Source organism: Falco rusticolus, chromosome 6, assembly GCF_015220075.1.
Source record: "Falco rusticolus isolate bFalRus1 chromosome 6, bFalRus1.pri, whole genome shotgun sequence".
NCBI classification, from domain to species: Eukaryota; Metazoa; Chordata; class Aves; order Falconiformes; family Falconidae; genus Falco; species Falco rusticolus.
The window spans coordinates 72,780,765-72,924,943 of NC_051192.1; the positions used below are offsets into that span (position 1 = coordinate 72,780,765).

At 38.4% G+C, this 144,179-nt stretch overlaps 1 protein-coding gene across 1 annotated transcript; it reads right to left on the bottom strand.

Annotated features, from left to right (window-relative positions):
- Window positions 1–2,796: 2,796 nt before the first annotated feature.
- HMGCLL1 (3-hydroxymethyl-3-methylglutaryl-CoA lyase like 1) lies at window positions 2,797–90,769 on the bottom strand. Its single transcript, XM_037392498.1, has 9 exons — window positions 90,524–90,769; window positions 64,916–64,993; window positions 63,811–63,918; window positions 58,752–58,847; window positions 56,805–56,953; window positions 43,635–43,698; window positions 39,024–39,212; window positions 12,324–12,449; window positions 2,797–8,007 (listed from the first exon to the last, which is right to left on the bottom strand). The coding sequence occupies exons 1-9, from the start codon at window positions 90,638–90,640 to the stop codon at window positions 7,894–7,896; spliced, it is 1,041 nt and encodes a 346-aa protein (XP_037248395.1). The 5' UTR covers window positions 90,641–90,769; the 3' UTR covers window positions 2,797–7,893.
- Window positions 90,770–144,179: the final 53,410 nt, after the last annotated feature.

Here is a 144,179-nt window from a genome sequence, read left to right on the forward strand (position 1 = left end):
AAATGTTTAACAATTCTTACAAAATGCATTTTCTCTTTCTTTAGGATCGGCATAAAACGAAAAATTCCTTCTTGTTTTGCAATCAAATGCTATGTCATTACTAATTCATCCAGCCTTTGGACAAAAAAAACAACAGAAAAGTGCAAAGTTGGTTAGTTTGTTAAACACAACAATCTCCCTTATCAATCCACTAATTTGCAGAATTAATTTATCTCCCACCACATAGGTATTTTGAAAGAAGTATATTAATATTCATTTCAAATGTGTGAAAAGGAAAAAGTTCAAACTGAAAATACTGTTGAGAATATGTTTTCATCAGTGTTGCAGAAAAAACATCTCTTTATATAGGAAGTATACATATGACGTGAACCCTGTGTGGGTTTTCAATCTGACTTCAAAAAAAAAGATGCAATGCTGAACCCCCTGTGCCACAAAATTTCAGGTAAACCTTTTATATTCAGATTTAACTAAACCCCAATCACAAAAAACATCTTTGTAACTTTCTGTCTTATAAACTTTTTGTTTTCTAATTATCTTATATTTAGATACTAGGAACTCTGCTTATATATGTGCTTAGACACGCATACACTCACACACACACACACACACACACACACACACAAGTATGTAAAATGCCTTTGAAAACAAGGGTAAATATGTGAGTTACTGTGAAAGACAGCAAGATATTTAGTGGCTATTGTATTGCTTCTGTAATTTTACAGACTCTCTTCATTAGAACTGACTGTAATGCTTAATGGAAAAGTACATTTCCTCCATTATACATGTAAAATGTATTCTTTGGATTTATCTTTCCTAGTGACACTGTATTCTGTCAATTGTATCTAGGTGTTATTAAATAAAAGAATTTCTGCTGGGATGATCTGTATTCAAGTGATCATGATTAGACTCAACTGCTTCATGAACAGTTTCATGATGGAAGAAGTAGTATCTTTGTAAGAGCTTCATCATTAAAATCTTTTCCCCTGAAGAGAGACATCTGCACCTGATTCCCAGTTGAGGAAAATGGAAGTCTCAATGATGACTTGGGATTCCCAGGACATAGGTTGTTTTGGGTAAGGATGTGGTATTCATCCCTCTTCCACTGGAGCCAGGAGAGTGAAGAAATAAAGACTGATTGCGCTAGAGGGAGAAAGCAAAAATTTTAGCTTTACAGTGTTCTCATTTGAAAGGGGGAATACTGGGCTCATTTTTTTTTCTTTCATGATTGTTTATGCAGTTTATCTAAAGATCGCTTCAAATTAAATGTGTAAAGAGTTTTTGAGACAAGTGCACAGGACTAGTTGTTCCTTACGCAGTATTGAAGCTACAAGGCTGTAAAGTTCAAGTCTCCACTTCTGTCTCGCCACAGTGGGTCTTGAATTCTTCAAAAGGCAGATTTTCCTCAGCCATCTCACCTGTTAGTGAGCTGAAAGAATGGGTTTCTAGGACAGACAGGCATGGACTCAGCCTTTTCAGGCTGTTGTGGAATTGCATCCTAGTACTCTGAGCTAGATGTAGCAGATCAAACTAGTAAGGCTAGTTTGGATAGAAACTAGATGGATAGAAGCAGCACCCACAGCATGCCAAAGGTGATGCCTTAGAAGAGTGAACACCATTCAGTTCTTTCAAAAAATACCATGGGTGTCTTTGCACCAGAGAAAAAACTAACTGTTGAGTTCATGCTAGCTGTCATGGTTTCAGCTGGAACAATTTTCTTCCTAGTAGCTGGTACAGTGATGTGTTTGGGATATAATATGAGAATAATGTTGATAACACACTGGTTTAGTTGTTGCCAAGTAGTGCTTACCCGAAGTCAGGGCTTTTCAGTTTCCCATGCTCTGTCAGTGAGGAGGTGCACAAGAAGATGGGAGGAAGCAGAGCCAGGACAGCTGACCTGGACTAGCCAAAGCAGTATTCTTACACCGAAGAACATCATGCTGAGTATATAGACTGGAGGGAGTTGGCCTGGAGGTGTCAACTGCTGCTCGGGCCCTTGCTGGGCATCGCTTAGTGGGTGCAGAGACATTGTATTGTGCATCACTCGTTTCTCTTGCACTTTATCTCTCTTTCTCTTTTTGTTCTCTAATACTGTTATTATTTATTATTATTATTCTTGTTGATGATTATTTTTTACTTTATTTTAATTATTAAGCTGTTCTTAACTCACAGGTTTTACCTTTTTCTGATTCTTCTCCCCCATCCCACGTGTCAGGGCAGGAGGGAGTGAGCAAGTGGCTGCGCGGCACCTAGTTGCAGGCTGGGGTGAAACCATGACACTGGTGCAGATAACTAACTGCAGCTTATGTTGAGGCACTTCAATGGTAGCATGGGGTAGGGAATTTTGCTGTTGACTTTTCCAAGAAAGTTCCCTGATCAACTTGCTGATGTTTCAGACCACATGCTGAAATCATTCAGTCTCCCATGAAGTGTGTAGGGGGTCTTAGACATCACTTAGAGGGCACAGATTTGCGCTCTGCGGTGGAACATCTGAAGTTAGAGAATGCCTCATTGAGTTTTTCAACTCCTACCTCCATTCCTGGCTGTAGCTTTTAATGTTCAGTTAATGGAGGGAAGAAATGTTTCCCTAGTAACTTAGAAGAGATTTGTGAGCTATAAAAGCACATGGGAACAACTGATAAAAAGGTAGTCCTAAAAAAATGCACTCAAAATGGATTACGAGGTAACAAAGTCAACACAGGCGTGCAGGTCAGAGTGACAGCTTGTATTTGCTAATGTCGTATGTGTGAGCTGGTTAGTCAGAGCTGCTGATTTTGGTGTAATACATGAGCATATCAGTTTCAACAAACACTGAGATAGATTTTATTTCAGCTGTAGCACCACACATTGCAAACTCACAGATGCATTTAACCAAGAGGGTACACGACAATTCCTTAACAAACATATAATCTCTTTGACATCGGTTTCAAAGGACTAAGTTGACTTTGGCTGTAGTCCTTCTGCCTGCTGTGTTATTGCAGCAATGAAGTTCAACACTGAGTTAAAGCAGGACCATAGAGAAAAATAATCTTAAAAGATATAACAAAAGAAAAGCATTGATCAGCAACTCAAGAAGTGGAAAGTGTCTTTCATCCACTTCTCCAGACCGATTCTTCTGTTTAGTCACTTCTCTATGCATTTCACAATCAATAAAGAGAACTTAAGGCAGTCTAAGAAACAGGAAAACTCAGTGACAAAGAATACTCATTTTTAGGTATCACTTCTACAACTTAAAAATAACTCCATGAAAAAATAGGCAGATCTTATACATTCACACTAACCCTTTGGACAAGCATTTTTTCATTTCAGCAGCACTGATCCCAAACATAGGAATTTTACCTCACAGACTTGCAGTCTTCATTTGCTGACTCCTTATTAAAATAATAAAAGTTTTATGAACTCGAATGATGCTATTAGGAAAGGAAAATTAGCTAAAGCTTCTCTGGACTTATTCACAAGACCAGAATATTCACTTACTTCCATAAACTCTGGTTATACATGAAAATGAAATATTAAAGTGCTGGTCCAGAGCCAAGTTGCCTCAATACATAAAAGTTTAAACTACAAAGCAAGCTGCTGCTGGAAGACAGTAGCACTATCCACCTATGGGATCCATGTCATTGCTGTGTTGTGAAAGGCACTGAAGAACAGTTATGTCCATTACCAACAAAACAGATCAGCTTCTGCAAAAATGCACATTAGCCATACCTTTAGAACTACATAATATCTTGAGCAGCCAAAAAAGCCAGTATTTGACTTTCTAGCTATTGCCAACAATGTAGGAAAAAGACAAGCTACTGGGAACTCCAGTTTACAAACTACCATGGCCCTGGCACACATAGGATGATCTCCATGTTCTGTGAGATCTCTGCAGTGCCTTCGGTACAGTGAGCTACAGAAGAAAGTCTCCAAATCATAGAAGTATATATCTTGGTGCATCTAATTTGTCTCTGATAAGATTCCGTGAGGACAGTCAGTAACTACTTCTTCTCTCCCTCATACCCTCAGAGGTTACACTATCCCATTCTGAGCATTTACAGAGGACCACCAGCAAAACAGACAGGGAGACGGGATGTCCCCACATTCCAACAGTGCAACCATGATATTCAGTGCTCTTGCTTTTTCTTGATCCCTTTCAACAAATGCCTATATATATAGATATAATTTTTATAATGACACAGTAACAAGAACACCTGTTCACAGAAGCCAAACACCTGGATGCAAGCCTTTGCAGCCAGAGGGTTGCTTCAGGGTGAGGTGACAGCAATGTGTTCAGTGGGGTACACTGACAGGGACTAAAAGAGCAGGGCACCATTAGCTGAATATAAACATAAAGATTTAGAAAGTCAGAAGCACTGGAGAGCAGTAGCACCATCCCAAGACTTGCCATGTTTTTGAAGGGATGTGGTCTCAACTGCTTTATTATGTGCTGCGTTCAATGCTGCCTATGTGAGTGACACGCATGGCATAGCTACTGCATTAGCCCTTGATCTTAAGGGCAATATAGGCCTATTTTGTGAAGCCAAAGATTAGGCATTAAATTGCTCCACACAGTCAAAGTGATGCCAGCCCAGGAAAGCAGATCACCAGCACTTTATGTGCCTAATAAATTTCAGTAGCGAGAACATGAGATGTCTCAGGATTCTCAGTCACACTACAAGTAAAGAGGGATTTTATGGGCACTGCTTACCTGTACCCACAGGCCTAAATTCATCCCAGGTGGTACTTTTGGCACATAAACATTGGCGTTTTTTGGAATTTGGCTCTGTTTCTTCCTCCCTTGTAACGATCCTGACAAACAACCTATTTGTCTGTGACCTCCACCCTGGATTGCTATAACTCACTACGTGGTTGAAGCTGAACGTGTGGGTAAAGAACAGGCTCCAGATGTGACTGCTCATCTTTTCCAATGCTCACATCATTACAGAATAACAGACCTGCATTTACAGCACTCCACAAGCTCCCAAGTAGTTTCGAAATCAGATCCAATAAAGAACCAAGGCATTTTAGGTTGTTTGTCCCTGTGACTTAACCGGTAACCTGTTCTAGTGCATAGGGTGAGATAAGAGCCTTAGAATTGCAAACTGGACAGCCCAGATGCTAAGAAGCCTAGGATGCACTACGCACAAAGGCATGTCTGAAAACTCTTCCACACAGTAAGGGTCTCCTTGCACCACAGTTAGAAATCCTTTGTGGTAGTTAGGAACATAGACATCTAGAACTCCCAAAGAACTAAGCAGAGCTAGCTTTTATTCTACAGTCTATGCTCTACATAGGTATTTTATTTAATGCAAAAGTTGTGGCAGTAGTGAAACCACTCACTTTTACCTAAGACGTAGTTAGTACATTTACCAAAAAAGTGGACAGCATCAGCTCGGTTCCTAACTTGGCCTACAGTTGAAGCCACCATCACCATCTTCAAGGAAAAAATCTGTTGCAGAGACATTTTTTTCTTGTGATCTTTCTGGACTCAGGAATTTTTAATTCCATGCTAACCAATGGCACATCTTCATCCAGATCCACTAGAAAGTGTGTTCTTTCTCAGTCTGTATATAGCTGGGTGGTTAGATCCATCGATTAGGATGCCAAAAAATGTGCATTTAAATCTCCCCAGGCTGAGTAGCAAGCTAATCTTGGATCAATTGTTTAGTCCAAAATTCAGGCTAACATTTAAAAGGTGGTTTGAATCACAACTACTTTTGTATTTTTAAGGGGTGACTTCCCTTCTTTGAGAAGCTCAATCTTGCTTATGCCAGTTAAACATGCTCACAGGATCTTGGGTGGAAGAAAATTCATCAGGCTTACATGAGAACTGCATACCTCAGCTCAAAATGAGCTAATCCTGTGCCTGCACAGAAGCTGAAATTTTATTGTTAAACAGAAAAGTAGTACAGTATGGTTAGTCACCTTCAAGGGTAAATGGCACCTGAATTAGTGAGTCCTTAGGATGTCAATTCTGGCAGCTTGGTTGGGCTTAACTACTAATTATTAGACTACGTACTGCTGCAGATTCCTCACTTCTTCATTGGATCTAATCCATTACAGAATTTTAAAATCTGTGAACAGTTCAAGACCTAGTTTTATTGAATTTCATATTTTGATATATGAGTCATAGTGGCTGCTAAATAACAAAGCTCCAGCTGAGAAGTTGAGAAAACAAGGACAGAGCATTTTCTGTGGTGATCCAACTATGCATCCAGAGCAGGACAAGTAAATCAGGGTGAGCACATCTTTAAGAGTACTTGAAGGTCTTCTAGATACTGTAGGAAAGGGTTAGTATTTTGGATTGATAGGCAAGATATTTCCTGCCTCACCCGAGCACATTTCTTTGCTTATTCTTTGACTCTTTCCATGAGAAGAGCGAAACAATGTAGTTTGTATTAGCCTTGATTATCACTACAGCATAAACAGGACAGAGGTTTTATATCAAATTTATAGCTTTGAGTTACCTGGCATGCAAATTTGTACTTTCTTAAGCTGTGCCAATCTTAAACTACAATACTGGCTTAAAGATCTCAGAAAAAGTTCACTTTGGAATTTCAAAGGCAAACTGAGACTCAGCTGTAACTTGGCAGAGTTGAGTCCTAGACAAAAATTACTCAGCTTTTTCCTTCTTTACATGTTTTCTTACATTTTCTTTCAGCTTAACTCTCCCCAGTCTTTCATATTTTGGAGGAAAATGGAGAATATGGAGAAAGGATTTTAGATTACCATGTTAACAGGCTATGTTCAGAAAAAATATAGCTCAAGGTTAAGTACACCGAGAATTACAGAAGGATCCTACACAAACAATAACAGTACTGATATTTCAGACTAAAAAAATTTCAGTATTTTCATGGCACTTTTGACAGTTTATAGATAGGGTAAGGTTGTTCTTTGAATTTGTCCATTTCTGATCTAAAAATGAAAATGCAGTTCACTGGCATCTCTGCTGAACTAAGACATTTAAAGAACAGTATCACTATCAGTAGATCACAAAGAAAAAATGTAAGTGGTTCCCTTTGTGTAAGCTAGTCCAGCAGAATATTATTATCCTCCAAAACTCATGACTTGTAAGTGAGAATGTAAATGCATAGACTATAGAATAAAAAATCAAATTGGTCAATGAGATCTTGGGATAAAAATTTAGCCCCTTCTACACTCTTACTACCCTGAATGATGGTTGAAAACCTTGCCAATTTTAATTGCTTTATATAATTAGGTTTTAATACAGTTGACAAAAAATCCCAACTACAACAAATATAACTTAAGTAACAAATAAGGAGATTTGCATTAGATTTGGAGAATGTGGCAGACTGCCATTCACCACAAAGTCTTGGAACAAGATAAAGTCATCCACAACTTAACAGATGTTAAACAAAACAAAAATTAAAAGTGCTATTGCTAAAAAATTCTTATAGTGAATTCAGATTTGGCTCCATGTTCTTAAAACAACTGACTTTACAAATGAAAAGATTCATATAAATAAAACACATAATAGAATGGCCACACACAGTGTGGGATCTCATAAACTACTGCAAATATTTGTACTGTTCTAGAAGTCATCTTGATTAAAACTTAACTATGTATTTGCTGTTATATGCAGTTTTCCTGAAAAGAACTAAAATTCAATCTCAAACAAGGTAAAATGTCCTGGTGTTGGTGTTTACACATTTTTATCACCTGTAGAACCACCAGGCACAGAGTTCTATACTACAGTCATCTATTTCTTACTTAGAAATCAGACAACTCTTTACAAGAAAGTACAGTACAATAACTCTTCCCATAATAAAAAATTACATATGGGTACTGGTTTTGGATCTTTGTGGAAATGGTTTTGTTGTATTTGTTTTCTTGACATAAGTATCTTCGGTCACGGTAGATGACAAATGTAATTAAGCTGCCAAAAAAATCCATTTAATTGCTAGTTCCAGTACTGAAGGAAGCTTGTGCAACCTTTGAGTTTGTTTTCTTGTTCAAAGCTGTACAGATGAAATCTCCAGCTTCCATCACTGTATAAAGGTTTACTCCCTAAAAAAGAGGTGAAAAATAGTTAATAATAATAATAAATGCATATGTTGAAAAGGCTTAAACTCCCTGTTTTTTTGCTCCAGGGTCTAATTTTTGCAAAGGGCCTGATTCATGTCGTAAGTTGGTAATGGAGATCGGTAGAGTTACAGTGAATTACACAATAGTCACAGCTTCTAGTTATTTGGAAAGTTCTACCACTTCGAAAGTGATTTCTTGTCCTAACAGCAGTGGACCAAAGACTTGAGTAATATCTTTCCAGCTCAAAAGAATCTGGAATAAAGAACTGGAATAACAACTAGAAGAAGAAAAATATAGTGTCTACAAATGTGCTGTACTTATTTATCACCCAATGCTAAGAAACCTCATGCTTAGAAATATTTCATTTGCAGCTCAGAAGAACGGAAGAAATACACTTGTACTGGCCAATAAGTTCAGCACGAAATGGGATCCCACATTCTCTTGAACAAATAGAATCTCCTTCTCAAAGAAGTTCCTTTCAATGCAAAATTAAAATTTACATTGCCAGCACAACTGGGCAAAAAATTGCAGCTGCTTGATCTGCCCATGCTAAAAAATAGTCCCTTGAGCAATCAACCTGTTTTTAACTAATATAAGATACATATCAGTACTGCTTGATTGCTAAAATGGAATCAGATCACTGATTAAAGAGGAAAAAAATACTTATTAGTCTCCTGGATTATTCACGTATAGTGCAAGTTTTAGAGTCAGAGCATGTGAGTGATAGAAATACTTGCTCCAAAGACCGGAATTTAGAAGCCAGTAAAGTACCTGTAGGAGGGATGCGAAAGGGGACTATGAACTACCAATACAATGAGTAGTCATATAAAACTGGGAGAAGTGTGTCATTCAGCATTAAAGAGCACAAAATGTACCAGAAATACACTTTCGTATCACTTAAGGATTTCTGCACTGAAGTTCAGACCAGGACCTGATTTAAATGCTTCATCCCCTACTTGGATCTAGCACTTATTTCCATGTTCTGTGGAAAAATTTGCCTTTTTCATTCTTGGAGTTGGCTAAAAATGTTAATGAGAATGAAAATTACTTCACAGAAATGTAATCAAAAACATTTTGAATTTGAAAAAAAATGCTTCAATGTTAGCAACCACCTTTAGTATTTAGCACCATCTAAAACATTGTTCAAAGACACTCTTTCATAACTGTCTCATTTTAATACAGTTATAACAAGGGTGATTTCAGCATATTCTGTTTATCTTTTATTGGCCATTATTTAGGCTTAGTTTGTAGAGTGCTATTGCACATAACGTAATCTAAAAAATTCTTAGAGCATCTGTGCTTTTTTACTAGGAAGAAATGAGAAACATACCATCATAGACATACTTGGTAGACAGACTATGGAAGATGGCAAAATAAAATCCCCAAACTATACAAAATTCACATTTTCAGGACTGTAACACTGCATAATGTGGTAAGTGTTGATAAAAAACGTATGTTCAAGGTTCACATTCATTAAATGGAACACAAGCACCTCTGCCTTTTAAATTCTTGTTATGTAAGTGTTGTGGACCAAAGAGGATTACCATGAGGGCAGAAACCCCAGAATTCACAAGCATGACTCACAGATGAAGATGGGAAAAGAGTAGGGACAGGTGTTTGTAAAGTTGTTGAGTCAAAATAATATGTCTTCAGAGAGATATTAAGAAATGTACTTAAGTGTACTTGGTAAACACTCCATATATCCAGAATTATTCCTTGACACCAAGGAATGAAACTATGGAACACAACGACAAGTACTTCCAATAGTACCTATGAAGTTGGATAAGTGCCCTAAATCAGAGGAGCTTCTGCCAGAAGGCGAAGTCCTTTAACTCCCATTGACTTCAGTTAACCAGTTCTCCTTCAGCATTCATAAATACCAAGTCTATTATCTCTCTATACTTCGGTTTCGGTGTCAATAATGTGAGGCTAACAGCACTTAGTTGCTTCTCAGGAAGGTGCATTGTTTTCCAAGTGCTTTGAAGGCATCGTAAGCACAAGTACTATTACTGTAATTACACAGGAATCATATAGAAACTGTTTTTATAGAAAATGTATGTCTCCCTACAAAGTTTCCTAAGCATTAATGATCTATGACATAATTATCTATCCATCACCATGGTGCAACCAATAAATCTTTTTGTATATGGGCTCTGCTAGAAAACATTTAGCCTGCTGGAGATTCATTTCACACATCACTTTCTTGGTTATGTGTTCTGAAGAACAGTATAGAACAAGCACCAGTTACCACTTTGATGTATCTAGTCAATCTGAACTCGATAATATACACTTAAAATACTGTCCATCCTTTAGCTGACACTGTAAGTGACTTCAGTCAACAAAATGAAAGCTTTAGTGCATAGCTGAGAGAAACATGAGAAAACGCTCCTTGCAAATGGACAGTATTAATAATTACAATTTCTTTTTATGCCATTACACAAAAAAGGACATATTAATAGATTTTTGTGATAACGATTTTACAGAATTGGCCATGGTACCAAAAAACAACACTGAAAAGACCAAAGGTCATATATTAAGGTAATAATTTCAAGGTTCCATGTCTCTCAACCAGTAAACCACTATTTTCTTAACGAGCCAGAAAAGAGTCAAAAAGCAAAGCCTTGTGTTTTGCTATCGCATAATCTAACATTAAAAAACCAAAAGGAGGACTAAGTGTTTGATTGTGAGATTCTTATCTCCATGGGATTTGGTATCAGCCTTTAGGACAAGCTAGATCCCTGCTTGGACACAAGATCATTAACAGATTAATAAATCTTATCAAGAAGCCTGGAACAGGTATATTTCATTTAATCAGGGTATTTTTATTTAAATTATTCCTTTTGCTATATGTCAGTTGGAAAAGTCAGTGGGTATTTTGCCCAAGGAAAGACCACAATGAAAACCTAAGTCTAAGGTGCATAGCAATGTAAAGTGAAATGCATGATTCTTCTCCTTATTCCAAAGAACTGTGTTGTTTCTAAAGAATAAGCACATTCTCCATGAAAAAAAGCTATCCCAAAGCATGTATGAACAGTTCAAAACAGAGTCCACTTGTAAAACGGACACTTGTGATTAAATGTTTAAACCTTTTCTAAACAAGTATCTGACATCTACCCAAACTCCCTAAGAAGCACATGAAAGCAGATGAACTCCGTGAACTCTGTAAAGTACTGAATATGCTTTAACAATGCTCAGGAGATGTACAGTTCAGCAACAAGTTCCATGACCCTTTTATGGCAAAGAACTCCATTGGCATGATCGCCACACGGAACTGCAACCTACAGATTAGTGGTAAGATCTCTGGTAACTCAGATCTTCGTGTTTCAGACATCAGGCTTTTCAATTTCTTTCTGCAGCAGTTTAAATCCAAACCACACACGCTGCAGTTTTTGCAGGTCTTTATATGTTCTTCTTTGACCCTGACTCCCAAAGTCTATGTCTAAGTTAAAGGTAAAGTCACTGTATTGCTTGAGTTAGCACAAACTCATTATGCCACATTTCCAGAACAATGACGATCAACAGGAAGACCAAAGAGCACATTCTTTGGGGAAAGCAGCATCTCTTGGTTCCCAGGAATACAGAATAAATAACATGCCAGCTGAGCCAGGGATACTAAATGTGTCCTCTTGAAGTGTGGATGCTCACTGGCAAAGTTCATCAAAGTGCAGCTCAGTGCAAATAAGCTGCTTTGCCTTCTCTTCCAAGAACAAGAATGGAAATAAAAATGACCATGAAGCTTACTAGCCAGTAACAGATTTTGTACAATTTTTAAATATATTAAGTGGACACCTGAGAAATAGCAATGTCCTGTGCTTGACTTCCAAACACTAAACTTTTTTTCTACTTTGAAGCCGGAAAAATTATCAACAAATAAGCACTCTGAACCAAATCCAAAGCTCTATGAAAAGAGCTGAGGTCTGCTCAGTCTTTCCACTGTAAAGCTGATCAGACTTCCAGAGCAGTGTCTACAGTAGTGATTTTTTTGTGGTTACTGAGGCATAGCAATGACTCAAACCAGTTGCTACTGAGCTCCTCATAGGTAGGGATCTCCAGGTAGAGAGCGGGGCATTATTCAGCTTCCTGTCAAATACACAAACCGGTTCTACTCTAAATTGCCTAGTAAAGTCAACGTCACTCATGTGATCTGTCAAACCATGTTAAAGCATGAGTTTGCAAAAACGACTACTTGCTCCCAATGTTTTATTGTACAGCACAAGTAATTGTCAAGTACGTATCATATCTTTTCTAGAATAATTTGTTTTTCTTAGTGTCTTAAGTAGAAAGTAAAAATATCTTACTGTATTGACCCCCAGACCATTAAGCATGTATATCACATCTTCTGTGGCTACGTTTCCAGTAGCACCTTTTGCATAGGGACAACCACCCAGTCCTGCAACAGATGAATCCACTACAGTAACTCCCATCTGGAAGGTAACAACACAAAAATGCAACATCAGCATAGAGTATTATTTATAATAATTCATAAATAGCGTGCTAGACATATTAGTTACTATGGATAAAATACACATTTCTCCACAAATGGATGTGTTCCTCAGAAGAAATTCCTTATAATGGCCTTAGCTCTGACATCTTTATAAGGTAAGACTCTTCAAACACAGGATGTGGAACCAAGAACTAATGGTCCATTACATGCAGCAGATAAGATGATTGCTGGTTTAGAGTGAAACAGAGGTTTATGTTTTCTCTCTGTGTCTCTCTACGTGTTGTTTATAAACAGTGCATCTACTCTTGCAAAGTCTTACATGCAACCAAACACAATCAATGTGTTTATACAAATGTATAATTTTAAGCATATGTGTAAGTCTTTGCAAGTTGGAAGTCTTAATATTAGCATCTGATTCATGTGTCATCCAAAAGATTTTGGGACATCTACCCTCTAAAATGTGTTTTGTATTAATGGCTATTCTTCCACAAAGAATTTCCTGAGCATTTTCTCTCTTCTAATTTTCTTTTCTTTCCTCTTTATTAGAGTTCATAAAGCCACCATGTAAATAACTTTTTTGTTTGTGTTTTAGAGGAACACTACACAGTATTTTCACCCAAATCAACACCAAAATGTAAGGAAGAATTAAATTTTGCCAGATCTGTTAGAGTTCATGGGTTCAAATCAACTGTAAATAAAAGCTTAAAGAATTTTATCCTGGTGAATCTGACCCATTGTTTACCATATTCACTAGTCTAGAAGAAAACACAACCCTCAAAACAGTAAATTTCATACTTTAGAAGTCCTGGAGATGCATTCAAAAGCCTAGTTTTTAAGATGCTTGGAATAACTGAACAGCTTGCATATAACAGAAGTTCTCATAGACAGAGGTTCTGAGCTTTACTTTGAATATTTTTAAGGGAATAATTGGTGCACAGTGTTAAAGCTTTCTCATTTAAATCATGACTTGAAAAAACACTCAGCTGTCATAACTTCATAATTCTCCCATTTTTATTTTCTTCCTACAGCATCCAAGTGTTTTCTCTCTCCTGATTCTCTCTCAGCATATTCATGATAAAAAATAGTAAACCAGTTACCAACTCTGCTTAAAAGATAGTATTAAATTTCCTATGGGATAAAGCCTTCCCTGGCAGATTGGTCATGGAGGGAAAAAACAGCCTGTGATTTCCACTGATTTGTTTAGTGAGCTCTTGCACCCTCTTCTTTCTGTGATTTTAAAATAAAGCTGAAACTGGGAAGTATTTCTTTCTGTAATAACATATTATATATATGATCCAGGACACCGGGTCCCCCTTGTCAGAGAAAGCTCTTCAGTCTGCCTCTTGAAGAAGATCATACACCTCAGGAGGCATTCAGGCTCCAGAGATAACCAGAGACAGCAATGGCATTAAGCAGAAAGGCCATCAGGTCTTCAAAGACACCAGCTTCTCTCTACCTTAAGCACACTAGAGGGTTCCCCACCCCCTAGGGCTAATTTAGGCAGACGAGAAGTTTGGCAGGAGAAGTCGGGCAGGCAAACCAGAGTGCGATCACAGCTCAAATTCAGGACAGGCATTCCTGTGCAGAGACATGTGTTCAAAATTCCAACTTTGGCTTTGGGTCCGGAGCAATTCAGAGGTTAAACCATGCCTGTTGCTCACATTTGCAGGTCAGTAAGATCTAGAGGCCCGGCTGCATGGAGAGCTGATCTCCATTGCTCTCCTTCTGAGGGACCGAGCTGTCCCTGCAGGCTGCTCTGGGAGCCTTAGCTTCTCCTCCACAGCCAGGCGTGCACCAGCTGGCGAGGCAGGCAGAAGGCGATCTCCTCCATGTTGCAGTTGCCAAGTCCCCTTTCCAAACAGACCCATCGGTGCTGGGTTTTTTACTTCTGAAGTAAACCTCCCGAACGTTTTGTTGCATTTCCTTCTAGTTTTATCCTTTCTATAGTTTTATCATTGGCCTTACAGGCTCTTTGAAATCCCAACATTTCTGGAAGGCAATAATAGAGTACTCCAATGAAGTGTTGTCCCAGCTCCTGTTCTCAGACAAGGAACGTTACCTTGAGCTAGGTAACTGCTCAACGCCTGCGATAAAGACCTCAAAGGAGCTGCAGTGCATAACTGTGACAGGCACGACAGTATTGCTTAATACTGCTCACACAAAGAGGCTGTCTAAGAAGGGATATTGTATTTTAAAGCACACTAATCTGTGAATTATGAAATGAATCACCGAGTACATGTTTCACATTTCAGTCGCTTGTCACACACTTTGTTTGTGTAACCCACCGGTCAGAAAATGTGTTACACAACACATCTGTGTCCAACACACAGAGGGCATGCATTTAGGACAGCTTGCAACTGGAAATTCCGTCTCTTTTTGCACTGTCTGCTAAGATCCATACATTTACTCTGGAAGTCATTGCTTCAAGCTCCACAGTGGTAGCTTTCAAGCTTGTAAGTGTGCCTGCAGAAACACACCTAAGGACTCTTAATGGGAAGACTTAGGATACGGTGAAGGTCTGGGGAAGAGGTAAGGGAGACTAACATGTAGATGTGCTGGTACAATACAAGCATGCATCCCACTACCATGCCTGCTCTCTCAGTCTGATTTTAAGCTTTCCATCAGAAACGACTGTTTCACAGATGAAAAGGTAGAAAAAAGTGCCTTTCATGGAGTTTTCCTATTTTCAGTTGTATGCTTCTGTCATAACAGCTAGAGCATTCTTGATGTACTTATTTTCAGTAACTTTTACTTGAGGATAAAACCTATAGGCAAATAATGTGCTGAGGTACATCACGGCTGTTAAACTCCCAGGGAATATCAGCAGACTCAGAAACAGTTTTAGAAGCGTATAAGCAGTTACTTTCTAACACCAGTGAATTATCTCATGAAATGCTTGTTCTTGTGCAAAAATGGGAAAAACGTCAACTAAACTGTATTTGGTGAAAACAGCCACAAAAGTTTGCCAGATCAAAGCTCAGTATCACGATCAGTAGCCTGCTCCAGTCCTTCACAGAGCTCTCACTGTGAAAAAAAAAACAAGAAACAACATGCTGCCAGCATTAAAAACATGTCTTCTAAAGGCATTAGATATATTTACATTTTAATTTCTCGATGTGCTTGTAGAAACACTTGTGATGCCCCTGTAATGCTGCATTTGCATTGCAAGTTTGTGGCACTGGGGTATATGTTTCTTATTGTTTGTTGAAAGTGTTTGCAAACACATGGAGGGGTATGGGATACCACAGCAACACGAAGGTAACATGAAATATTTATCTTTGTCCAAGCACATCCTAGTATTCTCGGGCAGTCTCGTCTGAGTTAATTCACTCTACCTCCACTGGAAACAGGAGTAAGCTCCGTCAATTTAGCCTAACGTAGATGCAAGAGCATAAAAAACAATGCCTTCTGCTGGCTAAGCAGTGGGAGCAGTAACCTCCAGATGATGGACAGTGCTAATTGTCTTTTAAACCATCAACTATTATTGCTAAACAAAAAGAAGGAAGTCTAGTCACAGCTTTACATTGGTAACATCCTCAGTGTGGTGGCTTTCATCCTGGTACAGGACATTTAAACCATTGCTTCCCAGAAGTAGTGTACCAACACATGCACATCTCTAAAATTGCATCTGCATCAGGTTGCATTTGCCATTTTAACATTCAGCCAGTTGTAGACAAGGTCTTGACACGGCATATGTAATATAGCAGCTCTGACTGACCTCCAGATCAGAATGTCTTCAAATCAGTGCTCTTAATATGCCAAGAGCGGGTGTGTCTCTGCCTTTAAGATACTGTTCTTTAACGTTCTCTTCACAATGCTTCTGATAAGATGGCTACTGCAACGTACTGCTATTTCAGCAGCAGGCTCAGCTGTATCTGTCTGCTCTTGCATGTTGTACAGGCAAATATAATGCCTTTTCTGATTCGTGTGCAAAATCACTGTAGCCCATCTCCAGTGTGGCCCCATTCAAAAAGCCCTTAAATAATCCATACTCCACGCTCCATTCTAGCAGTGCTAAAAACAGATGTTGGAAAACATCCTTCAGCAGCACTACTAATTTGGAGGTTAATATTACAGCCCAGCCTGTCCAAGCAAAGTCTGAAGTAGCACCTAATAAATAACTTCTATGCAAGTTTGAGCAGCTATGAAACTGTTTTGCTTTTGCAGCCATTAAAACCATAAGGGGCTCTAAAAGCAAAGCTAAAAACTGACATAATGTGTAAAAGGCCTCTTCCTTCATCACATGTCCACTATTTGTCAGGCTTTTACAGGAGATAATGAGTTTCAAGCCTTTCAGCAATCTGAGCTTGCAAAACATTCGCTGTCAGTATGAGATCTACAAGCCCACAGTCGTCTTCTCACTTCCTGACAGTCACTAAATTGTGCTGAGATTCATGAGAAGTTGCACGGCAGCTCTGTCGTAGGATATGTCCTAGACGAGCACTCACTGCGCTGCTTACGTATGGATGTGTGTGTGGGTGAAAAATGGCTTGGCTTCCAGGACAACTTCAGTGCTCCAATCTTTTTGACACTTGCAGAGTTTTGATAATCGCTAAACTCCTGACAGTGGTTCCTGAACACCTTCCAAACTTTAGCTTTGGCTAGCTTTAGCTTACTCTCTAGAGAAGGCAGAAGACTTTTTGCTCCTGTCCCATGCTAGCTTCCTAACTCCCCAATGAGAGAGCAAGGAATTAAATTCATCACCTTTGTCAAATAGCCAGTTTTAACAGGAAACCATTATTGCCAGTGAACAATAAATGCTTCATGTGTCTCAGCTTGCTTTACTACCTCCCCATAACTTCTTGTTGGGACATCAGTCTCCTTCCTTACTGCTCTTTAAACCTGGCTTTGTTGGACATAAGTTTAACTTTGTCCGTCTCTTAACAATGGCAAAGTCAGTGTCAGTAACTGCAGGGATGCATGAGGTATAAATCAGAAGCTATAAAACAGGTCTCACAAATAAGGATTTTTTTTTTAAACTATGAGATTTTGAAACCATAATATTGAGGAATGCAGGTATGCATCAAACAGGAGAAGATTTGTTGTCCAACATAGTTTAGGGGCCACAGCACTGTCAAGTTCAGTACTGCAGTGTCTTAAAGATAGGTGCATGTAAATGGGACAAAGAATCACTGTATTCAGCATTTGTTCAAGGAAGGGAGAAGGAAGAGAGGTAGAAGTAAAAGGAGGACCTACACACGGTAAGTCAAAGGTTGTCCACACAAAAGGCAGCACAAGACTAATACTGTTTAATCTTGCAACCCCTGTCTGTGCCTAGCTGACACTTCTGGCGTGGATGGTACTGTGTCTCTCAGGCATCAGTCTGCTACCCACCACTACTTGGTATGCCAGCCATCAGGAAAAATGCCTTCTCCTGTAGAGACAAAGGTAACTGTAGAAATACAAACAACAGCAGCGCTTTGTAAGTTGGCTGTGCCCACAGAGACCCTTCTGTGAGCTACATTAACAAGTTGTCTAAAATGAAGGCTTGACATCCCCCTTTATTTCAATAAAACAAATGTATGCAAATAAATATTATTTTAGTATTTGAGCAATCAGAAGCATAAATTTCTACATATCAGGCAATAAAATGGGACAACATCTCTCTGTGGAAAACCCTGAAAGTTAACTGCATTTCCTTCCTGCTTCTTTTTCTCTCTGCTTTTGCTAAAGATTAATGCATCACAAAAGAAAACACTACTTTTCAGAGTTAACTTCATCACTACTGACCACACGGTGTCACTGTTACATTAAAATCTATAATTTCCCAGTTCATTTAGTTAGAAAATTAGTACATTCAGTGAAGAAAAAAAATAATATCCTTTTCTCCAGAAACATATTGAGATGCAAGCAATTTGTGGGTAGACGTGCCACATAAAATAGGTTAATACAGCATTCCTTCAACTTATGGCACACATCTTTTCATATTGCTACTGACACATTTATTATAAGCAAAGCTGGCAATGACATCTAGAGTTAAAATTCCCTAACACTTTCCATCATAAGGCCCTACTTTCAGTTGTTTATTACTTTGTCAGCCTTTAACTGCTGCAGCTTATATTTTCCATGCCTTGTCTCTGCCTCAGGCTGGATTTTTTTGGAAAGTTTTAGTGAAAAATGGGGTTGGCCACTTCCGAGAACAAGTTTGGGGGAAGAAAATCACTTTGTTATGCTAATATTCAATAATTCAAACACAAGCTTCTTGGAGATATTCTTGTAGGTTTGCACTCTCAGATTTGGCACAGGAGGAATACTGATTTTAAGAGATCACACAGTCTGGACCTTAGTTACGAGCTTAGAAAAGTTCCACCTCGCCAGGAACTGGTCAGTCTGATAGCTACAATGCTTGAGTGACCAAGACAGCAGCAGCTGACCATGCTCCTTCCCTCAACCTCAGCAAAGAACTGTGACACAATTTCTCTGTAACTGAGCCAGAAAATCTGTGTCTCTGGCTGACAGTGCATCACCTGCACAAAACACCTCTCACCAATGGGCTTGAGCAGCTGAGATCTGTGTTGCAGATCCAGTTCTTCAGAGAACGTTCAAGGATGTTTAGGGGGAATTGATGCCATTAAACAAGGATGGTTTTGAGATTTTTGAAAAGCTTAGAAAGTCCTAATAAAAATCCTACGCCATAACGAAAATTACTGTGGGGAAGCAGATGTTCACAAATCACTACTAGTATTGCCTATGCAGGCTTATTTTGCTCCTTTTTTGAACATGTGAACTCTTATTTACAAGACACTGGGGCTTGCTAGTTGGGGGTTGTGCACAATTCGCGCTGCTCCCCTGCTAAGGGACACAGCACCTGCAGGGGGAGCAGGAGAAGCATTTCAAGGTCTTCTCGAAACCCATGAAGATGCTACGATCATCAGAGCGCTGAGTGACTTTCCAGTCTCCCTTCCTTCCCTCCCCAAGCAACTCAGGGCACGGCCAGATCTCCCAGTTCAGCTGCTGCTGATCTGAAGTAAGTAGTTATTGCCCCAGATGCTTTCCAGCAGAAGTTGCTGATCTCAAGTCAACCTCTCGTGGTTTAACAGTTTGTCTGCTTGCTATGATCTTGTGAAATAATCTGATCTAAAAATGCAGAAGATTAATTTTGTAGATCTAAGTTTGGATATGGTCAGAAGACCAGTTACACAGGTAGAACAGAGAAGATAATATTCTTGGGATCTGGAGGGAAAGGGGGAACTAGAGAGGAAAGGGTGAACTAGCTTCAGGGGAGGCAGAGACAGGGCCATCTAGTCCAGAGGTGCAACAACTGCGCCAGGTTGTCCATGCTCTACATGCAGCCCATTGACGACAAGGTTCTCACGTGCTACATGTCAGTGAAAATGAATAAAAATAAACCTGAGAATAAAGCGAGGGCTTTGAACGGACACAGAAGACAAAAAAGATTGCTTAACTTGATGGTAAGGTTACCGAGAGTTGCTCTGGGAGAGGACAATTTTGCTGGGACTGGAGAAAGCATGTTTGGAACTGCTGACAGCAAAGGTCCAATGAAGAAACAAAACCCACTCACTTTGCAAGGGACGGCTCACAGAGGATAAGCCAAGCAGAGACACACCCACTAAAATAAAATGGGTCAATGATCATAATGGCTGAATTATGGGACATCAGTTGAGAATGGGTTGAATGAAGGAGGAAACCCCAGGTAAAAATCAATGTGTGAGATGCAGGCTGCAGAGAGCACACTTCACTGTGAGTTACAATATTGCAAAAGGCCAGAGTGCTGCTATGGACAATCAGGGAAGGGCACTGATTTAGTATTTGAAGTGCACATGGCAAACATGGAACATGTGAATCCATCAATAAAAATGGCAAATCTGATGCCAGCATCACAGTATCTGAAAAGGCAACTTTTTACTACATTCAGGGAACATATAATCTAGTTCATTTAGGTACCCCTTTTATTGATGTCTATACCTTAGAAAGAAACTACAAATACTTCCAATCTCGTTGTTCAGTCCTGGTTAGCTCTGCCAACTCCCAACCCTCAGCATTACTCAAAGACCAGTTTCTGTTGATTCATTTGGTGGCTTAAGCTGGGTGGCCAAAACTGCTCCTGGAGGTGTAATTTCCCTCACTTCGATTAAACAGAACACTTTCAGCATGATGCACCAAGTGGCAGAGGACAGTCCTGTAGCAATGTGAGCAAAAAAAAATAGATGGGTGGCAGAAAACATCTATTCTTATAAAATAAATTTCTAGCAATGATGGCTATATATAAGAAAACTGGGAAAACAGAGCAGAACTCTTTTTATTCCATGGTAGTATTATGGTATGTCAGCACCAGGGTATCCAAAAGAACAAAATGGAAACAGCATTTAAAATCCCATCTGACTTCAATTCAGCCAGAGCTCTCACACAGCAGCACCTGACTCCCCTAGAGCCAGGAACATCACCCGCCCGCAAAACCCACTTTGTTTTGACTTTCATTCCCCGTGTTATCTCTAAAATCACACCCACCTGCCACTCAGCAAGAAAGGGGACCTCCCGCGCATCCCCAGGGCTCATCTCCAGATGTGCTGTGAGACGAGATCCCTACAGAAGTATCAGCTCCTTGTCTGGGGCTGATCAGTCATACAATGTGTGTGGTCTTCACAGTCTGAAAACCACCACTAGCTCCTTAGCGTGGAAGCTGGGGAAGCTCAGTCAACCAACATGAGGGACTCCAACATGGCATCAGGAATTCTAATGGGTTAATGTATGCTGAAGTCAGCCTCTCTGTCTTCCTCTGTGCAGCCTTCTCCAAGGAATGCTATAGCAGACTAAAGGTGAGACCGCAGTTTAAGTTGTTGGACAGTAAGACTGATGCCTGTTCTAGTAAAACGACATTTTCTTCCACAACTAATTCAGCTGCACCCAGTGCTTTCCATCTCAACTGCATAACCAGCATCCACATAGAGAGTGAAAAGATCTTTTCAGATATGAGTGACTTTCAGTATTGTTCCCACTCACACCTTGTCATCTAGACCTGCACTTGTTTCTCCTGGATGTGATGATATACAAAGGGAGGGAGCAGTCGGAAAGTGCCCTTCAGTCCAAGTCTCCCATGTCTCTGCCACATACCAGAATGCCTGCTGAATGTTTTGGCTATCCCGAACATGGTGGCAGTAACAATGTACTAAATGATCTGTTGCACATGACAGTTTAAGTAGATGACTGCTCCTCTCTCACGCTTCCAAAGATTTTCCTCTGATGTCAGTACCTATGCTTTCCAGAAAAAGTTGCTCCGGTTACTGTTACAACTATTATAGCATCTTCCCTCCCATTTTACCTATTTAATAGGGATTAAGTTAGGCTATAGTCAGACTTCCCTCCCTCCCCCCCACCCCCCCACCCCCCCAATAACCATCCCAGAAAGATTTAGCTGAAGTGGAGCAGGTTCAGCAGTGGAGCTAAATAACAACCCATGCATGTGTCCAAACACAAACACATCCAGTAGGCAAGCAGTGGTACTTGCCTACGTGGGGCCCAGGTTTTTTTTTCATCTTCCTTCTAAATACATGTCCTAACTATTGGGTAATGTGGGACACCCAGGCAATGAACCGCAAAGCTCCTGCCTATGGCTTTTTTCTCATTTGAGACCTAAACTGCACTGTGCTTCACAAACGCACAGCAACACTTAAACAGAAGATCCTGCTGAAGCTTAAGTTTTCAGCTACTTCAGAAACACCAGGAAGGTGGTGGATTCTGTGCATACCCTTGAGAAGTCTAGCCCCTCTCTTAACTTCATCTTTGCCTCTCATCTTTTCAATCAGATTTTGCTGCACTTTTAATCTCCTTATGCAACAGCAAGATAGAAAGCCCCAAGCAGCACAGTTCAACTTCTTAGAAGAGTCTGGCATTTCATACAGACACAGATCTCTTGAAACTCCTTAACTGCACAAAAGTAGATTGCACTAACTCTTGCTTTCCTGAAATTATTATTCACTGGGAGCTTGCCTGAGCCAGGGCATGGACCTCAATACTGTATCATCATCATCATTATTATTATTATTATTAGTTCTAACCTGCAGTTGGAGTTCATAGATTTGATTCCTCTTGCAGATCTCAGTAACAATCAAAAAAGTATCAGAACTCATTAGTAAGCATGCAGAGAGAAAATGACCTGATTGTATCAGAGAAGAAAAGTCTGTTTTCATCTTTTTAACTGTTGTTAATGGTTTTCATCTTTTTGGGAAAGCAACAGCTCTGTTAATTCTGAGGCTACTTATTTTGCAAAAGAAGATACTTGGAAGTTTTCTAAAGGAAGTCACACATTTCCAACAGGGTACATGTTTTACAATGATACGATTTGCTACTTAGAACTAGGAAATCACTTTAACTTTCCTCAAGTGTATATAAGTGTTATCCTTATGCACTGTTTTAGCTGTTCATATTGATTTAAAATGTACTACAAGGATGTGCAGAATTTTGAATTCTAATTTATTTTTTTCATAATCCATAGTACCTTTTGCATTTTATATTAATATACACAAGATATGCTTCCTACTTACAATACACAGTATATGCTCATAGCAGTTTTCTAACATGAGATATTCCTGGAGGTATGTCTTATAACAGAAATGAAGAATTGTGCATCCTTCTCAAGCTGAATAGGTTTACATCTCCATCACTCACCATGACTCAATATTAGATTTAAAGTCTAGGCCAAAAATAATTTGTACAGTTAATGCTGTTAAATAAAACCTGCACTTTTTATTCAGACATAACTACTATTTTGAATCTCTATTAATTCTATTTTCATAAATCCCTGAGTGAAACAATACTTTATTCTATTTTAGTATGTAGGATGTAAGGAAGTTCAGGGATTCTGCTCCCCAGTATTCATTGACCAAAGCTACTCAGCCTAAGGAAAAGCAGATTGCCACGATGTATGGTAAACTACCCCTAGAAAAAAGCTCCTGGCATTTATTACATCATCTGGATTACACAGGTGCATATCCATCTTCTCTCATATTTGGAAAACAAGAGCTGCATTCTCCATTCAAATGCTTTTAAGTTATTTACAGCTAGATCTGGAGACTTAATATTTATCATCACCAAGTATAAAGCCAAATGTCCTTTTTCTTCAGGAGCACCAAAGATTAACAGATTAGAATGTTTTCCACATGTCCATTTTACTGTCAAGAGAATATTAAAGAAGTTTTCCAGCTTCCGCAGCTCAGCCAGATGTCAATGGATCCCACAGTGAAGCAAAATTGGCAGAGTAGCCTTCTCATGACCCCGTCATTGTTTTATCAAGGATCAGTTTAAAAGTATAAAGGGCCATTTCTTGCTGAGATCTGTAATGTTTTTCAGCCCTTTTCCCCTGCAATTACACAAAAGTGCTGACTTTGTTGAACTACTGATATGCAGTAGTATTTCTTATGACTTCTCTCACACTGCGCTGTAATTGCTGTTTGTGTTGGCACAAGAAAAGTACCACATCTTGTTTCCACTGTACATTTCCGGACTCTGGTTTCAGTAACATCAGCGTAAGATATTGTACTGGGCATATGTTTTGTTGTGTAAACATTAACTGGTAATTTACCCTGTCAATCTCCACAGGATGGCCTCTAATTACCAGAGGTTGAGGGGCTTCAGATGGACATTTTATAAAATATTTACAGTAGTTAGACTGCTTCTCTTTTTTCTTTCACTGGTATCTGCATTCTGAAAATCATTCCAAGGGGAAAAAAATACAACATCAAAAATCATAAAACAAAACAGAACAACAAAACCGAATGTATTAATTCTTGCACACCTCATTCTCTAGAGGAAATAACACTAGGTTCCCAATTAGCTAAGCAAAAGTTAAGGCAATATTGCAGTAGACATTAAAGTATAATATGGCATTAGATATATCTGAATTATTCCCTTTACATCTTTTGTAACAACAAAAAAAAATAGTGTATTATTTCTATCAGTACTTTTTTTCTTAAAATTCATTTTCACTAAATATCCTCTGAACTTGCGAACACCTATGCACATACTTAATTTCATTCAAGACTCAGACAAATGTATCTAACAAATGGGACCATGAAAGTCTTGTTGGAAAATACAGCATCTACTGCAAAGATTCAGAACCAAGGAGCAACCTCCTTTAAGGGCTCTGGAATATATGTTTTCATTCACCTATATAATTTCAAGGAAGTAGAACTTTACGTTTTGTGCTAAAATACAGCATCTTGAGTAGAATTCCAGGATTGGATTAAATAGTTAATAATTAATGTGACAAAAGAAGATGCAATCAAATAGGGCATCTTTTTGGACACCACAGGCAGAGTGAATCTTTATTTCAATTAAAGTTCCCACCACAATTTTCATCATTATGCGGGAAACAAAAAAAAGAAAAAAAAAAAGTGTGACAGTTTCTCAGCTTCTACTATTCTAACTGGATCAGTTTAGTAATATTAATCGCATTACAGTACCTTATCATATTACACTACCTCCAAAAGAATCTTCCCTCCCAGTATGTTGACTAATTAAGTGGTAGCATTAAGCTGGTGAGACACAAAACGTAACGTCTTGCAATTTTTTCCCCCTTCTTTTGATTGAGGTTCCTTCTTCAAAAAAGACAGTTGCAAATTGCTCATCCAACATATCTGCTAGCAGTAAAGCCAGAAGACTTATTTTGTTTCAAAAGGCATTCAATTTAGCATCTTGTCTTTTGCTACAGACGCACATTACATTGCCTTGCTAAGTCTACTTTTACTCTGTTCACTCAGTTTATTCTTTAGAGGAAAAGATACTACATCAAATTAAAAATTCTTACCTATTTTTGCAACTCTTAGCGCAAGCAAAATCTAACTGTTGTAACACAGATCAGAGAAAAAATATTTCTTTCTATAATTGTTTATTTTATGCATTTGAAAGAACTCTGTATTAAGCAAATCACATCATTTGCCTCTGACAACCTGTCACCATACAACACTTGCACTAAGCAACAATGGAGAAAAAAGTTAAATAAACAGGAAAATACTTAAGCTGGCAAAAATTATGGAGTGTATAAAACTATCATTCATTTATCTTTAAAAATGATCAAAAGGTTTTTATTTCTGAAAGCCTGGCTGTTTCAATTTGTACTGTAATATTTCAAAAGAAAAGAAAGATAAATGACAAATTATTTGACTCAGCAGACTGGTTCAGTGTTGCTTCTGCACAGCACAGAAAGAAAAGAAGATGATTGTCATACTTTAAGGACTGCATCAGCTTTGGTTTCTGTCTTAACTGAAGAGTCATCTTTGACTTATTCCGCTTACAGAAACAGTCGCTCGTTCTCGTACAGCTACAAAGGTCCACCCAACACACAGAGTAAGTTCAGGAACTTCAGACTGATCACAGTATCTCTGGATTTTCTGCAGTTTAATTTACCTTAGGAAACACCCTGAGAGCTTGTTTAAAGCCACCTGATGCCATCTCAGCGATAGGAAGTCACTCTCCCTCCCTCATTGTTTGCTGGATGATAACAAAATTGGTTCCAAGGAGCCATAAACATGCAAGAATGGCCAGAGGTTTAGTTCCACCCCCTCAGCACAGCTGTCTGTAGGGCTGCCCAAAAAGGAAGGAAGCACCATCTGTAAACACTGTGCTTCCCTACTGGAGGCACTGGGATTTGTGATTTCCCAGGCCTGTTCCTGCAATGGCAAACTCCTCTGATCCTTGCTTGGTTCCATGCAGTGCCCTCTTTTTCAGGCAGCAACTAGAATAGAGAGACCCAAAACCAGCAAAAGGTAATGAAAAGAAACAATAATTTCCAAGTGGAAAGCACTGTAGTGATCCTATCCTCATTTTACACTTGCTGTTAAACTTTAAGAAAAATACTTCAGGCTAAAAAGGGAGGGGGAGTGATTTCCATCAAGTAGAAAAATACACATGTCTAAAAGCCATTTATATTCTTCTAGCTGATGTACACAGAGTCACAGCCTGATTAAAGTGCAATATGATTACAAGGAGGATTTCTAAAAACAAGTCAAACAACTCTTACAGAAATAATTCATTTTCAAAACATCACGAAAATCAAATGAGGAATTAAATCCTGAATAAAAACCTGGGTTTAAAGGTACTTAAAATAACTGTATCCTCACCAAACTTTTGAAATTTTTCTTGCACAACTTTTAAAATTATGTTGAAATATCTTGGTTTTTCTGTCACTGTGCCACACACCACATTTTTAGTGTGCAGCACGTAAGCTTAAAACAGAAAGAAAGCAAAACGAGTAAGACTGTATCACAGTCAATCAAGAAGGAGACCAGCTGCAAACACAAAGTTAAGACACACAGCCACTGACATACTCCTAAGTTGTAGATTAGAAAGTATTTAAAACTATATATGCTAGAATTATCGTTGTAAGTACATATTAATCACAGGAATGAATAGGCGGTCTAATGAATATTATTAACTTAGTATTAATCTAGAACATGTTTTAGATTACTTTTAAAAATACAGATACTGATTTTTATGGTGCATTTAAATTAGAAATTTAATTTAAATTGGCACGTTAGCCATACCAGTTACAGACTGGCCAACATTTTCCATATTCAGATCCTACAGTAAACTGCTTAGTTTTGCCAGTCTTTTACTAATCAAGCTGATATCCTGTGGGATGGATGTCTGCCCTGAACTACAGTGCTCTGGAAAAAAACTAAAACAGTTCAGCTTTTCAGAACAACTTACATGCACACTTAAATGTGTCATGCTAGTAAGCAGTGCTGCATACCTCAAGCATGCCCCCACGCCGTGAATCAAAAGCATATAACGTGGGGAGTCCCACCTTAGCTGTAGAGATGGGTGTAGTGTAGAGATGTTTAAGGAAGACCTGCAACAGCTCTGCAGTGAGATCACCAGGGATGCCAGCAGCACACTCAGCTGAGCAGAACCTCTGAAATCTCAGGTCTGAAGACATCCTCGAATGGCTGCAAAAATCTCTCTTTTGTGCTGTTAATACACAGGAACTTGTGCTCTTTTGTGGACACATACATATATATCTGACCAATGAACTAAATGGTGTCAGGTCTGGAACTCAACTGTCTACCGTGCGTAATTCTTGCCACAGTCCCTGCCACAGCTTTGGCCTGGGCCAGGTAGTGCTCCACCAAACAACTTCTGGCACCATCTGGGAACCAGCACCATTTAGGGGTTGCTCATACTTGGCAGTCTGGAAGTGTTGACCATATTTTGGAGGGTAACAATTTAATATTATGGATTCAAGCTTTTTGTATCGATTGGTCTTAGTGCCACAGAGGCCAGGAGGTACTGAGACTGGGAACACTTTAAAGGGGTGATATAGCAACTATAGGAGTGCAAAGTCTATTCAGACATTCAGTCTCACATCTAAAATTAGTATGATGGCTGATGAGATAGAAATTGAATAAATGCATGCTGTGGGAGGAGTGTTGAGAAGGGATAGTGGGATGGGCTTGCAAGGATGGAACACTTCTGAGATGAGCCAGTTCTGTAGAACACTTATCTGTGGAAATCACATTTCATTTGTTGTGAAAGTTAGAAGGTGTGTAACAGACAAGCGCGACACCGTAAACCCAAAAGGGACAGGTAACAGCTGTTCTCTAGCTTGTCTTGCGGTGAATGAGAGAGTGCCTATGTGATGCTGCTGCAGCTGTTTTTTGTGAGGCACAAAAACAACCTTCAGGCCAATGAAAACTCTCCATTTTCCAGTCATCTTGATAATCTAGACTCTGATATTCAAGAATTGAATGAAAAACTGTTGTTAAATAACAGTAATCAGTTAAATTTCTGATTGCTACAGGCAGTCATCTCATCAAACCTACAGCCAGCCATGCAGTGCCCTAGAAACTACCCCTCCCCGAAACACTACCTCTCTTATGCATGCAATCCAGTTGAGGCACAATAGAAATATGCATGGGGAATGTGACACCAGTGTGCCCTGACCATATTTTTTATGCATGCTACAGATCAGTGACTTCAGTTTTCTAGTGTTCTATTTTCACAACTCCTAAAAGTACTAAATATTTATTTTAAATTGGGCTTAGCATTTTGAAAACTATTTTATACTAATTTGTTCTATAAACACCTGAAAACCCTTTTTGAAAAGCCTTCTTACATTTCCAGCATTTGGAAGTAATTTGTTTCTAGTCCAAAAAAATGAATGTCTGTCTCTAACAGAAAGAGCTGGATTACTGCCCAGTCCACTTCAGAACTGGATGATGCTGACTTTTAGCCATTTAAATAGTCAAGTTAAACAAGACACGGTTGGGATGATAAAAGGAGGTCTGTAAAAAGACTATTGCTCTGGCCATGTGGACTTAGAACTATCAAACAATGACTAGAAAAATAGTGAGAGAGAGAAAAAAATTAACATAAGTGCCAGGCAAAATATTAGGATTAGGTGAACGTAGGAGCACAGTATCTGTTCACATCATTCTCCCTTCTTGCCAGTGAGCTGCCAGCAGGATACTGACACTGCTTAAGCCCTGATGGAGGCAAAGAATGGCAAAAAGGCATGACAGAGGAGAACAAAGGAGAGGGGAGATAGACACTAATAGTTTGTATGGGGTACTATCCTCAAATGAGCCTATAATCTGCAGGTTTTGTATCTAAATTATATTCTGTGCTGTCTTGCGGGAGGCTTGTTTGCAAGCACAGCTTTGCAAACCTCTTATTAGCTGGCAAAAGGTGAAATAAAAAAGAACTGTCTTCTCATATTCTATCAATACTAACAACTTTCCCTTTTACAAACTATAGTTCCAGATATGACAACTAAAGAATGATGCAGCAGAACAGATCTGATGAGGACCAAAGAATCATTTAAAGTAAATTCTCTGAATCTGTTTATTTTTGCATGGGAAGAAGGCATTCATAGGAGGAGAAAAATGCATCGTAGTGAAAGCAATACTAGAATCCCTTTTAGGTACTTGTCAACCAAACCAATGTGGCCTTAATTCTTCAAGATTTAATGAAACAGGAAATGATCAATGAAGTTGCAACTGGAATGTACCACTGACACTGCAGAATGAAATGAAGAATGAAGAACGAACACCACTGACATGATGGGAAACTCAGAAAAGAAAGCATTTAAGATGTGATCAGGAAAGCTACAATAAAACAGCATTCTAAGAGAAAAGTAGAAATATGCAAGGAGGATGCAAGCACAGAAAACCAGAAAAGAGCATAGAATATTTGGGCCATATTCATTCTTTCTATAATTCTATGGCTTCAATGCTATTAGTATAGAATATCTTTGGCTTTAAGATAGAAAACTAAAACCACTTCAGATTTTATTTCTGTAGTTGCTGCAGTGAGTTCTCCAGTCATATTCCATTTAGGCCTAGGGTGATAAATCTATATGAATTTACTGAGATATAAAGACAGATGCATAGATTTGCATGAGAAATTCAAGGTTTAAAAATGTTTTAAAAGACAGCTGAGGTTTGACTGTAAGCCAAAGAGAAGTTGTGTCTACTGCTCCAAGTCAGCTCTAGTGAGGGAATTTGGAGATGAGAATAATCTATAACTGATGAAGGATCTCTTTGTCTGATTAGTATCCTGAAACAGACTTAGACTTGAGGTTTATTGGTTCAGTAACTAGGGTTGAAAGCTTCTGAAATTCAATCATCATGTTAGAGGCAGCTAGAACAATGTAGATTTCTATTATTTGTTAATCCTTTAAAATATACTAAGTTTCATGTAAGATATAAACCAAAAAACACAAAAACGTACAGGATACCTATTGATATACGTAGGTAAATAGTTCCTTTGCCTCAGGAACTCTGGCTGCTTTCCAGCGTACGGTAACAAATACATTCCCTTCCTTATCCTAAAAAGTTTAAAAAAATCAAAATCTTGTACCAAAGTCTAGTGTTTAAACTTTTTTTTTTCCCTAGTAATAGCATAATAGCTGTAATAATAGCAATGAGGAGTTTACTTGTGAACTATCAGGCTATCAAGGTTTTCTGAAGCATAGGGAGAAAGGTCAAAAATTTACAGCTCCTCAGAAATTGCATACTATGCACATCCCACAAAAAGCAGCAGAAAGCAATAAAAATAGGGTTGCTAACTTCTTTTGTACTGATCTGAGAAAAGAACAGGAGTGGTACTGCCTGTTCATTTGCTTGCTTTCTTATTTTGCTGAAATTACAGGCAACAACATAAAACCAGAACCTATAAAAAGACACAAAAGAAAGAAAAAACCCAAACAGAATGTACTGGAAAACATCTGTCAGATTTTCAGTACGAATGCTTATGTTTTCATTTTCTTCCCATATGTAGGTCTGATTTATTCATTTGAGCAGTATGTTTTTTCACTTACAAAAGTAACTAGCCAACTGCTCATAGTAGCAATATTATTTGATAAAACGCGAGTGTTTTTCTACTTTCCTAAAGCACACACCCTCTTTTTAAGCTTTCTTCACAGAAGAAAGTTGCTGCCTTTTCACAATTCACCTGCCATTTTCCCCCTAATTTATCTGCTTTCAAATACAGTCTGACTCACCTCTGTCTTGTTAGCTTTCAATCTTAAACGATTCTGCTTACTCTTTTCTAATACGCTCCTTCAGCTCAAACATCTGTTTTTTTTTAATTGCTAGCTTTACCTAAGTGCTATGTTGTTTCTATGAGGAAAAGAGAATAAAAGGAAACAGAACTAAAATAGCAAACATGTTTTCTAAAGAATTTTGTGTTATTGCTAACAGCTCTTTTAGTTTGACTGTATTCAAAAACATTGTTTACACTTTCAAACCCAGAAAATACTCGGTAAGTGACTATGATGAATTAGTTCCTAGAGAAATCCAAAAGTAGAAAGCTGTAGGAAGACCCTTATTTAAAGGGTCCCATTCTTACAATGGGAATCTAAAATTTGGAAAGTTTTATTTCTACAAGTTAGAAAAACTGCCCCTAACATAAGTGTTATGGTATTGCAAGTTATTCATTTAAGCAGGAAAACCTGGGACCTACAGGCCAATACTTCCACAACCCTGCTGATGGGTGCTTTCCAGCTTGAAGAAATTCCGTTTCATAACTCCACTTGTTTCCTGCCATTTAGCCAACTTTCCACCTATTACATGCCTCCACGCCTTAATATTAACTTCCAGTGCAGAACACTGTAAATTGTTTTCTGAAAAATCAAAGCATATGATGGCCACTGTATATCCTTTGTCTTCTTTGGCAGTGACTGCCTCAAAGAATTCCAGAGAAATACTGAAGCATGACCAGCCCTTCCTGAATCCCGTACAGCTATTCTATCAAGCTGTGTTTTCTAATGTTTCCCTATCTGAACCTTGAAATTAGTTTCTAGAGATCTCTGTTAAGTCTTCTGCAGTTTCTTAGCATACCTTTGCAAACAGCAGAGGAAAGTAAACTTATGAGGTCTGCTGAAACCTTTCGATTTCTACGTGTTTCTTCAAATAGGAATGCAAAAGTATTAACATTTTTTCAAGATTTCAAAATATGTGCATGCTTCATACAGCAAGTCTTTCCTACCCTCACATCATGCTACATCAATTCTTCAGAGTGCCAGGCTGTGCTGGGGAAAGGAAACGGAGTGTTACAGAACTCAGATAATTTGATCAGGCATGTATGTATCTTGATCACTTGCCCACTCATATACCTTGGATTTTTTAATCTCAAAATTACCAAACTTAAAATCTATTCAGTTTCTAAACTTTGATTTCAGGAATAAATTTTACATCTAGACTTCATAAAAATGATTTGTACTTGTCTGATGCTCTTCCTCTGTAGACCTTTTTTAGTGTTTCACAACCTAAAAGTGATGAGTCTTATTCCTTGTTTTACAAATAAAAAACTGAAGAAAAGCGATGTGCAGAGTGACATGTCAAATCAGGAAAAGACAAACCAAGATGTTACTGTTCATATAGTACTTCTTATTGGCTTAAAAAACCCTGTCTGCAATACGGTGCTGAAATTTTAACTGACTTAAGTGTCATGACTATTTTTTTCTGTTAAAAATTAGTTTAGATGTAAATAATTTCATTGCCAGGCAGTGGGTACCCTGGCACACTGCTGATAATAATAAAAAAATCCTACTGGCATTTCATGTATTATTCAAGCAAGAGCTTTGGCAGTCGCTACACACAAGTTCATTTCCTCAATTACTATGTATCTCCCCCAAATCAGTATTTTTTTTAGTTTTGTAGCAACAGACAAGTATGGCTAGACTGCCTTCCTCAGCTAGAAAGTTCACGTTCACTGTTACATGAAAATTCCTGGCTCAAGTGTAGCCCAATGAGTACATGCAAGGCTTCACACTTTTTCGTAGTTGCTTATCTATCTTCTCTACCTTATACAGAAGTGTCAATTTATTCTACTACACTACAGCTCTGAATGATTGTGCTTCGCAGGTAATTAAAAAGAGAATTTTTTACATATAAAGAATGATAAGGTGTCTCTTTTTTTTTTTCTTTCTTTCTTAATATCATCTTGAACGTTCAATTTCAGGTTCCTATTGAGTTAGACAAAGAGTTGAGAGATGTAGATGCATAAGCAAATTTATGATCCTACCAGTGGTCATTAGGAAGAAGTTGTTGAATTGCCAATGATGAACGTAATGCGCAGCAGCAACGGTAGATAAAGCTGGGAGACAGGACAGAAGACTTTAAATCCTTATTCAAAGCCTGTGTATACACTTTGTTCTCTGTTTTACAGGGAGAAAGTGCAGGAATTCAGATGCTGGTCAAACCTAGCCTTTAGGCAGATAAAAAGCAGTCCTGAATTTTGAACCTCCAAAATGGTGACCATTCATACCGGCACATAAATAAATGTGCGTACCTGAATTTATGATGCTTTGAGTTAACCCTGCTTTTTTTGTTTCCTTTTAAAGATTTTGTTTTGTTTCCCAGCATGCTGTGGATTTTTTGATTGCTGTTTCATACTTAGAAAATCAGGGACCCAAGAGTTTTTAGTTTTACTGTTTAATTTTTGCTTATGTCATGTCCTTTTTGTTCTCTTCTAGTACAGCATTTTGCAGCAAAGCTCATCTAGTTTTAAAATCTCTCTTTGTATTTCTGGCCCTGTCCAAGCAACCATAAAAAAGATCACAGCCCAGCTATGGTTTTGCACTAGAATTATGGAAAACGGGGGATTTCAACATAAATCCAGGAGAAACCTGCTGGTTTTAACTTTGTATCTCTTTGGAAATGAACTCCAAAGAAGAAATCAGCACATAAAGTTCATGAAAACTAAACCCAAGGAAGTGTGCTTATGAGTTTTTACAACATAAAGTTTCATAAAATTGTACTTCTAATAAATTATCCTGTCACTTCCTTTTAAATCAAGAGATTAAACTGTGACTGTATACATGTTTGTATGTATAACTCAGCAAAAAGGTAAAAAATCACCAACAGGAACCCTAGAATAATTTATATGTGAGTAGTATACAGGTTATGTATATTAGCTTTCCTCTCGCTCGACCTCCCAGTATTGCTATCCACACCTTCATGCCATTTTACCATTATACTTTATCATCACTTCTCTATGCAACTGTAACTTGTATGGCTTCTAGCTGCACCTACTAGCTATTTGCTGGGATAAGCTTCCATGAGCCCTTCATCCTTGTAGACGTCTATTAAAATAAGCTGGACAAATCAAAGGTGAAAGAACTGGCTGCAGCGTATGAATGGTAAGTGAATTTTCTATACAGATTCGGTATTTATTTGGAAATTCATCATAACAGGTATATTCTTTTAGGTCAGTTAGTCACAGAAATACAGGTCCAAAAACTTCAGAGAGGAATGGCAATGAAAGTAGTCTGGCACCTAAGAGATGTGTAAGTTCTGTCAGACACAGACATCGATTCTTCGGACTGATTCCTGGAGTCTTTTTTTGGCCCAGCAGAGCTCCCAGTACAGAACTGTTAGGGCTTTGTGCACACCCAGACACCAAGAAGTGCTTTCTGGATTTAACTGACTAGCACTATCTTGCTTCTCTGCAAGACAAAGCCTCCAGCTGAGGTCCAAGACCAGAGCATAAGACCTGCTAACTCACAGCTGCTCCATCTCCCAGCTCAGCACCCCCTCCACTACCTGCCAGCCAGACATCCTTAAAGCTCAGGATAGCGGTGGCCAGTCCCTCTAAAGACTCGACTGTCTCCAGCAGCAGCAAGCACAGCCTGCTCCATAAAGGCAGGCCAAGAGTCACAGCTAGGCAGGCAGCGGCAGCAACCTCACCAAAAAAGAGTCGGGAGTGGAGGCTGCGATTCAACATCAGGATCGGGTCTGCAGATAGCACCCAGGATTGGTCACACATCTGCCTAAGAGCTTGAGGTTTAAAGCCATCACCAAGTGAAGGAGGAGGAGACCTCCGCTGAGGTTCCTTAGCAGCAGGCAGCTCCTGGGCATGAAATCTTAGCAGCGAGCTGGCCTCCATCCGCCAGCTGAAAGGGGTCTCGACAGCCTGTCGCTACAGGCAAGCTCAACTGCCACAAATGGCAAATCCTGTATTTGAAAACAAAGGACTAGCTAGGAGCTGGTTTTGGGGGGGAAATTAATCTCCCTTAAGGCTTCACATGTAAGCTCACATGAATCATGGAGGCAGGAATTTTAAACATAGTCTTTTTTTCAGTTGCTTAACTTCAGCTCTAGCATTTCAGGCTGCTGGCTGTTGCGAACTCGTATTCCTGTAACACAATGATCCTTCTGAATTAATAAAACACGAACTTCAGCATCTATGTTCGAACTCCTCTCCTGGTTCTGGCTCTTAAAGCTTTGCCACATCAACATTGCTTGCCTTTGTGTGAACTACATAAGTAAACTGGATGCACAAAAATATGCAGGTTGGTTAGTCTCTCCAGCATGCACCAAAAAGGCCAGAATCTATTTAGTTGTGATGAAGGGAAGCGGTCAGTAGCCAGCCACTTCTATTAGGATCTTTTTTTTTAAAAAAAAAAAAAAAAAGTTTATTTAATCTTTAAAATTCAAGGATCTTAAAGACATTAACAAAATATTATGAAATATGTTAAAGTCTCTGTAAGGGGATATATTACACTGTAATGAAATCCTGTATTCACAAATTGGGAATTTGCAGTCTGAACCTTGAACATTTAAGTAGAGGGTTGCTACATTTTGTTTCTGGTACTAAAGTGTGGATTTTATTTCAAAATTCTTGTTTTCTAGAAAAAGAAATCACTAATAAAATGTAATTTAATTTGGCAAATCATCAGTTTCACTCATCATATAGTGTCCAATAAGGTGGAAATAATTACAAAAGGTCATAAAAATTCTTGCTCCCGGTAAGTCATTAGTTTTATGCTTGTTTTCTCTAAGTTAGGACTTGATCCCAGTAGTGTAGGGATCTGTTTATATCAATGAGTTACAACAGCAATTTGAATTTGATAAAGTTCTATGGGATTACCATGTGATTGTTTCATTCATTGAGGTATCACTGCCAGCCAAAACTCCTCTTTGCATATTCTTTCTTATGTTCGGATATGTGCTATGAAAACAGACAAAGCTATTTCTGGCAACTACACAGGCTATGCAAGAAAAGAGTTCTGTATCACTTCCCTTTAAAAAATTCCCTTTTCGTACCCGCTCTGCACACACTACAGGCAGGAGCCAATTGTCAAGGTAACTCAAATCTCCTCAGATCAATGGTCTACCTTACTGGGGCCTCTCCAGCACAGAAGTTTCCTGACCCATCCTTTTACCCTTCCTTGGAGGTCTGTAACAATTTCCTATAAATGTTTTACTACTTCTTTTAGTTACATCTTGTGTTTGTCACATTAGCTAACCCTCATATGTAATTTTACTCAAAATACCATAACCTTTAACTGGATTGCCACATCACTTCTGATCTTCTGCATTTGTCTCCTTGGTAGATGGTATACTCTGATATTCTTATATTAAACCATTTAACCAAGAGTGAGTCATGTTTCTGCTTTAACTGTTTACTGTTTTGTTCTGAAGCATCACTTCACGTTCCTCAAATTTTCACACAGATGCTCTTCATGAAAGAAAGTGAAATTCCTTTCTCTAAGCAATGCTTTCTATCTATAGTATTCACTTTAACAACTTAAAAAATTACTTATCCTTTAAAAGTTGGCTGATCTCTCTCCCATCTTTCACTACCTACCCTTCTGCTAAAACAACACACATAAAACTGAATACTAAAATTACACGACTACTTCCCTGCTAATTTCTTATACAGATACAGCCTGTCAGTTGTAGATTACTTTGGATCAGCCCCAAACAAAAGAAAATATTCTGGGTAGTATAATCCTGCATGGAACAATGTGATCTGTAGAAAAAATTACTTACTGAATCACCAGCACCTCTTTCCACTCCTAGGAGATCTCCCATCGAAGCAACGCCTGAATTAGTGCAGAGTGATTTGTGGCTTTCCAGCTGTCATTCATTAATTCTTAGGAAATACAATATACAATACAACAGTGTACAGTGTGGGGTTGTAGGCTGTGATGTTTTAGGAAGAGTGTAATCTTGCCTGCTGAATGACTTCTTTTCGAACAATAACCATAGCTCATTATTTCTATAACCCCTCAAACACATTTCACTCCTGATGAAATACCGAGTCGGTCGCGCAGACCCATAAGGGAGGAAGGGTACAGAACTGTGTCTGTGGAGAGTCTGGTCTAGGAAACCAGCGGCTGAGCTGGACAAGGGGTTTCACCCCAGTACTTCGCCGTTTGTGTATCTTTTGCAGAGAGGAAGGCACAGAGAAGCCTTACCGCAGGGGCTAGAAGGCTAGAACTGAGGCACTCTGATCCACTGCCTTTGGCACTTTGCCAGCCAGCTGACCCGTGAAAGTTGTCCTGTTTTAGGAGTATTGTTTAGCTACAATTCACTGCTAGCTGCCTTGTTTCTTTGACCAGAGACAGGAGAGGATGCTGTGAGGTGTGCCCCATTGGAGGATCCAAGAGCCTGGGGACCTACCTTTAGAGCCAGCCAAGGAGCTGCTTGTGCAAAGCCAGTCAGAGAGACTGTGTAATGCCTGCTTCATCAAGGACTTTTGGCAAAATCTATGACAAGTACAGCCCAGCCAACAACACTGCACCTTTAGACATGCACTGTAGCAGAACCTGAGCACATAAGGAAGTTTTCTGGTGGGCCTCAGGCACCCCTGGCTTCCCAGAAATCTGAGAAGGCTGCACAGGGGCTTTTTTTTAGGTCTATTGCTCTCCTGAATTTACATATTAATTAGCCTGAACTGCACACTAGGTACCTAAGAGCTTCTTTCCCCCTTAACTCTCACACAGTTGATTTAAGAAGTAAAACAACAGGAGTAGGAGGTAAACATGAGACAAGAATCACAACAAATACTGGGGTTAACAAAGCATAGCCATCCTTCAGTGTTTAGTAGGCACCAGGACAGCAATTATTTTAAGGAAGGATTTGAAAAACAATGCTTCAAGTATTTTTATGGCGAACTCCTCCCATGCTCAAGGGTTTTCCTGCTTTTAGCTATTACATCTGCAACTGAAGCTAACTGTGAAATTAGTGATTTATTTATCCCATGGTACATACACACACATTTGCAACACTAGAAGTAAGTGTGAAAAAGTTAGAACCTTTTTTAACCAGATTTTGTCATTCAGTATTTAATCAAATACCTGCGGATTCCCATGTTGAAACTTTCCCTGTTCCTTCTTGTGGCTTATATCACTAACACTGTTAACACACTGCTGTTATTCCTAAACAACCTCATAGGAGCTCTGCCAAAATAACAAGTTGGACAAAGGAAAGCTGACCTTACAAACGGCTGCCTGAACTGCATGGAAGCAGAAGATGCCATTAAGTGTAAAACAGAACAATAAAGCCCTACGATTTGTAAACAGCTTTTGATTCCATAACATTTATTAAAAATAGTCTCCTTTGGAATGCATCTAAACAGTAAGATATTTTTCAAGATTCTATCTTTACAAATAGTACATCAGAACTTGTAGCCTGTTTCTTGTATTGTGTCCTATTCATAAAAATATATGAACACAAAGGGAAAAATATATCTTATTGAAATTAACTATTTTTGATTATTTAGCCACAGATTTGAGAGAAGATTAAATAGGATATAAAGATATTGCTGATCTTATTTGGAAGGTATAACTGATAAACAAAAGGCATACTTAAGACATGTTTGCAGTGATAAAGTTATCTAGACCACTCTGTGTATGCAATTATCAATAATTTTGCTTTATCTATCTTCAATCAAGATGTAATTATGCATTATTCTGTTTTATATTTAGACAACTCAGTAAAGTAGAAATTTTATTTTAGTGAATATCAAACATAGATGTTCCTAAGAAAAGTGGAATCAGAGACATCATAAAAAAATATTTTTATGTCCCTCATCCAAAATCAATGGAATATAATAATCATCACTGGGTTTTTAGTAATTTCATATGGAATTGAAGGTAATAAATAGATAAGGATTGACATTTCCTGGCAAAAGCAACAGCAGTAATACTTGTAGACAATCTGATGCATAACCAATACTTTCTGGAACTTTAGTGAGTGCCTTTTTCCTCTTCTAATGATTCTTTAAGGGTGGGATTTTAAAACACTGTGCACTTGAATTAAACTAAAGACCATTAGTAACATTTCTGTAAAACGAGATCCTGTGTTACCTGTATGGCTGTGAGGATATTGGCTAACGCCTGGCCATACGTGTCATGACAGTGAACAGCAAGAGCACTCAGAGGAATTTCTTTCATAACAGCTTCCAACATTCTTCTCATACTTCCAGGAGTCCCCACACCAATGGTATCCCCCAGAGAGATTTCATAACAGCCCATACTGTACAGTCGCTTAGATACCTGATTAGAAACAGAGAAACATGAAAAGGTCAAGATAAAAGAATATAAATTAGGGCCAAGAACATGCATTAAAAAGGACGTACTTCTGTACAGGTTTCAGGATTTGACCCCCCAAGGCAGATCTATGTATCAGAAACCCTCTATTTATTCTTCAAAACTGTCACCCAAGAAGAAAGTCCCATAGATCCTCTTATTTTAAATTTATAGTTCTGCTTCTGTACGTAGAATAACCAAGCAAGCCAAATCCATCAAAAACTTGGGTTTTGACTCTCCCACAGAATCCAAGTAAGCAAGATTTTACACTATGAATTAAGTTTCTGTCAAGCCCTTTCCCAACATTTCCCCCTCTCTGGGGGTTTCCCAGCTGTTTGGTTTTCTCTGTGTACTTTTCAGCTTACAAGTTGTGCAGGGTAAAGACCTGCCCTTCTGTTTGCTTATTAGATGGAGCCAAGCACAGGGCTGAACTAAGACAATAAATAATTAACAAGAAGCCTGATTTTGCTTTCTCTTGGCACTGAAAACATGAATGGAAAATGAAGTTTAGCATGCTGTAGTTAATATTAATTTTGCTTGCTTTCCATGAAATCAAACATTAAAATACTAACAAAGCAAAACTGTAACTTAATTAACATTCTATTCTTTAAGTTTTAATATTTTTCTTAATACCAAACAAAACCATACACCAATATTTCTTACTTATGTAAGTAGAGCTCTAAACATTTCTGGAATTACATCTTTGAATTCTTTGTATAAGTAAGAGATTTGAGGTCTGGCTCCATGTTTTTATGGAGAGAGACACACACTTGGAAGCACAAAATCATATTTGCACCAAAAATCTTTAGAAATTGAATGTAGGATCATTCCATCCTAGTTTTGCTGAATTTATTTTCAGTTTCTCAGTATGTTTGTCCCTTTTAGGATTCCTCCCTGTGTATCAGTGATCCCAGCATGCCACTCCACTGGAAGAGAATCCAATCCGTGTCTGGAAATTAACTGTTCAGAAATGAAAAAATATGACCCTTTTCCAAGACATCTTCAGTTGCACTCCACTCTGCTGTTAAAGCAATTCCAGGACTTCATCAGTGGGATTGCTGTGAATATGTCTGAGGACGCTGACAAAGTGCTGCACCAGCAGTCTCCAAAGTGCTGGATTAATATTGCTGTTCACTTAATTCAAAGAACAGCTGAAAAAGAACTTCAAGTAGTCTGAACAGTCCTGCTTAAAGCTTGAAAGTGCTATGACTATTGCAAATGTAGTAAAACTCTCTGTACTTCAAAGTCAAAGAGCCCCTGGTTTGTATCAACATAAATTCAATATACTCTTTAAGAAAGGGACATTCACCAGACTGCAAAAAGGGATTCTCACAGCATATTTTTATATCATCAACACATGGCAGGTGTTTTAACTGGACTACTGTTGTAAGAAAAAAAATCATCGTCTGCAGTTAGTGGTGGATTACCCCTAGTTAATCCCCAAACCTCAGGTTTTGTGTAAAATCAGGGTAAAGGAAGCAGACTGCATCTTTTTCTCATGTTCTTTTAAATTCATGATTCAAAGGTTTTCTAGATCAGCATTTTAGTGGCGACAAAGAGATTATATAAGCTGCTAGAAATCATACTCCGTTCACTTCCTTTGCTTGCTCAGTCCTTAGGTCTTTCAGCTTTCTGAAAATAAAAGTTCTGAAAGGTGACAGAAGAGAGGGGGAAACTCTGCTAACAAGCTGAGCATCATCACTGACTTGTCATGATCTAACCTTAAATCGACCTTTAAACAGAGGTCTCTATTTAATTTCAAGAAGAATGTGCATGCTTGGAAGTTGGGTGGGAGTTTTTGTACTAAATTTTCTATCCCACCACAGTAGGAGGCAGCCCATTAGTTACAGTTTTGTAAGTTTTTAATGTGGATTTTTGGGAGGAGGGTGGGGGAGAAGAGAACATGCTATTTTGTCAGGATGTGATTACGAGCTTGCAGCTTTGTTGGTGGAACAGGGCTCTGTTCTGCACCACCGAGCCATTTTACTATGCATGAGTCTCCTGCTACTCCCCTTGGGAACAGTGCCCTGACACCAAGCGTGGACCAAAATGGGAGCTGACAACCCAGCACTGCAACCCCATAGGCAAATGAACAATCCTGCTGTTGAAAATAATACCTAAAACTATGCTCTTAATTGAATACAAAAGGTCCAGTTACAGATTATTTTAAGCAAATAACAACAGAAAACCACACTTCGGTCCCTGTGCTGTAAGGGAAATAATCCATCAATATTCAAACACAAGTAGGTATGTTTTCTGTAGCCTGATCAGCCTGTATGCTGGATAATATTTAAATGAATTCACTGCTCTAGGTTAAAAGGAAGCTAAAGGGAGAAAGAACCAGGCAGAAAGATAAAAACTGCCAAGTGCATGACTGGAGGACAACAGATAACACAACTGCCTTCAAGGATGTTATACAGTGCTTCCAACAACTTTCAAGCCTTATTTGCCTAACGTTGAAATTCACAAACCACAGGATGATAAATGGTTAAGCAGTGATTCCATTTCAAGAAGCAGCAGAGTGATAAAAGGACTATTCAGACTATTTTAGGAGATGAGAATTCTTTGCTGTTTTGCTGGGTTTGTTTTTTTTAAATAAAGAACCATATGGATATACCTGATGAATTCTACAAGTCCGAAGGCATCTGTAGTTTGCATTCACTAGATAACTAGGTGTAAAATAGTTATGGATCTAGTATGCCAGAAACATATATGGTCTGGTTAATAATCCATCTCTCCTAATTGCTTTTGCTTCGGTAAAAAAAATCTTTGCTTAAGAAAAAAATATAAATCGTCACCATCATTGACTGCGGAGAAACAGTTTAAGTCTTCCAATCATAGCTGCTGATTGCAACGCGCAGTCAGGGGGTCAAAATGGTCCCATCCCAAGAAAGATGATGACCATGACCAGGGTGGCAGCTCTCTGAAAGGGTTTAGCAACAGCCAGTAATTTTGATAATTCTGATTCAGCAAAGGATAAGTGCATGTGTTTATGTAAAATCCATTAACAGCTCATTAGATTCTTCTATATAAACATCAGTGCATGCTGAATCAGGACCTGAATTAATAACTTCATTGAGGTAGCTTTTATTCTTAAACACATACACAGTGGCGTATTCAAGAATACACTTACTAGGACAAAGACAGAAAATAAAAGAGCTGTGTGAGTAAATGTTCGCAGGTTTGGAACACTAAATAGCACTCCCACCAGCAAACAGAAAAGAAGTCCTCCTGCACAAGGAGAGTAGTTTTAAAAAACGAGCAACACATGGAGAGTGGAGAGAAGCCTGTTAGGGAACATGATACTGCAGTAAGCAATCTACCAACAGCACAGCTGAATCTGTCATCGCTGCTCTAACTAAAAGCTGTGTCACTTCTAACTTCCACTTCATATTAAAACAAATTAATTTAGAAATACTGAGTTACCTTCCAATTTAGCTATTTTTTTCAGAGTGTGAGTCTATGTGGCTGCTGTGGGAGAAGTATTATCACAAGTTCCACCTGGAACATATACCAGAAGATCATGCAGGAGAACAGGACGTGAAAGCCACACACACATCAGACAAACGTTGACTAGCTTCTAGTGCTACAAAGAAAAAAAAAGTGGAGATTCTGCTAGATCACCAAAAATTGGTGATTAAGTGTAAGAGAGAAGGCAAGTCTTTCTCTGGGAGGAAGGCCAGCATGTTCTACCTTGTGCCTCTTGAATTCTCTCTGCACTTTCTTCCCTACTGTCTATTTAAGCTTCGATGCCCTCCTTGTCTTCCCACAAAACTTAACACCTGTGTTTCACTCATCTCTTTCACTGCAGAAAAGAAAAGCTCTACTAAGACATCTTCCTTCTCTTTTTAGCCTAAATGGGAAAAGGTGGTGGGGAGGGAAGATGCAACTTATTCCATCATAACAGTAGAACAAGTTAAGAGATAAAGTTGGGGATGAGTTTTGGTTCATGTGTCAATCACACGACACTTGCCAGAAGCACAATGTTGGAGCAGTGGCTCCATCAGCTGACAGCACAGTATGCTTACCCCAGCATAAAATGCATTTAAAAGCAGACACGCTTTGCAAGAGGTTGTGCTGGAAACCATGAGCAACATGGTCCACTGACATATGTGCTTGAGTCTACTTCCTTGAGCATTTCCTTACCTTCTTGTTGGAGGAAATTGCATATATTTTTTTCTCACAACTGGTAACAATCAAAATATACTATTTTCCTCGGATTTGGCTGCTTATGGTTGAGTAAGGTTATGCATCAGCTATGATTTGTTTGTCTTTCTTACACTTTACCCACTAAAAATCTTTTTAGGATTAAGTACAGAACATTACTTATAGACACCTTAAAATGCATTTTTGATTCATTAAAAAGAGAAGCCAGCAGTTCATTCTTACTTCTGCCACTTTAGCCGGTACAATGTTTCCTTCGTATGGGCATCCCAATGCACATGACACATACCTATAATAAAAAGAACACACAAAGATCGTTTCATATGTTTATCGGTATCCATCCACGTTAAATATGATTTTGAATATTTAAGCCAGTCAATGTAGAATACAGATTTGAATGAAAAGTTAAAATTACATCAGATGAAAGTAGAAGGTTTATCAATTTTCTTTTTAAATCACAGAACACAGATTTATAGCTTATTTATGCTCAGTGGATGTCACAAGTTGGCAATGCAGCCAAGCTAATAGTGCTGCAGGAGACTTCAATTGTTCTTGGCATTTCCCTCTGAAGTTCTAAGAGCCAGCTCAAGTTTTGCCTTGCGTGGCCCACACAAGGTACTCAGAAGAAGATATCACCACCTTCTTGTCCTAATTACCCGAATCATAGAGAGCAACACAAGCAACTTGTAACAACATCTCACAAGTCACTAGAATTGTGGTGAATGGGGTAGCTTTCACCCTCTCTCTCTGTACTGCCATTTCCATCCCTGTGTCCCAGAAGAAATACAGCTCCATCGCAAGCTGTATTTAGGTATGCCTTGGGACAAGAAGAAATCAAGAAGCCAGAGTATTTCTCAGAAGCTATTGGTTCCATAAAGCACAAAAATTGAAAGCCACAACTGAGCCTCCACTATTCAGTCCTAATGCTGTGATACCATAGAATTTGGTTCAAATTTCCCTTTTTTAAAGGCAATTAAGAGCCATGAAATTCCAATTAAACTTCTAATTGTTTATCTTAAATTGATTAGGAATAGGATTAAACTAACCAGAAACAGTCATTCAGAATCAAAAGAAGTGTGGCTGTAAAGGGATTTACAGCAGATTCAGAGGCAGACAGAGCCCCAGCCCCAGTGGGAGGTTGTTCAGCTGCTTAATAGAAGAACAAGAGCCTTCATCGATGCCCCATCATTCCCTGTCCCTCAACACTGAAGGATATAATGCAAAATTATACACTGTATAATGTGAACTGGATTGAACATATGCCAGTTTGCATGTAGTCATGGTCCGTGGGGTAAAGGATGTATTGTTTCTTTGCAGCTGAAGGAGAAACTGACTGATAGAATTTGAAATTAGGATGAGTAACAGGCAAAAACAAATTATGAAAAAATGTCAACATTTTCATGCAAAGAATTTATTCCATTCCTTTTATGAAGGTATGGCGTTGGCACACTGGAAGTAGCAGTAAGAATGAAGCAAACCTTGAACCTAGAAAGAATTTGATTAGCCCTGACAAAGAAATTGAAATTAATTTTGTTTCCACAAAAGTGGTTGGGTCCATTACCTACCACTCATAATTTTAGTCCAGATGCCTACTAGGCATGATTTCAGTTATCTGTATGTCATTATGAAAACCAGGTTTTTGAAGCCTGACCACAGACTTCATGAAGTATCACCCCCAATTTAGATGTCACTGTTTAAGTTTCAAAATTCTTAATTTTCTTATCTACTTTAAAGATAAAAAAAGCAGCTACTGTCAACAGTTAAACACTGCCCTGCTTTTCAGTGACACATAACTCAAAAACAATTCAGGATAATTTCTTTAATTTCTTTTATGCACACACAGTATTTCAAATGAAACCAGGCATGAAAAATTTAGACCCAAAGGATGACTTTTTACATACTACTACAGTGCCTAGAGCTAGTGAATACACAGAATTTTACTGAAATTATTTTGCAACATCAGCCACAGCACTTATTATGAAGTGAGCATGAACAGTACTAAATACAAAGTAAATGCAAAACACTTAGCACATATGTGCACGTTCCCTTTAATTACATATATCTGTATATGTTCCTAATGGCTACATATGTTAGACCAAAAAGATGTGCATTTGGTAGTGATAATGTGGTATGAATGACATCTGGAATGGAGTAGCGCAAGCAAAAGTAAAAGCAGGCCAAAAGGTACCTAGAGAACAAGGGAATATTCCCTGTGGTTCACACAAGTGAGCAGAAACTCGCCTGAGCTCTCATAATTCAGCTGGGCCTGCTGGGGTATGAAAGTCTGTGGTGACCTGAAGAATCTGCCTACTGCAATGTACAAATCTGTTTGAGATTATGGACTCTCCGCATGCTTACAACATTGTGACTAGGTTGACATTTTAAACAAGGAAAATATGATAGGTATAATTGATCTGGGCATCTGAAATTCAACATTCAACTGGAGAAAATAAGGATTACTGAAAGAATTTGACCAGAGAACAAAGCCCTGTGGAAAAATGAAAGAACTGTTTTTCAGTAGAGTTCATCAAGGATGAGCTTGGCAGAATTTTATCTAACATTCTCGTTTAACGAATTAGCATTAGAAGCAGAGATGTGGTGATAACATTACATTTCTTGGTGCTGTCAATACAAAAAAAAAGCACTGGGAATTAATGGAGAAAGGACAGGAGCAATAGAAATGAGAGTCAGTTGATGGCAATGACAAAGAAAGTTAAATGCTTAAAATGAGACTGTAAAAGAGTAGAATGTGCTCCAAAGACAGATGCGAGGATAAGCATTTCTAATAGAGAACATAAAATATGAATTTCATTTGACAAAGTCTTGCTAAACTCTTACTGAAAATAAGAGACACAATTTGAGTAATTTGTAGAAAAAGTAATGCAAGCTGGAACAGATGCAGGCAAGGGCTGAGTACTGCTCACAGGGGTACAGAGAGCCTAGCATGTGAAAGGAGAAAATTATGCATGTCTATGTGAAAAAGAGAAGATACTCATGTGTCTGGTCTGAGCATTTGCCAAGACATTTAGACTTAGAGCAGTGCTGGGTGGGATGCTTTGTAATTGCATTTGTGTGGTTCCAAATTAGGTTCCAAATTAAGAAGCTTAAGTGAGAGCAAATAGGTTTCAATAGGAAGGTGCATACGTTACCTAGATATGTTTGGTTGTTACATACTCTTTTTTGTGTTTGAAATGAGCCATAAGGCATTAAAAGCACAAGAGAACCCAGACAAAGCAGAGCCCCAAGACCTCCACTCACAGCCCTGCAAAATGGGAGACAACTTTGAATAACATGCTGAAGAACTGCTTAGAAAGGAGAAAATTAACAAGACGGAGCCACAGAGAGTAACAAAAGACAGAAGTTTAAAGAAGAGTCTGGTCAACTGCAGCAAACACTACTGACAAGTCAAGAAGAATGAGAATAGACTACTGTTTCTGAGATCTTGTCATCAGGGAGTTTGGTGAGAGCTGTTGCAGTTGCAAGCAAGGAACAGAAGCCAAAGTGTAGGAGTTATAGGAGGGAATCACAGAAGAGGGTCTCCAGACAGTAATTATAAACAGCGCCTTCAATGAGCTTAGGAATGAAGAAGAGATAGGCGATGAGATATGATATGAAGAACCAAGTAGGGTCAAAGGTGCAATTTTTAAGAGGCAAATGCTTGCTTATATTGCAGTGGAAAAGAGCCAGAGGACAGTGAGAGGTTAAGAAAGAGAATAAGGGAGGGGAGAAAGAAGAAGAAGAACAGAACGTGGGGTCACAGGGGCAAGTGGAAGGGGTACGGATGGAAAGTAGACAAGAAACTCCTGCTACTCTGACAGTGGAAGAGAAAGAGAAAGGATTAGGGGAGGGGAGGGAGAAGCGAGTGACAGAAGGAAGATCATACTGTATTTTTCCTTAGGAGAAAAAGCGAGATCCTATGTGAAGAAAAGCAGCAGAGGGAAAAAGAGGGAAGAGTTTGAGCAATGAGTTACAGAGGCAACTGGGATTTGATTTGGGGATTCAATTAAGTTGGAGAATACAGCTGTTTTCTAAAAAGATGGCAGGACTGAAAGAAAAAAAGACTGTAATGAAAATTACTGTCTTGGTCTCAGGATATTCACTAGAGGCTCCACAGCATGAGAGAAGTAAATATCTGGGAGTTCACCAAGCAGACTGCAATGGAAGTGTTTAATTCTAAGTATGTGCTTAAATCTTTGCTGAATCAAGGCCAGATGTTTTAGTAGCTTAAGTACGTCTTTAGCATGCAATCAAGGAAAGAGCCCATGCAACCAGAGGTGGAAAAGAAGGACCTGTAATAAGTGAACATATCTATACAGCTACTTCAGGAACACACGGTTAAAAGCTGTTTTGCTCAGGTTCTCTGAAATCAGAATTCCTCCCTTTAATAAAAAGAAGTTCTCTACTTGTTTCACCTGGCACTTTACCTAGTCTCTTGTCTGTCCTACATATTTCACTGCAGGTGAGTTATCACTTGGCCTTCTCCTAAACTGTTTTCTATGCATATAAAAACATTAAAAAAATAAACCCCAACAACTCTACTGTGTAATATTTTGGACAAAAATGCTGAACAGCCTCTGGGGATGGGGAGGGAGAAGGAAGAGGAAGAGAGTTTTCAATTTCTTCCACTAAGCCAAACCCAAATTGCAATGCTCCACAAATGGCATAGACAGTGTAAGGTCCCCACGATCAAGGTCACTAGGAATGGTGATAATCATCACACCAGCCCAAAGACTGTGAAGTGCAGGACATAAAACCACAAACAGGGTAAATGAGCAAACTTTTCATAACCAAAGTGTGTTAAAAGGAAAATGAATCCAAGCAGAAACTGAACTCCATGTTGTAATCAGCCCTTTGTCAGCTTGTTTCAGCAAGAGTTCCAGAGCCAGATCCACAGCTGCTACCACAGCTGGAAGCACGGAGCCTCCTGAGAAGCCAGTTGCAAACTCAGATGCTGCTGTTTCCTGTTTATTATTATAGTGTAAGTTCGCATATAATTTACCATGTTCACTGCAGATGTATTTATTTTTATTGGACATTCGTGCTAAAATGTATATGCCTATCATTTGGTGAATTCATAATATTAAGGTTGATATAGTCTGTCTCTTTGCAAAGGAAGCCATTTGTTAAAAACAAGCAATCTTTACTGTATGGAGAGGGGAAATACAAAAGACAAGAGGGAAATGAGATTCTTCCAGAAAAAGAATCTCCAAGCCAAGCCCAAAATATTTAAATATGGCCAGGATTTTTTTCCCACATTCAATTAAAAAAACACCAAAAAACAAACCAAAAAACCTATATCTCCATTTATCTAGTGCCCAGTTGTGAGCATATATATATATATGCTATTCAAAGTGAATCCTGTAGTAATAGTACTTGTTATTAATTTTAGAATGCCTAGAAAACACTGTTAAATTGTGGACTCTGTTCTAGAAAATAAATTCTCTAAAACCAGAACAAAACTCTTCCTATAATGAAGGGCTTCTTAACCACTTAACTTTTAATAACTATGCCAAATATCCATGGAGCAATCAGTAACACATGGGCAAACACATTGTATTGTTACCTTATAATTTTGTACTAACATTTCAAGTCCTAATTTGCACTACCGTTTCAGAGAAAACAGGGATCCTTTTTACTTGCCACAGGTATCCAAAAAAAAACCCCAACCCCCCCCCCCAGCTCTTCTGGCCTGCTAATATTTTCTATCTGCAGGCACAAAAAAACGGGTAGAAGTTGGTGTTAAGTTTTTCCTAAGGAAAATCTCTCCTCTTACATAGTGCAATCATGCAGAACGATAGTACAATGGCTCCTACATCCTTTTCTTAACCTGTCCCCAGTACAAAGAAAAGCACCAAGTCCCCACATTCCAGTCATCTCCAGCTTCTCAAACTTCTCCAGGGGACCGTGACCAGCTGGCTTAATCCTGTGTAACTGTAGATTTGTTTACCATTTGCATAATAAAATGTGCTGCCTCCAAGTCTATTAAAACGTAGGTCTACATTTTGTTGTTCCCATAACCTCAGATACAGGCTCACTTATGGTGACGTGAAGGTGTTAAAATTAGTTATATATCTAAAGAAGCGATAATGGCATAAATCATCCTATTATCAATATAATTGTGACTATGCTAAACTACAGAGTAGTCTACAAATGGGGGTTTAAAGCAATATGAAAAAAAGTGTACTCCATATACATACTCCCTATGTATTCCAGAATACGAGAAAATACCAGTTCAAAGTTTCTGTCTGTATTCATAAAACATTCACAGCTTTAAACTGTATTGATTTGTGCAAAACTGAATTGCTGGAGTTTATCTCATGGTAATTCCAATTAGGTATAGAAAATACAGTATTGTAAAGCCATCCAAATATCTTGAATTAAGGCATTTAAAATGAACTGTAATAAAAGAAAAAAAGCATTACTGAATTGCATTATAAAGACCAGACTGTCTCGATAATCAAAAGTTTCACATAATCAGGACATTTCTTTATAAACAAAACAGACTTCTTTATTGGTTTCCAGAATTAGTTGTTATGAAGTATATTAAAATAAAACTGATATATTCCACATGCATATTTTTTTTCAAAATAAATCCAAATATCACTAGCACACGATAAAGGTAACTAAAATCAGTTCTTTCTTTTTAAGTTTCAACTATTTTGTGTCTTACCTTGTGTATTATTATCAAAGTAGAACAAGAATTATTTCCTATAATCAACAAGGAATTATGTATGTTGTAACCTGTAACCTTTATTATAACATAATATAAAATAGAGTAATAATAATATTCCATACAATTGTTTGTTTTGTATCTATTTGTCATAGTAAAAAATATTGCTATATTTCAAGTATATCAACCATTATTTGAATTATATACAAACACAGATGTGAGTCCAATGCTGGTATGTTTCAATGTGCTTTTATGTATTGTGAACTTCACCATACTCATCATTCATAAAAGACAGAGGACTATAAACAAAGGAATGACATACACCAGTTTAGAATTAATGCCTGATTACATATGCTTTAATTTATGAAGAAGCAGCTTTGCAAGGAAATGCTTCTACAGTTATTTTACAGCACACATTTGCATCTGTTTTTCCAACACTGAAACACTATAAACATTTGCACACACTTTCATATTTGCACATGCAAATAGTACAAATTGCCTCAAAAGGGCTATTCACATGGATATTTTTCAGGACTGGGACATAAATACAGCTTTTACCTACGGGTCATGGAGAAATGTTTTTTAGTAGAGAAAAAAAATTACCACCTTTCAGCTCTTCCCAGTTAATTTTTATTAGGACTAAGACAGTCTTATACAGAACTGAATGTTTCAGAAGATAGTCTGACTTTATTTCACTGTCACAGGACACGAAGTTGGTAGTGAAGTACTCTTTGTGGAAAAGGGGGAAACACATATTCCTTACTTCCTTACTGTTCTATTGTACTGATTGCAATTTATTTCTGTGCCTTTTTAAATTTTGGAATACATTAACTTGGAAGAATCTAGCTTAACCAGAAGTTACCTAACATTTTCTTCATATGTACATTAAAAATCAATTAAATTAAAACACAATCCAAGTGACCACTTGCAATCACGGTTTGCCACAGTTTTTCATCAATCCTAGCTGTTAGGCTTAATTTTTAATCACTGAAAAAGATGTGATATTTTTAATACTACCTGAATTATGCATTAAAAGATGCAATTCCAAAACCAGCAGTATTTTGTGTCATTTCACATGCAAAATATGCATAGCGGTAATTAGCTGACCACACAGTTTATAACTGATTTGGCTCAGCGTCTTCACAGAATGTGTCCCAGATGTTATCATGAAGTTTTTATGCACGTTCAAAAAATAAAAATAAAAACCCCTTTATGATGCTAATAAATAGTCCAACTTCTAAGACCATACACAAGACTCCAATTCTTCATAAACATCTGAAGTAATTTAGTAAACATTTAGAAAACTGTGTACTGTGCTAGAGATTTTAAATGTGACAGCTGACAACATAAATTTCCTGGACGATGATTGAGTCAACGTTAGTGCAGCTGTAGCAACAGTAAGACATGCAAAAGCTTAAAGTTTAGTTTCAACTGTTTGAGTGCATTTTTCATAAGATTCAAGGATTGTCGATGATTTATTGTCACTACATAAATTCTAAATTGCCAGTAAAAATAGGAAATAAAATTTGAACCCCTTAAAATTATTTTTGGAAGTATTTTTTAACGGCACAAATAAGGAGTTAGGGCACAGCACTAAATTATCCATTTCCTGCAAATAAATAACACCTTAAACAATAATAATGCTTTAGAAAGGAAACAATATCTGTCTTGAAATTAATATAAATACAATTTATGCATATTAATATTTTTATTATCTAAGTAATTCCAGCAAAATATTTAGCCTACAGAATTTGTATTAGAAGCCAAAAATGTGTAGTCCTGGGAGCTTGCTTGAGCAAAGGCATATTCTTTTGCATGCATGAGCAAAGACCATGTTTCTTTAAAAGTAGCCAATCTATAAAAGGGTGATTAAAACGCCAAAATGTTGATTCTTAGTGCAGAGTAAAAATCTGTGTCCATATAGTCCACAGCTTCATTTTGTATTACCGTACATGACAAAGCCTATAAACAGATTCCTTATATCTTGTAATTTACATAAATTACAAGGTGCTAATCCTTACCCTAGGCACAAGTAGGATGGGATTTAGCTGTTCTAACTTCTGACATCAAAGGTAATAATCTACAGCCTATGCCTTAGATAGAACATCTCTAGGATGACTAACACAGGATAGCACCCAAGCTCATTTGCAGCCAAAAGGATGGATCTTCTGGAGAGCGGTTCATCTGATCCTAAGGCAGGTACTTAAAAAAGCACATACAATAAATCGTAGCCTGAAGGCTGCCTATTTCCCCTCTAGTAACTACAAGCAGATTTAGGATGACAAACTCAGACTTGTTGTGTGGTCATGCTCAGATCTGCCTCATGTTACAACAATAGTTGTAAACAATATATAATTATTTTCAGTAAATAGAAGCCACAAAACAAAATAAAACCTGAAACTAATCTTCTCCTAAATAACAACCAGTCAAACCATAAGCATCAATTCTAAATAGTGAATGTCAACTGGTGAACTATGTAACATCCCATCCTTTTGTTTCCAAAATGCTGGGTGTTGAGGCCATTCAACAGAAACTCATAAATCCTAATTTCTTAAACTGTCAGTTTCTGTCTCTGCTTGACTTGTCTATGTGATACCTATGGATCAGGATATAAAGAACAACTTGCCACAAAGCTTTGACTGTCTCAGCATGTAGAGAATTTTGCATGGAACTGGGATACAGAAATGCCATTTATTTTATCTGTGACTGGAAGCAGCTTCTTCAGTAGCAGCTAAATAGAGGATCATAAATCAAGATCATAAATATCAGGCTTTGATAGCTAATTCTTTTTTGTTTTACCTCCAGGAAAAAGCCACCTTGATTGCACTGAGTATTTCTATGAAATCTCTGTTTAAGTCTTATTTTCTAGTTACCTTTTCCACACTTTTCATTGAGGAAGAGAAGCCCAGTGTTTGCATCACTAAATACAATGTAACACTCCACAAATCTTCTAAATGTACTACAGTATTTGGGAGCTAATGAACTACTTCCACTCCAGTTCTAATGAATTCCCTGTAGTAGTGCAGAATTTTGTTGGGTATTAGTACCAGAGAAAATTATGGTTTACTCTTCTAGCAATAAGTTGGAAATGACAATCTGCTTCCATAATCCCTCTCCTCACAACAGCTCAAATGTCATAAACAGATTTATTTACTTCCTGGATTTAGCAGTCAAAATTGATGTTTCTTCCTTATGGGTATTTTTTTTTAACTAATTAAAAGTTCTAAGTCCATTTTCTAGAGCCTTGTTCAACTGCTAAGTGATCTACCATTAAAAAAAGTCCTGAATTCTGCATTTCTGTGTTTATGCCCCTGCTATTATTTTTCTGTCTTCAGAATTCTATTCAACAAAAGACAGTACACTGGAGCTTAAAAGAAAGTTCTGATGTAGATGGACACTAAACAATCCTTTTTTATTATTATTTCTGAGCAATCATTCCATCTCAATGCTTCCTACAGATTCCCATAACTCTGCCACCCATGATGAGTGTATTTGAATGAGTATGAACGTGCAGAAACAAGATTCATTGTATCACAATACTTGGCAATTATTCTCTTCAAAACTTATTTGTCTAGACTCTGATCTGTAGTCACATTTTATTTGTCATTAATTACTATTTTGTCTCCTCAAAATCTCCCTGGCAGGGATTTTTTAAAAGTACACTTAAAGTCCAAACAGATTGTGTTAACCTGTTCTCTTTTTATCTTTTAAGTTACTAGAATGCTCAAAACTTTCTTTTCAGTATTTTCATATACTGAAATCCACGTTCAACGGATGTTTTAGATACTCAGAATTATTACCTCAGGTTGTTTTTTTTTTGTTTTGTTATGAAATAAGGGTCCATATTCTGCAGTTCAGATTCTCGGCAGATTTTTAGGAGATTAGCTACTTTATTATTGAGTTATATTAGAAACCTCTGGACAAATAGCAGACCGTCCTCTCCTGGAAATTTTGATTTGTTGAAGTGTTATATTAGTCCAGCATCTTATCTCCTGATGCCTCAACCTCTAATTTTCACTGGATAAATTAGTTCCTAAACTAACATCCTGTGATGCAGAAAGCTGTAACATAAATATAAACATAATTTCTCTTCAATTACCCTCTTTAATTGGTTTCTTTACTTGGTTGTAATTCCACAAATCAAATGATTCTGTCAATGGCTTCCTACTTCCGAATGATTCATTTTTCTTAGACCTGTAAGCCTAAGGAAGAAAGCTATAGCTGGAGAGAACTTACATAATTTTTATTCACAACTTCAAATCTGTTCACTTTGTAGCAGATCTGATATTAAGCAGTCCGCTGTTGAAGCATTCTGTAACATACTGCACCTGCCACGACAGACTCAAAAAATTGTCCTGCATGCACTGTGTGAAGTTTGCCTAGGTCTGCTTACTGAAGTGAAATTACAGATCTTTGCACTGGATGCACAAAGTAAGCACTTTTAAAACATAACCTTTTTGAATTTTCTGAGTTCAATTATCTCATTTCTCTTCAACTCTGCTGTTTTTCCTGTTTGCCTCATTACTGGTTCTTGATACTTCCCTGCATCTCCTCGCTTTGTTTTCCTTCTTTTTATTTTTAATTACTATCATATTCTTTTTTTTTTTTTATTCGTGCTCTGCTCCCATTTGACCATTTTCTGCCTCCTATTTCCTCCTCCCTGTACATGCCTTCCCATCCTGCTGCCTTCTCGTTTTTTTCTGATGTGTGCAGGAAAAAAAACCTGCTACACAGTTCATCAGTTAGCAGACAATAAATGTATGGGAATGCTGTAGAATCCTATCATGGGAACAATCATTTCCATCACTTCAGTGTATCAGTGCCAGAATAACTGCTACTGGCATATTACAAATGCTTTAGACATACAATGTGTGGGAAGAAAAAGCAGCAGGTTGCCATTTTCTTAAACGTGTGAAACTAGTGCACAGAAGGTAAGTTAACATTTTAAGCTCCAACATCAATGTAGAGTACATTACAGGGGCTTCATGACCTTAAGTTCACATTTTCTGGACCAGTTGCAAAGTCCATTTGTTGACACCCATAGCTATTCAAAACATATACAATGCACAGGCTTTGAAGATTCCCTTGATGGTTGGTTGCCTCTATTTTGCCATTTGGTTGAATTTTGTTTGTGAAATACAGGAATATGAAACAGAAAATATTGCCTCACATGCCCAGACATGTGAGAAAACCAGAAAACAAAAGTTTACAGTAAACGTGTTCACCAGTGCCTAAGGTCTGTTGCTACACACATGCTGTCTTTTCTGAATTGACTGCCTACTCCCTTACCCACACCTATATGGGTCCTAAAATTCAGACATCCCTGAGCTTAATCCTCCTTGAGAACTTAAATTGCTAGTTATGTTCTCAGCTCAGAATTGTTTCAGAAAAATGTGGCAAACAGTGGTGGCAGAGACCTTTTAAATAACTGATCTCTTGTAAGAGAAGCTGCTCAGGAAGGCAAGCCCTGACTCTACCTGACAGATTAGCAGCTAGGTAGAGTATTTAAACTTGGGTACAAGTTATTATTTCTTAATAACGTGAAAGTCCTTATTTCTCTGTTCAGTGAATTTCCATCTGAACTATATAAACAGGCTAGGGGAAAATGACCCGAGCATTTATGAGCTATCCTTGGCTGGATGTGTGTATGTTAAAATCCTTGGGCTGGACAAGATGACCTCCAGAGGTCCCTCTCAACCTAAATCATTCTGTTATTCTGTGATCCTCTGAGGCTGAGGTATAACTACAAGTCAGATCTCCCCTTCTCAAGGCAAATGCTCAAACACCCTCAGTACTGTGCAAAAAGTGAGCAGCAGCATTACCTCATCATGACTTCTGGAGGAAAATGAGATCCCAGTACTTATTCCCAGGCAGGTTTTCAAGCACTAAGTCTCTGAGGTATCTACCTCTATTTTCAAGTCCAGGTATTTTCTGAGCATGATGTAGTTTGCATTACTAGTAATCCTCAAGGAATCTCACTGTTGAGTTTCTCCTTGAACCTATGTAAGCCTTTTTACATTTACAAGGACCTTCACAAATTATCTTAAATAAGTAGCTCTGTGTAATGCTAAAGAAATATAAAGAAAAAATAGCTAAAGAAAATGGAAATGAAAAAGAGAGACTGTTCAAAGGTGAGTATCATTCAGGATTATTTCAAGTTTAAAAGAAGGTACTCTAGAGAAAGATAAATACTGGACAATTTCAGAGTTTCATGCACTAAAGACTCAAAAAACTTCAACAAGTGGAGTTTTCAGAACAACTTATATAAAGAATTATTTTTTTCTTACGAGTAAATTTGTTATATCTCTTTTATACTTTGATTCTGCAGTGTATGACATGATATCTTATCAATTCTATAATAAAATACAAGTATGCACTGTATTTTCTAAGGTGCAGGCAACAGTGTTATGACTTCTCAGCAGCACAAAATAAGTTTTGTTCTGTCATTTGTGATGATTAAATTTGTTTAATAAAAGGGGTATGTTTATATACACAGCTTATTTTTTTAAATGTCCAGAGAAAACTAGTCACCATTAGCATTTGCAAAACACAGAGCAAAATTACTCAATATATTCAATCTTAAAAAAAAAAAATAAATACAATTAAGACTCATTTCAATCATCTAAAATGTAAAAAATTAGTAGTATACTCTTCTACTGGTAGAAAAAGCCCTCTGTAACAGCAAGGCAAATAACTCTGTATTACTTAAGAATCTTTATATTTACCCACGCACTGGAATATTCATATTCCTTGCAGATTTAGCAACTTCTTCAAATTTGTCTATGCTTTCTTCAATTGAACAATTAATGTTCATTTTGCTAAAAGACTCAGATGCTGCACCAAATACTGAGACTTCTGTCGCCCCTGCTGCAATCTGAAAAATACATTTCAATAAAACAGAATCATAACGCTGTATTAAAAGATTAGGTTAAGCATTTAATTCTGTGTAACATTCTAGAATTTTAAATCACATTATATCATCCATATCTAAAAATACAAGTTTCATTCCAGTTTTTTTAAAATTGATTGCATACAAACAGATTAAATCAAAATTTGAGTTCATCCATTATGGCATATTTCCTTCCCCTTCTTAGCAATTAGGTAAACATATTTTTAAAGGGATAAATGATAAAGGTATTAAGCTGTAGAAAACCACATGAACCTACTATGAAAATAACAATGATACTTATATTCATTTTTCAGAAAAGGAAAAGATCATATAACAACTCTGAAATATCCATCCTCTGTACAAAGCCTACTCCTCATGAATGTCAGGAAGTCATTCTCATGCTTAGGAAAGCTCTGTGCCTGCACGTGCCTAGAGCAGCAACAGTAACCAACAGGGATTTCCTTGTTAGAGCCAACTCTAGGATCAAGGGCTCCATTGGTCTTGGTGTCATAGTCGATACGGGTAACAAGGTAAATGTGTATGTGAGAGTCTGCTGAGAAAAAGTCTCAAGAGAAAATACCGGTCTAGAAGATGTGTAAATGTGGTGACTTCAATGAAGGGACAATTAGCCCGAGCTTGTACTCAGTACCTCAGTAATTCAGCTAACATGAGGCAAACTAGAATGCTGAAAGCCAAATGATAGAAGAAGAAAACATTTAAGCTTAGGAAAGTCACTAATTAATTAATTCTCACTCCAGTGAGAACAATACTCCTGTTGTATGAAAAAGAATAGAGCTTTTCCCTTCACTCTCTGCTTCTGCAGGATAATGTCTAAGCTTCAGCAATCCTTACGGGAACAAATAACCTTTCAAACAGTGGGAAGAAAAAAACTGGCTGCAAGAAAGAACTCAGCAATCACCCACAACTATTTCTGCGTTGTTTACCTTTCAGTGTATCACTAAATACAGTACAGAGGTACAGCAGATCTAATTCAACTCATACAAGCTACCACTGCAGACACGGTTGTGGCACTATAAAACTGACTATTGATAGTTAACTCGCCTATGTACAGGATTCTGTTTTAATGGAAATTGCATATACAGTATACAAACTGCATGACAGATTACACCACAAACACCCACCAAGCCCCAAATATGGCTTGTCCTATATCAAGCCAAAAGCACAGAAGCAAAAAACTTTTCAGAAAACAAAAACATGTAAAGACTTGACTATCAATGTGTAAGTTTTAAGATGACTGAACTGCTCCATTTTTGCAAGCCCAAGCACTTCAAGTGCTTCAAATCTATAATTTTGAATATTTATTTAGTATGAACTGAAAAAATTTGAACTTTCAAACCCTACCAAAATGAAATGCAGAATTTAAGAAATCTAATACATTCCTATAAAGCATTTTCATTTAAATGACTCTTTCCTCGTTCTTTTTAATGACTTTCCAATAAGACATTCTTCAGAAATTTCTCTAGTGCAGAAAAGTCAAAGGAGAAGGAACTGTCTGTCTTACTACACACAAGCATCATTTATAGGAACTTGCAAAGACTTTTTGATCAATATTTCCATTAAAGTATTAATATAGAGAGCTTAGTATCAGTCTATGAATTAGCCCATTTTTCACAATGAAAACTGAGAGCTTTAATTAAAAAAACCCCATAGCTTGGTTCTAACAGCACAGGTTATATGACATTAAATAGCTCATTTATGGTACTGAACTGAAAGTGGCTGAAACATGTAAGAGGTAATTGTGGACACCTATGAAGGTACTTACAGCTGAATGAAAACCTTGAAGATTAGGTGTGAGGACAGGGTATTGGACTCCAGGTTGTCGCTCAATGCCCCTCATTACTTCTTTGTGATCTGCCATCTAAAATATATAAATAATTTGTATTAATCAGCAGTTATTTTCTGATTGTATATAGCTAAGCAGAAATCGTCTTAAGACTGTGTTTTTGCCTTCATTAGGTATACAGTTCACACAAAAAATGAAACAACAAAAGAGTTAAATCAATGGTTTTCTTAACTTTTGACTATTTGAGTAGCATGCTTTCCAGCTCTATATGAATATAGAATTGGGGCTAAGATTCCTATGGTGTTTCTTTCTGTGTGTATCTGTAAAAACATATTTTGCATCATAAATTGATAGATTTGTGATCATGACGATCATCAACTGTTACTAAAACCTTAAACTTACTTCAGCGGACTCAACAGGTGGAAATCACAGAATAACTGACATTTTAAAACCATCCAAATCTTGAAAACTTCAGCACTCTTATAAATACAACTTCATAATCTTAAGCATAAGTGAACCTAAATTATTCAAAACTGCAATCAGCGTATTTGTAAAGACTAACCACAAGTCTATGCTTAAAAATACAGCAAAATCCAGTTCTCTGCATAGTGTAACATTGTAATATACTTAGAATTTTCTGCCAAAAAAGAAAATACTTCTTTATTATAGGAAAGGTCAAAAGACCATTACTGTCCTCAAGCATTTGTTCCCCTTAGTTTCCTCTCACAAAAAAACCCAAAACTAAAAACCGCCTTTTTAAGATATCCTTACACTTTTCTCACTCAAAATTAAATGTACTTCATGTACTGATCAAGAAGACATATCAAAGACTTATTCACATAATGAACTGTAGATTATTTAGAAAAGCATATTTTCTTGAAAGAACTGGAAGCAAAATTAGTTTATTTTTTAATGTTTTGCATGCCTGAATACAATGCAGTTAATAAAACATTTAATTTCTTAGATTTTGAGTTTTAACAAATGAATAATGTATTTTAAATGCTCTTAAAATCAGCTCTCATAATAGCAAACCTTCCAAGCAAACAATATTAAATTGGATTTCTGATTCTTTCCACACTGATGAAAAGTCATTTGAGGAATAGCAAGATATATGAACTACAAAGCTTTCATTACTCCTTATCTTCGAAGGATACTTTATTGATACCTTTGAAGTAACACAAATTCTAAAAACATGATATTAAATTATACCAGATTATTAAGTGACAATACTACTAGCAACCTGGAATCATTCTGTCACTATGACAGAATATGGTTTCCTACTATGAAGATGAATGGATTAAAAGTATCAGAAAAATGCATGTGCACCTCCTCAAATGTAAGCCCAACACGTATTTATAAGGAAATGGATGTATGGTATGAAAAGTGTCCTATAGCCAGACACAACTAATTTCTCATCAGGAAACAAGTGATGGCACAAAGCAACTTTTTATAATTGCTTTTACATAAATTAAAACAGTGTGACCACCTAACATATCTAATAACCTCACAAAAAACCCATTTGTTAATGCCTTAGTTTTTTAAGAACTATTTTTCATTCCTTAATTTAATATAAATAGTATCTACATTTCTCAGGGCAAGGGAGGCTGTTTGAAACCAAATGATTAATTAAATGGCAAATGCTGGAACTAATTCCACACTTTAAAATTATAGCCTGACTTAACATATACTAGAAAACCAAAATGACACTTTTTCAACTAGTATAAAGCTGCCAGATCCAAATAATATTATATATATTACATCTGTCCCGTTACTATTTTTACTGTAAGTAAAATCCCATTTTAACACATATTGCATGTTATAAGATTTTAAATTTTAATAAAATATTTCTTTTCCAAATTTCTTTAAAAATAAGCTTTCTAATGATAGGTATTTATAATTTTTGGCTGTTTAGGTTATAGGTGTGGGATCCTGTTTTACATGGCACCTTGCTACTGTGGAACTTTTCCTTTTAGTTTTTTTCAGTAAAAAAATCTTTGCCAAAAAAAACAGTGGATGGGAAGCCATAAAAGAGCTTTAAAATACTAAAAAAAGTAAGCGAATGAGTGATCTAAACATAACCATGAATTCTATTCCCATGACCTATGAAAAGAAAAAAGGAGCAAAGAAAAGACAAAGTCAAGACTGCACTCCTTATCAAAGCAACACAATCTTATTTTTTAAATAAAAAAACATTTAAACACAAATTAAGCCATTAAAATAAAATATTCAGACATGAATTTGAGATAAGAAGGGATTGTTCATTTTTTCCAAAACTGACAAACCTGTGCTAAATTTGGTACTCCTAATGGCTCACAGGAAAAGGAAATAATTACACAAGAAAAGAAGAAATCCACCCTTGCTTTAGACTCTTCCTTCTAATGTTTAAAAACCTACATTATTCTCTGTTGCTGTAACTGCCAAAGTTTGATGGCATTTGGAAAAACTTAGCTAGTCACTTTTAACGGACACAGTATCACTGCCCCTGTATTGACAAATTTGCAAAGAAATTCTGCATTGTTGCTGTTTTCTTCCCCTTTCCTATTATCCCTCCTTTAGACCCTTCCCTGGTGATCCTGAGAATACTGAAATAAAGTCCCTCCGAGTATGTACAGTTTGCTCTGCTAACTCATGAATAAGAAAAAGTATGACTGTACTACGTTTTTCGCAGAGGAAAGCCTGGAACACCGTCCAGGCCCAGGATGCATTCTCAGTTTAAAATGGACAAACTTCATATACATCTGGACAGAAGATGTGCAACAAGCAATGTTAAAAATTGAAGTATTTCATGTTTTACTCTGAAAATAACTACTGTGGTCCTTACTAAACAGACAAGTACTCAAAATGCTTCTGTGCAAACAAGTACATAGCTTCTTGAAAATCAGTTTAAATGATACAGACAAGTATTGACTTATTTCCTTACTTTGCAGGGGACAACTGAATTTGCACAAACAGGAGCTACATAGTGTACTTCAGGACTCAGCCTGAATTTGCGGTGTTAAATCACAAATGAAAACCTGGCACTGATGCCAATGTAGTTTTACTGCTGACTTCAGAAAGGCTAGGATTTCTGCTGAACTGTAACAAATGTAAAAACTGATTTTGGAAAAATAATAAGCAAATTATTACAATTCATCAAAACCCAGTATGACTGCTGACAGAGTGCTAGATCTGCACCTCCAAATGCAGAAAATGACATTTCATTTAAAGAAAAAGAAAAAAAGACACGCTACCTTTCTTTTTCACATGATGACTATTCTCAGAACAGTAGAAAAGAGGTAGGAACAACATTTAATTATATTAATGATGTGTGACCACTCCAAATCTTTAGTTACAACTGAATGTTTAAATAAACAAAGAGCAAAATAAAATGCAGAAGTACTTTCTTTGCATCCGTTCCACAGTACAACATTAACTGTAAAGAATTTTCTCTGTATTATTAACTGAAAAAGGTCACTGCTCCTTTGTGAGCAAATGCAAAATCAGGATAGAATCTGCAACATCTCTGCATAACTAGAATCCTTCAACATGCAAGCAAGTATTTTTCTGTGTGTGTGTGTTTGTGTTACGTGTTTGGAAAAGGAGGACTGCATGGTGGATAGATAGACAGACATGTATCAAGTGCAGCAGACATTAAAAAATGGTGTTTGGCTTCAGGGAAGTGCCAAGTTCCCATGACACTCCACACCACCACCAGGCCTGGGGAGTCTATTCCCTTGGTTTGGTGCTGGGGAGCACTCCTGAGTTTACCCAGTTTGCACCACCTCTGTGCATCTAGGTTTTCCTGCCCTGATTCTACGTCTCTGAAGTGGTGTGGCTTCCACAAGAAGTCCCCGCTACCCTGACTGCTCCCCAGAGATCAGTCCCACTGCTCTTCATCTAGTGATACCCAGTACCCTGCATCCCAACTGCTTCGTATTCTCAAATCTTTATCATGTCTACATTCATCATCCTATACCCCAGTTGCCCTTTACTCATGATGCTGATCTATCATCCCTACACCTCTTTTCCCCACTCAGCATCCTATGACCAATTCTCTCACTCCTCATTTACTGCTGTCCCTTGCACATACACACCCATACAAGCTTCTACCATCATGCTGCAAGGGGCAAACTGGGAATCTCCCATTAAATTGTTTATGTTTGGAGAGCAAGAAAAATACTAAGATTTCTCACACCCTATGCAGTAATCATGGCAAATTGTACTCCTAGTATTTCTGTTGATCAGGGCCTGGAGTTTTCCCCTCCTAAGAGTTCAGGTGGCTGCACTCAAGGCCAGCTCATTGACAAGAAGACAGCAACTTTAGAAGCCTCAATCAGCCTTGGAGCTCATCAATAAAAGCTGGAAAGCAAATCAGCAGAGGCTCCCCCCGACAGCTTTGTTAAATAGTCTTAAAGTGGCCTACCCTCCCTTTTCACTCAACTTCACAGCTTGAGCTGAGACACTTTCTCGTTTCCTCTCTGCCTGAGAAACAGTGCAGCTGCACAGCAGCAACTGAGCCCATTCTTGATCTTACTGATAGAACCTAACCATGTCTCCCAGACAACTCCTGGCTTAACCTCGCACCTGCTGCATCACTGCGGACTCACCTGAGTACGTGGACTCTTGGCTGCCCTGGTTACCCTCACTTGTTCTGCTCTGTTGGAGCAGTCCAGACTGTTGGACTGCCCTTCAGTCAACAAGGCTACAACCTCTGCTCCCCTTGTTACCATGCTTGGCTTCCTGCTCCCCTTCCCTCCTGGAACAACTTGTTCTTGCTGCTGCTGAGTTACGGACTTAACCAGCTTTCTGCACAGCTTATTGGCTTTTCTTCAATTTTGACTACTTCTTAATAATTAGCCCAGTGTCAGCTGACCTAAACAAAAGCATAGAACTTTAAAAACTGCATAAATAGTGTCTGACAACAGCACCCAATTTTACAAACAAACAACATCATTTCTGTTCCATTTGTGTCTATAATTAGGCTATACTACTGGAAAACTCCACTACATGGAATGGCATTTGAATTAAAACAGTTCTGAATGGTGATGATTTTACATACCTGAGGCACCCATTTGGATGAAACAAAACTGGTCACTTCTATTGCAGGCAGGCCTGTTTTGGAAAGCCGGTTGATTAACTCAATTTTGATATCCGTTGGGACTATCACCTATGGACATGGAGACATACTATAGTGAAGTAACTTCATGTGGTAAGAAACGTTTGTAAGTGAAATTTCTCAATACGTAATCAATAGTATTTTTTTTTTAAATAAGGAACTATACTCATACATTATAGTCTAACTATACTGTTTCCTAACAGTAGGAAGCTACTGCATAAGGAAAGCACCAAGCAGTATACGTGATCCTACTTCATTTTTTGTCTACCACAAAAGAATGAGGAAGCACTTCTGTGTAACGGGTTATAGATCTGGCCTCACTAATCGTTAGTAATCAAACAGCAACCAAGCAAAGAAGTAACAAAGGAAACAGTAACACAAGATAGCCCAACCAGAGAAAAAAGGGAGGCAAAAACCTCCATAGCTGAGACAGAGTAATTCCATTCTGTTAATACTACTAACATCTTTATGTTAGTAACAACAATATATGTAAGCTTATTCTCCTGTTTGTGGAAACAGATGACTGTTTTGATATATGTACCCCATTTTACATAGTCTCTTCCAATCTTCCATGCTTCCCTATCACCCTTCAGGCAAACAGTAATATCAAAAGAGCAACTGCTTTTTTTTCCATGCCTGTTCAGCACGAAGTATGACAAAACCTATTGTACTATTCCTACTATAGTAGCAGTTGTAGCATAAACATGTATTATCAAGATAGCCAGTGCTTCATGGTGTTAACCAGTTATGTCATGACAGAATATTATTGACTGACAAGACAAATTCCAGAAAAATAAATGGTAGTTGAGTAACAGAAAGGCTAGTTAACCAAGTATAGAAAGAAATTGTATGATTTAACATCTGGCTAAATAGTAATCTACTTCTAATACACAAAACAGTTATTAATATGAAAATAAATATATTTATAGTAACAAATGGAAGAAGCATAATCAGCAGGATGTAGTTGTTTTACACAATGAAAATAACACTGACAACCAAGTCAAAACACACACACACAAAAAAAAAAAAAAAAAGAAAGAAAAATTACCTTTTCATTTTGTAACCCATCCCTTGGCCCAACTTCCACAATCTTTATGTACTCAGGCAGTCCAGATGCTTGAGATTCCTGAAATAAAAATCAATACTGAAATACAAAACAATAAGGGTCACCAAGATCAAAAGCACAGCTTGTACTTGTCCTTTCCTATGACTCTGGGTATAAAGTCATATTGTCAGCATTAAATTTGCCCACAGCCTTTAAAAATCTGTGCGAACATGTTCCACACCTTGAATTAGGGAATAAAAGTTAAAAGCAGAAGTTATCCGCATGCATGTTCCACTGCTCCTCTGAGGCCACAAATGTTTATTATAAAAATGTACATAAAACCATAAATGAACATTGTGTTTTACAGAGTGAGAAATATTCCCATTTCAAAAAGCTTCCCAATGAACAATCCAGTCCTCCAAACTTCTAACTGAATGTTCTCAATTTAACTGAACAGTTACTTCTCTGTAAATGTTTGCAAGACTAGGCTATAAATCTGAAAAGACCAGAGCAGTCAAGAAATGTTGAAGAGATTATTAATGAAAGATGAAAGTAATTCTTCTGCCTGAAGATGAAGGTTTCAAAGAAGGATTTAAAGCAGAACAAGGAAGGCCCCTGGTAGACAAGAAGAAGAATTTTGCTGGTGTAAGAGCAGCTCTGGAAAGGCAGGAGGCTTATGGTGACAGGAGGGAAGGAAGGCAGCAGTAAGGTCAAAGGGCTAAGGAGAGCATGGGGAGTTGGAAGGAGAGGAAGGAGAAACGAGCAGAAAAGCAGGTGAAGGGAAATGAAACTTCCTTCTTTATTATTTAGCTGCTCCGTTCTTGAATCAAGTTGACAGGTGCGGCAGTTAACGTAACCTGGGCCTTTTAAGTCCTGAAACAGTTCAGAGCCGTTGCTTGGACTGACCCCCAAAAGCTGTGTGTCTTTAAAAACACATCAAATGGCCAACTTGGGGCACACTGCCTGTGCCCAGTGGAGCGGACAGGAGGGACAAAGGCAGCCTCACCAGGAGCTCTGGAGACACCCTGTTTTATGTATCACACTGAGTACAGAATGCAACCCAGTGTCTCCATGCCAGCGTTGAAAGCCCACGCTGGGGTAAGTGCGAGCTGCCTGCAGGCTGGCTGCTCCTGCTGCACCCACCATCTCCCCCCAGAATTAAATGCCTCTGGAAGGATGACAGTGCCAGCCCACGGGGACAGCTCCTGCCCGCAGCAGTCACAGCTCACCCAGAGACCAGAAGTCACTTCTGCAGCGTGTAAATACAGCCACTAATCTCACATCATCCATAACCAGATGGAAAACCCATTTTTCATGCCTCCCTGGCCAGTATCATTAGGATTGTTTCAACCAAACGGCTGCTAATTTCTCCTCACAGTAATGGAAAATGAGCATTCCTACAGCACCTTTGGTTTCTCCCCACATTCTCAGTGCCCATGGATAAAAGTAAGTTCTCTGCAGCAATAGCCAATATACAATCAACATATTTCAGAGCATTTACTGTGTATTTATCTGAGCCCAGTAAAAAGAATGGGAAACAGCTGTACAGTATCTATTTGATCACGTGGAACATCTGGTAAGTTAAAGCTCTGTCAGGCTGTGCTAAGCCCACACTCGCTGACAGTATAAACCTACTTAAATGTGAAGGTTTTACCTTCACATCTGCTGCATATTGTTTCTCTTAAGTTATTTTCACAAATATGGCACTGCTTCAGCACTACGGGCATAAATCTGGGTTCTTTCACGAATATCAGATCCTTCTTGTTAGACAAATGCCACAGCTGCATTATGAGTAAGGCTGTGACTGGAAATATAAAGGAGCTGAAATAGATTATGTGAACTGAAGCTTAATTTAGAGTATGAAAAAAAGTCTACAAAACTTTGGTGGCAAAAATGTCCAATTTCTAGGCCAAATCCTGTAAATCCTATTCAGTTCCTACTGTGATAAAACTTTTGCTGAAATCAAAGCACTGTACCTGTCTTTGCAGAACAGTTCGCACAGCTATAGCATGTGCAGTAGCCATTCGTACAGCCACTCAGTGGATGTCTGCAACCCTTGGATTTTGTAAGGGACAGAAGTTTTGAAGGGACATTGCAGAAAGGCATTCAATATTGATTTTTAATCTCTGTGATGTTACAGGCACACAATCTCTTTGAGCCATAGTGCGGGTCTCTCAGCCCCTGATCTTCTCTACAAGCCTTCCTGTCCACTGGTCAGTCCCAACTTGAATTCACTATTCTTGAACGTGATACTGAGAGCCATGTACTGGACGACTCTCACAAGGGCCACGCAGTGGAAACTCCAGGCAATACTACAGACAAATCCTTACACTCTTCGAGCTGATGAACTAATGGCTTAAAGTAAACATCTTGGCTCTGAGTCCAGAAAAGTGTTCCTTTGCCTTGAATTTCATCATTTCATCCATAGTGCATTGATTGCTCCTGTCTTCAAGGTCACTCAGGTCCTATTGTATGGCATCCAGTGTGGTACTGATGATGTATCGTGTCTTTCTATCATCATCAGATCTTACCAACTTGGTATTTTCTGGTGAAAACATTTGGATTACATTTGGATTAACATGATTACTTTATTTTAACACAAACATATACTCTCTCAAAAAAATTTGAGTTAGTGCTATAGAAGAAACAAGTTTTTTAAAAAAGACCTGAGGAACTCCACCAGCAACGCCTCTTTGTACTAATGAATCTGCTTTCAACATTCTCTCTCATTTCCTTCTCAGCCAATTTCTTACTCAGCTCACAAATTCTGTTCTGACCATCCTTATCCCCAACATAACTAGTAATTTCTCTCATGCTGCATTGCTGAAGTCCAGGTAACAAACAAGTAAAAGGAAGGCAGAATACTTAAAGTTCAGGACTCTTTGTACTATTTATGCATTTTACAGTGCATAATCACTGAATAAAATTCAGAAATAAATTAAGAGACTGTAAGAGTACACGTACCATCTTCTGCTAAGATAACTAGCATTTTTTCATTCTGTGTCCCAAGTTGAATCAGAGGACTAAAGCAGTACCTCTTCACTTTAACCTCACTTGTCCTATGAATGAATTGACAATGTTGTTGGGAAGAAAAAAAGACTCCCTGCATGCTTGGGAAGTCTTCTAGTCACAGTGTCACACTTGCAGAATATTTGGACATCACTCAAAACACAGCTGAAGAAGTCACCTGGGCCACCAGTCACATCTGCATTGACTAGACAAGCTTCAAATCCACAGAACAGAGGGAAGTCTTTAAGACCTTATGCAGAGTTTAAACACTTCTCTATTTACTATCTGGATGGCATTAGACCTTAACCAGGTCTTGGGCTTCATGAATTGAGGGATCGAGTTCCCAAACTCTAACTGGAGGATTCCAAATGTGCACCATCCTCTTAGGTAAAAGGAAAGATTTTCAGATCCAATGAGACAAACTTATGAGACTTTCGACACCTTCAAGTATGGCATTAAATGGTCTACAAGTAACAAAAAACCCCATAAATAGAAATCAATAGAAAAATGAAAAATAGTTGTTATATTTTAAGAGAATGCCAAAGAGGTGAACCTTACAGAAGGTTCTTACTTACATTAAACACTAAACATGTCAGGTAAATTGTTTCAGAAAAAATGTATTTAATAAATTGTATTATAGTAAGTATTTTTAGGTATTTAAGTATAAAAAGTAGTTATGGTAGATACTTAGAGGTGACTGCTTATTGAATTATATAGTGGCTCTGTTAAAAATAATGACTACCAAAGTACAATGTTTGAAATATCAAAAAGGAAATAGCTGACATAAAAGACTAAGAGCCTGGAAAATTTGTTTTTTCCATGTATCAAGCCTTGCCAAGGGAGAACAAAAAGCATATAAAACCACAAAAAATTACTTCCCTCAAAACAGAATGTAGCCAAAGAGTCTTTTTTAAAAAATTAGAAAAAGGAAAACCATACCATTCAGCTTGAGAGACGGAATGCCAAATTTCTGTATGGGAACATTTTCCCTGAGCTATAAATAGCTGAAAATTCAAGTTTATTATAGAAAATCCTAGCAACCTTTAATTAAAGCAGTATAATCTTCACTGCATCACTACTTTTAGTAAAGGTGCTGAGGTTCCTTCAGCCTCTGATTTTTATTCCATGCAGCTCATTCATATGGGCACTAATAGCACTGGCAAATATTACCCTGAGCTGCTCAAAAGTAACTGAAAGGACCCAAAAGTAAGAGAGAAGAATCTGGAGGTTCAGGACTTTTCAGTCTTTCTATACAAGTAAAGATGAAGCTCTGCTTTCCTTTTCCACAAGGTGGTGTTCTGGCACAGAGGACAACTGAACAAAGGTAGGTCCATCTTGTACAAGGAGGAATTACTCAGGAGAGCAGTTTTAAGCAAGGATCAGCAGGGAGGTGGCATCATAACTCTGTGTATACGTGCAGTGACATGGACAAATGTCCAAAAACTGGGAGAAGGCTCTGAGATAAACGATACAAATGAGAGAACAAATAAAACAATGGTCAATCTTCTGAACATGTAGATGTCTCTAAACTTTGTAAGACATAGAGGAAATAAACAGGAAGACATTCAAATCTTAGTACATAATCAAATAATGATTTAAGTGGTATTACAGACACTTGTTTATATGGTTCACGCTACTGAAAGGAAGATATAAAACGTACTCATCCACAAGTTAACTAGAAGGAAAATGGAGAAGCTTCACCTGTGAGATATAAATAATATATACAGATATTCGGAAAACAGATGATATATACAGATATTCGGAAAACAGAGGGCCACACCTGGTGAATAACCATCAGTAAAGATAAACTGAGTATTCATCCTAGAACTTCTGCAGTATGTAGCTGATGTGATAACTGGAAAAGCAGAAGCCAGGAACAGGCCACAACTAGCAAAAAAACTCTCTCAGCCCTCGTGAAGCTTTCATTAATTATTTTCTTATGGTATCATTGCTATTCATGTCCTGAATGATAACACAGTAATACCGGAAACAAAGCAGTTGCAAGTGCTTTAGACAGCAGGACCAGAATTCAAAATTCCACTGACACACTAGAGAAATAAATATGATGCATTTCAATAAAAGCAACTCATAACACAACACTTAGGCCTATCTCTATTGTATCTGATGCTGAATAACTAATTAAAAGATTTTTTGCATGATTTCCTTTGCAATTTATGTCTCCATTTTAGTAATTTTGACCCTCAAAAAAAGATTTTTGTAAAATAGAAGATAGATAGTACCTGACTAAACAGTTCCATAGAAAAGGACTAGGATATTAAAACAAGTAACAAATTGAACATCAGTCAATAACACTGTGCTCTCAAAAAAAAAAAAATTAAATGGCAAATCTAATCCTAGGCTATAAATAGGGATGTTATATATAAAACAGTAGCTTGCCACTTAATAAGTAGAAATATTTTATCTATTTTGACTTCCTACTTCAAAAAATAATTCAATCAACTGGAGATCATCCATAGGAGGGCAAAACATAAAATACAAGAAAACCATTATAGAATATGTCATGGTTTAAGCCCAGACGGTGACTAAGCCCCACCCAGCTGCTTGCTCACTCCCCCCAAGGTAGGATGAGGGAGAGAACTGGAAGAAGTGAGAAAACTCCTGGGTTGAGATAATGACAGTTTAATTGACAAAGCAAAAGCCACACATGCAAGCAAAGCAAAACAAGGAATTCATTCACCACTTCCCATGGGCAGGCAGGTGTTCAGCCATCCCCAGAAAAGCAGGGCTCCGTCACATGTAACTGTTACTCGGGAAGACAAATGACCTCCCTCCAAACATTCCCCCCTTCCTTCTTCCCCCAGCTTATATACTAAGCATGACATTCAATGGCACGGAATACCTCTTTGGCTAGTTCCAGTCAGCTGTGTTCCCTCCCAATTTCCCATGCCCCTCCAGCCCTCGCCCTTGCAGGGCCTGAGAAACCAAGAAGTCCTTGACTTGGTATAAACATTACCTAGGAACAACCAAAAACATCCATGCACTGTCAACATTGTTCTCCCACCAAATCCAAAACATAGCACTGCACCAGCTGAAACCAGGACAGAATGAAATTAAATGCAGAGTTAACTTATCTGGAATAAACCAAATAATCATTGAGGTCAAAAGGGACCTCTGGAGATCATCTAGTTTAACCAGGCAGCCGAGAACCATGTTCAGCTGGGTCTGGAGTATCTCCAAGGATGGAGACTCCTGGGCAACCTGTTCCACTGTTGACCACCCTCACAGTAAAAAATACTTTTCTGATCTTTGGAGTTTATGGTACTTCAGTTTGTGCCCATTGCCTCTTGTCCTATCAGTGACTTCGTCTTCTTTATTCACCCCACTAGGTATTTGTACATATTGGTAAGATCCCCCTGCGCCTTCTTTTCTCTGGGCTAAACACTCAGCTCTCTCAGCCTCTCCTCATATGACAGATGCTCCCATCCATTAATCATCTTCATGGCCTTTTGCTGGATCTGATCTGGTATGTCTACGTCTCTCATACTGGGGATTAAACCTACAGGTATTGCTTTAGTCCACCTCTTCAAATTTAATTTGAATGTGCTTAAAACTTTTATTAGAGGTCTTGTGTGAGCTCATGAAAGAGTAGTGATTTATATGTATCAGGAGGCTATCTGAACTGACTGGGAATTCACTGTAGGGATTTCTAACATTTCTACTGTAATTTCCATTAATTATTCAATTCTAATATAATCTGCTAGTACACTTACTAAATTGTTGCAGAGCCGTTTAGAACAAAACCCAAGTAATTCATATGAGAATAGAAGAAATACGATTTTTAACACAGGGGAATTCAACAAAACTATAAATGCTTAAGCTGCTGGAGTAGCCAGTTGTTTGATCTAATCCTGTCTACCAGGAAGACATTAATGGTAAAGACAAAGGTCATAAAGTACAAATAATATTAGCTAAGAAATACTATGAAAAAAATGGTATTTTTACTTAGAAATTAGAAATTAATATTTTGTAAAAAGATTTCAATCAAGTGAGCAGAATTCTGATGAACTGACAGTTCAAAAGGTAACAAATGGTATTATAGGGAATGCTCCAGAGATTATAAAAAAAATGTTGCTGTATTAAGAATAATAGTATTACACAAAACTAGAAAATTAAAGTCACATTCCTAACTACACTACTCATGGACATACAGTTATAAATTTTAAAAAAACAAAATACCATCTACGTATTACTATTCCTTTTGGAAATCCTTTAGAATAGGTCATCCAAAGCTACAGAAGATGAAGTTTAAGAGCTCAAGGTTAAGAAACCTCAGGTCATTCCTGATGTCTAAACATACGTACCTGGACTCATTCTGGATGACTTAAAGAGTTCTGGCCTCCAAGTGCTCATGCAAACCTGCTCATGGGGCAGGGGCGTGGAGTGGGGGGGATATGGAAAAAAGAGGGGGACGGGGGGGAAACAAACCAGGAAGATTCCCTTTCTGCCATTTTGATTTCCAGCTTGAGCAGACTGAGCTCTTAAACCAAGAACCCTTATTGTAGGTAATTAAGCCCACTACCCACCACAATATATACTGTTTACCACAACTGGCAGCAAATTAGTCTTTTCCAGAGGATGCAAAGCTGTCAAGTCCTTCTGAGTTCCCAAAGTCCTTCCATAGCTGATGCTCTCTAATGTGAAAGACAAAGACTTGCAGGATCTCACCTACTCTCAGGTGCTGAAAATGACACACTTGCTTCTGTTTATTCCCAGAACAATTGCTTAAAATTGAGCAACAGAAGTTGTTCGGGCTGGAAAGAGTAAGTTACAGCATTTCTTGCATTCTGGCTATCAGTAAACGCCTTTTAAATTAATCTTAAATGTGAGACTTTGTTGTTTAAAACTGCTCCCCCCCTGGCCCCAGCATGTCTACAAAAGAAAAAAAAATTGGAAACAAACAAAACAACAGAAAAAAAGAAACTAAAAACAAGCCAGCCCAAATTCTATCTTTTGACATTCCTGCAAATGTTTGTTTTTACTGATGAAAGATTTCAGGACATTTCAAACCTATCAAGATGTGTACACACTGCAGGGCATCTTAAATGGCACTAGACACATTTGCTGGGCAACTGAATGGAGCTTCTAAATAGTTCCTCCCATGCACGTGTCTAAAAGCATGGCAGATGTCTGAATTCCCATTGCAGCTGAAGGAGCTTTATATAATACGGCTGATAGAGATAAAGAATTGCTAAGCCACTAAAGATAAAGAGTTGCTAAGCTGCTCTCCATCATCTTTGAAAGGTCATGGAGGACAGAAGAAATGCGTGAGGACTGGAGGAAAGCCAATGTCACTCCAATCTTCAAAAAGGGCAAGAAGGAGGATCCAGGAAACTACAGGCTGGTCAGCCTCAGCTCCATCCCTGGAAAGGTGATGGAACAGCACATCCTGGAAGTCATCTTGCAGCATCTGGAGGAAAAGAAGGTTATCAGGAGTAGGCAACATGGATTCATCAAGGGAAAATCATGCCTGACCAACATGACAGCCTTCTACGGTGGAAGGACTGGCTGAGTAGATGAGGGGAGAGTGGGTATCGTCTACCTTGACCTCAGCAAGGCTTTTGACACTGTCTCCCATAACACCCTCATAGGTAAGCTCAGGAAGTGTGGGTGAGATGAGTGGACAGCAAGGTGCATTGAGAACCGGCAGAACGGCAGAGCTCAGAGGGCTGTGATCAGCAGCACAGACTCTAGCTGGAGGCCTGTAGCTCACGGTGTTCCCCAGGGGTCAGTACTGGGTCCAGTCTTGTTCAATCAATGCCCTGTATGAAGGGACAGAGTGTGTCCTCAGCACGTTTGCTGGTGGTACAGAACTGGGAGCAGTGGCTGAGACCCCAGCAGGCTGCGCTGCCATTCAGCGAGACCTGGACAAGCTGGGGAGCTGGGCGGAGAGGGACCTCATGAAGTTCAACAAAGGCAAGTGTAGGGTCCTGCACCTGGGCAGGAATAACCCCACGCACCAGTACAGGCTGGGGCCGGCCTGCTGGAAGGCAGCTCTGCGGAGCAGAACCTGGGAGTTCTGGTGGACAGCAAGGTGGCTGTGAGCCAGCAGTGTGCCCTGGTGGCCAAGAAGGCCAATGGGTCCCTGGGGTACATTGGGAGGACTGTGGCCAGCAGGCGGAGGGAGGTGATCCTCCCCCTTTACTCTGCCCCAGTGAGGCCATATCTGGGGTGCTGTGGCCAGTGCTGGGCTCCTCAGCTCAAGAGAGACTGGGAGCTACTGAGGAAGGTCCAGTGGAGGGTTACAAAGATGCTTAGGGGACTGGAGCATCTCTCTTATGAGGAAAGGCTGAGAGAGCTGGGCCTGTTTAGCCTGGAGAAGACAAGACTGAGAGGGGACCTTACCAATGTCTACAAATATCCTAAGGGAAAGTGTCAAAAGGATGGGGCCAGGCTCTTTTCAGTGGTGCCAAGTGACAGGACAAAGGGTAATGGGTGCAGACTGCAATGCAGGAAGTTCCATCTGCATTTGAGGAAAAACTTCTTTTCTTTGAGGGTGACAGAGCACTGGAACAGGCTGCCCAGAGGAGCTGTGGAGTCTCCTTCTCTGGAGGCATTCAAACCCCACCTGGATGTGATCCTGTGTGACCTGCTTCAGATGAACCTGCTTTAACAGGGTGTTGGACAAGATGATTCCAGAGGTCACTTCCAACCCTGACCATTCTGTAATTCTGTGAAAAATTCAGGTCATCCTAAGGTTCATCTCTAGTGGCTTGATGATCTCAGTCATCAGGTTTGTATAACTGCTTGGGGACTGAATGCCACTCCAGAAGGAAATAGGTCTGTTGTGCATTTTACAATGCACAGGACATGCCTACCCCATAAGATGTCTCATATATCCTAGGTGTTTCAAACGGCACCTAGGCACCTACGTTAAGGCAACTACGTCCTGTCCTAGGTCTGTACTGGCTATCGCAGGAACTTAGCTGCTATAGACACCTACTTATGTCTTAATTCAGATGTCCTAATCCCAAACTGGCATCTGCCTCAAATGAACTATATATAATTTAATAAGTTACCAAGAGAAATTGGAGGAACTTATTCTGAGTTCCTGTAAGAGCTAAGTAGGTGATGTATTCTTTTCATCATTCTAAATCAAGTTTTCACCCTTCCTTGCTGACACGATTCCCAATCCATCCTGCTGCTGCATCTAAACTCTTCCTTATTGCCTTCCATCTTTGCCTCTAAGCTCTTCCCCATCGAAAAACTGGAATACAGATAAATACATAGGAGAGAGGAAGAAACATTACCTTGCAGCAGATCATTTCAATCCAAAACATACCCTCAGCAACTAATACCTCACACATAAACAATTTTCCAGGTATGAAAAGTTACATGTAGCACATGGACATTTAAGCAGCATCAGTCCAATGAAGAGGATTCTAATTCTTGTTTCAGATCACGTCTTTGGAGCAACTGGCATAATTTCTATTCTTCTGTGCAAGGTATGCTTTAGAAGCAATTCAGATCAACTGAATTCTTGCCTCCTTGTTTTCCCACAACTCCTCTGTAAACAGAGCATTCACATTGATCCAGACCTTCACCCATGGACTGAGTTGCCAGTTTGACCTTGGGCCTCTCTCATCGCTGTGGACCTGCCTGATGGTCACTAGGCTGCATGGCTAGTTCTGATTACTGGACTGAATCCTGACTGTGACTCACTGCCTTGCACTCCTAGCTCTAACCTTGGACCTCTTCTATCACCACAAACTTGCCCAATGACCTGGACTCTTGCTTGAACATGACTACCACCTCTAGGCCTACCCTGCTCATCTCACTTAGCTACTATGGGACTGGGTCCTGGCAGGTGACCTGCCTGTTAACACCCTAAGCTTCCCTGCCTTAGGGAGATGCTAGCCCTTGCTGCTCCCTGACAATCAAACTGAGATAATTACTTATTCCCTAGAGTTCATTGCAATATTTGGACCTTACTCTCTCACATAAAGTTCAGATATATACACCTTGAGCAGTTCTTCACCCCAAGTCATACATGATGGGAATAGAATGCACCCTATTTCTCCTTCTCTTTGCCCCTTTCTATCAGTCATACCTAAAAAGAAAGTGTAGTAGTTAATGGCTAACACTGTTAAGTATAAGCTTTGTTGATGGAAGCCAGTAATACTGCACGCTCCAGTTTGTATCTGAAAGTGAAGTGTTTTGTGCATTAACTCTCTCTGATCCTGCTGCATCATACACTTACCCAGTAGAAGCTACAGCTATTGGATGCTATGAGAGTAATCCCAAAGGCTAATGTCTTGTTCAAGCACTAAACAAGGGTCTGACACTAAAAAATACACCAAACTCCAACTAAAGTACAAGAGCTCTGTCTGATACACAAACACAACCCTGCTCATAAAAGAGAAAACTGAGGCACGATACACAATTGTGCTAAGTCACTTAGTGCACAGAGAATCTCCAGAGGGATACTAAGCGTGCACACTGATTTCACAGCACAGTATCTCCCAGGTCTTAGCAAAATGTAGCAAGATGCAGCAAATCAAGCAAGCAACTCCCTCCCATACGAAAGGACATTTCTTTCAGGCCAAACACAAAATAGCACATATCACAAAAGAGCTACAATTAATAAATAAATATAATTTCTGTCTGCAGGAGTCTAACAGGGAGTAAGAGAAGGAATTCCTCACTTCTCAGACTGCTTTCCTTTAGAGTAGATCAGAAAACATCAACTCTCACATACTTTGGGTGAAACACCTGCTGAAAATTGTTTTCTGTGATTTGCAGTATACTCTTTTGCTTATAGTGGATGTGCCTAGCCACCCAGAAACGCAAACAAAATCTGCAGCTGCCTCCATCATATAATTTGCCTTGTATAACCAATTCAAGTGAACTTGGCTTGAACTATGAATACACATAAACTGAAACCCTGGCTCTTGCCGTTTTCAGTTGAAAGGGTAGTTTGGCAGTTGAAAGTCCAAAAATCACTGTTTGGAGATGTCTACTTCCATTTCTATTTTAAAAGTGTAAGAATAAGCTCTAGTAATTTATTAATACGTTTTTAAATACATGAGAGGATGAAAGTTGCTTTCTGCTGTACTTTTCATATCACATCAAAGACTAAACTGATGTTCATTCTTAAAACTATTCCTCATTTTCTCCTTTAATGAGGAAGTGCCAAGTTCAGAAGTAATAAACAACGTTAAAGATTCCTCATTGGTTTTTTATCATGTTGTGCGTTTGGAATGCATGCTGAAACTACTACTTTTAGTCAGACAAATTACATCAGTTTCCACACTGATCTTGCAATAATACTACCCTGTATTTCTTCAGGACCTTCTCAGTTTCTTTATAAACTAGATTTTCTTCTTGATCTCTCCATTATTTGAAAAGAACACAAAATGTAACTGTATTTCTTTCAAGACTGAAATGCCACACTGAACTACTACACTGGGCATGTGTTTTTCCCAGAAGAAGAACATAACGCCACGAACTGCTAGACTATATTCTTTAGCTTCAATTCCGATTAAGTCCTTGCTTTGTAATTTTAATGTACTGCTTTCAACCTGCAAAACTGTGCAAAGCACAGATACAGTGAAATGATAGAACACAACTTAATCAGTGGTTTTATCTCAGGTACACAATATAGGCTATGCTGGTTAGGAAATTAATAAAAGCTGTATTACCCACCTTACCTAAAGGTAAAGAGCAAAATCTGTTAAAACCACCTATTCAAAATATAAACATTCATGAAGAAACATACATAGTATCATTATTACACAAAATACAATTACTAGTATGATTTCAAATATTAGAAGTTAAGTACTTAGGACAAATATAGCCCTATAAATATCAGCATTCTAGATTTATTGTTACTTCACAAATTTTGTTAGGTTTTATTTTCTTCAGACATTTTGATATCTCAATTTAAACAAAGCCACTGAAAGCATCATGGAAAATATGTGTAGAAATGATTATGATGCGAAGATAGTTACAGACACCCAGAAGCCTTTCCCTTTAGTAAGCAAAGGTGAGGACTGTGATTGCATAGTTACTCATTTTATATTGTGACCATCAAAATCCTGACAGTCCATGCTATGTTGTAACTATGTTGCCAAGAGCAACAACTTATTACATGTCAGTAGAAAGTCATGCAAACATTTCTGGTAGTCCTGGCTGAAGATTTGCCAAATGAGAGCTCCAGTGGATCAGAAAACTCCACAGGCAGACGCAGGCTACCAAAACTGCTGTTCTGACAGCCCTTCAAAAAGGACATCTCAGGAACTGGGGACTGAATGTCTAACAAAAGGAGCAGCTACTTCTAAAAGCAACTGCAAACTATGTCCAGTTGTCTGCCATGATGTTGGATGCTCTGAAAAAAAATAGTAGCATTACAGGACAAATATTCAGAAGGATAAAAGCAAGCCCAAAGACTGTTCACAGTCTGTATTTTACATAAAATCATTCATAACCTGACAGAACACAAAAATAGATCCAATCTGTCAAATAACAGTCTCCTGGATGAATCTGAACTTTTTGAATTAGCACTGACAACTTGCCATCTTTTAAAAAACATTTGTTGCTATCTTCAACAAATGTAGAGCAAGTGGAAAAGCAGAGTGTCAATTACAGCTAAAGATTCATGCAATGTAAAAGCAGACAGATGTGCTGTAGTCACAGATGGGGGTAACGTGCAAAATCATGATGAAGGGAATGTATTACTAGAGTCAGGTGGTAGCAGAGGCATAGGCAACCACAGCTAAACTTGTGTTACAATGGAATCATTAATTACAAATAGTACTAGAGGCCTCTGTTGTTAGTAAGAGGCCAAAACAGCCAGTCACTTTAGCAAAAATTAAAAATGTATTTTCAGGACATGGTGTATACATTACCTTTTTCTATTTCCCTAAATGCCTCCTTTGGCTAACAAGCAGCACTTCTCCATTAACCAAGTTGATTTGCGGCCAAGTCACTTTCATTCATATCCCTATCTTGGTCACAGCCTGGAAAAGCAATTACACTCTGCCATCTGGGCTGGATGAAAAGGATACAGAGAACTGAGATCAACAGCATACTGATGACACTGGAGCCAAAACCTCCCACACTTTCCTTTACCATTATTTATGATAATAGTATTATGGCATGTATGGCGTTTTACAGGCAAGACTGAAGACAGAATTCTAGAGGGCAGAGTGGTGTTTTTCCACACACATTGAAAAAGCAGAGGTATGATCAGCGGTACAAGACCAACATGTGAAAGTAATTTGTCCTTTATAATGCTTTGGGATATCAGTTGGGGGGGTGGGGTGGGGGCGCAGGGTGGGGGCAGGGAAAAGCATACATTGACAAGCTAGCCCATCTACCCTATCAGGCAAGTTTCTTTAAATAACTTATTGTCAATAAAAGTGAGTTATGTGTAGATCTTGAAGAACTCAAGCAAAACGCTGGAAGTAAATCAACTATTCTCAATTATTATTATCATCAAAATCACCTTCTGTGTCCAACGGCAGTGCCTAAAAGATCAAGGAAATCTTTAATTCAAGTACAGCTGGGCCACCACTATGTTTTCCATAGCTCTCTTCCCAAAAGACACTGATAAAAGTGACAGTAGTTTAATGGTTATTCATTTAGCCACTGTTGGCAACTCATCCTTCAAGAGAATTTAAAATTTATAAAAGTCTTTAGAAAAATAACATCTGCAAAGTGTTACCATAATAATTTCCCAACAGTAGGAAGGAAATTATGGTATCTTAAATGCTACACCACTTTTGATGTTATAAAAATGTTCCATTTTCACAGGGGAATCAGTCAAACATTAGCATATCTAAAGAATATCATATTCTTCTCATTTAATTGAAAATAATTAAAGCTATTGAAAATTTTCTTAGTATGAAAATTAGAAAAAAGACAGACATAATGCCTTATTTTAAAATAAACATCTAAAAATTTTTATCAGTTTTTATGAGCTTATTAAAAAGTACTTGTAATGATACATCACAGCTTCTGCTGAATTGGTTAAATTTCCAACTTATTAAATAGTAATGTATCAAAAGTTTGACATGTTATGATCATGCAAACCTTGAAACAGTGGAGTGGGCAAGCAGAATAAAATGGACTGATACTGAAGAATTTTTGACAAAGACAAAACCAAAATGGGAGTATATCACCTCAGACTATTTAAGATTAAGGGCTGTCATGGCAAAATGAATCATCAAATTTCCTAATTTTTTATTACTTCCACTTCTACACTTCGCACATTTAAGAAAGTTTTTTCAGCCTCCATATTCCAGATAGTAGTTGTAAAACAAATGAGAAATAAATACGTGTCGTTGTAAAACTGGTAGTAAGACCAGTGGGTCTGTGTTAGGCAAGTGCAAAATAAGTTAAAATTATTAAAATATTATTATCTAATATTATTACCATTAACTATACTTTCATTTTACTGTGACACATAATCTTGACCAAAGGTTTATTCTAAACTCTCATGATAGATAGTAATACTTTGGGACTAAATAGCAATCCAGCCATACCACTCACTAAACTCAAAATGTCCTGAAATGTCCTTAATGGCAGGATTCAATTGGACTTAGACATCTGAACTTAGGGTATCTACACATTTATGTCTACAGGTATGCCAGGTATCCCAGTACAGTCAATTTATATATTCACATATGAAGTCCTAATGTTCCCTAAACACAGCATGTAGGACACGGGACCTGTGCCTTCTTTGGCAGCTGGGTGTAAAGTAAGATACTATAGGGCATCTTAAATGGCATCAGCAATGAAGCATGGCCGACCGAATCAAGCCACTTCTCAGCACTGGCCAGCAATGGCCAAAAGCATATAAAACAACTCAGCTGATTAAGAAGGGCACAAGTCCAGAAGGCTAATTACACAGGCATCTAGTGCATTTGAGATTCATCAGACTTCCAGCTATCACGCCAGAGGGCATAGGTCTCCCATAAATCTTGTTCGGTATCTGCCAACCCTGTAAGCCATCTCGGCTACCTTAGGGCACCTCACATGGCACCAGACAACTGCACTTAGGCAACTGAATCAAGTCCTAAGTATCAAAAAATGGCACAGAGGCAAGAGAAAATTCTCAATTGCCAGTTGATTCCTCTCTGTGTAGCCAACAGCCAGCTGGTTTAGCAGCTTAACTTTCCATTTTCTTCACAGCATTCAGGCAAAAGTAAGCAGGGCCAAGGAACTTGCCTATCCTTTCGCTTCATGTAGGCTGTTTTGCTTTATATGAAACCAACATATAGTTCAATTTCAATTATGCTTCCAGGCTTTTAAAAATTCAACTGTGATCAGCTGTGGATTCTGTTAAATCTTTTTCCTAATCCCATTATTTCACATGATACACCTTCATCACTTACCTTGCTCCCCCATTTCTCACATACTAACACCTATATTTAATCTCATCTTAACTACTTGCATTAAAAGTAAACCCTAAAGCCACATATAGTTCCTTTCCAGATGCTGCTGTTGATTTATTTCCCTATGGGTTTCACCTAACATTCCACCAATGTCCTCTGGCGCTTCAGTCCACATATCTCATGCACTCAAAGCCTTTAAACATTTTTTTTCCAACAAACTCATAAACTAACACCTTTATTCCCATACAAAACAGCTAACATCTGCAGATAAAAAAACAGCCAAACAAAGAAGAAATGTCAACCCAGCACAGTTTTTTACCAATGCACATTTTAGCAGTTTTTGCATGTAATAAATCTGATTTTTTGTCACAAGAGTTGTTGAGAACCACTGTCATAAGTGTAATTAATACAAATAACAAATTAAATCAATTGGATTAACTTTCATTTATTTACACCAAACCATAAAATAAAATAAATCTCCATTTAACAAGAGTATTATCTAAAAATATCACCTACAGCATTCTGAAAGTACAATTTCCTTATCACCTGCAGCATCTTTTTCATCTTTTGCAACATTAGAATTTTGTCCCAAACTACAATCAAAATCTTCACCATCAATTATTATGTCTAAACTAGTAAAAGTCTGAAAAGTCATTAACTGATTACTTCCAACTCTAACACCTTAAGATTTAAAAGCAACCCTTAAAACTATCCCTGAAAGTTATTTCCCTGAAATGTAAATCACGCATTTATCAGTTTACTGATTCCTTTGGAGTGAGAGATTCATTTGAAGACCATATAGTCTGAAAAAACAAGGCCTATATCTGATTTATAATTTCATTTAATAAACCTTTTATTATTCATTACAACTTATGTCACTATCAACATATTACAAAATAGAAAAAAAAATTTATCTTCACTGCACTACTTAAGTTTTAAAGTCTGCACACCATTTTTGCATTTCTGCCCCAAAAGGGCTATACAAGTGTACATCAATAGAGCAGTAATAAAATATATCCCTCTTGCTGAAAAGCAAAAATGCTGAATTAGCTTTACTGGTATTTAGCACAGTATGAAAGCTTGATTTTGATCACGGAACTACAAGTCTCATATTACATGCTTTTATCTCAGGAATTCGAGATCAGCCAATAAAGCAACTTCTCTCAGTTTCAATATCCAGATGAGTTTTTCTGTGTGACAGAAGATGGATGGATCAGATAGCCAGAGAGAACCTTTTCCTATAAATATATCCCGACAGCTTTTTATTCCCACTCTTAAAATTAATATTTTTCTTTTCCAGTTTTTTCTGAGGTTCAGTTAATTGATGAGCCTTACTGAGTGCACAGTACTTCATTACGCTGTATGTCAAGGTCCACATAGGCATTATGATGTGTATTGGCACACATTGTAAAGTGGTACACATTCCCTGCAAGCTCACAATCTTTAATACACATTTTTCTTTCATACTTCATCTATCTTTTTAAATATACATTTGGGGAAAAAGAAGAATGCTAAAGAAAATATTTCACCTTTGTTAAATGAATGAGAGCTCTAAACAACAGACGAGAATTCAACACAGCCTGAAGTACTAAACTACTTTTCTGAAGTTCCCCCCCAGTTTCTTTAAACACAACTTCTTCCACATTTCACATATCAAAGGATCTCAATAACATTCAATTCCTAAAATTTCCAAGAATCATCACCTTCGTTAAAGGTCTTCAAATACTTATATTGTGAAAGAGCAGAGGGTGACAAGAAGTCTTTCCAACTTTATCTCTGGACTGTACATACATTGCACCAGTTTCTCATTGCAAGATATTCACATAGAAACTGAAATTCAAAAACACAGTTTCACAAACAAGTGAATCTTCCAACCCAGGTGCTGCAAGAATTGGAGCTAACAGTTTTGTCTGAAACACCAAAAAAAAGGTCCTATAATTAAAACTGCAAGAAAATAAGGGTAACTTCATTCTAGGTACCCAGCATTCCACCTTTAAGCCAAGTCTAAGTGAAAAAACCTAACTTGTGATCCAAGCCACTACAGATATGATTGTTACTAATGTTTATTAGACACCTCGTCAGACAGTTTAAAGATACGCAACTTAATTAATAAGGAGCAATAAATATTGTGCTTTATGAAAGCTTCCACATCTGACCAACTGGTAAGTCTTACAGTAGTCTAATAAGGCACTTGTGAGATTTCCTTACCCAAACTAGAAGCTGAAAATCCACAAATTGTAAATAAAATCCTTACTAAAACCTGAGACAAAGATAATATTCCCATTTATTTCAGTAGGAATTAAATTTGGATCTAGTTGACCTTAGGCAATTCACTTATCTTCACTCTCAGCCAAGGCAATGAGAAACTGAATTAAGAAGAATGATCTCAAGATGTATGAATTTTAAAATGACGATTTGACACACGGGGTGTCTGAAATTAAATCTTTTTCCTTGAGTTGGCAAGAGAGGAAATGAACATCACTGTGCCCATATGTAGGCTTTGAAGGAGGTGGAGGTGGGACAAGTCAAAAAGGGGATCTAACCAAAAAACAGATGTTGGATCAGAGTAGAAATTTCCTGTGTGTTTTTTTAATTCCCAAATTTGCAGCACAAGATCTGTAAAATCCTTTACAACATTTCCAGCTGTATTCTAAAGTTCTAAACCCACATAATAATCCCAATATAGCATAAATCTGTATCAACTAAAAAGCTCCTGTTATCTTTCCATTATTTACAATCCAATAGCACAAAAGAACCAAAAATCAGTGACTCCACTGAAGTCAAACTTACACTTTATTATCAGCCTTCTAACTTCTAACATCCTGTTTGGCACCTTTAGCAAACCAACTACTTAGCCTTTTCAGACTTTCTTCAACATCTTATCCACCAAAGTTCTTGAGCTCTTACGCTGCAGCATAAATAATACCTGGCTGAAAAAAAACTGGCATGAGTCTACTGACTGGATCTTCTAAAGGGGAAACTCCTCTTGACTTCAAAGAAAATTCTGGAAAGAGATCAGCATTGAACCCTCTCTACTCCAGCTAAACTCAGTGGGAGTGTGTTTTTATGTTTTATTTACTACCTTCAGTGTCAGCAAGTACCGAATGTTTTTTATCATCTCCAAAGTCATCAAAAAGAGGTACAGCACACTGATATTAATTTAATAGTTTATAATTTAATTCTAAATTACAGTTATAAAAATACTTTCTATTTATTAATTTACATACTTTTTCAATAACTTTGTGTGCTTTACATCTCATGAACATTAAGAAACTAAATGCTGCCTGGGAATCTGCAACAAAACAAAAAAAAGTCCCATTCTTATGATGTATTCGTCAATAAAAAGATCTGTCTACCGAGTTCTGTATTGACAAGGCCTCTACATGTAGAGGAATATGAAGGGGTGGAAATTTTGAAAGGCGACACAGAATCTAAATACCTCGGAAATTCAGGATAAATACATAATATGAGGTAAGAATGGTGGGTAAAGGTGAAAGGGAAAAAAAAAAAAGGATAAAAGATCTTAGCCCTGTGCAATTAATATACTTTCTCTATACTGGTTTCATTAAGTATCTTTAAATAACATCATCCTTTTAAAAAGTCAAGGAACAAGAATCCTGCAATATAAAGTTCAGGACATCTAGCTTCTTCTTTCTCTATTAAAAATACACTTCATATGCAATTTTCAGCTGATAAAAAAAACCCTGAATGTATATTATGATGTAATTCTTGCATATTGTATTTGTCATAATGAATCAATAGATTTGCAGCAAATTTTTATAGTACTTCTTAAACTAAATAAATTAAATTGAAAATGAAAATAGCCTAAATAGTTATTTAAGGAGAGACTCCAAATGTGAATTTGTTCCTAGAATATATAATTATGTGAAGATAAAAAGAACATGAAATACAGTATGTCTCAAATCAGTTGCTCTGAGGTACAGCTAAAAGATTCAAATAAAACAGACACGCATTCTCCTCCCAGGTAGCATAATATCATACGCCTCATTTTTAACGCTGTAATTTGAATCAACAATCAACCATCAAATACAAGTGGTTAAGACAAATACACATAATTGTCATATGGACTGAGGTTTTCATTGTTATTCTTGAGTTACTTTAAAAATAAAGTTGAGAGGTTTTGACCATATGTTTAAAACATGACAGTACATTGCAAATTCTAAACTAGCAAATTAAAACTGCAAAAATAAGACGCTTGCATCCATCTCTTGATCCAAGAGTCCAAGAGTGTCATGCAGTGAGGAGATGAGGGAATCTTAAGAGTATGTGTTTTAGGTCTGGATATTTAGGCATGTAGCATATAAATAATTGCAACCTAGGCACTGAAGCAGAAGTTAGATGTCTAAATTAGAAGACCCAAGCTTTTGTTCATTATGATACGTATTTAGCATGTAGAATTTGTGTTCCTTTCCAGTTATAAAACAGATAGTAATGTACACTGTGCTTTCCAGTGATAGTACACTGAACAACTGTAAGTAATTCTGAGTATTGCATCCCATATGACAGCCTAAATTTATGACAGAAATCCTACAAGGTAACATAGGACACATTAGCATTGTAGAGCCACACCTCCTACAGTCACAGCCACATACAGCAGAGCAAGAGACTAGAGTTTTACTTGCGACTTATTTTTGCTTTGCTTGTGGTAGACGCAGCCCTCACCAAACCATATAACTCCTAACATACTCCACGTCTTAGTATACCTAGCTAGTGGTACATTAAAACACAAGAGAATGATGCTTATTACTTAGCCATGTTTAGCCACTACCCTGTTGTAGAGTAGAGTAGGATGCACTGATTTAAAGTGGCAGAAGATGAATATTCACACCGAAGCTGACACTCTGACCTTAAATAATTATATTTTTTCCAAAGTATTGTAAGTCATGCAATGTAATTAAAAACTGGATTTTAATTGTCTCTATTTTACATCATTTAAATATCTAGTCCTCTGTAACTTATTACATAAACTTTAACATCTTTTAAAAATCCAACCATTTTCACTACTATGGAAACCACAGCACATAAGCCTTTTTCTAAACCTAAATCATATAGGTTATTACCCCTCATTGTTTTGATTAGAAAGCTATTAAATAATGTCACCACTTGATACTTAGCCTTTAAATTTCTACTGTGTATTTAATATACAGACAGGTTGTAAGCGTTCATTTGTGTATAGCAACATGTTTCTTTATTTTAAGCAGCTCTTTCCTCTTCTACCCTGCCTGTCTGCCCATCCTCCAGGTCTTAACACTAGATATCAAACAAACCAGTCATTTTACATTTCTTCTCCATTTTCCTCACCATTCCAGTGGTGTAAAGACCTAACTTGTCCCAGCTGGAATTCAATTTCTTGAACAGGACTAACCAAAACCGAACAAGCCTCAAATACAGTCTTTTGCAATGGCACTAACATTTCCCTGTTTGACTGGAAGTACTTGATCTGATGTATCTGAGGACTTAATTTGATTTTTTTAACAGCTGTACTGTATTGGCAGCTCATAGTCCTCCTATGATTTGTGAGTATTCCAAGGTTCTCTTCTTCAATCACTTGTAACTGATAATGTCAGTTTCTAGTCTGGGTTATTAGTCTCAAAGTACCTAATAATTCTGTATCCTTGAATTTCATCCCAGTCTTTTACACCACTTCTTTAACCATCCAGTTCTTCCCTGCTGTGTCCCTTAGCATATTCCTAATGCATTAAAATTCCATTTTAACCTACATGAAAACATAATATTAAGTCTGTAGGATGAGACCAATGTCAGCTGCTCTCAGACCACCTCTCCTTCCAGCCAGAAGGCTCCTGCTAAGCTCGAGGACAACCATCAGCAGCAGATGAACAGCCAGCCCTCCTCCCTGCTGCTCAGCCTGATCTTTTTATAAAACAGAACACAAAATACATGACAAATTCCAGTCAAGTGTTGTGAGTCACCATCAGTAGCAATCTCCTGATTACCTGCAGAAATCTCCCTAATACTGCAACATCTGCTGCCACCTCCATTCTAGGTAGATCCTAGCACATTTTACAGTTCTGATCTAAATCCATGTCTTTAACAAATTCTCATGTAGCTCCTATTTAGTAAAATTATTCAAACCTTTAATAGTAAATTAATCAGCCCTATTAATAAAAACAGCATACACTGGGGTAATGCCAAGAGAATGACGCAGAACTAGGATCTCCTTGTACGGAACATAAAACAGTATTTCTGAAGCAAACAAAATTAAGAAATTAAGAGAACAGAATAAAATGAAGATACTGCAAAAGGAATGTGGTGTCCCATTGATGAGTCAGGTGTTTGATAACTTTTGTACAATATACAGACTAGTATAAATAAGAGTGAAATTGATATTAATGAATTCTACTAATAGATATTAGAAAATTCTATTTACCATCTAGCCATTAGCCCAATTACCTTTTGCTTTTCACCTCTCCTTTTCCGTAACTTTCCTCCTCAAGCAGTCCTATGTTTTGAAATCAGTTGCAAAAATACAAAATTTTTGGCTAAATTAAACAGGAAAATTAAGGGAAAACAAAGACCAAGCCATCTCACTATGAAGTCTAGGACCTTTTATTTTGCCTCCAATACAGCTCCAAGTGGTTAAACCTGGACTTTTACAAATTAGACTGCACAGTATATAACCAAATTTTTATATATTTGGGATTTTTTTAGACAAAACTGAATTATTTTAGTTTTACAAGAGCCCTGGTAGCAACACTCTAACACCACCTACATTTTACTTTGTGTTTAAAGAAAAATCCTGAAAAACTCCTGAAAAGATTTCAGCACAAAAATCAACTCCTTATTTTCATCAGCCATGAAAGCACTCTATTATTTCCAGGAAACTGTTTTTTGCACTTTAAGCCCCTTCCCCTATTATATTTCCCAGTGTACCCACATAAATGTGATTACAGTGGTGTCTCCATAACTGCCTTGCACATATTGGTCAAAACAACAAAACAATAAAAAAATTTAAAAAAACAAAACCAAAACACTTTTTACAACCATCACTTGAGCTAGTATGGTTTCTAGATCACATAAAGAGGAACATGTTTTTTCTTGAACGGGATTGGTACAGTATGCATTCAAGCACAAGGAAACCCTTTATAGGTTGTTTAAGTATTCAGGTGAGAAAAATGTTAACAGATTAATGTAAAGAAAATTATTAAAATAATCTAATAAAAATCACAGCGAGGTACTGCAGAAGCAAATGTTAAAACTTTAACAGTGACCAACTCCAGACTTAATTAGTGTCAATGGTTGCAAGTAGACTGTGCAGCTTACAATCGCATCGAAGTGCATAGGGAGGATAAGCAGTAAATGATCATGTTTGATGTTTACTGAAGAACTTATATCCTTCGAGGAAGAAAAATGGTTATGAAAATGAAATAAGAGCACTGCAAAAATGAAGCAAGATTTACAGGCATCCATTACAATAAAGAAACCTTCTTGTTTTTTATAGATATTCTAGGAAGATATTATTGCTTGTCTTTGACTTAAAAACCTCTTTGTTGCAAAAGCCCTTGAACCTTTCAGATGCTTTTTCTGACAGGGGGGCAGAAACTGACACAATCAAGTGGCATATCATGCCATTTTGATGGAACTTCTAAAAAACATTCACATCTTCTGAAAGAAAATGATGCACCAAAATACAGCAAGGGCACATGAAGAGCGACAGTGATCTGCTTCATGTCTAATACACAAAAGTCCTTTCATTTTATTTCCTTTTACAGTAAGGAAACATTTTTCCACTTTTACAGAAACAACTGAAGGAATTACATTTGATTTTTTCATCAAAATTCAATGCTGCATAGATACTGTTCTCAGGGAACTGTGATAGCTGGAAGCTGTATGGAGCTTACCTATACAAAGCTCTATGCTCACAACAGCATTGCTTCAGGTATTCTGTATATATAGTTTTTGAGATATCAAACTCAGATCATCTGAAGCAAAACTACAACACTGCCAGCTTTCATTGCACTGAGAACATTGTATTTTTCGTGATTGCCCCACCTCTGAAGTTACATTCCTACCCAATAATTAAATTTCACTTCCAGATGGTGAAGAAAAACGGAAGATGTACGCCCGGTATATCTGAAAGGTGTAGAAAACAGAAGATGCAATCAACAACAAGTGTATTCAAAAATATTAAGAACCCACGATTTTTAAACCAATTTTGTTCTAGGCTTGGCTTGTGTTTTTTAACGTTTGAAGCACTGATTGATTACTGGAGTTAGACTTGGAATGAATGACAGTTCGGACACATTAAACCCAAAAAATAAGTGCATGTAAAGACAATGTCATTCTCAGAATCATTTCTTCTTTGAGAACTTCATATTGAAATCTTCCTCCAATGTCCTTCCAGCTTGACGCAGCCTCTCCCTTAAAGCCACTGGCAGCTTTCCCTTCCCTTCCTTCCAAAGCCATGATCAGGGCAGTCGTGGCTTAGTGTCTTCACTTGGCCACCTGCCCACACGCCTCCTCACCTAACCTCCTCTCCCGCTCCCCCCCATCTCCAGCCACTCTCCAGACCTCCTCACAACTGGTGGACAGGAGGGTGAGCACCCGCCCTCACTCATCCCTCCACAGCACTCTGACAGGTACTCAGAGCACCCCAGGCCAAACGGAGGGTCCTGCTGCTCCCGAGGAGCCGTGGGCTCTGGCTCTGTGTCCCGGCCACCGTGGCTCTCCACCTGAGGGCAGGTGGACCCACCATGCTCCTTTGAAAATTACAAACTCCGGGAAGCAACGGCAATGCTGTTGCCTCGCCAAAGTGTGTGTCACCTGACAACTCCTTTCTCACTTTTCACACAGTGGATTATAACAGGTGGGGGCAAACACGGGTGAGAGGATTTCTTTTAACAGCGCCTCATCCCTGGCCGCAGCGCTAGCAGGGAAGCCCGCCTGTGTGTGCACTGCAGGGTGGGTCACTGCCAGCCGTGTTCGGACACAGCGCCCAGGCCAGGCCCAGCGGCCTGCGGGGATGACAGCGGCTCCCGCTTCTCCGTGGACGCCCTCACACCCAGCGGCGGCCGGCGGGAGGCCGGCGAGGCGGCCCGGGAGCGGGGCGAGGCCCGGGCAGCAGGGACGCAGGGTACGTGCATGAGGGGCGAGACGGCAGCGGCGGGGGGGGGGGAGCGGCCCCCAGCCGGCCCCGGCCTCCCCCTGGCGGCGGCCGCGCCTCGCAGGGCCGGCGTCATCCCATCCCTTCATCCCCGCCCGACGATACCTGCCCGGGGTGCGGAGCCGCAGGCGGCGGCGCGCCCGGCTCCCCGATCCACAGCTGCTCCTTGAGGAGGTGCTGGTAGCTGAGGCAGTGCTTCAGCGCCGACGGCACCGTGCCCATGGCGGGGCGCTCGCCCGGCAGCCAGCCGCAAGGTCGGCGCAGCCTCCTGGCCCGCGCGGACCCCGACCGCCCCGCGCCCGCCGCAGCCACTGGCTGCGGCCCGGCCCCAGCGGCGCCTGTGATTGGCGGAGCGCGCCGGCAGCCCCGCCGCGCCCCCTCCCGCGCCGCCTCGGCCCGCCGGCCTGTCAGCCGCCGCCGCGGGCCCCAGCGCTGGCGAGCCGAGGTGGGCCTCGGCCTAGCGATGGTGGCCCGAGGCGGGCCGAGGCGGCGGCGGGCCCCCGCAGCGGCGGGCCGAGGCGGTCCCCAGCGGTGGCGGGCGGCCTGCCCGGGGGTGGCTACGGGGCTGCCGCCCCGGCTGCCCTCACCTCCTCGCCTCCCCGGGCGCAGAGGGCGCCGGGCAAAGGATCCCCGGCGGTGGCCGCCCGCCTTTGGTTCGGGCGCCACCGCACCCTGCCACGGCGTGGCGGCGGTGGGGGACAAGCCCCTGAGGGGATCTGGGGGCCGTGCTGCCCTGAGCTCGGCGGGTGGGTCGGGTGGGAGCGTGGAGACAGCCAGACGTGCGGCCGCGGCCTCCCTGACAGGCCGCACACCCGGGAGAAGCGCAGCCCAGCCCGGGCTTGCGGTGCGTTTGGCAGGAGGCTTGAGGGGAAGGAGAGTAGCGAGGAGAAGGGACAGGGCTGCTTCAAGACCAAGCCCGCTTGCCCTGTTTGGGGTCCTGGGGCTGGGCAAAGGATGTGGAATAAAACCTGCCCTGCTCACTCAGCCGTTCAGGTCTCTGACAAGAGGCTTTATGCGCACGCTTGCATTTGTGCTTTTCGTTGGGGTAGCAGAAACTTAGGACACAGCAAATGGAATACTTCTCAGCTTTTAACAGCTCTCTCAGAAGCAGCAGGTTATATTTTGTCATCTCCTTCAGCATTCGGTGTGTCAGCCAAATTTCCAAACGACTCTCGAGCGAAACACTGTATGCGTTGGAAATTGTTTCTGGATCATTCCCTTTCTGGGGTATTGGGGATTTTTTGTTAAATTCACTAACCTTTCCCTTGGTCATTTTCTGCAAAAGATTATCAGGTTTACAGCCAAGTCACTCAGTTGTTTGCGGATAGACGTGATGCTCTTAAAGCATTGTCTTTTGCTGTCTTGCATTTCAAGCTTGCTGTTCTGTGCATCCAAAACCTTCCCGCTTTCTGAGTGCCGTTGTAAACCAAAACTAGATGCTGATGGATTGGCTGGGAAGTTTTTGTTTTTCAAGGACAATGACAGCTATTCAGAAATAAAATATTTAAAATATTTTAAAAAATGTATTGTAAAATATCACCGGTGGGCATCTCTGCAATTTCAGATCTGGCAACAGAAAAGGTGCCAGGAGGTTTCTCTACTGACTGTGACAGGAGGCAGTTAGCATCTCTTCTGCCTTCTTCCAGTGAAATATTTGTGAATTCAAAATTCTTGTATTTTCACAGTTCAAAATTCCACTAAGTTTCCAATAAATGCTGAGGCTGGGTACTTGCTTTGGTCTTGTTACCTGTAAAGCTAGGGATAAAATGTACAAAGGCTGGCAAAAAAATCAAGCCTTCCTCTTTCATTTCCCAGTGAGAGACAGTTCATGATGTGGTACATGTGAAGAGAAAATCATTTTACTGAGGTAAATAATCTAATTTTTCTCTTTTCTATACATTTCATGGTGGGTTGGAAATAGGGTGAAAAATGCAATTGCAAGGAAATTAGCATATGTCTGTGTATGTGTGTATACCTCTCCCACCTACCTGACCTGTTCTTGTTACTCCAGTACTGAAGTCAAATTCACATTGCCTTAATCGTCTTTCTTACAAATACCTCTGAAATTAGCTTCATTATAAGCCTCTGCAGGTAGCTTAACCATCAGACTGCCATCTTCTCCACTTTAAATCCCTTTGTTGGATCTTCGTCTGTCACTGTTATTATAAACATGACCGTGAAGTGTGCTGCCAGAATTGAATGCCATTTTTGTAGAACTTAAAGTTTCAGTGCTCTCTTCCAGCCTAAGTGCACAGTGAACATTTCCTGATGCAAACCTCCTTTAAGACTCAGAGTGCCAGTGTTGTTGGGCAGAGAAAGAAAATACACCAATGATACGTGGTTAAGTAATCCCAAATAGACCGGGTTCTCATGCAACTATCTCTCGTTTTTTTCTGTTGTACCTCCCTGAAATCAGAACATGTTTTTCACTCTTCCCAATTTAGCACTGAATTTTTCAATAGTGCTTCTAATTCCATGTAGCCAGTTGTTTCAAAATCAAGACACGTATAAATAAAACACATTTATCTGAAACTCCCATGTTTCTTGAGAGAAGCACGTGATAATTTGTCTGTCAAAAAGGCACTGTGTGTTAAAAGTTTTAGAGCTAAACCAAACTGTTATTCCTAAACAAGGGTCTCGTGGGACAGCACAGTCTGAAAGTAGCTCCAAGACGAGTGCGTCTTAGGCATAATCGTGCTGATACTGTTCTTTGCTTGCAGCGGCGACAAAACTTACTCCACCCCACTTTGGGAGTTAACATGAAGGCAGATATGGTACAATGTGCTCTTTAACCTTGTCTACTTTCAGTGGTAGCACCAGTATATTTACTGATAGAAGTGTTAGCAAAATCATGTAAAGAATAATGGAGACTTCTGGCAGATCTTTCTGTAACAACACATGGGCCTCTCATGGTCTGGATCTTTATATGCCCTGTGCTGTTCCTTATTTTGATTTTGCATATTTTTTTGTTCAACAATGGCATTTTGGAACAACTTCAGTTTACTAGAACACATGGAAGGACTCAGATGTGTTTAGTGCTACATCAGGATAGTGAATAGAAATCGCACATGACCGGCTTTTGGCTTTCCATCTGTCTCTTAAAACTATTTATCATTCTGATACTTCTCTGAATTTATCATTGTCATTGGCTCACCCTGTATTCTGGTCAAAGGTTTTAAAACGTTTGTTAAAAGGAATGCTATTCACTAGAATAAATAATCTCTCATAAATGTCATGCCACCAAGCCAACCAGATGGGAAGAACAGGCAAATTTGTGTAATATGTACAGAAACTTCAAATATTACCATGAGAGATGTTTCCGTACTCAGTATTGTTCCCATGCAATTACACAGGTAGTTGGCAGTCAGATCATTAAGAGTGGAAACATCAAGCTGTTGGATTTCCTGCAGCGTGACACAAAAACTTGGCCAAGAAAGGCATGGTAAAAATAGGTTAATCATTTACAAGCATCTAAAAGAAAATAAGAAAGTTGTTTAAAGAGTGATTTGATGACAGCAAGAAGGACAGAATCAGAAGCAAGGGAGCTATTCATACTGCTGATAATCATAAGTGCCAAACTGGCAAGCAGCCAAGGTGCCTACTAGGCAGGGATCAAAGACACATATGGTGAGTCTCAAACAACAAATAAGCCATAGAATTCTGGCAAGCATTGCAGGAATAATATGCTCCAGCCCTGACAAAGAGGATGAGGGCTAAAGAAAAAACAATGGGGCTACCAATAGTGGATCATACCTCAGGGAAAGCAAAGCTTTCATCATTTCAGTTTTATTGGAGAAAAATGCAGATAACTTCTCACATATGGTAGGTCTGGTTGATCTAAATTGATGGGAAGTGTAACACAATGTTAAAAAGGATTCTTTACAGTTGTGGCAGTAAATCAGTGTTCCATTAGCAGCGGCATCATTCAGAGACGGCATTCTTCAGAGAGCTAGTAATAGATTTACTTTGCCAAAGTAAGACTACACCCCAGGTGATAGACACCTGGCATTTGAAACAGACACAATCAAGAAGAAAGTCCAAGTTATGTCTTGCCAGATGTTGGTCCTATTCTTTTCTATTCTTTCACTAATTCAGTCAGATGGCAGGTTTTTTGCCAACTATATCACGAAGTAAAACACACAAACAAAAAATTGAAGCATTTTAGTTTTATTCTCATACTTTTTGACAGTATTAAATAGGAAAAGAAGGACATTCTGTGAGCTTAGACCTAGTTTCATAATTGCAAGTTACACACCTAAAGGCAAGGGATGTATCATAAGCTATGTTCGTTTATATTTATAAAGGGCACTGCCTTTTACATTGATAAGAATGGTACTCTGCAGCCCTTTGGGTGATCTCCAAAGTACCAGCACTACTACATAGGTACATAAAATTGTGATGAGGCATATCAAAGACAACAGAGAATTGTAGCAGAAAGTGCTTATTTATGGATAACATTTTCCTTTTGAGATATTTCCATAACTGACAGAAATGCTGATGAACCAAATGTGTCCCTTGTCTGACTCCATCATTTAGACTGTAACTTCTTTGTCTCAGTGACCTGACCTACCACTCAACATTATCAGGAGAAACTATGAGCCAATTCCTGAATGGATTTTCAAGGTGCTATTATAATATTTAAGAAAATATTTCCTGTCAGGGCAAGTATTTTGCCTACTGTTGCACAGACTATGTTTCCATCTCTGTTTTCCACATAAGTGCAGTTAGTATCTCCCTCTCCTCTTTTCTGCCAATAAATACTGATGTGATTTCTTACATGGATTATAAGGTACAATATGCAGTAACCTCTGATTTCCTTCCTTCCTTTATGCTATTGAGAGCCAACAAAATATTATTGATTGTCAGTGGGACCAGTTTTCTTGCTCTTCCAAGAAATGACTCCTTTACATCATGAAGAGACACTGTAAATGATCTTTAGGAAATATTTACTGAATAAGGAGATGCTGGGACAACTTTTATGCTACATCCAAGTCTTCTCAAGAGCATTTATCAGTATTTAGCCAAAACAGCACAAAACATCCACCTGGCAAGTGTACCTGCACCGCATTCTGGGGAAAGTCCTCTCCAAATAGGAAAAAAAGGTTAAAGACCTGCACCTTTTCTGTGTTCTTTTAGGGAGCAAATTTGTTTTATTTTATACATGTTTTTTTAATATCAAATTAACCATATTCCATTGTATGCATTTGTCTGCCTGCTTACTATAGAGTGCCTAAGGTAACTACTCAGATGTAGATAGCTGCATTGGCTACATTTACTAGAATGAGTCCCACGCCAGCTAACATTATTAAGCCCATTACGTTACCACTGCATTTGTCTCTGTACCTGATTTCTACCTGTGCAGACAAGGAAAGTCTTATACCAGTATATTTAGCAAACTTCTTGCTGGCTTCAGAGAAAAAGACACCAAGAAAGCTAAAAGTGGACTGAAAGGGAAGGTGCAAATGAAATGCAGTCTACAAATACGAGTATATAATCTCACTGTATACTGCATAACATTTCTATCTGTTAAAGGTTACGTGGTTGTCCTGGTTTTGGTTGGGATTTAGTTAATTTTCTTTTCAGTAGCTGGTACAGTGCTGTGTTTTGGGTTTAGTGTGAGAACAATGGTGATAACACATTGATGTTGATAACACACTGATGCTTTTAGTTGTTGCTAAGCAATGTTTATACTCATTCAAGGACCTTTCAGTTTCTTAGGCCCTGACAGTGAGTGGGTGGAGGGGCACAAGAAATTGGCAGGGGACACAGCCAGGACAGCTGATCTGAACTAGCCAAAGGCCTATTCCATATCAGAAACGTCATGCTCAGTATAAAAATGGAGGGGGTGGGGGGTGTGTTGGCCTGGGGATCACAGCTTGTGGACTGGTTGGGCATCAGTCAGTGGGCAGCGAGCAGTTGTATTATGCATCACGTGTTGGGTTTTTTTCCTTCTGGATTGTATTCCTCTTTCCCTCTCTCTTTTTCATTACAATTATTGTAGTTATTATTACTATTGTTATTGTTATTATGATTTCATTTTATTTCCATTATTAGTGTTCTTAACAAGTTTCACCTTTTTCCTGATTCTCCCCCCATCCCACCAGATGAGGGGGGGTAGTGAGTGAGCAGCTGCGTGGTGCTTAGTTACCAGCTGGGGTTAAACCATGGCAGCGGTAATAGCTTTGAGGCAGGTAGATAAAGGGATAACTAGAAAATGTGTCCCTCTAGCAGAGGAGGATGCAGCTTCATCCTTAAGGGGAGGGAAGAGGATGGAGTGGAACTGAAGTGTTTCTGGGAAGCCCAGATAGTCCAAGGGACTGTGTATTTAGGCAATGAAATAACAAGAAAAATAGAGATTACTTGCTAGCTTGCTTGTTGGTGATATTGCAAACCTTGGAATCTAATATAGTAATATCTAATATACTAATACCTAATATGTCATTTTTCTATTTCAGACTTTTCCAGCAAGTGAAAATGAATTAGGCATTGTCTAATAAAGCACAAATATATGCATTCATTATGAATCCAGAAGTTATATTTCTCTGTTGTTTTTTGTTTTATTCTTCTAATTTCTACGTTAATGTACAAAAAATATTTTGTGGGCTTACCAGGAATAACTGTTTGAAACTTTTTCTAAGGATTTGCCATATAGCTGTCCTTCAAAAATGACTTGGGATACTCAGTATGTACTTGGCATTTAATTGTTCCAGAGAAATAGTACTAGTATAGTGACCTGTCTGCCACTAGAATTTTTCTGTTACTTCTGTCACCAACATTACTTACATTAGGACCAAAAATAAATGGAGAAGTCATCTTCTGGTGCAATATAAACTTGCCTAATTTGGCAACCAAAGAGTAAAAAAGGCAGAGATATTACTGAACAGAGAAAGTGAAGTTTATGTTTGTACATAAAGGATATGCTTGCCAAGGTAGTCTGTTCATGTTTAATATGACAGTTTGATTTTTTTCTATTTACTTCATATCATTTTACCTAAACAATGCATAATTAAAATGCATATCCACAATAAATGAATGCAGTTGTTAAATTGTCAACACAACAAAAACTTTTGGAAAATATACTACTAAATAATGAAAAATAAATTGAAATAGTGTGTAATGTAGAATAAAAAATATCACATGCACCATAATCCAAAGTAATCTGAGATCATCAAGTAAATGTGTGCATCATTTATTCCTCCATTTCTGTTTGTATTTAACTTCAGAGTCAAATTGCCATTTTCAGCTGTGTGCTATGATCTAAAATCCTCTTTGGTAGCGTGCATAAGTTAGGACAAAAGATTGTGGAGTTTGGCTTTAATAGCAAAGACTGAACCCAGCAAATGAATACTGTAACTCTAGAGGAAAGGCTGACTTACAAAATACTGGAATGGTATTGACATTCAGAGATTCCCTTTTCAGCGTAATGGTGGCAACACCACAATAAAACACTTGGAAAAATTCTAGAGTTTTTACATCTTCTTTTTCTATCTTCATCACTAATACAACATGTAATCATGTAGAAATTAGTGTGCACTACTTCATGTTACAGTTGCAATAATAAACACTTTCTTGAGCCCACAGCATCTCAAACAAAAATATATCTGTAAGCTTCACTGGGGGGGGCGGGGGGGGGGCAAGGTGAACAATAATACCTTTACATGAAAGTACTGATGCCATGTTGTGAAGCAGAACACATTATTGTTGTTATATTTAGCGACCCACAGTGTGTCTGAAGCAATATTCTGTGAAAGAGAACAATATGCTCCTTCTTCATAACAAGAATGTAATTTGCAATATCAACCATTCCATGCTACCCTTAATGATTTCGTTCCCCAATTTTAAACATAATTCACCTCCAAAGCAGATGTTTGTATACCAGGACAAGAAGGGATTTGTTTCACATAGTAGATCTGGAAGATTAAGGTCTGTGTTTCAGCTCATAGAATTATGTGACAACACAAGAATTAGCAATTTTCTTAAGAAAACTCACAATTTTCTCATCTTTCTGATTGCAAAGAATAGATTTAAAATGTGACTGTAGTCCTAGTACAACAGGATACTGGTTTTGACTGGGCTGCAATTAATTTTTTTCATAGCCACTTGTATGGTGCTCTGGTTTGGGTTTGTGATGAAAAAAGTGTTGATAACACACCCATGTTTTAGCTATTGCTGAGCAGCGTCAGAGCCTTCTCTGTTTCTCACCATGTCCCTCCAGCGAACAGGCTGGGGGTGAGCAAGAGGCTGGGAGGGGACACAATCGGGACAGCTGACCCCGACTGACCAAAGGGATATTCCAGACCATATGATGTCATGCTTATCAATAAAAGCTTGGGGAAAGGAGGAGGGAGCGGGGGAACATTCAGGGTTATGTCATTTGTCTTCCTGAGTAACCATTATGTGTGCCGGAGCCCAGCTTTCCTGGGCGTGATTGAACACCTGCCTGCCCATGGGAAGTGGTGAATGAATTCCTTGTTTTGCTTCACTTGCACGCAGACTTGGCTTTACGGGTTAACCTGTCATTATCTCAGCCCATGAGTTTTCTCACTTCTGCCCTTCTGATTCTCTCCCCCATCCCACTGTGGAGGAGTGAGTGAGCAGCTGTGTGGGGCTGAGCTGCCTACCCGGGTTAACCCACAACAGTCAGATACAGCAGTCTATCTCCATGAAACTGCAGAGGATTCAAATGGGTACGAACAGCATTAATCAAATGCTCTACATTAGGCATTTAAATTAAGCATTGCAGCATTCATGAGCCTTTAGAGAGATTTAGGCTGCCTAAGCTGCATTTTCTACAGTCAGTGGAGAACACTAGGTGTTCGCATCTCCCCTCCCTCAGGGAGTTATTTGGAACAGCTTAGCTACAGACTTGCTTCTCCACTGTAATGAAGGAAGCTCTTCTAGGCAGTGCAGTATGTCCACATGTTGAGTAGGGAGCCACTGAGGTTTGGCCAGTAGGAAACATCAAGCACAGAGAAATAGCCATGATGTTCCTGGCCTAGCGTTTGAGAAACCTTCAGAGTACTGAAGCCACACTTCCCATTTCCTAGGAGAGAATCCTAAATGCCAAACCAGATGTTGACACTGGATCACTGTACAGCCAGGAATTTGAGTAATAAGGAATTAAAAACAATACATAGAATATTTCATTAAGTTCAATAGTAATACATTAATGTACAGTTATGACTTTTCTTTGACCTTTAAGTATTGCTGGCCCAAGTGCAGAGAGATGCGTAAAGATCTCGGGTTTACCTTGAGGACAACAGGTAAACAGGCTTTTGGACTTAAAGCTATTCTTTACTATTTTTGTAGAAAGGTTTTTTCCTCTCCTGCATATACAGAACTTCCATTAAAATTTTTGAGCTGTTTCATACCATGCTAAGAAACATAATTTGACCCAATGCTTCAATGATTGTAAATCAGATTTGTAATTCAGAGCTCAAGGAGGGAAATAAAAAAGATGTGAAGTAGCATAGTGTTAATGGAGGTAGTTTGAGTTCTTATACTCTTTTAGTGGGCCTTTTGAGGAAGAGGAGAGGAGGAGAACAGGTCACCATGGGGCACCAGGAGACCCAACACAGGCAGGAGAGGCAGCGCTGTAGCCACAGAGGCAGTAGGACCGCTCCAGTGCACGACAGCCAGGAAGCGAAGCTTTAACTTTCTTTCGCAATTGGTCCCAGAGAGACTTTGGCTCTTCAGCCTCATTAAGATCCATTTCCTGCTCCTTGCCGTAGTGTTGTCACCACACATGTTCATAAGACAATCAACTTGCGTTCCCATTGTAAACACAGTGGTGTTTATCCATGGTACATCTGTGCCTGAAGTAGTGACCACTATATTTAAATTGACAAAGCTTTTCCATTACAGAAGTACATCCAACTGTTTCTAAAAGCACACACAACTCCATGTCCTGTAGCAAGAATTTGGCATTTAGCAGCAGGATAGCCTGAAGTCAGGAACATGCCCTCTGTTGTCCCAGTGAATATCTATTTAGTTTCTAAAATGTTGAGAAATGTAATTTTGTAGCTGTGTTTTGCTCCTTTATGTTTGCCAGGGGCTAACAGCTAAGCAGTTTAATATTCTGGTTGCTGTGAGTAGATTTTGCTCTTGCATGTTGCTCCAGCATGGGAAACACTGCTGAACCTACATCTGGAATGCACATAACTCAGTTCCTGCCACTGGTCCATAACAAACACTCTCAAAGAGCAAAACCTAGTGAGACACTAAAGAAGAGTTCTGGAATGAAAATAAAACTTCATGCTTTAGAGCTTCAGACAATCTCTAAGTTTTAGAGTTTAGGATGAGACCTCCTTAATGGAGAAATAATCTAACATCTGCCTACTGTAAGGGGTTTTTGCACCTTTTTGTAAAACATCTGGTGCTGGCTACCATCACAGACAGGATGCTGTGCTTCACAGATTACACATCTGATTCATATGTTTTTTATAGTATGGATAGAAAGTTCGCAGCATGCTAATTCATGGAATGCTAGTTCTAAAGGAATTCAGTTGTACCTGTGGACTATTTTTTGTCCACTAAAACAATGATTTCCAGCAAGCGATCATTCAGCTAGTGTGTATAAGGTGCTAATTACGAACACAGGAACATGTAATGATACTTGCATGTTTGCCTTGAACTGTCTGTATCCAGACATAAAATAAAACATGGTTCCTACCCCAGTTTCTCAAAAAAGACAAAAGAGAACAGAAATATGGGAGGGAAAGGTAATCAGAAAATAATCAGCTTTTACTGATAAAAATGATACAAAATAGCCAGCCTCATTTCTTTTAGATAGAAACAGATAGGAAAATGCAGTAGGCAGGGTATAAATCTCTTGCTGTTCTCTGTTTACCTGTGTCATGACTAGATTCTATGAATTAGCATATTAACTATGAAGGAGCAGATACATTGCTGAAAACCTTTGAAGAAAACCAAGAAATAATCTTTGTTTGTCTTGGTTATATATCTGAGTGGATCATTGATATGGCATTTGAGCAGCCATATGGTACAAACGGAATAAGATGAGCCCTTCTTAAATGGAAAGGAGATCAAAGTCAGGCTCTAGGAGCAGAGGAACCAGAAGGAACAAAATTTTAATGCTGGTGAAGGCTCCACCCAGAAGGGAATTCTATGGAAAAAGCAAAAATAGTTGAAGTGTCTTTTCTGCTGGAAAATGTGAAGCAATCAGCTAAATTAAGGAGGCGATTCACTGCATGGATTCACCACCCTTACTCTTACTAATCCTCTAGTCTGCCCAGGCCGATTTGGGATCCTTCTGTAGAAGCATAAATGGTCTGTTAAGGGTGGTAATTATTGTATTATATTCAAAATATGGTTTATCTGGAATGTACTGTCATGAATTATTGTTCAGCTGGTAATATATACAGACTTGGAATATCAGAATTAATTTAAGCATTAAAATAATATGAAATTTTTACTGCCAGTGGGTCTTAACAGTCTTTATGAATAACACCAATGATTTGGGCTTTTCAAAGCACCAAAATGAGAGTAGATGAAGTCAATAATCAATGAGATGCACATTCAGGATTAACTGGGTACCATAAAAATAAGTGGCCTATTATTCTACATATTATGTAATCAATTCCAACAAAAATGGACACAGAAAAGAAGGTGTTAGAGAGATATCTTTATGGAAAAAAAGATATATGTCTCTTGCTTAAGTAGATTGTGTAGCTTGTCTGAGAGAAAAAGGGGAGGGGGGGATAATTGAAAACATATTTCCTAAGGAATGATATCTGAAAACAGTGATTCAGCTCTTAAAAACAAACTGCAAATTATATTCCCATACCATTAAGAAAGCAAATGATTCCTTTGATTCTTAACACATGTCATCATGACAAATCAGAAAAGTATGACTTTTTAACCAAGGTTACAATTGAGTATGTCACATTTTTCCCTTACAGCATAAAACAAGGATGAATTTCATGGTAGGCAGGACATTTCAAACTGATAAAAATATTCTTATTACAGTACATATCTAGGCAAATCTTAACTAGTAGAGATTATTATCTTTGCATAAGATATCATGGAAGCTAAGAGCTTAGCAGAACTCTAAGAAGGACTAGTGTCCACATGCATGAAAAGATAGATCTAAAAGAAAGATTAAAAAATATAACAAGTATTTACCCAGTTGACACTAGGTGGAATGAGAGAGTTTTACTTAGAAGCAGATTTAATTATTTACCACTATCTGATTTCTTATAATAACTGATGGATTGCAGATCCTGAGGCAGGTTACTTGCTAGCTAGACATTATACCTACTGTAGTTGTGTCTTAATATGTACATAAAGAGGTATCTTAATACATGCCTCTGATGTAAATAAAACACATTTTGTGCACCAATATGCAGTGTTATGTTTTTAATATGAGTACTAATCAGGTCATAATGTTAAAGGAAGACTTAATTTCTTGCTTTTATAGTGCCATAACTAAGTCCCTTCATCTCTACCACTACAAAAGATAATGCCTTATACAATAGCTGAAAAGACAGTAAACATGATAACTTGAACAACGCTTACTCAGCTGTGGTTCCACATTAGGTAGCATGTCACCTAGCAACAGCAGTATAAGGGCATGAGGGATGATGTCAGAAGGCAATAAAGTTGATGGCTATGTGGCTGTGATGAAATCAACTTTCTCCTAGAAAGGCTGCCTAACAGTAATTATGTAAAGAATATCTGGGCAACAAGGGACAACTGACTTCATACGAGATATGACCCAAGACTCTGATAGCAGTTCATCTTTTCTGGGGGGCTCTGGGATAAGTAAGCAGAACATCCCATTCCTGGTGCCACTCAGTAAGAATGGCATGACTCCCATGCTTAGCCATTACTGGTGCACTGGTCTGTACAGATGTATACCATCGAAGTCTGTTGTCCTGACTTGTGCTGCCAAAACACAACTGCAATGCAGAAGGAGTCAGCTTGGACTCAGCAGCAGAGTTAGGATTTACCCCAAGGGAAAAAAAAGCACTATTTTCCTGATACAGTAAGAAATCCTGAAATCCTGTGTAATGAGAATGTATTTGGCCTTTGTGCAGGTGTTGTGTACAGGGTCTGGAGAAAGACAAGGTGCCAGATGTTCACTTTTGCCGTTAACCTGGCCCACCCCAATACACCCTCACTGATACGTTCATAATAGATGCAAAGCTCACCTTTCTGTGAAGCCCACTGCACTGTCACCCATACTTCCTCACTTATCACTGCCTTCAGAGCAGTCATAGCATTTAACACAGGAATTTTCTACGTGAAACTTCTTCTGCCACAGAAGGCTCAAATGTATCTTACGATGATATCAGTAAAATGTGTCTACGCTGGGATTTTATACTACTGCCTATTACTGCAGTGTTTGAATGCTTTCTATATAGGATCAGTAACAACAGCAATGTCTCTGCTTTGGAAATAACTCTCTTTGGACTGGAGTTTGTTCTTGAGATGCAAGATTTTAGTTATGAATTTTTGTTTATATGGATATATTCTCAAATGCTAACACCAGAAGCATTGCTGTGACTGTCGAAGGATATGTGCGAGATTTTTGTAGGCAGATGCAATATCTTTGGTGAGATTAATCAGTCTATTTGGAAAAAAACCTAGATAATCCCATGGGCACTTTAATCCTTCCTAAGTGCATCAATTTCTTGATACAGGGAGAAGGAAGTTGACTAATGGAGAGATCTGGTGTTTTTATGAGAGAAGGACAAGTCAGGGTTATGAATATTGTTCTGTGGCAATAAAGTTTCTTCAAAGAAGGATTCTGTTAATGGAATGAGAAGTTTAATATTAGGAGGAAAAAAAAATAATCTGTTTTGTCTAGTTTTACCAGATTATCTGGTAAAACAAACACAAAACTTGGTTCATCTGGAATACGATCCTGTAGTTTTCCATGTGTTCCTGTTAATTTAATGCCTTGTATGTACTTTTACAGCTGGATTCATGAACTGAAACTGTTAAATTTAATTTCTAGCAAGCTAAATAGCTTATGGGTTAGTTTTATTATTCATATTTCTGAACCTTAAGCAATAAGACGTTGCCTGTAGGGATGTGTTAAACCAACACATGACTAATCCACCCCATGACAGCATGAATAAAGGGGGGGCCATATATCCACAGCTGATCCCCAATGACTTTTTCTCATTATTCCTGCAGACAAAATAGTATCATTTTAAAATTAGTGCAATAATAGAGAATAAAGCGTGGTGACTAACCTGATGAACTGTTTAAAAGATTTAATAGAGCAAAACAAGACTGAAAGATAAAGTGGGCTGGAAGGAGTCTTCTTGGTATCATTCTTCACCTTTGACAGACTCACCTGCTGTGAAAGGAGATAAAGGACATCTCCCACTGAGATATAAACTTTTTAGACCCTGATCTACAAGTCACATAGTGTGGAAACTAGTCTGAGGTGGGCTTTACTCTCCAACTGGAATCTATTTTAAATCATTCTGGAATTTTGCAGACACATAGTATTTTGGATACCTATATTAATCTTAATGATAAAGTGTATTTTCTCAAATGAAGCACCAGCCTTCCTTTAAAGCAAGCATTCTCTTTTATATTTAAACTCTACTTACGTATTTCTCAGCAAAATACCAGTTATGCATATTTTCCTCATGAAGAATGACAGGCAAACTGCAGTTCTGTTATTTGATGTACGATTTATGCTCCAAATTACAACTGCTTTCAATTTGATCCATTTTGTTTAGGGAAAGCCTCCGTATGGATGAAACCTCCCTCACATCAGATGAGTACTTCACAGACTTGCCGCACAAGTTTGACAGAGCTCAGCACATTTGGCAGGCTTTGCTCCAGAGATGCTCAGGCCTGTAATAACCCTGGTGTGGCAGATCAGAAACAAAGTGCAATGCGAAAGCAATACCAGGGATGGTTGCTTAGCACATGTCTGCAATATATATATATATATTTTTTTTTTTTTTTACCAAGCTGCAGCCAGTTGTGCAATATTGTAAACCGGCCTCTTACTGTGAAGCAAAAGTGACAAACCTGAAAACAGCAAACCACCGTAACATGTGAACAATGTAAAATTGATACCAAGTCTGAAAACTATATGTTTAATGTTAGCATAATGAAATGCAACTGTATGGCTGTGCTGCTTAAGGACTCTGTTTTGTGAGGTGCTGAGCACTCTTAACTTAAGGCACATAATATTTTAAAATGAGGAGCTGTACAAGGCAAAAAGAGATTATTATGTTGTCAGGTCTGATTACCCAAAATAACAGTGCTTGAGTGAACACCCTGATATCCTGTATGCCAACTTTATATGAAAGTTACTGAAACTTAAAAGCCTCGAGTCCGTAGGTACCTCAACACCTCCAGTGTCTGAGCGGATTCAGTGTTATTACCATTTTGTTCTCTAGAACAGTGCTATGCTACACTCAAAAAGCATTAGCTACCTTGTTTAATGTAAATTTAGAAATCTAAATAAATGTAGCAGTTCTTACATAGCAAGGGTGCCTATTGATCTGAATTTTATAAGCATATAAGTTGAAGAATGATGCATAATGCATATTGATAATGTATATTAAGTTGGAAGAAACAGTTCCTTCTCTATATGTGTGAAAATATACTAGATTAGGATTTCCATGACTATATTTTCTAGGGAGAAAATTTACATGTGTGCAATTGAGATGTATCTTTTATTACTAATACTGAGACATGGTCGCACAGCGTTCACGTATATTTCTACCAGTATTTAAATATTGATGTATCTACATCTACTATATCTAAATTACACACAGGTTAGTTGTTTACTTATGAAGGCAGCACCAGACATAACCAGTGAATCATCCTTTATAAATATTTGCAGTTTCCCTTAGGGCTTCTTCACAATTAGTTCATCTGGGCAGTGATTCAGGTTCATAAACATGGATGCCTGATATCTTTAAGCACTGTAGTTAATGAGACAATTGTATGAGGCAAATATGTATGAAACAAGAGATGGTACATGTTTTGTATGGGATTGGCAGACATACGGGACTGTGACCTGTGCCTTTCTAGAATGGCTGTGCATCTGCTGTAATTGCCTAACAAGTGGTTTATGGTTAACATAAAGATAAGCAGGTCCAGGGCCTCAAGCTCTGTCTCATGCCCTGTCACAACAGCTTGTTTTTATTTTCTAATGAGCAAAACCGAAAGGAAAGAAAAGCCGTACATATGTAACACCCCATGTTACTTATTCAGCTATATATTTTGCATAATGCAGCAAAGTGAAAGAGCTTTTCTCTCTTGATTTCGTGTGTTCATGTGGCAGTGGGGTGTGTCAAAATCTATAAGCACATAAAGATTTGATCTTCTTGTTTTGAGATTCATCCCAGTGCTTGTGTATAGGCAAAATTAACGATGTTGTTCTTTTGCAATTATATATTCTAGGCCTGACAACACCCATATTGTTACAGTGAGAACTGATTTTGTTGGCTCCCAGCAGTGTCAAAAAGAAACAAAAAATTAATTTTCCAAGTTTAAAAAGATAAACCATGAAAATATTAAACCTATATGTTTATATGTTTTCCTCCACTCTTTACATTTTGGAGGGGTATTTTATTTCTATTATTATCACAATGAAGTACATCTAAAATACTGAACTTATCCATAACTTCAAAAGCCCAAATTTGAATTACAGCATATACAGCAGCAGGCAGTTCAGAAAACTGGCCTTTTAAAACATTTCAGAATAACTGGAAATATCCTCTGCCAAAAGCACATGGAACACCTCTTAAACAGACGCAGATTAATATGCTACAAAGGACACTGAATTCAAGTGCCCTTTAAAGCAGTTATCCAGCTTTAAATACAAGCTGAAGTGAAAGCCAAAAGACATTCATGAGACTGAAACACCACAGCTTGGACTTCCTCAGACTGTGCAGTGAAGGAAAATCTGGATTGTAAAAAGTCATGAGCTGAGCTTCCATTGACCTTTGCTCTGCCTTCTTAACTCTGAAGAGTGCAGTGCTTCAGTACTGTAGATAACCGTAATCATGCTTCAAGAAGAGATAGTCCAGATTCAGGATACCTGCTAATGTGCATATAAGTAGCAGAGGAGGGGGGAAAAGATCAAATCCTCAAAGGTAATGTATTTCTACTGGGTAATTAACCACAACAAAGTGGTTTAGGAATAACATTTATTTCTGATAACAGAATTTTTAGTTCTTTTTTTTTTTTTTCAAACGCAGTACTATTTGCCTTTTTCAGTGGGTGTTCTGTGTTGGTTTCACTGAAAAACTACGGGAGGCTTAAAGATGGAAAATGATCCTCGTTTTGGTAGTCCAGGCTCTTTAATGTAGGTTGAGCGCACAATCTTGAAAGCAGTCTTGTTTTTCTCATTTTGGAAGGAAAAGGAATAGCATGCTCCATTCCTAACCCCTCCTCCTTTTCCTTCCGTGTTTGCCCTTTTCCAGTTACCACTTACTTGGGTATGGCCTATCCAAGCTATATCCACTGTTGAATTATTCTATTTCCTGCTGGTTTTCAGCAGCATCAGCAGAAACAAATCTGTTATCATCATCTCAAGTGAACTACCTAAGTCATGTCTTGAACTATCTTCTGCTGTAACTAAAGATTTGCAGAAAACCAAGAAAAAGGTATCAAATACTACTTTTTTCTAGCTTTATTGTTGATACCATCTTACCAGGTGCAAGATGGAGCCTCATATATGCATATAAATGTGTCCTCCATGAAAAAGACTGCAACTTCAATGTATAAAACTTAAAGTTTCACAGCTTATGCAATCGCTGCAAATAAAAAGGCAATCTAGTGACCTTTTTATTCAAAAGCATAATCTACTAATTTTTTTAAAACACCTGTCTGTCGCAGCTCAGGGAGTTAAGAGCTGGACCTGACTTCTTCCTGTAATAATCAGTTTGCAGGTGTTGAGATTTGTACCACGCTGGCATCAGTGCATCTCTGCAAAGCACTAGTGAGTAAGGTGTGGGAGCAGGGTGCTGCCTTTTCTGCTGAAAGAAGGCAGCTAAGAGGTGAGATTAGGTAACTAGTATTTCAGAAGAGCTAGGAAGTAAGAGTCACCCACTGGAGTGAACATGAGCCACAATTATGATTGTTGTATTTATTTTTCAAGGACACAGAAAAAATGTCGTGAGGTAATTCAGAGAATACGAGGAGAAAATACAAGTAACAAGTGGCTACTGGAGGATAGGGAGAGATGTTTTCTCTGCATGGGACAAGCACCTAAGTAGTGGTTAGTCTTGTGAGTTCACATCCCTTTTGAATAACTCTGTTGAAATTAATGCCCCAGTGGCCTCATTCCAGATCCAGGGAAACCATAGACTTCAGTGGGCTTCCAGTTACCACCTGAGTGTGGGTTTCAGGGGTTGTTGTCAAGGTCGGGGGCAGTTCTTTATTTTGTAAGAAGGAAGGTCCTGAAATTTTAAGATTCTGAATTGTGGAAAGATACAGAAAGGCTCTTTCTCAAAAAGAATCCATTCATGATACGCATCTCATATCAAAGCATCAGTGAAACTGGGTTTGATCCCCTACTAAACAGGGGGAGAAGTTGTCAACACACATCAGTCAAGAATTAGAAGTATATTTTCAAATTTTCCAAACACAAGAACACACGTTAAACTATCTTTACTTTTTCCTAGAAGTGGAGTTGAGAGAGGTAACTGATGGGGGTGGGGAGTGGGAGGGGACAGTGTTTTGGTTTGTCTTAAAACTGCTACCAAGAAGATTCATGGAATCCAGAGTGTTTCCTATATATTTTCTGTAAGAATATTGCAAAGAGAAGGTGGGGATATTCCCTTCTCTGTCACCCCCTACCGCTACACTTTCCTCAAATTATGTCACTATACTTACGGAAGACTTTCTTTAAGGTTAGAGAAGGAGGATTCGAAGCAACTATAGGTGACGGTAAACTCAGTGATAACAGTGTCTGCTTTTAACATTGCTCAGCATCCTCTCTTTCCTTAAATAAATAAATAACTAAGCCCCCCCAGTACTTATTATAGCAAAGTTGTTCTCTTCCTCTAAGCTAAGTCTAAGTGTTGGATTGCTTCACCGTATTGAAGGCAAAATACATACTTTGAAGAAAGCACAGTTCATATTTTAAGGTATTTTCACTCAAGGCCACAGCTGGCCAATACCAAACAGGCAATCAAGAGACTAAGGACTGTCAACAAAGAACAGTTCTTTACATCACAGAATCAGACACATTTGCACTCAATTAACACTTTGCTTAAAAATAGACAAAGATAAGCCCTAAAGAGTGTGGTGCCCCACAACCCCATCATTATATATACAATACAAGGCATAGCAGTAGTTATCATCATGCCTTACCACTCCATTTGCTATAACAACAAAAACATCCACTATCAATTCCTTATCGTGCTTTGGATATATTTAGAGATACTATCATAAAGCTGTCTCCCTGATATAGTCAAAGGGATGATAATCTAGTTTGTTTTAAAAGTGAAATTTATATAATCTTACTCTCTTTTACTTAAATTCCTTACTTAGTGCTGATTAAATGTAAGCCTCTGTCATGTATGGGTGGCAAAGATGACTTTATGTCACTTTTAGTGTTTTTGAGGCTCAGCAGAAACTATTTTGGCTGTGGTAGAAGTTAGCTGTGCTTCAAAATTAGACAAATCTGTTCACAGACCCAAAGATACAAGGATCAGTGGAGTGCAGGAATGCTCTGGACTATCACCTCTTCAGGGAGAGCCCACTTCTTTTTCATGGCTAACAGTCAGTGGGTATGCAGCTTTTCAGTCCTTGTCCATCACCGTGACATGGGGATTCATGCATGCTGGAGAATTTAAATCTGCACAGCTCAGCTAGTCCAGCAGCTGTTTTGCAGCGCCTGAGTAGTGCAAGGCAGAGAGAACTGGGTTGAGAAGAAAACTCTTGTTATAGCAGGTCACAATTCAGTAAGCAATCAGCCTTGCCTCAAACATTGCCATCTGCAAAGCTGTATCTGGAGAAGGCATCCAGCATTCTACAGAGCACTCAACGAAAGAGTAAACTCTTTGTCATTTTCCATAGCAGCTTTCTAGTGAAGCAAAACACTTGTAGAACAACAGTAATAACTTTCCTTTTACAGAAGTATAGTTCACTAGAGATGGTTCCCACATGGAGAAGAAATGCCTCAGATTTTTTTTAGCATTTACTTGGCACTTGGGACCTATTTATTACTTCATATACTTGAATGTAATGGCAGTTAACACACAGTTATGATGGGGAAGTGATGTAGGATTCTAAAAGATACAAATTGCAGTACATATTAAACTTTAATTTGCTGCCAGTCCCAAGTCCGTCAGCTTTTTTAGGACTGCAGGGCCCCTCCATAAGCGTGGTGGACATGACCTATATTAGCTCTTAGTTAAAGCCAGTTCTGCAAGCCAGCTCACTGGGCAATAGTATCAGTACGTTCTCTTCTCTCTGCACTTCCGTGATGCTATGGAGAAGATGTGCAGAAAAAGTGTCACTTTTTGCAGAAGCCCAAGTGTACAATGCCTAGCTCCCATGGTCACCCCACAGTTAGGTGGTTTACAACATTTATATTTGTAGAAATATTTTCTCTAAACCCTTATAGCTTTACTGATTACAGTAAAAGTACAGGAAAATATCACCATTAATTAAAAGATTCCGTGCATGGTTAAGACACCTGAATGTCTGTGTTTACATGCAATTGTCTCCATGTGTTCTGGACACATGAGCTCCAGTGGCAGCCAGTGAAGACTTAGCCAATGCAGTCCGTGGAGCTGGAAAAAACATTCCCAGCTCCAGGCACAAAGTGGTTTAGATCACTCTCTAGACTGTGCTGAATAGATAACTGCTATCACAGGTGCTTGAACACCCTTATTGGGGTTCAGTTGCCTGAGCTTTACATGCCTGCTTACAAAATCCCAGTGCCATTTGATGTGACACCCTCCCCTGGCTGCCAGTCTGGAGGAGTACAGGTCTTCTGCAGGCCCTGTGACGTCTGTCAGACCTGATGCAAATATCATGGACACCCCTGAGCACCTCAAATTGAAATGCTCTAAGTGGGAGATCATCTTCAGCTTCGTCCCTTCTAAAGTTTTGGAAGTTTAATTACTAATTAAAGAGCTACTTCCCTCTGATGGTGGTTCACGGTTTGGAAACTGTGGGCATTTTTTTTCTTTCAAGTAAACCAAAACAACCAAGTACCTTCTGTTTAGCCAATAGTCCAGTGGTAGTTGTCCACTTTCAGCATGAGCAGAGCTTTGTATTCAACTGCAGAAGCTCCCTAGCCATCACTATAGTTTTTCCAGGGATAATACCAATCAGCAGGCCATGGAGTTACTGACTTCATCACAGCCACTGACTAGGAAACATTTCTTCAGGCAATGAAAAACTTTAATTAACCAGAAGAACCTGACAGCTCCTATTCCCTGAAACCTCTAAAGTCTCGTGGTTTAGAAACACTGTCAGATTCAGACCCACTCAGCCAAAGGATGGAACCGAAACCACATCAGTGCTAGATGCACTTTATATTCTTGGAATTCAAAATGAGATCTCTGCTCTCTCTAAGCATTAAGACCAAGTCATCTGTGGATATGCTGAGAAATAAAATTTCTCATGTGCAATACATGTGCAACTTTGAAATCAGAAGCCTAAATACATAGGAATACTCAGCAGTTAGCTGAGCAAGGAGTCAGAAAATCTATGCTTTAGAGTTAGGCTTCTAAAGAGGTATCTAGGTATATAAGTTCTGCTTTAATCTCAGTTATCCCAGCTCTTAGGTAACTAAATAATCTGGCAAGAATGTAATTGCTTGTATCAAAAAGTTGATTTAAAATGATTGAAGTTTTTAAATCTTTTAACATCAAGTTAGAACTGAATTATTACACACGTATATAAATCTGCTGTGCATTAATATTTTATTTTTCTGTTTTATACCTTAAACCATCATACTGCGTAATGAAAAAGATACATCAAACACAAAAGCAAGCATATTTTTTAGCAGTCTACTAAAACTTAAAGTAACTATTAGCTTTTTCTTCTAGAACTGAAATAAATTAATGTATCTTTTATCACAACATAACAGGATGCATTTTTATGTCTGCTAAATGCATTATTTAATACTGAAGTATAAAACTACAAGGAAATGAGTGAGAGGTTGCTAGGTTGAAGTCAACTCATCACTGCAAAAGTAAATATAGAACACAAATACAAAGGAATCTGGAAAATAACTATGACTATTTTTAGATAATGGCATCCTTCTGCTCCTTTAATGATGATACAATAACCTTCAAGCTGGGAGCATGTAAGAAACTTTCACTGCATTTTATGCAGCATATATAATCTCAAGAGAGGACAATATATGGAAACAGATCTGAAACTTTTCCTTTTGTCATTCAGCATTACCTACTGGATAATGCTATAATATTTTTTTTCCTTTTGATTCCATTTTTCTTGCCTCTCATTTCAAAATATTTATAGGTTTTTTAGAAAGATGACAGTAATCAGGACTGCACTGGCAGCCTAATGGTTATAAACCATATGTAGTCTAATAGTTGCATTTATGTTCATGAATACATTTATGCTACTGAATGGATTCTTAGTGTTCAGACAGTACCCATATTTGGTAAATTATTTAAATTTTACATACTTACACTAGAAATATTCTGTGCTGAAGTGAAAAGACAAGGATACCACTTACAGTCTGAACCGTATTGTACTCAGATTCAATTGATGAGCGTTATCTTTCAGAAAGAGAAAAAAAAGGCCTGTTAGCACTCTTAGGCAAGAATGGATTAATTTTTATCTTAATCCAGTTTATAGAAAAGCATTTCCTTCTCTTTGATGTGGTATATTCTAAGTGAAAACATCATGCTCTACCCATCAGAATCACGCAAGTGGTCATTCTTTCTTTTGCACTGATGTTACAAAAGGAGATAGCCTGCATGGCTGGAAGGTATCCATGATATTAAACAGTTCATGGGGCTGTGAAGTGCTGAGAGCAATCATGCAGAGCAACAGGCCACAGGAATGCAAATCATCCACAAAGCCAAGAGTGGAGCTAGCAGGTGGCCTCTCCTATTCATCTGATGTCAACACACTGTTCAGATCAAGCCCTTTTAACATCTGGGTAGGCCCACTATTGCTTTTAATTAAATATAATACAGCCATTCAATGTTCTTGCATACAAGAAAACCGCACAGTAAAAAGCATATCTTCTAGACACTGAGGGTCACATAGTTATATAAATAAATAGTACCATTTAACTTAGATTGTAAGGTAGTTTAAATTTCATATACTTTCCATATACCGTTCAGTGTTCTATGGTTAGAGCCTCTTTGACATTTCAGTGACTGACCATATTTCCATGGAAAATGTTCTTGCTCCTTCAGAGGATTTAGAAGGGGGGAGGGGGGGGGAAGCCTTGTAATTAACTTTTTCTACCTTTGAAACATTTCCACTGTAAAAGATTTTGAACAGAAACATTTGTTCTCAAAATTAGTTTACAGAGAGAATTTAACTGTGTTAACATATAAGCCATGGAAACTGTCATAATATCTAATTAAATTATTACTGACGTTCCAATCAGTAGCAAAAAAACATCTGTAACTGTAATTCTACTACAGAGAAAGCATAATTAAATCTTTTCAGTAATGGGTAACAAGCTATTGCAAAAGTATACTGCAATGCTTTAGAAAGCTGGAATGCTTCAAATATCTTTTTCAAGTATAATAAGCCCTTTTTTTAAGTGGGAACATGAATATATGCATTCTTTTGAAGACCCTTTATTAGGATTTAATTTCAGTGCATTTATGATTACATTAGTTCTTCTGTTTGAAACAGACTGGAAAAAATAACTGCCACGATTCAGAGCCCAGGACAGGGAAGCACAGAAGTGTGTTTTCAGTCTATCTCTATGGAGAGCAAACGGTAACAACACGCTTCATTTTAATTTCAGGAGATAAGTAAAATAAAGCATACAGTGGAGTGTTTTCTTGAAACATTTTCCAGAATTGGAGCCAGAAACATGTGACAATGCTGAAGCACATTGTTGTAAAATATTAGGAAAGCAGAGGCTTGGGAGGAAAGTAATGGGATGTGAAGCATTTAAACTAAGGTTGCAAGGTCAACTGTTGGTAATGGACTGAGAGTTTTAATGTAAATGATGGCAGCTCAGTAGCTCTGTGTAAAGAGAGATGTCCAGCCCCTAACGAGCAGATGTGATCATCCCACAACTCCATCACAGCTGCCTTTTTTTCTTCCTCCAGTCAGGGGAGGCTGCATCCAACTTGAATGTCAGGCTACGATGCCCTTTCCCACCCACACTGGGATAGGCCAACGTTTGGAAAGCAGCTTTGCCTAAATTTGTTTACATTGTAGTTACACACGTAACATGGATAGTTGCTCTTCCCCTCCAAAGTTGAAATTATTGCTGAAATATGTAAGAGACAGCAAAACCAGCAACACGTTAAACTTCCATCTCAGCCACTCCTAAATGTAAATGTCAAAGTTGAATTATAAGCAGTAATGTTTTTCTACTTCATGAACATGCCATCCATCCACAAACTCAGTTTCATTAATTCAGATGCCCAATGGCATATATTAAAAATAAACAATGTCGATTTTTCATTCATTATTCTGATATAAAAACCCATATGTCTACTAACAGTCACACCATGTGCAAGAAAACGGCACCTCAATGGCAATTCCCAAGCGAATGTCAGGTTTCAGCTGCATAACTTCTGCTGGTCTGCAGGGGGTTGTATGCCTAACAGCCCTATTTAATGCTTTCAAAACGTATGGCTGCGTAACTTTTCCTAGTGCTACGTTAGTCTAACTGTAGGTACAAATATGCGGCCGTTGTGCAGATAAGAAGTTTACGGGCCTGCTAGAAGAAAGGAAGTTGAGAGAGCCTTGCTTCTACCGAGACCGTTGGCAAAACTTCCATCGACTCCACCATCTGCAGAGTTGGGCCTGTGGAGAGAAAAGAGATTTTCTTTCTCTTTTATGTAAATTCTACCGTGGTGTTGGGTTGGGGCTAGTTGCCTGTGTTGAAAAGAGGAGGGGAGGAGAGAAACTTTACTGCTGGCAAGAGTCTTGACGTTAATGAAAAGCTTCAGGACAGGAAGGCTCACACTCAGTCAAGTCATGCCTATCCAGCTGATGGCTTTCGAAGAACAAATATGTAGTAATCATGCAAATTAATCTATTCTGATCACCTGGCAGATTATTCTGTTATTAGGCAAGAACTAACAGATTAGAAACAGCTATAAGTGATTATGCAGATAAGACACCTAGCACTGAAGCATGTTGATATTGCCTAAACAGAAAAAGGACACTATACCATTTAATTTTGGTAATTGTATAAATCTCAACAGTTTTCCATGCTGGAAAGCATCTGGTTTATATGTTATTAAATGCTTCTTTTTGGACATAAGGGAATTTATATATACACCTAATGAGACATCTTATCAGGCATCTGTCTGTTTAGCACATTTTTTTGTACCTGAATATGCTTTCCATAGTTTACAATCCCTTCAGAAAAGTAGACAGAAGCATCATCTGAAGTGTATAAATAAAAATAAGTGTCTCTAAAAGTATGGCTTTCCAAAATTTTGACATTTCAGAAAAAGAGTAGAAGTTCCAGAAGTTCCAAATTTATCTTAGGTCTTAAACCACTTTGGCAATTAAAAACCTATTTAAAAATTTTCTGTTATGTCCTGTAGTGTGATGTGGAGTTTTTGAAAATAAATCATTAGAATCATTTTCATAGACTTCAGGAATTCATTGTAAAACCCAACTAAAATACTTTTCCTACCAATCTAGGTCTTAAAAGGTCTACAGTCACATTTAAATAATTGGTATTTTGGAAGCCATGTCCTGAGTGCAAATATTCCACCTCCGCTTTGTAATAAGGTTCAGCTCTATTCTTGGAAAGATCGATCTCTCTTAGGTATTTCAATAAAATGTGCAGTGTTTCTGACTTATTTTATTGAAGCCTCTACACCTTTCTTTTATTCATTTCATTGTGGAAGTAGTTATGTTTTGGAGGTGTTATCTCTGTTAAATACTTCATGACCTATTGTACATCTGTCAAATCTATTTTTGCAAACGCGATACTCTTTGGAGGAATTGTGAGGCACTCATACAGATTTCAGCTGGATTAAGTGCTGTAATGAAAATGCTGCCCAAGTGTATTTTATACTACAGTAAGTACTTATTTCAGAATTCAGTTATACCTACAGGAATATATTCTGTGTCTGATTGTCTGTGAATGCCAAAGATACATAGGGTTTTGGCAGAATAACTTCAACTTTGCTAACTAAGTTAAAGCTTTTGAAGAGGAGATTGGGTGAAAATGTTACACACAGTCTGAATTTCCTCCTCTGGTCTACCAAACAACAGCATTTACTTGCTGGAAGTGAGAACAAGAAAGCTGCTCTCTTTGCTCCCTCTCACAGGTGCTCTTCTTAGCTTTTCCACTATAGCTACATGATTGGAAATGTAGCTGTTCGACCTTCTTAAATCACAGCTTAAGAAAAAAAGGGAAAAAAGCATAGTGGTCTGGGCTAGTGCTTAGTAAGAGCTAAGCTAAGATCCTCCCACAGTACAAACAAGAAAGAAGAAAAAAAAAGAAAGAAATTGTTAGGCAGAAGGATGGATTGCCTTAATATTTAATTCTGATTAAGTTTCGAAAAATAGGAATCTTAAATTCTTACTCTGTGTTTGATTAACATTGATTAGAAAAACAAATAACATTTCTGTTGGATTTCTTGCTGTTTACATCACTCACTCCTAAGCAGAACTGATAGTCTCTTCCACTTTTAGTTCTAGCGAGTTCTTCTGATGATGCCTTGATATGCATTCAATAGCTGGTGTCAGTTTTACTGGTTCATTTTTTACCCTCAGTCTGAACTGAAGTTTGTCATTTTGTTTAGATGGTTTTATGAGCCATTTAGGACAGATTTTGTTGGTACTTATCTTTTCTATTATCTCAAAATGTTGAATGGTTCTTGAATTATAATTTTGTTAAATAGTTTTTATCAAAATAACATTATTTTTGATATTAAATGTATTGCTTTTGTGCACATAAAGAACATAATATATGCAAAATCATTAAGACTAAGGATGTAATTACTCTAAAATATTGTTATAATTTTATTTATAATTTTGCACCTTTTAATCCTTTAGTAGCTTTAGTATGCATTTTATACTGGCCCTTTCTTTTGTCTTTATTAAAAGCAAACTAACACATTCCTTTCCCCAAATCTCCTATCTTCCTGACCTCTTGATACAGTGAAATGTTTTAAACTTTAAAAAGTTTTACAATGTGTTATATGACAGTTCCCACATAGAATTGCCCATGCCTTATCTTAAAAAGAGTATAGAAAAATTTCCATACTTAGCAGATATCCAAGAACTTACAGACATGCTTAGAAGAATAGATCTCCAACAGATTCCTTTAGGCCGTGGTTTTCAATAACGCAGGGCAAGGATTTTAGGGGGATTGTATGTGTTTATTAGATCAATGGTGTTAGAAATAACAGATATATTTTTAGGAACACAGGACTTGGATGATCTGAAGTGCAGGCAGCAAACTTCAAACTAAGCACAGACTGATTTTAACTCTTCTGGCTTCATTCTATTGCTCAGACCATTTGAATAAAGGAGGATGTCAGCAACAGGAAAACTGTTTTCTTAGTCCTTAAAGAGCCAAGAGACACATTTTCGGGAAGCATGTGCTCCAACACATTTTCAAATCTCATGCTTATACTGGAAACACCAATTTATAAGGTAATTCTCAAAACTGGGATCCCTTGGGTTTAAACATACTATTCCACATATTACAGTCTAATTACCTCCTTAGAGATAGAGTACATCTACTTTCCTAAGATTCCTCCAACACCTTGCCCAAAGCAAGCCAATGGTTATGTCAGACTTTTCTAATATATACAGGATACCAAAAGAGCAGGTGTAAAGAAAATAAAAATAGTTTGAAAAGCATTATAGCCATAGCTAAGTGCATGCAGAGATTAGTTGTTCTCCAGCTGATCCTCTGCACCCAACACTTTGAGGAGTTCACATTCCAGTATAGCATAATGTATACTTAGTGATGCCTTGCTTGGGCACACTCTGAGAAAAGCATGTTCATGTGGCTTAACTACATCTGACTTGCTAGTGCCAGTGTTAGGAAATCGTATTCATAACACTGAGTGAAGACTCTGCATTCCCTATACAATAAATTGAAAAAGTTAGCCGCCGTAAGAGGGTGTGAAAAACATCAGCCTACATGAGTAGGAGGGACGCAGCCAAAGGAGAGTGTTCAGGCTTCTGACCCTTGCACACTCTTCACCTTCTCTGTAAGATGGATTCTGATGCTGAAACTACCATCAGCACCTGAAGCATCACATTTGCTCTTCGGATACAAATGGTTATCCTGTTCTTCAGATAGGGAGTGACAGTAGTACTACCACCATTCACATAGTATTCTGCCACCAGGGTAGGCAGCCAAGGTCCCACCTTAACCTCAGGTGATTTGAATCCTTATCTTCCTCCAGAAGATGAAAGCTTTTATTTACTGCCCTGCTTAAGATGCACCACTGGGCTGTCAATAACACAAACTGTGGAACTTAAAGGAGTTCTAGTTCTTACGATAAGGGTGGTGAGACACTGGAACAGGTTGCCCAGAGAAGCTGTGGATGCCCCGTCCCTGGAAGTGTTCAAGGCTAGGTTGGATGGGGCTTTGAGCAACTTGGTATATGAAAGATGTTTCTGACTGTAGCATGGATGTTGAACTAGGTGATGTTCAAAGGTGCCTTCCAACCCAAACAATTATATGACTGTGGGAGCACTCTGTATGTAAGATCAAGAACGTGCTTGCGTTTTTCCATCTATATGCTTTACACTACATAGACAGAGTAAAGAACATATTCTTGATAGCAAAGACTGAAACAGATAGTTTATTATTAGATTATGCTGATGGATTTGGCTAGAGAAATACTTCTTAAATCAGTACTCTGGTGCTAATTAGTTCCTCCATGTGACTATGCAGTGAACTTGACATATATAACCATCATCATTTTCACTTCATGAAGGCCTGTGTCATAGCACAGATTACAGGAATCACCAAGTACACTGCAGTTAATTCTATTGACATGACTAAAACCAGAAAATGTGAGATCATGTCAGACAAAGTTTGATTCATTTTCAGATTATTAATACCTTTTGGGTTTTGACTGTCTATGCTAATTGTATGGAGAACAGTTTTCTTTAATTAACATTCTGTAAAGATTTGAATAAAAATGAGTAACTACATCAATTTGTAATACATCAAGATCAATAGATCTATAGTGTTCAGAAATTAATCTGGCAATAAAATATTATCCTTTGACTAAAGAATTCAGTGTTTGGCTTGAAGATCTTCTTAGCACTTCTCTCATCCAGGCTCCTACGAAGTCCTCAAAATATGTAGAATGATATATTATGTTCTGTTTAATCACTGAGCATGTGAGTAGATGCAAGTTTTTTAGCTAGGAAAAAGTGCTCTGAACTATACTTTTATAGTCTACATTTCCTTACTCATGTCTAAGCAAACACAGATGGGCCAAACACTATATATTTTCTTAGAGAAAGACTATTATAATCAAGCTGATATTCTTCTCATTTATATAAGGGGGGAGGGGGGAGTGTCTTGTTTTGGAATCTTCTTAACTAACGTAACCCATCTGTGACAGCTGCTGTTGATAAAAGCTCTCTAAAAGCTTCTCTGCTTGAAAACATCATGCACTGGTGGGGTTTTTTTTTGCTTTCACAACACTAAAAATTATTAGAAACAATTGATTGACTTTTCAGTCTGGTATGACTTTGTATTATGTAATTTTCTTCTTGTATCATTGAAGGAATTCTTAATTTATTGGACAAAAATTCAGGACACTTACATAAAGAAAGTGTCAAATAAAGTAAGAAAATACCAAAGTGATGATTAGCTTAATTATCCATGAATGTCAATTATAGAAAGAAGGAAGGATCAAACTGAGGATTTTTTTTAGTGGTTGATTGGAAAATATTATTAGGCAAACAACAGAGAACAAATTAAAAAAAATCCATTTCAAGAAAACTTTGTAAAATAGACACAATAATAAAAGATTACATATTAAGAAACGGAGAATAATGCACATTGTGATTAAGACTTCTGTAAAAAAAATCCAGTTGTGTTTTATACTGATGCAAACTATATAGTATTTTCTATATTTATGTGTTATAAAATCACATTTTTAGTATAAACACGAACAGCATGGAAAAGCCTTTTATTCTGGATTTTCTTAAATTCTGAATATGCTATTGGTTTACAATTCTTTTATGTGTGAGGAAGGTCTGGGTTTTTTCTTTTAAAGGAAATTTAGAAAAAAAAAAGAAAACAGAAAAGAGAACAGAAACCTTATGTAACTGCCCTTTGATCTCCCAGTACACCAGACAAAAATTCTTCCACTTCAACAAATGAAGGTAACTTGATAACACACTTAGAGTGGTTGTCTTTGTTGATTATCACTAGAAGGGATAGGTCAGGTTGTTAGGGTTTGCTGATAGAAGTGTGATAGCAGGGATGAGTGTTGGGTTCTGGCTGGCGAAGAGCAGCCTTTCCTAAGTAAGGACTTTGCTGCCTGCTGTGAAGGACCTCTTCTTGTCCTTCTAAGGACCTCTTCTTGTCCTTGGTTTTGGCCTCTTCACCAATCTGATGGAATATATAGTTACTGAACATCTGAGTTTCGCTATAAATACCCTTATTTTTTCTTCCACAGAGAATCTTTGTTCTGGAAGGATTTGCATACACCATCTGTCTGCTGTTCTGGTCAGAGATGTAGCTCTGATTGGGCTATTAAATGCTGAGAAATATCAAATAAATGTCTACTATGCATGTGCGGATCAGGTAGTGAATCCGGTATATCAGAGAGCACCAGGTCAGTATAGTAATTTTGACATATCACAAACAAAACCTTTCACATTAGGTGCAGATATATATTGCACATATTTTGGGAGCCAAGGCTGAGTGTTTGTGTCATATGGATGCAGCCAAGTCACCAGGTCTCAGAGCCAGAGGATGGTCTCTGGCCGTTTTAGACTGTGGAAAGGTGGCTACCAGCATAATCTGCAGTTAAAGGGTAAGTTTGATGAATACATGATACTCTGTAAGGCGTGTCCTAAGGACTTGTAGGATAGGTGTCAGATACGTGAGTTTTGACAGCAATACAGCCTGGAGCCCTGCCAATCAAGAGACACGAGAGAGCAGCCTACAACCAGTTCATGTTCTTTCATGTGGCTGCAGCAGGAGCAAACAAAGTTGCAGTTATGGGGCAGGTTATGATTTCTGAGGTGTTGGCTTAAATTTCAGCCAGATTTGGACACATTGTCACTGGAAGAGGACTAACAGACACCAATATGCCAGCCAAGCTGGCAGTCATGCCTGCTGCTGTGAAGGCATGAGTTCTCACCAAACAACCATGCTTTTTAACGTGGGAAAAGAAATGTACTGCTTGTAAAACAATGCATTGGTGTCCTTAACTTTCAGGAAACCACTGAAGGGGCTTGCCTGGTAACTTCAAATAAATAAATCTGAGGTGGGCTATTGATTTGAAACATTTCTGATTGAATAGTAAAATTTCGGCAACTGGAAATAAGATTATGTAATGGAAAGTGTCTGGCAACTTTACATAAACAGAGCTGCCAGCCTTGCTTGTAATAAAAATTTGGACATAGACTATGCACACACATGCAGTTCCTCAAAAACCTCATCTGTGCCCATGTGTCTGCTCCTGGACAGATCCAACAAAGCTGGCCAAACATAGAGGGGAAGAACAGTTACGAGAGCAAGCATGAACTTTCTGGAGTCAGCCAGAAAACGAGGCTCCCACTGCTGCAGATGTTGCTCATAGGTCGCAGTCATGCAGCATGTGTGAGTGATAAACTCGAAAGCTATGAGTAATTAGAGCAGCTTACAGATCATATGTGTGCAGATGTGACCAAAGGGCAACAGCACAGGCTGGACACCAGCTCTGATGATGATGACATGGTGGGTAGTGCCCTTCCTTCCACATGAGCACTATATGAGCTCCTCTGTAATATTCCTTCACTGAATGCATACCTGTCAAACAGGAAAATGTCCTTCCTAACACAGTAGTCAAGAAACACACAGAGCGTTTCATTGCACCCCTTGACATCGTTCCCGTTAGACTAGTGGCCATAAGGAGTGGATAGAAATGAGGACTGCGCTTCTTGAAGGCCGGGTGGCCTATTTAATGCCTATAGTAGTATGTGGTTATGAATGTGCCCTCTCAAAACAGAGAAAAACCACTAAAGCTGCATGTTGAGGGAGTTTAGGGGAGCTCCCATAGACTGACAGCTTCAAGGAATGCTTTATAATAAACACAGGTCCCTAAGAAACAAACCAAATAGTAATATATTATTAAAATTAAAACCACATTATTAAAAGGAGGACTTTATGATAGTGTTTGGACTATTTTTCAGGTTTCTTGGCTGACACTTTCCTCCCCACTGTTCCAGACTTTCCCACAACCATTGTCACAGCTATAGGCTTCAACAGCCCTTCATCTGCTCTTGAGGTTCTTACAGCCTTTTCTCCCCTATTAAAAACTGCACATAGAGCTCTTTACTAGTGCCAGTTTTGTTTTCTTTTAATACAAAAAAAAAAAGTTAAACTGGGCAAACTTCTTTCTTAGAAGGAGGAGCAACAGCAACAAAAGCTTACATAGAAATAGAAAATATCAAAAACATCCCTCTATTTCTGTTCTGCTTTTTTCCCCTGGCTTCCACTTATTTTGCTTATTGTGTTTCTGTTTTTACAGTAGTAGGCTCACCTTCCTCACCACGCTGGTTTTCAATGTTACTGATAGCTACATAGCAGAGGTCTACTGTGTGTTGGGGGGGTGGGGGGGTGGGGGGTGAAATTGAAATCTGGACAACAGACGGATCCATGGCTCAGAAAACAATTGTTCTCTGCTTTGAGTAGCGCAGACTTAAGGAGTGGATAAATACTTGTTTGGGCTATCTTAGGAATCTGTAGGTTCTATATGCTGGAATCAGGAATCTATTTGCTAGTACTTATATTTGACTAGATCACAATTACTCTCCAAATAACTAAGCAATAATTAGGGTGGAGATATTATTTTAAACTTGTTCTTATAATTCATAAATAGTGTGGGAGACTGTTCTAATACTCTGGGACTTTGATAAATGGGTAAAACAGGAAAAGGATTATCATGTTATAAATGATTAGATCTGTTGCAATTGGTACTGCATTTTAATATAAGTGGGCAGAGTCAAAAAGATGTACTTGTGCATATTGTGACCTAATTATAAAACAGGATGTCTTTTTTTTATGTTATTCTTTGTCTTCCAGTATCATGACAGAGTTAACTTGTTGGTCCTTTTGTAAAAGGAACTATATGGAAGCATTGTCCACTGCTCTCCTGAAACAATTTGAAACAGCAGCAAGCATCTAAATGATACTTAGGACATTGCTCTCATAAGGGTAATAGCTGTTGTCAGGTCATATCTTTCCAGAAAAGAATGAAGACATGGAGATCATGTCCCATTATTAAAATTAACCTTGTATGCCTAAATGTGTTAACACTATAATCAAAAGTTCTAGAATAACATCTTATCAACAGTTTACAATGGTAAGATCTTTTTTTCCCTTGAAAAGTTTAGTTTCAGTCACACTAAAACTATACATAAATTCTTCTTGATTCATACAATCATTTCATTTGGTTTTCTTCACGCTAAATTTTTCACAAAACTTATGGGAAGAGACTTCTTTTGCTCTGTTTATCCAGTAGCTTGAGGGTTAAGGTACTAATCTAGAAAGTAGCTAATGAATTCTCTGGGTTAAAGGATTTTAGCCCTTATCTTTAAAAAACTTGGAAGTTGAAAAGTATTCTGGGAGCAAGTCAGCAGGTTCAGCTTCTTCTGTTGAAGCTATAGTATTTTATATAAATGCATTCCCACTCAATCAGGGACTCAAACACAAGCATCTACCAGACACAGTATTTGTATTACTGAGTATCAGGTACATAAATCAGCCCTCTCCCATGCATGCTGGGTCTGGCTCCTTAGCCTCTTTCCTTCCCCAGACCAGTCACAAGACCAGTATGGATACTGCCCTTCAGAAATAGAGCTTATTAGTTTGGGCTTGGTAACTCATATTCATTGTGATCACACCTTGCCTTCCAATCTGGAAACCACTGGTCTAAGGTTTACAGCATTCATCTGGAGGAGGATGACCAAAATTTAAATTTCACTTATTCAGAGCACATGTGGTGAAAGACAGGATAGTGCTGGAGGGTCAACCCTAGCTTGTTTTGAGGTTATCTCTCTCCTGTCACTGACAGGAATACAGGAACAGGTTCTTCTCTTCTTAACCACTGGAAAATTTTCCTGTTGGTAACTTGTACCTCCCATGCTGTGGTTTCAACCTGTTGCTTCTTGACCAGTTCTTCACTGACCGAGAAATCAGATCTTTTTCTTCTTCTTTTTTTATTTCAAATCCTGCCACTAGGTGCACCTGTTTAAACTTAACACAATTCATTGATTCTTTCCAGATAGACCCTGTCCTCAAGATCTCAGATTACGCACTCTGCTCTCCTTTTTTATTTGAACTACAGTTTTTTTCCTGAAGTGTAAGGCCCAAAACTGGGCACAGAAAGGCTTGATCAGAATGGAAGCGTTATTAAATGTGCCCTGCAGTCTGTCAATCTTGCATTAGAAAAGTCCTGTCTTGATACTTTGAAAATCCTGAAAACTTCTTGCCCTACCATGAATTGAGTCCAGTTTATAGAGACCTTAGAGCCTTCTCCCCACTCCAGTCGCAGCTCCCTACAAACCATGAGGGGGCTAAATATTAATTGAACCCGGATGCTTAGGCTTTTTCCTACATCTGATAACTCATTCTGTCACAACAACCATGGAATTGAAACAAAATAAAACAATCAGTAAGAAACTAGGTTATTCTGTGGAATTGTCACTAACAAGTAAGCAGTCCTTAGGCCAGTGACTAACCCAGTCAGCTTTTTTTAGACCTCCCCTACCCAAAACACAGCATCAAACTTCTTTATTAACACAACATAATGTATCCAGGAAATTGTCACCCAAAAATTTAGTGTATGGGTAATGGGCTGTACAAGGAATTGCTTTTTCTATGTGACCACAGAACCAGAATATACCATACAATTCTTGTTTCCTCTCTCACTTATCGAAGTAACATTAATTAATTATTTCCTAGATATTTTAGGAGTTTAAACAGAAATTCACAAAGTAGCAGAGAGAACTATCACATTATATTCTACAAGAAAAACTGAAAACACTCCAAAAAAGAAGCAAGTAGGGGCTCTGAGTAGGACATCCTTTAAGCAGATATCCAAACTACATTACATCCTAATTATTGAGTGCACTGACAGCAAAACAGGGTTATGAAGGGCACTTTAAACTTGCTGTGAACCAAACTGTAGGATTTAAAGAATTTGGAAAGTTCTCATTTCAAAACTTAGTCTTTATTTTTCACTTGGTGGGAACAACTACAGAAAATTCAAGTCAAATTTGCAACTGTTTCTGAACGACCTCAAACTGTGTTTTAGAAAGGGATGGAAGGGGTAAAGATATTTGTTACTGGAAGAAAAAAAAAATTCAACTTCAGTAGTTAGTGTAAGTGAAGCACACATCTGAGTCTCAATTCAGAGCAAAACAGGGGAAAAAAGCCTGCAAATTTATCATGACAGTATAATAAAAATTTAGGGAATATAAACCACTTAAAACTACTATAAATAGTAACTTTTACTTAAACTCACATGCAGATGAATTTTTCTTAGTATGGAGGGCAGGAGATTAAAGATGTTCTGCCAAAAATACAGGATTAAAAGATAGAGTTCAAATGTATATTTAGGGCTGGGAAAGATGAGGGATGGAAGTGATTATTTTAGAGCTCCACCAAGCACCTTTGTCCAATTAGCCAAATGCTTTCTTTTTCAGAACAGCTTGGAGGAGTCCAGAGCTGCTGGCTGGCCTATGGAGCAGACTTAAGTACTGTTGCTGGAGATTGTTAATCTTTATTATCTTTAAATTTGGTGTTCCATAGAGTGAGAGACAAGTACTACCACTTATTCCAAAAAGCAGAGTTCAGCTACAAGAGCTGCCTAAGCACAAAGTGACTTTGCTTTATAAGATTTTTGAAAATGTGTTTTTCATTTCAGTTTTTTCTTCTCTCACCTAGACCCCAAGCTCGAGATTTCTTATTCAAAAAAAAAGTTTGAGTCATCTTCCTGAGGAGCCCATTTCCCTGATTACCTCAACAATCTCACCCTGGATGTATATTTTCCTTGCATTTCCTACAACTTTTTACATGAAAGTTTAAATGAACTAAAATATTTTGGTTATTCTGCAGGGATCTTCAGAATAATTATTTTAGCAAATACTTTTTATAAAGATGAGCATCTTCATATCAAAAGTATAAAAATCAGGGGGTGTGAAAAAACTCCATCCGAAGGTCAGTGCTAACATCACAGGATTATCGGAGGAAAGCTTTAAATCATTACTAGGACTGAAAAACAGCGATGGTAATAATTGGTTAAATTTTCCCCTTCCTTCTCAGCACATGTCAGACAAACTATCAGATTAAAACATGGGTAGGCCATTCTCTAACTTTCCTGTTGGTAGAAGACAGTGGTTATTTGTATATCCAAGAATGCTCAGATGGTTCCAGACTCTTGTTGCTTTTTCTTAATTACATCAACTTCAGAGTACAAAGCCCACGGCAGGGGGTGTCTCTTTAGCACTAGAATAATTAACACAATGATAGCTGGACTGCTAGAACAGTTATTAACAACATAATGAGTCATCCCAGTATTTGCCTTAACAAACAAAGGGGTTGGTTGGGTCAATACCAAATAATTAGGTAGGACCTTTTATTTAACCCTTTTTCACTTAGTTAAATTTTTAAATTAAAATCTTTTCAAATGCAGCTTTAGCTTTAAAAGTGCCAAAACAAAAATATTTTCCACTTTCAGCTGAAGCTATGCTCTGAATTCATTGACATTTGCTAGTTGTTTCAACCCTCATGAAACTCTTGTTCCAAATGAGTTTACAAAGTCAAAACTTTTCACCAGATGTACTTAAACACAGTAACCAAGTCACCACTTTGTCTTCTTGTTGATAACCTAAGCAGATCGAGGGGGTTTAGACATTTTCTCCATTTCTTAAATCATGTTGCAGCCTCTCCAATTTCTCACCATCTTATGCAAAATGGAAATACCAGAAATGTCTACAATGCCTTTTATTATCCATCTCATGGATGGATTTGGAAGGAAAAAAATCAGCTCCCTAGTATGTCAGGAGAACAGAATAAAAAAAAACATTTGAAGATAAATACAAAGTGAAAAAAAGATACTATGATCGTAGTGGAACTACTCTTTCTTTTAAGCTGAAGATGAGTATGGGTGGTAGGAAGACTATGGCTATGTCCAAGGACAAAATGAAGCAGCTTTTCTGTGAAAAAGTTCAGAGCATTCTGCGCATCTCATTGGAAGAAGTATGAAGGATTGTAGAGGTTTAACCATTTTTACAGCACTGATTTCAGAAAGGTGGTGCCTCAGTTGCAGAGAGGAGCTTAAAATGAGTAAGAAAAAGCAGTTTCTCCCAGGATTATGATGGTGAGCATCTTGGGTCTCACTGAGGAAGGAAGAGAAAGATACAGAAATATGAAACTGCCCATTCTGTTTGATCAAGCATATCTACTCACATCTCTACATCCCTGTGGATTTGATTCAACACAAAGCATGTGCTGCCTTGAGGGCTCAGTGTGCACTCAGTGGTATTACTTAATGGAAATGAAGGAGAGATGGCCAGGAAATCAGCACAGTCTGAAGCTACTGGCAGAAAAAGGGGGAAGGGTTTAGTCTTCAGGCGCACAGTCTTTTGACAAGCCTGCCATCAGTCCCGTCTCCTGTGGCTCTTTCAGCTCTTTCAGGAGAACAGCTGTGTTGCAGGCATGAAGCAAAAGCAGAGTCTACCATGAGAAACACTCCAGAGTTAATGTCCCAAATTTTCTGTCCCTGTAACCCCACTGCATTGATATTGCAGACAAACACTTCCTCTGCCTGGCCAGCTCAGTGGCCAAGATCCCCACCACACCACTGTTGTCAGCCATATTTTGTTAATTTTTGTCTTTTTTTAAAAAAAAAAAATATTGACTGGCTTTCCTTATTTCTATACCCCTTTCTTATCTTTTGCAGCATCCATTTCTGCTACAAATGCCCAGAACACCCCATGAAGTACGCTGGGAAAATCAGTCTGCCTGGCATGCTCTGGCAGATAAAAAAAGACCAGTAGAGAAGAAGAAATACAAGTACAAATACAAAGTTTCTTTAGCTTCACTCTTTTGGAGTCATATTAGGAATCACATACATGTTAAGAGTGAGGTACTTAAGTTTTCAGACCATGTCCCCACTACTGTGTGAAAGCCAGTTAAATCACAGAAATTGGTGGCACTCTTTTTGCTGCAGCAGACCATCTACACCAGAAATTTGCACCGGAGCACTTCCAGGAGAGGAAAAACATCTCTGGCAGGACTAAAATGAGCAACTCCAAGAGCAGTGGCCACTAGAGTGGAAACCTAACCCTGTTAAAGACCGTTAAGCATAGTGAGGCCAGGATTTCACCCCAGCCTCTTTTTTCTTGCTCTAAGTGTGTGATTTGGCAGGGGAAAAGTTCAATTGAAGGCACACAGTTGGGCTATACATATAACAAAGAGGCAGGGAGGTGGGGGGAAAGCAACACAAAGGATTACTTTAAAGTTAGACCTTGGCTCCTTTAGCTTTACACAAAGGAAAGTACATAGGTTTCAACAGGATAAAAGCAGACTTTATTTTGTAAAGAGATCTCAGGATGAAACAAAGGGCTGTAATTGTACCTCCTATCTGCAGATCTGAGGTGGTGAAGGAAAAGAAAGTGGGTGGATGGTTAACAAGAATAGCTTGAAACCATGCTTTGTTAACAGAGTAAAATTAGCTTGCTGAGAACCTTTATTTTCCACATAACTTTTAACAGGAGCATTATTTTACATATCTCTACTGTAGAGAGCCCATTTACAAATTTGCAACAAGTAACCACTGAACTTGAGCTAATTTCTCTCTCTGTTTTCTGTTTCATCTGCTTAATTGATGACAATGCATGTGAGTTGGGTTGCTAGCACATCTATAGCTAAAAGTCTGTCAGCATTTCCATTCTGCACACCCAGGGGCACTTTCAAACAAACCCAGTGAAATGCACACGATCAAACCTGAAAAAAGTTTAGTTTGTAACCTGAAGTATAGTTTGTTTTCCAAAAGAAGTCGTTCATATAGCTCTATTTGAAATGTGGGACGGGCAAGCTAAATTAAGAGTACTTGATTCGCATGTTTTTATTTGCTCAGTTTTGAAAATATGCAAATATGCAAATATGAAAAGCCATGGGTGGGTCAGAGCAAAGGTCTGTCCAGCTCCACACCTGCCTGCAGGAGGAGTCAACAGCAGATGCCTAGGGAAAAGTGATACCCCTGCCCTCTCCTGCCATACCTCCCAGCTGCTGCCATAGGGCCATGCCACACGTTTGTCATATAAATGAGTTGAGATCTGTAATTTGTGCCTTTTTTTTTTTTTTTTTTTTTTTGGCGGGGGGGGTTACATTTTAGCAGATGTATACCATACTTGGCATCATAAAACCTGCTTCTAAGCACAGTTGTATTATTAAGTGTCAGCTCATTCTGCCATTTCTACAAACCATCTGTGGTGGGGTGGGCAGGAACGTGCTTTTGCTCTCGAACCTTTGTGTTTGCATGTGCTTAACAAGAGGAACTGGTGGGGCCTGTCAGTGCTGCCATCAAAACCCAGAGCTCACCAGCTTGTTTTAAAAATCTGGCAACTTGTTTCTTTTTCTTTTCTAACCTTTTCTGTGATCTTGCAAATGCAAGATACAGACAGTCCCCATCATTTGTTTCAAAACCTGATCGGTTTTTGGCTGGAAGTGCCCTCTACACCTCCACTCTCAAATTCAAAAATAGACATTTTCCACTCATTTTTTAGGACTTTTCTACCTTGCAGGGTGAATTTCATTGTGAGTTATGTCATGGCAGGTGTTCATCTCCCCTCACCTTCTTAATGCAGGAAGCATATGGGGCATTACCCGCAATAATAACCCCACTGAATGTCTCTACCAGCAGAGATGACGGGAAAGCCAACTGGCCAGTCTGGAGTTCCCTTTCGTAAGGGAAATTCCGTGGGAGTTATGGGTCTTGTATAATAATAGCCTTATTCTAGAATATTTTCCTATATGAACTTCATGTTCAGGTTATGGGCTTGGGGAAATGGTTTTTAAAGGAAGGAGGTAACATTTCTGAATAACAGTTGAAGAACACATTGATTCGGGTTTGATTTCAGATTCTCATGTTTGGGGATTATAGATGCAGACTCCTGATCTTATCAGCCTATATTTTTCATAGGCTTCATTCCTTTTTTTAAGTGTTTGAATTCATTCAAATTTATTTAGCAGATCCATCTTTGGAAGAGGAAATCCCAACGTTATTAAATTCAAGGACTCAAAGAAAGGAAGGCAGAAAAAATATGTATTACTTGGAAAAATCTGTTGATTAATACTGAAGGGTTCTCTAACCAATTTAAAATTAAGATTAATCTGAATGCATATAATATATGGAAAATCATTCTAAAATTGCAACTTGAGAAACTACATTTTAGTCTTGAAAAGTTCAATTTCTTCTCCTACACCAAAGCAAATGTGTATTTGCTCTCTGAAATACACACGTATTTAACTCTTATTCTCCAAATAAAGTCCTTTTAGAGCATACATTAAGTCTACAGTATACTTTTTTAACATTATGTACTAGCATTTTTTGCAGTACAGGAATCACAACATAAAAATGCAATACAAACCAAATCAAGTAATCACTTAGCTGCAGTATAGATACATTTGAGGGGGTTTATAATGCTTCTTTTATTCTTGGAATATTTCCAAAGGATTTTTGGCACCTAATTTCCCTTTCTGTCTATTTAACACATCTGTCAGTCTTTCTTTTCTTCTCATATGATTTTAACCAAACTGTTCTGCCCCATTCAGATTGTGTTATTGTGTAGAATGTGCCGTTAGACTGGGAATCAGCAATTAGTTTCCCTGGCAGTAGGAAATACAGAATTTCCACTTCAACAGAAGTGCTATTCTAAAGCAAGTTTCTTGCTGGGCCAGGTAATGCCACTACACTGCACAACATGTTGAAGATTGGCCCAAATGCATAGATTTTGCAATGTTTCCATGAACTTTCATGGTAAACCCAGTCTAGCTATTCTCCTACTCTCCTTCTAGCAAAGAAATGTTTCCCAAGCAATCATTGAGCTAACATGAAAACCAGAATGTGAAAACAACTGTTTGTGTTCTCTTTTCTCAAGTGAAAGTACAAAAAATAAAGAAGCATGAAAAGTAACCTATTAAATTGGAAATAAGTATTGATACCTGCTCAAAGATGGTATCTATTAGCACAGCTGAGGGTCTGACAGTCAGAGACTGGGAGCTGGGGTAAACACACTGCAGAGAAAAGGGGACTGTAATACTCCCTGCTGGTACTGTGCTCATGCGGCGGGGAAGGCTGCACCACTAGACAACCCTCTGCAATGGCCTTGAAGTCATAGCCAATAAACTTGTGCAGAGGCTTATATATATTTACTTATGTAAGGCTGCCTAAAAGTCGTGCTAGTCCTAGATCCTGTGTTTTCAATTATGTATAGTTTTCTCCCATGATATGTGCTCAGGTATTGTAAGAAAGATTTCAGTGCTATACTGGAGGAGGACTGAAAACACTTTTTTTTCTTAAATCCTTGGAAAATTAACTTAAACTTCTGTGACCTAGACTGATCATTTAGAGAGAGAATCCTTTAAAAATGAGAAATTAAAGGGCCTTTATAGAGGGAGAGAAAGGAGTAAAAAGATTAAACATAGGAACTCTATGCTTCTGTATAAGCCACGCTTTTCTGAAGGATGCAGGTAAGCAGGGCACTGCTCCGGAGCAGAGCATGCTTCTTTTGCCTTTTCCCATTTCTATGAAGAGTTCCCAACAATAAGACTGTGAGACCAGGACTGTAGAAGACTCCTGGTGTTATATTTTAGCGTAGTGAATAGCTATAGGCACAAAGACTGAATAGTATCTTGATGCTAAATCTTAAGCTTTTTTTTTCAGATTTCAAATTTCACTTCTACTAATGATTTAACTGTTGCTTCATTGTAACAGTTCAGTAATGGACATCAAATATCTACAGACAAAATGCAATAGAAATTTTCTTAATCTACTTTTAACACCTAACAGCTATGGATGCTATAAACTAATAACATTATAAGGAACAGTAGATTTCAGAAAGCAGCATCAATACTGTTGTGACTATAAGGATTCCTCTTGACAGACTGCTCTCACACAGATCAATACCTCTGTATGAATTATTCTGACTGCACAGAGTTTTAAATAAAGACATTGTTATCCCTTTGACTTTTCTGGATCTAGTTAATGAAATGTGAAGCTGATTTTAAGTTCACCACATGAATTCTGCCATTTCTAACATTCAGTGGTCTTATTCCAGGCATGCAGAACAGGCAAAATCAGGTTTTCATCAGGATCCAAGGTTCTGTGACAATAAGGAATAAAACACCAACTGCTCACAGAAGCTGGAAGTTAAGATGGTTTATTAGCAAAACACCATAGCATTAAAACTAACGTTACAACGCAAAAATGGTGGGATACGCAGATGACAATACCAATTCACTTTCAATATAAACTGCTTTGGTAAGGTCCAAAATTTACCCCACATTGTAAGCAGCTGTCAAGTTGTCACACTGTCAGTTATCTAACATGGCTGGGCTGATCACTGCTTCTCAGCCAACTAGAAATGTTGGTGAAATAAACATGCACGATGTCAGAAGATTCTCCTGCAAAGCATCTATTAGAATAATAAGCTGGTTTATTTCCTGAAATGTGATGTTTTATGTCTCCTAGCATTCTCATCTGTATATTTAGGCTTAACTAGTCTAATTCTTGGGGGTTAGAAATATACTGGTAGATGGCCAGCCTCCCTCAGACCCTGTCTCAATGAACTCTTGCAGCAATGAGTTCCACCAGCTAAACATGCATGACTGGTATGAAGAAACATTTCAATACATCACTTTTACATCTGCTGCCAGGAAATCACTCTGTTTTTCCTCCTTTCTTTCAGCCAGTTGATCTTTCTAATGAACAAGGTGATCCACCCAAATCTAGCAGCTGTGACTCGCTGTGATTCACATGGTGAGGAATGTGGTGTTACATGGAATTTTGTACGGAGGCAGAAGCAGACCCATGGTTTGGGAGGGCTGATCTACAGCACACACCATGGCTTGCTTTTCAGTCAAATTCTGCAATAACCTGTAGAACTAGTTTACAGTTTGAAAGTGGATGAGTTAAGTGCCATTGAGGTATTTGTTAAGCTCCACAGGTATTTTTAAATTGTATTCCTTTGATGAACTTTGCCTGAAGGCTAATAATGACTGTAAACATTCCTACATAATAGGAGTTTTCATTAACAGATCTTCAGTGATTGTCTTTTCAAAGGAAAAAAAATGTATGAGAGCTGGATGCCTTGGAGGAAACACAGGGGCTTTTTCTTTTCTTTCTTTTCTTTGGTGGGGTTTTTTTGGTGGTTTTTTTTTTTTTTTTTTGAATGAATTGGATGTGATGATGCTGTGGCTGCTAAAGTTTTCTGTTTACTAACACTATGTGTTTAATGTGGTCTCCCCAGTGACATTACAAAACAACCATGTTTCTGTGACACTAGGAAGTTACTAGGTTTACAAGAAAAAAAATAGGGAAAAAAAGTCAAAATCCATTGGGTGCTTGTATAGCCACTGTCTTTTTTTTTTTTTTCCCTTTCCTTTCTTTTTATTTTTTTAAGATCTAATTGTCCTCTGAGGAGTTTATTCACATTCTACAGATTTGTTGAAACTTATTGTGAAATCTGGCTTAGTCAGTAACATAGACTGTTTCAGTTGCTTTCCCTAGCTCTGGCCAACTAATGTTATTAGTCTTTATTAAGTGACTAACAATGTTGTGGACTTTTATGAGCTTCTACCACAAGATATATAACATAGGTAAAATCGTGGAGAATAGATTCATCCTGGAAAACATGACATACATGGCAAATGTCCACCTTGTACTTGAGAGGTTAACTGTGTATACGTTTATTCAACATGCTTTTCTATATAAAGTGTCCATTGTGTGATTTTTGAAAGCTACAGATTAAATAATTTTTTCCAAAATTATCTTTTGAAGGTTTTGCCCATTTGTCATTATGGAACATTTGAAGGAGAGAAACATGGAGTTCCTTTTTTTTTTTTTTTTTCCTTAGAAATAAATCTCTGTGGAATAGACACTGATACAAAACAATTTTTCTTCAGTCTTATTCAGGGATAATTTGGAAAACAGTGTTACCTGAGAAATAAGTGTAAAATAGTGCAAATACATTAAAAATAAATACAATAGGACATTCTGAAAATGAAAAAAAAATGAAGACGTGGAAAAGGGAGCAGAAAAGAATTGAGCTTCATTTTAAACTTTACACATGGAAGCATTACAGTTGCAGGCAGTACAAGACATATCAGAGTTTTTTTTAAAAAATAAATCATTGATAGTTATGTATGCAACCTTTTTTCTATATCTACTGATCATCGGGAGTACAGATAACCCTTTCCCAATCTTTACTGCCTTTGTAGTGGTTTAGGCATGGTATCACAACTGCTGTCAGCAAAGCCAGAAAGCACATATGGCTGTTTCTCTCCCAGTGATACCACAGCATTTACTCTGCCTGACACATCCTCGCTTTGCTCAATGGAAGCGACCTCTGCATGCCCACAAACCACGGCTATTGATTTCACCACGCTCCTTTCTCAGCAATTTGACACTAAGGACCACTAGAATCTAAATCTTTCAACATGGAAGCTCTTTATCACCAAGGTATATAAGGAAGCCACAGTTTCAGTAGCTGAAGCTCCCGGCAGGTCAGCTTGTAATTATTTCAGTCCTGTAATGACTGGTAATCTCGTCACTTTGAGCTTTATGGTACCTGCTGGTCTCTGCTTACTCTGTTTGCAAAAGAGCAGTGGTGGAGTCTCCTCATCCAAGCCATACTGCTGCTTACTTTACATTGTGGACCCATCAGTCCACCCCACCCCACTGGTTTAACTACACAGAAATGTTACATTTATCTACATTCCTGAAAGATGCTAAAGTATATGTTATATTAAGGCTTTTATGTTAAACTAAGCGTAACCCATTGCAAGACTTGGTAGCCTTTCATTGGTTGGAGCTGATTTTCCCTCAATGAATTCAAAGTTCATTTGCTATTTTAAGGGAATCCAGTAAGATTTTATTCTGTGGGAGGGCAGTACAGTGGGGAAACAGTGAGGTTTGGCTTGCAGCTGGAATTAGTTGGAGAATTTCTGGGTTTTGGCTGCACTTGCCATAATAGCAGATTAGTCTATGCTGAGAGATTTACTGGGGACTGCACAAAATTAGGAAAAAAACTTCTCTACAATGTCAAAGCCTGCTTAGTTATTCTCTGTACAATCCACCGCTACCTGCCTTCCTCAGACATCTGATGCCTGAATCATAGCAAAGCCATCTGAGAAGAACATATTTTGATCCCTTGGATATGCTTTCTTTCACATATGAAAATGGAAACAAAGTCAGACACAGAAGGGAAAAAATATATAACTTCATTCTCTTCATTGTTTCTCCATAGCCTAGCAATTATTCAAGAGATAAACTCCTGAATTTTAATGTACATGGCAAAATATATTTCTATGAATGTTTGTGAATGAGATACAATTATGAAATGGTTTTACTGCCTCTGATTTTTGGCCAAACCTTCTCCAGACAGGCTATTGTTTCTCATAGGGATCTGCAATAAGCATTTTACACTTAAGCATAAATTTATTTTGGTTTCCCATCAGTATAGGTCACTTTAGCTCATGGCAGTTTTCCCTTATTTAAAACAGTACAAATCCAAGAAGAATCTGACTTAGTAAAGAGAGCTAAGGTCCTGTGGATAGTGAAATTCATAGTTTTTTAACAGAAAAGCTTTTATGCGCATGTCAATATTATTGAAAAATGTTTTGTGCCCCAATACTTAGTTTATAAATCTTCGTTAAAACTTGGTTTGCTCTAAGGGATCCCAATGTTTCCTTCCACACCATTTCTGTAGCTTTTTTTTCTCTTTGCTCACACAGTTTGTATATTTGAATTTTATACTAAGTAACTTTTAACAGAGAAAAACTATTTGCATATATAAGTCAAATTGAGGAACGAGAAACATGAGAAAGCTATTTCATGGATTTCTGGCCAGGTATCAGGAAACTGTGGAGAAGTAAACATTACATCTCATCTACTGACCATGAGGTCATGGTACACTTGGTTATGAAAAGTCATTTATAAACTACTACCTCTGTGGTTCGGGGTGTGTGCATGTGTATGTATTCTTAGTTTGCACCTTGAAAATCATAAACCCAAAGGATTCACTCTTATGGGAAGAAATCTGTGAGTTGTATTAGTCTAAGACTGGATGCTGTTGTTATAACTGAGGCTTTCATTATTTAAAAAAAAAGGGGAAAAAAAAAGGGAAAAAAAAAAGCCATGTTGGGACAGGAGGAACAAGTTATTTGCACTGTAGCAAGAAATCCTCAGATCAAGCAACCTCTTTTCCAAGTGTGATTGTGGAATGTAACAGCTGCTCAGGATCCTAACTTGTGGGAGCTTCATGACCAGTAGATTAATTTGCTTTTCACCAATTATAATTTATCTTACATCAGACTGTTTACATTTTCTCTGTCATCTACATGCATTAGCACCAGGTTAATGTGCAAACCGTGTACTAATTTATGTCCTGTATAAATCTTTCCTGCTAAACACCACAGTCCTTGTCCTTACTTCCTGAGAATAACCTTTGATCTTCACATCAACAAAAAAAAGATAATTACCATCTCTGCCCAACCCAGGACAACTCATTTCACTCCTAAATAGCTGCACAGCTGGAGACAGATGTGTTCTTCTCCCTGGGTAGACCCTACAGGGTCTTCCACAAGGCTTTATATCATACTTGTCATTCGTTTATCAGTGTCCGAATGTTGTACACTGGAAATGTGTGTAAAACATTCTCAGAATTTCAAACAATAACAAATCAGAATGGGGGAGGGGGGAGAAAAGGCTGCAGGAAAAAAATAGAAGTCCCCCAGCTGTGCAAACTTAAGTAGCTGTATTAGCAGAAAATGCACTCCAAAAGTTACAGTATTGCCATCTTCAGCGAAAGTTGATTCAAGGAATGCATTGCCAATTTTCAAATCCAGTGCCAAGCTAATAAAAAAAAATCCTTAAAACCTCTCTTTAGCATATACAAAACCACCCAGACTATGGTATTCTGTTCAGAGGAATCATGCAATTTCCACACACACACAGAGAAACCTGCTATTTTCTGACTGAGCTGTGGAGCACAAAGGACTTCTAATATCTTTTCTTTTTTCAGTTAAAGATTTTTCTATAAAGCATTTGTGTCAGTGTTTGATTGGTTTCCCCTTAATTTTACCTTCACGTCTCTTTTAGATGTTGGGGTTTTTTGTTTCTTAATCATATGAAAGATTGTAGCATTTCTGCTACATTAGAAAAAAGAATATTACATAAGCAATATGATTAAAGGAAATTTTGTATTCCAAATATTTTTATGGTAAAGCAAAAAGAAAAAATCTAAAGGATAACAGAAATAGAAAAGATAGATTAAAGAAATATTTTTAACATTAATTTGTGAAATTCAATATCACAAGCTTATCATGATCAATTATATGGCTACTGATAAACAGTTTATTATAGTTAAAATTAATAAAGTTGTATATCCTATGAGGAATACAAAAACCTTCAAAGCCAATTTAATGAGCCAACTCATATTAAAGAAAGTTTAAAAAACCCTCTGAGATCAAGTCATACGAATTTGATCCAATATGACATGTGCAACTCAAAATGAAAAAAGAACATAATGTTAAGTTAATCTTTTAATTCAGAAATCAGCAGGATTCAATCAGAAAATGTCAATCATCTCTAAATGAGGGAAGAGTTGCTTAATTAGGTTGATTTTTTTCCTCTCCTTTACAGCTATTTACTTTGTCATCAGTCTTCCATGGTCTCTGCAGGAAGCATGGACAGTCCTGGGTCACTGCTTCTTTGTTCACCACCACAGCCCTGTCCATCTGACAGTGGCACTTCTCCCAGCTCTCTTCATTTAAAACATGAGAGTGAAACCAAGTGGAAAACAGTCTGGAGGGAAAAAAATTGAAATGGCCTATTGTCAAATGGCTATGTTCACTTGAGTACTCTTTCTATGCTTTGCTATTTGAGAATTCTGGACAGACCGGTTTTCTCTGGCTGAAGCAAAGAGCTCATCCTTGCTGAATGTTCTTTTTCTTCTGGAGGTGGGTCTATCTGCTTCTGCTAGTAGAAACTACGTCCATGCTAATGAATACAATGACCCAGGGGTCACCCTGTACCTTGAAGGACAAATGGTTTGACATGGTGCTTGTCCATAGAGCTAAGTCCACCCCATCTGCCCCAGTCAAGATGGCCTCACCCATACTGCCGGTTGGGAACAGCCCCCTCGCTCATACCACCCCTGAACTGAGCCTAGATATGAGAGAGCGCTAACTAGCGTGAAGCAATGTCTAGAGAAAATATTGGCAATTATTAACCAGCCATTTGGAGATGGACAGCAGGATGGAAACAGAAACCAGACAAACCCATGGCCTGTCCTTGTTTAAGTTAGAGCAGACATAGTTAGAGTGACTAAAATTGCCATCCTGACTCATGAGATATATTTCAAATGTATAAATGAAGTAAATGGGTGAAGTTTTTGTGAGCATTTGCATATCTGTTGTGCATGGTCTTACTGTTTTTAGTTAAAGACAATTCTCACTGCAGTCACAAAAAAATTCCTTCAGTCACATGGAAAACAACTTTAACTGGGAATTGCAGAACAGAACTAAAGTTAACAATGCAAGACAAGGATTAAAAGCTACTGTACTTTAGAGCTGTTTGCTGAAATACAGTTGTATAAGCGATTCCTTTCTTTTCTGCAGTGAGATGCCCCAAAATAGTGAGCTCAGTCTGATGAAAATTAGATCAGCTACTATGTGAGGGTCTCACGTTACGTTCACCAGAGAAATGTAGTAAGCTTTCTTGGTCTACATCTCTTTAACATGCCTGTGAATGGGAGGCTTCACAGTGACCACAGGGTTCAGAGTCCGGATTACATATCCCGAAGCCACCGGGGGGTATCACATTCTGTATAAAACATTTTTCAGCTAATACAGCAAGCAACGATACTTTCAAAAGCTGCTAAGGGACTTAAAAGTGTAAGCCCCCTTTCCAGCCAGGACACTGGTCTGTATAGAGTACAGTCATCAAAAAGCTGAACACCAGGAGCCCAGTGGTTTACGTGTCTCACCATCCCCAAGAGTGCTCAGCAAGAGTGGACTTGCCATCTCTGGGGTCCAGAAGCTGAACGGAGAACTGGGTAAGCTAATGGGCGGATACTGCTGAGGCTGTCTGGGAAGATTTGCCAGAGAAGAAGGCCACATTTAGCTGGAATTCATGCCACAAATTCTTTTGTGAACTAATGATTTTGCAGTCTTAGGCACAAAATGCGGTATTGGTGGTAAAAGGTAATCATGTCAGTGTTCCCTTTTATCAAAAAAGCTGAGTGTTAGAGATCAAGATGTGGTAATGGGGGGTTCAGAGCAGCTTGAGGGGATTTACAGCCCACATCTCCCACGTGAGTTCTTCAGCCGTTAAGGTAATGACCCTCTATAATCATAAGCATATTTTCTCTCATACACAAAGATTTAAGTATGCTACTGAGAGAAGAAAAAATCTGTCAGACAATACTAAGACCACTTTATCCCAAAATATCCTTCAGAACTGAAACCCACCTTTTAATACCTAGCTAAGGCATAGATGGCGGAGAATGACAGGGTGTATGCCATATACCTGGGAAAGCAGAGAGGACGAGGAGGAGCTGCAGGAATAGTCCATGGGTGGAAGATGACAGTGGCTGCCCATAAGACTCCCATAAGATGGAGTAGGCTGGGCTGGATGCTCAGCTAGGTGCCGGGAAGATCTGACAGTGCCTGGTTCAGTTCTTGAGTCACCTCCTACCACAGAGACAATCCTGGATGTGCAGAAGCTCATGTGACACAGTCAGGTGGTTGGCCTCCAAAAGGGAGCCCAACTTGAACTGCTTATGAGCAAATAGGGACAGATGAAAAAATAAAAGTGCAAATCTGTCGTGGTTTAACCCCGGCCGGCACAGTTTGAGTCACTGGAAAGTGAACCTTCACAACCACTGGGGTGGATAAAACATCTTCATTACGATGTTTTTCATGTGGTCTGATGCATCCAGCATGCTCTGATGTGTTTCCACAGCAGTCTTGAGCCAGCTGATGATCCTGCCCACCCTTTGCTCCCACCCTTTCTACTACACTGACCTGAGCATTTGACCAGCATTGCATTGAGCCCAGTCAGCGTGCTGAGGAAACACCTGCCTTTTTTTCACATCCATGTTCTGTTGGATTTGCATGCTGAAATGACTCAGAGACAGACATGAATGAACTCAGAAAAGGAGAGGTCAGGACTCTGGCAAAGGGTGGGACCTTGGAACCCAGTAGTTAAGTCAGGTAATGCTTGCACACCAGCCCCTTGAACGAGCCAGGGAAACAGGATTGCCTGGGCTTTGACGTAAGCAGAAGGCATCTGGCTACTAAGCAAGTGTAGCCAGTCCTAGTGCTCTCATGGTGGGGGGTGGGGGTGGGTATTGAGGCACTTTCAGGGAACTTCACAGGAGGAAATTATACTTTAGGCAACTTGAGGATTCAGTGATGCCTAAGTTAACATTCTTCTGAATTTACATTTGGAGGAAGATGTTTTTTTGTAGCAGTTAAACAGCATTTGGTTTCCTAGATCAATTTGAATTTTTTAACTCCTGGTATCAAAGCTACTTTGGAAAATGTGATGAAAGTCCCTAATTTACTTAGGTATCTTTGAGAATTTTAGCCACTGTATTTCCAAACCATTCAAGGATAATTGCAAATCCTGTAATAACTTCTGTCTTTTACAAGTGACTCCTAAGTCCAACAGTAGTGTAGTACTAAGTACAGGATAGTGCAAAGTACCATATCATGTAATAATCAGCTAGAGCTTTCTTGGAAGGCTCATGATGATTGTCACAAGTTCTCTCAGAGCAGTCTTTTCTGATAACTACTATTACTATAGTGCTAGAAGGAGTGGCTGAAAAAGATCTATGTTTAATTTTTGAATTATATAAATTATAGTATATTCTTTGTTAACTTACTCTCGTACAATCTTGTTTCCTGCTTCTTAAGAAAGAAATTATAACCCCCCCAGTCTGTAATGTCCTATTCTCCATAAGGCACTTTCATCCAAATCTGGAGTAGATTTCTCTCACTTCCTGAGACCCTCCCTGGGTGAAGGCCCCCAGCAGCATTCAGCAAAGCCAGCAGACTGCCATTCTCCTACTTTTACCTATTCTTCAGACCTTTATGAAGAAGTTTCAGATGCAAGTATGGCACTCACAGCAACAGAAGCGTAGCCAAAAAGACAATAGAGGATCATATCCTTATGCATTTTCATGCATTGCAATCTATTATTAATCATATCTTCCTGTGGGTGTCTGAGCCCTGAGAAGTGAGAAAAATTCTGAATGTCAGATAAAAAAGCATAAGAGGATGGATTCTACTTTCTCAAAATCTATTTTAACAGCGGTAAACCAGAAAAACTCATGTGAGTCATAAAGGGAAAAGAGTTTGTACTGGGTTTCTAATCAGATTTCCATCGCTTAGTAAAATTATTAATTTATAACATATATAGCTTTTTATCAAGCAACAAGAGTAAGTTTAGAAATCATAGAAATTAAAGTATTTTACTTTGCCAGTAAACCCTGTGAGAATAAAATCTGGGCTTTTTGCATCTTTCCATTGTTTGTCATTGAGATATATGCTGGCGGTTAGATAAATTCCAGATCCAGGTTTTCTTTCTGTGTGCGCAGCACTGTCATAGTGTGCTGTGAAATGGGAAAGCTTCATTTGTCACTGCTGCAGTGAGATGACAGTGTCAAATTTCCAGGTGATATCAGTCAAATATAATAAAGCTGCTCCAAAATGTACCAGCTGCAGATCTAGTCCAAGGACCAAAGTTTTGAGCCTTATGTAGCAACAAAATGCGCCCAAGCACTATTGTTTTCATGCAAGGACACTGCTGCTTTCTGACAATGTCAATTGGAACTGACATGTGCTCGACAATCCCAAGATAAGAGCAAAACTTGTCTAAAGGAGGACAGGGGAGCTGTAAACCATGTGCTACATGTTCAGTCCTTCAGGGAGAAGTCTTCCTGTGTTCTTGAACACACTATGCTGCATACAACTGTCTCAGAGAAGCCACAAATCAGCCAGGCACAGATGAATTGTCCAGAGAGACATGACTTTTTCCATCTGGCTTTTACCTGTCTTCCAGGGAATTCAGAAAGCCATCATGGTGTCTTCTGGCCTTTCCAGTGGTATGCTGAGTCCCTAAACCAATTTGTTGCATTTTGCAGCACATTTCTTACTTGAAATAGATTGAGTGAAAAAAAAGGCTAACATGCTTTACACAGGCTAATCTGTATCCCAACAGGAGACGTTTTCTTTATTTATACATGCAAATAAAGCACAAGAACAATAAACATCCTGTGGAAAGACACAGAGATATGCAAACACTGAGAACATATGCTAACAAAGAGATTATCTACAACCATTTTGCAACAAGAATGTGTGAAGAGGAAAAGGAAAGATGGCAGAGCAAATGGTGATTCTGGGAAGGATAAAATCAGTAAATGGAGAATTATCATGACTTAGAACTTGTACCAAATCTCATGGCTTAAAGTAACATAAATACAGAAACAGGTTGTCATAAATATTCTGGGGTATTTTATGATATGCTGATTTAAAGGAACAGATGGTACTGCAGTGAAGTGGACCTCTGCATTGCTACGCTGCATATAGTAACGGTCAATGTTGCATTTCCTCAACTTCATCCTGTATTGAACTTTGAACTGCTCCAAATCGTCCAGTTTTGTCTTACCTTTTATCTCTACAAAGCTTAGCTTGAAGAGCATTTTCAAGGAAATGGGTGGCAGATTTGTGCATCAGGTCATGGAGAACTATAATTAGAAAAAGTACAGAGATATTCCTATGAAAAGCAGGCAGTCGTGCAAGGTTGCCTGCGAGGTCAGCGTCCTAACAGCTAACATGAGAAATGTGCTAAGAAACAGGAAGAGGCTGGTCAGACAAATAACTGTTCAAATAGGCCTTAGTATGGAAGGCGGCGATTTTTGATCACCGGTTCAAGAAAATGACCTAGTTTGTGCTAGTACAGCAAGAAGAGGTGCAGACTGGAGACCTTAGGGTGGTGGGATTGCACTTTAAGTGCTTTGATATCAAGGGGATACACATGGCAGAACCCCTAATGTAGATGTATTGAATATATATTGCAGTTCACCAGCATAAACAGGGTTGGAACAAACTTGAGACAAAAATGTTTCTTGGGGCATCTATGTTCTTCCTGAAGGACCTTTGGTC

Bases quoted from the DNA above. Each gene is read 5' to 3' on its own strand.
- HMGCLL1 (XM_037392498.1), bottom strand. From the start codon at position 90,640: ATGGGCACGGTGCCGTCGGCGCTGAAGCACTGCCTCAGCTACCAGCAC. The intron at 43,699-56,804 runs GTAAATATAAAG...TTTTTATTATAG, and splicing joins ATGAATATTCCAGTGCGTGG to GTATGTGTCATGTGCATTGG. The intron at 12,450-39,023 runs GTAACACAGGAT...GTTACCTTCCAG, and splicing joins ATATCCTCACAGCCATACAG to ATGGGAGTTACTGTAGTGGA.